Below are 144,179 nucleotides of genomic sequence, written 5' to 3'. Positions count from 1 at the left end.
CATTTCATTTCCAAATGTATCACCCAATAGAACACTCTCCTCACCCTCAGCGCATACAGAGCGCAGAAGACTGCTTTATGAGTGATGCTGTGTAAAGGGGTCAGAGGTCAGGAACGCTAAACTAATGATTTCCTAACCTGGGAGGAAAGAGCAAAACAAGCACATCTCAGTATGTGTTAAGTACAGTTCTTCCCATAGATCAATCTGTTTGAAAACTTTTCTTTCATTACCTTATCTAGAAAAGCGACATTGTCTGTCATAAACAAAAGACTACCATTGAAATGATAATAAAACAACACTGTTTTATTCAGTCTAAACACCTTTACCTCTCCAGAATTCAAGGCTAGCTAAATCCATTTTTTTTCCTAAAATGGGTATTGGCAGTTGGTGAGATGATAAAGACATACTGGCCTCAAATTGATTTTTTTCTCATAAAATAATCAGAAAAATTGAGACATAATTACAAAAAGAACAACTTTGAACTCTGAAGTCATAGGTCATTTCCTGTCAAGTCCAGCTAGCATCTAAATCTGTGTTTCTACAGCTTTGATGTACGCAAGAACTATCTAGAGATTTTGTTAAAAATGCAGAATTGGGTTCAGTAGGTTTGGATGGGACCCAAGAATTTATATTTTTTCTATTTTTATCTTACTGTGTGTGCATGTGTTCATGTCCATATGTGTACATATTCATCTGAGCAAGTGTATATATTCATGTATGTGTGCACACGTTCACTTAAGCAAGTGCTTGTGTATGCTCACATACGGGCATGTCCGAATCCATGTGGCAGCTAGGTAGAAGACAACTTCGGGTGTCATACAAACAGCACTGTCCACTTGTCTTGAAACAAGGTCTCTCATTGGCCTGGAACTCACCAATTAAGCTAGGCTGGCTGGCCAACCAGTCCTGGGATCCGCCTGTCTCCACCTCCTCTGTGCTGGGACTGCAGGTATGGACCATTGCTCCCAGCCTTTTTGTATGGGTTCTAGGAACTGAACTTCAGACCTCATGTGTCTAAGACTCAGCAAGGCAAGGTTCCAGGTCCACATTTCATATTTCAGTGCTTTCCCCCCAAAAGATCCATTAAAACATGATTTGATGTTTTTCTTTTTGTTGTTGTTGTTTGTTTGTTTGTTTTGAGGGGGACACTCCAAAAAATTCAAACAAAATAAACCCACCAAAACTATCAACAAATATGGTATTTGTTGGGCCACAGTTCAAAAGCCAAGTTTTAGAATATTGTGTTCTATAAGAGATTTTTTTTTTTAGTATTGAACACGCTCCAAGTTCCAGTAGCTTACAATAACAGACGTTGCTTCATTATTCATATTCTACCTCTACCACGGTTATAACGGACTCTGACCCTCACGGTCACTGTTGTTTTATGATGCCCTACCTTAGCACAATACTTTGTGTTTCACTTTGGTTTGGCAGATCCTGCAGCAGAAACTCAAAGTCCAGTGCCATCTCCTCTCTATTGCCCACCACTCCGGCTGTTCACCTAGCTCTACTCTACTGCAACCACAAGGGAAGTGGAGAAGAGTAACGCTTCCACTTGCCTGGAGTGAGAGCAGAGTCAGATACAGGGAGCTGTGTCTACTGTATACATAGGTCTTCTATAGACAGCCAACAATCTTATCCCAGTGACCTCAATCTTATCCCTCTTCTTTAATCTCCTCTAGTCAATAAAACCACCACTAGTCCATGTTCCTCCTGGGTCCCTTTTATCACATGCAGGGGAAAGGCAGTATGATATCAGAGAGACTATAAGTTGATAGGAAAGTTTTGGGGAAGCAGGGACATCAAAGGAGACAGCGAGCCAGGAAACGTGGTTGGGGTGACTGGGAAAGAGAGAAAGAGGTGAAGATGTCACCCCCTTCTAGTGACCACTAAGCACTGGGCCCTGTATAAGAACATGTATATGGACTTATCCTCACAATAGTCTTGCCGGGTTGTTTCTGTTGTATTTTATACACACATGTAAAACAGAGGCTCAGAAGGCTCATAAAACCTGTTCAAGGTCAACAGAATGTGAGCCAGGATGGATGCCAGGCTGTAAATCTAGTCTCTCCCAAGAAGTCTAAGAAAGGCACTCTTAAAGAGCAACGCCACATTAGTCTTGAATGGATCACTTGCCACACTTTCTTTAGAATTCCTGAGACAGTTTTGCAGTCCTAGTCTTGTACTGACAAACGCTTGATAGAGCAGGGCACCCAGATTCCATAGCTGCACCGACACGGGACGATTGCAGTCTCCATGGGAAGCCAAGGTTCTCCTGAAGGGACACAGAGGTGTCCCCAGTCCACTGTCCCTCAGGCTAATCTTCTCCCCTTCCTCCCCCAGCCCCTCTTTCCCACATGTACTGTGTAGGGATATCCAAATTTAAACACTCCCTCCTGGAAGGAGCAGGAACACTCATAAGACCAGGAAGTAAATAAAACTTACAAGTCTCAGAAGACTGACATTTACAAGATCCACCAGATCCCTCTCCAAGTTTATTCAAGCAGTAACAATTATTTGTGGGGTGCTCTCTAAGGGGAAGAGACTTTCTGGATTCGTCAAGTTGCCTATAAATCACACGTGGAACGCCGAGGTGGCAGTGTTCATGAACTGTCACTACTGGCGTGGGCTTTTTGATGCTGCTGCTACCCATGTCACCATGCTCCTGTCACCCTCATGTGTCCTCCTGGAAGTGACACTAATAAACTCATAGATTCCGGTGGGAATTTTTCTTTGGCCTGCTGTCAGTACCCTATCTGGGTCAGATAAACATCTGTTCTTGTCTCCACTGGAGAAGTCACATGATGACATGAAAACACATTTGTCTACAGGACACTATGAACTGCCCAAAAGATATGACTGAAGTAAATGGTCTAAATGATATAATAAAATATGATTTCTAATCTCATAATGAAACACCTCTATCAACATTAGGAGGAACTTTGCAAAATATTGAGAAAAGATCTCACAGTACAGAAGGCAGCAGGGACTTGGAAGTTTGTCCTGTGTCTAGTGGTGGAGGACATGATAGGGACACTTGTGTGGATGTTGAGGGAATATTTTTCTAGAGCCTGATAGTGGTAGGGTTTTAAATTTTTCCGTGTATTTCTGAGGCCAAAGTGTAGAGTCAGAATTCCAGACTCAAACATAGCTAGCCAGGTCTGTACCCAAATGCTCCTGTGTGCTGGTAATGCCTTCCTTGGAAAAGTTTTCAAATTTTCTCAGATTCAGTACTCCAACCTGTGAAAGGACATGTCTTAGTTATCTTTTTATTGCTGTGACAAAGACCCATGACCAAGGTGGCCTATAAAGAAAACATTGAATTTGAAGTTCATGGTTTCAGAGGGCTGGAGCTTCTGACCACGACGACAGGGAGCATGGCAGAGGGTAGGCAGGCATGACCCTGAGAGCTTCCATCTGATCCACAAGCAGGAGGCAGAAAGAGAGCTAACTAGGCATGACCCTGAAACCTCAAAGTCCACCCCGATGACACATCTCCTTCAACAAGGTCACACCTCTTAATTCTCCCCAAATAGTTCCATCAACTAGGGACCAAGTATTCAAATATATGAGCCATTCTCATTCACAGGGAGTGATGATGCCCAATTATAAACTTGGGAAGACTGGAATCAATGGACAAAAAGTACTGGGCAAATTCTGTTGTTCAATGCTGATGACTTCCTTTAGTGTTATTAGTAAGAAAAATAAAATGGATATGAAGCGGATTAAAGAGCGTTAGCCTGTTCTGAGCCTCCATTTGTTTTTCATTAAAAATTAGGAAGTGGGACTAAGTTTCTTCTAAGGGTTCTTCCACAGATTCAAGCCTACAAGCCAGGTTGTGTGTTGTCCTAGGGCAGGCAAGAGCACACCCATCTCTGGACAGCAGCTGGACCCAGTGCATCAACGAGACAGCGAAGAGCTCACGTTGGAAAAGAGAGTCTCTAGGCCTCCCAGCACAGTTACTGAACTCCAGGCAGGATGAGGCTTCATCTGCCAGCCATTAGTAAGAGTCCATGACCTCTCTCAACCCTAGGCAAGAAGGAATGACCATGGAGTGGCGAGTAGTCCTTATAGTCACCTTTGCATGAAAGGAAGGTCACCCTGCCACAGAAGCAGTAATGACCCAAACAAAACAATGTCAATAAGCACCGAAGGGATTGGAGGGGAAAAAACGACACTTGGATGAGATTGCCAGCTTGCTCTAGGCTCATCAGCCCTTGCTACTGCCACTGTGTAGATAATGGATTATAGAGGTAGTGGATCAATTATGTCCACAGCAGATTCCCTTCATGAGACAGGCAGGCAAATCACTCCCCTCTGAGCAAACACCTATCACATGAAACTGAGTATTTTATTGTCAGCCTTTTAGAGACAGATATTTACCTGCAGTGTAGAAGCTGACTCCTGTTTAATTCAATGACTTTTAGAAAATGAGAATTTTTTTATTCCAATTACTCATTCCTTAAAGCTCTTAAGAAGACCAAAGACTGTGTAAAGCATCCCAGGGCTGTAGACAGAAGCGATGAGACAATTTAGAAATAGAGATGAAATTCCAGTCTTTATCTCTTCTTTGTCCCAGCTGGGAGGGACTCAAGCCGTGCTGCAGACACCTGTCTTCATAATTCCCTGGGAGGGATAGCATGAAGTTTGCCTGCCCCGTGGTCCTCTGTCTGAAGAGATGCAGTATTGTTTAATACTTGTGATAAAGTCTTACCATGTCAGGTGCCACAAACACCCCTAAGATGACTCAAAGCAAGAACTAACCCACCATGCTGAGGATTCAGTCATTCAGTATGTCTCTAGGCTGGTCTAGAACTCTGTGCCCTTCGCTGTGTATTCAGCGGGATCTGGGACATCTTCCCCATGTGGCTTAATAGAGCTTTCAGCAAACTTCAAGACTTGAAGGATGATTTGGCCTTTTGGATCAGGCCCTGTGACAGCTCCTTGTTTTCTATGTCTGACCCTGCATGACCCACTTGGAATCATTCTCACAGAGGAGACTGTGGACTATTTCACATGTCTGGGTCTATATTTATATTGCAGTGCTCAAAAGGAGCTTCATTTCCTCTTAAAGTAGTGATCAAGTAGAAGACATTCATTCCTCTTCTCTTCCCCTGAGAAGCAGTCACAGTGACCTTCATTGTCTATGAAGTTGGGTTTTGGTTTTGTGTTTCTGTCCATGTTCTCTGGTATCTTAGCCTTTTGATGTGGCCACAGGATGACAAGATGATGATGACGCAGTGTCTGTGATGTCTTACCCACGCCCTGACTCCCAGCCTGCATCCCAGCTGAACCAGCTGCTGCTCTTTTCTCTGCAATCTGTGTTGGAAACATTGTGCCCATTAATACATAGTCAGAAGACCCACTTTAAGCTATAATGAGAGATGAGGCAAATTTGATCCCATATCACAGTAGCCTGAAGACTAGAATTGTTTTGTTCAGAATGGATGCTGACAATGGTTGATTTAACAAGTAAGATCTCCTTTCTATGCTATAAGCGGGGTTAACATCCCTGATTCTTTACTAAATGAACTCTGCGTTAAACTTGGGCCATCTCCCCCATGACTGCAGCTGGCTAGGAAGACTCAAGACTTAACAAACAGCAACAGAAGCAGTGGGGTCAGCATGAGTGAGAATAAGAATGGAGTGTGTGGCGTCCTCACAAAGCGATGCCACCTCTGGCTTCGAGAGGACAGTGTGTCTAGTCAAGGAGGCACCCTGAGTATTTGGAGAATTGGTCCTTTGTGCCCATAGCTGCTTAGTGAATTCGAGGTAAAGAAATCCTGATTTGTGTATATTGTGTCTACTTGGAGTGGGTTTGAGGATTGAAAGCAAAATAGCCTGTGATGTGCAGTGTGGAGTAGTGTGTGGCCGGACGTGTTCTCTGGGGCAGTTGGGGTGGTTAGAGACTTCCCTCAAGTAGGCACTCATTAAACACTTGAGAGAACACAGAAACAAAAGAACCCTTTTTTACATGCAATTTCAACGTGATAAATCCAGAAGACTTAAAAAATAGTTTGGAGTAAATATGCAGAACACGGTTTACCTTTTAAACATGTTCAGGCTTGTATTTCACTACATTGGTAATAGTGATTTTTTTCTTTCATACTTTGCAGGGTGTGCAGAGGGACACTCATCCTCTCCAGAAGTTCACTCAAATGAAGTTCTGCACTCACTGAACGGCAGACTTTCTCACCTTCTCTCGATATATTTCACCTTTCTAGGAATCCTACAAGAGAAATCACACTGCACTTGTTTTTTGTGACTAGCTTATTTAACTTCGCCAACAATAGCTTAGCCCTAGGACGATGTGAGCAAAGACTATGTGAGAAGCGGTAGACATGCAGCAGGTTTCCAGTCCCGCTGTGATCTGTAATTGAGTGGGGAGTAAGACAATGTGGCTGTGATGTTTCTCCAGCCTTCCCCATGCATAGACTTTTAAGTGAATGCGTATACAAATGAATATCCATGAACCTCAGGCTCGGCTGGGTCTAGGACTCCAAAAAGCATCATGAAGTGATTTTCTTCATCCCTCATCCCTCAGCTTTGACTATTTTTTCTCCAGGAGGTTCACCTCGACCAAACTGTCCTTGAAGGTGATAAATAGCAATCAATGTCTCTAAAATCACAACACACACACACACACACACACACACACACACACACACACACACACACACAGGGAGAGAGAGAGAGACAGAGAGAGAGAGAGACAGAGACAGAGACAGAGACAGAGAGACAGACAAAAGAGAAAGAGACAGAGAGACAGAACACAGGGAGATGAGACAGCCAGACAGGTGGACAGGCAGCCAGGCAGACAAACAGAAAGGCAGACAGACAGACAGACAAAGACGTAGGATAGACTGTCCAATAAGAGACAATCTTTTTCACCAGAAAACAAATGAATGCCCAAGGTGACATACACTGCTTTGGCTGGTATCAGCTTCTCATTTCTCAATCCATCACTATATTCAGGAGATGGAATATGATGATGGCTGTGTGTCCAGGATTACCACAGTTCTGATGATGATGGCTGTGTGTCCAGGCTTAACCACAGTTCTGGTGATGAGGATGGCCCTGTGCCCTAGGCTCACCACAGTTCTGGTGATGATGATGGCTGCATGTCCCAGGCTCACCACAGTTCTGATGATGGTGGCTGTGTGTTCAGGTTCACCATATTTCTGATGATGATGATGGATGGCTGTCCAGGATCAACACAGTTCTGATGATGATGATGATGATGATGATGATGATGATGATGATGATAGATATGTGTCTTAGACTCTGTATAATTCTGATGATGATGGATCTGTGTTCAGGTTCACCAAAGTTCTGATGACTATGGTTGTGTTTCCAGGCTCAACACAGTTCTGGTGCTGATGATGTCTGTGTGTCCTAGGCTCACCAAAATTCTGATGATGATGGCTGTATGTTTTGTATCACCACAGCTTTGATAATGATGATGGTTGTGTGTCCTGGCTAACCACAGTTCTTATGATTATGATGGTTTGTGTCCAGGGTCACCATAGTTGTGATGATGATGGCTGTATGTTCTATATCACTACAGTTGTGGTAATGATGGTGGTTGTATGTTTTATATCACCACAGTTCTGATGATGATAATGGCTGTGTTTCCATGCTCACCACAGTTCTGATGATGATGATGATGATGATGATGATGATGATGATGATGATGGTTGTATGATTTGTATCACCACAGTTCTGGTGATGATGATGGCTGTGTGCCCAGTTTCACCACAGTTCTTATGATTGTGATAGCTTGTGTCCAGGGTCACTACAGTTCTGATAATGATGATGGCTGTATTGTTCTGTATCACTGCAGTTGTGATGATGGTGATGATTGTTGGGTTCCCATGCTCACCACAGTTCTGATGAGTATTATGAGTGTGTGTCCTAAGCTCACCACAGTTCTGATGAGGATGATGGCTATGTGTTCAGGCTCACCACAGTTTTGATGACTATGGCTGTGTGTCCAGGCTCAACACGGTTCTGGTGATGATGATAACTGTGTGTCCAGGCTCACCACAGTTCTGTTGATAATTATAGCTGTGTGCACAGCTTAATATAATTCTGATGAGATGGTTGTGTGTCTAGGCTCACCGCAGTTCTGATGATGGTGATGATGGATGTGTGTCTAGGCTCACCACAGTCCTGATGATGGTGATGATGGATGTGTGTCTAGGCTCACCACAGTCCTGATTATGGTGATTGTGGTGGTATTGTGTTCTCCAAAATATTGTGCACTCTGATAAACTTATCTGGGGTCAGAGAACAGAACAGCCACAATATTAAACAGAGGATAGGCAGTGGTAGCACATGCCTTTAATCCTAGCATTGCAGAGGCAGAGATCTGCCTGGATCTCTGTGTGTTCAAGGATACAGCCAAGCATGGTGACTTTAATCCCAGGAAGTAATGGCAGAAGGCAGAAAGGTATTAAGGCATGAGGATGAGGAACTAGCCTGGTTAAGCTTCAGGCTTTTAAGAAGCAGTTCAGCTGAGATCCATTTGGATGAGGACTCAGAAGTCTGAGGAAACAGGATCAGCTGAGGAATTAGCAAGGTGAGGTGGCTGTGGCCTGTTCTGCTTCTCTGATCTTCCAGCATTCACCCCAATACCTGGCTCCATGTTTGTTTTTATTAATGAGACCTTCTAAGATTCACGCTACAGGTGATGATGGATGTTTGAGCTAGACTCACTTCAGTTCTGATGATGGTGATGATGATAACTGTGTGTCCAGGATCACCATAGTTCTGTTGGTGACTATAACTGTGCGCCCAGCTTACTACAATTCTGATGATGATGGTTGTGTGTCGAGGCTCACCACAGTTCTGATGATGGTGATGATGGATGTGTGTCCTAGGCTCACCACAGTTCTGATGATGGTGATGATGGATGTGTGTCTAGGCTCACCACAGTTCTGATGATGAGGTCATTTAGTACCATGGACTTCTCAGGGACTCAGTGGGGTTTAGAATACTGTTGCTAGAGAAAAGAGGAATAGATTCTAGGCATGTGGGAAACAGGAGAGCTTTCAAAATATTGCCAAAAATGGGACTTTTTCTTGAGATCACTGCCCAAGAGAACATAGTCCTAAATGATTCAGTCCTCAAGTCATCTCAGGTAATAACTATTATCTTTTGCTGACATTCTCAACTCTTACTATTGAAGTTACTTGTAAATAAGGGCAACAGAAATATTATATCATTGACCTGTCCTCAGAACTTCCATGTTGACAGCAGTAGTAAATAAATATCTTCCTCATGGTACCATTCTGAGCAGGGCCTGGTGATGCACCCCTGAAACCCCAGCACTCTGGAGGCAGAGGCAGGAGTGTTTGAGGTCTTCCTTGATGATGTAGCAAGTTTAAGGCCAGTTTGCTTGGGCTACATGAGATCCAGTTTCAAAACAAACAGCAGGTTTGGAGAGATGGCTTGGCTCGGTGGTTACAGGCACTTGCTGCCTTGCAGAGGACCAGAGTTCTGTTCCCAGCACCCAAGATAGGCAGCTCATTCCTGCCTGTAACTTCAGTGGATCCAGTGGCTTCCTCTTGCCTCTGTGAGCACCTGCATGTGCACACACACACATACACACACACACACACACACACACACACACACACACACACACCACAGAGAAACACACCACCCTGCATCTGTCCAGCGTCTTATGCTGTAACAGGCTTCTCTACACGTAACATGTCATTACTAGGGCGACTCACACAATGACCTCAGCTACCATACATCACTCTTCTTGTCATTAGTTGTCAAATATCATACTTGATTCCCAGCTTCCCTTGGATCCACTTGTCAGTCACCTTGCTGAGCTGAAACTCACAGTGGAAATCCTAAGTGTGCTAATTGAGTGTGCCTGGGTGACATGTTTTGCTTTGGTGTCACAAACATTAATAGAGGAAAGGGCTGCTTGCGGGGGAACACTGGGAAGTTATTCCGAGCTGTCAACGTGGAAAGTGGCAGAAGGTGATGGCTCAGTACCAGGTTTGTAGTCCAGAGCAGTGGCTCCATGATGGCTTTGCCAGAGCTGCCAGAAAGCACTGGCTGATCAAGTTTTATCCCCCGCTGTAGAAACATACACTTGCCTATATCAGGGAAGTTGCACTTGCTTTCAAGTAAAGGAAAAACCATCAAACTTGTTTAAAAATAGAAGATATTGATTGGCTTTCTAACATGTCTGCTTTAGGTTCTGTTAAAAGACAAGAACAAGCAGGCTGGGAAGAACGGCTCAGTGGGCCAAACATTTGCTGTTCAAATGTGAAGACCTAGGTTGAAACACACAGAATCCAAGCAAAAGGCGTGAGTGGTGTTGTGTGCACACCTGTAATCCAGTTGTTCCTCTGGGGAGACAGGAGGTGGAGACACAAGAAACCCTGAAGGCTGAAGGGTCAGCTCTCCTGGTGGACTCAGCAGAGAATAGAGACTTTGCTTAAACAAGATAGAAGGTGGTGAAGGGCTTAAACTTTCCCACGTTTACAATTGAATTAGGTTTCAGTTCTCTAAGAGGGGCAAACAGGTGTCTCTCCCAACAAAGGGTCATTTATCAACAAATTATATTCAGGGACGAGGGAGAGAGCAGAAACAAGGCCTGAGTCAGCCTTACATTGTCTGAAGGACAGTTCCTGCCCCTCCCTTTAATTTATCCAGGTATGTCCCAAGATAAAAACCTCAGCCAATTAAAAATGTACTAATGTAACTGCTGCTTGCTTAACCAGTTATGTTCGAGATGACCCAACCCTTCCTGAAATTCCCTTAGCTGAGCTTAAAAGGAGACTGCACGCTTCTGTCAGGGTCGTCGCCATTTTGTACCTGCATGCATGCTGGAATTTTAATAAACGCTCTTTGCTCTGGCATACTATTTGAGTCTGGGCTCTCCCTCCAGTGTTTCCTTGGACCCCTACAGTAAGATCGGACATCTGAGGTTGTCCTCTGATCACCAAATGTGTGTCACACATAGGTAGGGAGATAAATATGTATGTATATCCATTCATACATGCATACATTCAGGGTGAGGTTCTGGATTTGATTCATACACAACCAAAAAGCTACTTTTCACGATTTTTCAGAATGGCTGCAATGGATCCAGGCCTCCAGGCAGGATCATCTACTGTCTGTAAGAGTGTATATTTTCCTTCTCTCTAAACCCCAGCAATATTTCCTACCCTCTCATTAGCTTAGATTTAGTCGTTATCTATCTTCCTGATCAAAGGCTCTCACCAGATGTTTGGCTGATGTAGATTCATAATCTACCCTTGAGACTGTATTTGAAGTCACTTTCCCTCCAGGTAGATTTACGGGGGCTGAGTGACAGGGTGGCTGCCCAGGGATGGGAGTTGGATATGAGGAAGGCAGCCTGGAATAAAGCTAGAACAGGCCTGGATTGTGTATTCTTTCTCTTTTTCTCTGTCTCTGTCTCTGTTTCTCTCCCTCCTCCCATAGGAAACACTGTCCATTCTCTTTCTACAGAGAACTTCAGGTAGATGTGGCTATCTTCAGAAGGAAGCTGGGAAGAACAGAAAGAAAGGCAGATTTGAAATGCATTTTATTTTATTCTTACTGTGATGTGCAGGGGGATGTGTGCATGCCATGGCGTGTTTGTAGAGGTCAGAGGGCAACTTTGTGGAGTCAGTTCTCTCCTCTACCCTTCCAGGAGTTCCAGGGATTGACTCAGCCTGTCAAGCTTTGTGGCAAATGTTTTTTCACCCGATGAGCCCTCTTGTCACTGCTGGGATTTAGTGTTTGAATCATGGTTCTATTGCAACCCATCTATCTCTATGACCATGGCTTAGTCACCTAGCCACATGTGAAATCTGTCTCTGCCACTGGACGAAAGGGAAGTCGTCTCTTCTCAATCTGCCTCACAAACTTATTACGATCAAATAAAAGAGCACAGATAAACAGCACTTCTGAGTTGACAATGAAAATTTAAGGGATCACCACGTTTTCACTCTTTGCATCATTTAATAAAGAATAGAAATTTCTGAGTAACTATCCGGAAGAGCAGCTTTGCTTTGGAAAGAGTTCTATTCTCAAAACCCAGTGGCAGCAGAAAGTAGCACAGGGATTTGGATCCACGGTGCTGAACACAGGAAACAATGGCTTTGGAATAGCCAGAGAATGTCCAGATGGATGCCTCTGTCATCGAAGGAGTTATTTTTAGAAAAAAATTCAGTATCCCTGGACATGGTTACATGAGGAGAGACTGTTTCGCAGCATGAAACACTGCACTGTTTATTCTCTTTGTAAGTGCAGAGGTGAGAAGCAGGGGCGAGCGAAGGAGCCCCACGGATTTGCCATGTAACCTTGAGGCAATCATTCACCTCTTTGACGTTCAGGGTTCTCGTGTGACAGAAGAGATGATAACAATGAGCTCACAGCACGGGGAGATGGTTGCACAAGTTAGACTTCATACACTAGCGGAGTCCAGTCATGACAGGCACTCTGTGTTTGCCTCCTAAATTGTTCGTCTCCAGCTGTCCACAGTAACTAGTCAGTCTATAATTCAAGCCGACAGTAATGGCAGAGGATCATTGCTCAAATGTTCTGTCTAAGCCTCAAAAATCTACAAACAGTTTTTGGGGTATGTGTGCACATGAATGTGTGTGTATGTTTGTGCATGTGTACATATGCAAGAGTGTGTATATGTGAGTTTGTGTGTGAGTATATGCATGTATGTGTGTGTATGAGTGTGTGTATACATGAGTGTAAGCGCACGTGTAAGCATGTGTGAGTGTCTGTGTGTGTCCCCTGAAAGTTAACCTTGGGTGTCTCTCCTCAGATGTCACCTATCTTGTTTTTTGAGCCAGGGCTTGTCACTGTCCCGGAACTCACTTGTTCAGCTGTGCTGGCTGGTCAAGGAGCTCCAGGGATCCCCCGGTCCAGCTCCCTCAGCATTGGAATTATAAGCATCAGTCACCAGCCCTGGAATTTTTTTGTGTGTGTTTGTCCTGGGGATCGAACTCAGGTCCTCATAATTTCAAGGCAAACACTTTACCAACTGAACTATCATCCTGGACTGTGTAATCATTCTGAATATAATTTATTATGGTCTGTAATCCCAGAAATGATGCTGTGCAGATAGTATAATGCATGCAGTAATTTCCCAACCTCTTTAAGTACCTTTGTATGTTTGGTTCTATGTTTTCAAACTGATTTCTCTATTACCATGATGATTTAGTTATAAAATGCAATCAAATAGTCATTTGTTTAATTATCAGTCTATCTTTTAGAGAACAAATTATAGGGTTTTAAAAAAATGTAACTAACCTTCATTTTGAAAACTGAATAGATTTTAATGATTCTCAGAAATGCAGAGGATCAGTTTTGGTCTTTAAGCGCTTAGTGTTTTACTAGTTCATATACTCATGAACTAATAGTTATTTGTTGGTGTCTGTAACAATGACCTGACTATATACAGTCGATGGCTCTGAGTCAGCAGACATAGACTGAGTGACATGCATGGTCACTTAATGGTAAGTGATCCTGTCCAACTTGAGTTCTTTTGGATTTTCATTTATGGTAACACTATTTTATCATGGGGCATTTAAACATTTCACTTATTTTATCATTGAGTATGCTTGTGGACAATGTGTGTGTGTATGTGTGTGTGTGTTGGTTAGTTTTATGTCACCTTCATGTAAGCTAGTTGGGAGGACAGACTGTCAATCTAGAAAATATCTCCATCAGGTTACTCGTAGGTGAGCTTGTAGGGCATTTTCTTGATTGGTGATTGATGTGAGAAGGCCCAGCCCACTGTTAGTGGTGCCATTCCTGTTCCCTTGGTCCTACATGGTACAAGGGAACAGAGAACAAGCCATGGTGCATAAGCTGGTGAGCAGCATTCCCCCAAGGCTTCTGTTTCAGCTACTGCCTCCAGGTTCCTGCCCTGCTAGGGTTCCTGCCCTCAGTGATGAAAGTGTAAGTGAAATAAACCCTTTCCTCTCCAAGCTGCTTTTGGTCGTGGAGTTATCAGAGCGATAGAATTCTAGCTAAGACTGTGTGTGTGTGTGTGTGTGTGTGTGTGTGTGTGTGTGTGTGTGAGAGAGAGAGAGAGAGAGAGTGTGTGTGTGTGTGTGTGTGTGTGTGTGTGTGTGTGTGTGACCATGCACGTACGGAGGCAGGAAGACAGTCTTGAGCAGCTGGTTTTCTCCTTTGATCCTGGCTTCAGGAGATTGGACCCGTTGTCCAGGCCCGAGTGACAAGTGTTTTTGCCTTGCTGGCCTCACCATCAGCCATTTTTATAGATTGAACTTGAGAGCTTTGTTTCTGGACATGGAAATTCTATAACAATCTCAATCCTATTAGGAGCTCCAAATAGACTTTGTATCCCATAGAAACCAGTTATTATGGAAATCTAAGGCTGTCTACAAACATGTATACACAATGGTAATTATCCCACTGTGCTGTCCTTAGTCCAGATTTATTACATTATACTATATAGGCAGTTATGACTGTCGATAACTGGAATGTAAACAGGTGTGCTTTAAGTAATTTGTCAACATTGTTCTCCTAAAAATAAATATTAATCGATACAGTTTTCATTCTTAGTATAAAGGAATGATGTTAACTATAGCCACCACTGTCTAATTACATATTTGTTTAGCCATGCTTATGAACTGACTTAAAACTCTTAATTAATCCTTCAATCGATCTGTACATTTGTTGATGTATGCTTATTCTTCTAATGAACTGTTTTTTAATTTAACCATTAATTATAAAAAACACTTAGCATGTCCAAAAAAGCTTTAAAATATTCTGTCAATAATTATTACCAAGATGAGTAAACATTGCTGAATATGTAAATAGCCATCAAGAAAGAATGCAGGTCTAGGGTTCTGGAAAGTCAGACTTTGGTAGATGTTAATTTGCTGTGGGCTTTGGTCCACACATGTTCGGCCAGGCTACAATAGTGTGATGGAAACTGCCTGAGGAGAAAATGAAGGATCATCTATTTCAGCTGATTAGATTTTTGCCTTAAATATGCTCCAGAAAGCCCCTAGACAGCTGACATGCTGCCGGAGGCAGATGTCAGACACACTGAGGAATACAGTCAGACGTGAGCAACAGCTCAAGTCAGAAGACGCCTGACGCATGTCAAGCCGTACATCTGGCACAACTCTGAGGTCAGGAGGGCATGCTGAGACCTTTCTGTGACACCACAGCTCATCGAAAAGAAGTAGGATTTTCTGTGAGAACAGAAAGGAAGACAGGTTTAATTGTAGTTAGTGTGTTGCAGTAGATTCACGAAAGCACTTATTATTTATACTGCATCCTGTGTGTTAATTTCAGAGTGCTGTCACACCCTGGGACGTTAATAGGAGGGCTCCTGTTTGACAAACTAACAGCTTAAAAAGCCACCAAACTCAAGTCATCTTAGAGCATAAGAGGCTTGTTTACCAGGAATTCAGAGGTGAGGCTGTGAGTCATTCATCGGCTTTGTCTTCCTGATGCACACATGGAGTTCTCTCTTCTCTGCATGGTGTTTCATGCTGGTGTTGAGGGGCTGCCCCAGAATTAAAACTTGCACATATTAATATGATGACATTATTCAGGTATTCACCCCTCCACACACAGGGTCTTTGTTTCAACAGAGGCTGTCTGTACATCTAGCCCCACAGGCAGGCAATGAGTATTGCTTCCTGGGACCTCCTGCCAGAAGGTTCAGGAGGCATTTTTTCAGAAGTCATGGGAAAATGTTTTCTTACATCTGTTGACATCCTGTGGCCAACCTGGATTATTCAAGCATGGGAGATGGGGTGGCCATTCAAACAAAGCAAGCCTACCTGTGGGGCTAGATGTACAGGTAGCTTCTATCAAAATAAGAACTGTGTGTGTAGAAGGTGAGTGCCTGAAGACATTTAAACTCTGCTATGATGGAAGAGAAAGCAGAACGGCTTTTTGTGGCATGTCTGGGACCTGTCCTTAGTGGCTGCGCGAGGCTGCTCACATTAATGTCCTTATAACCACATTTCTTAGTCTGTGTTGCCTTTAGGGCTGTGGATAGATTTGTGAATTCTTTTGTTTTTCAAATTTACTTTCTACTTTGAATTTAAGTGTCCTCATTGGAGTTGTTAGCCATTTTAGAGGGGATGATCTCAAGAACGGAGGCTGTGTGTCTGTGCTGCTAGACCAGAAAGACAGGAGGAACCTGTGTTCTTTATCACTGAGAGAATGTCAGTTCAGCCCTGGACCTCCTAGATGGAGCCTTGTTTTACGTGAGAAAAACGTTTAAGCTTTATTCTTATTTTAGACAAGTTTTACTAACAGCAGGACACATCTCTAGTCATCCACATATGATAATTGATGAAGCTGACATCTCCACAGCAAGTCGTGATCACTCAATGCATGGACTCAAAGCTTCCATCAATGCAGCAGGTTACTTCCTTCCAATGAGAATTAATGAAATGAAATTGTCATCCAACAAAGTGTAATGATTGTTGTTCACAGATGAACACTTGAGAAGTAAGAGCATGCAGGACAGACCGCGAGTTTACAAAAAGAAGAAGAAAGTGGAATACTTTCTTCTCCACATCGCTTCACTCTGCCACAGTATGGTGTGAATCATTTCATAGTTCAGCACAAAAACTACGAGGAGAAGTGTGTCATTATGGAGTGGAGCACTGAGGGGTGATTGTAAAAGTGAACAGTTCCTTTAATATATCCTTGTATTAAATTGTGTATGTGAGTGTTTGTTTTTTATTTCATAAATTGGCCTGGAAATATTTCAGGGGTTGGACAATTAGGCAGAAATAATGAAACAATTTTCTAGACAATAATTATGAGCCCCGTTCATGTTCTTTACATGGGTACATTTTTTAGAACAATGGCCCACCTACACATGCAGAAAAAGGGTCTCTGTCCTTGATGCTGAAATACGTTTGGTGGAGGGGGTGAAGAGGGGTAACTCCTGTAATCAGTACCGGTGTCTGACATTGGGTGCGGGATGAAGACACTCATCTGCACAGTGGGCTGGACAGGGTGGGAAGCATGTATTTGACGAGTAGAGCCTGAAGTGGTGAGCAATCAGCACGAAGAGACAGGGCTCAGGTCCTTCATGGCCACTTCCCTTCTGATTGACTGGCTCCAGAAAAGGCTCAGCACATCGGTGTGGGAGCAACAACAGGGATGCAGACGCTCTCTGCCCCCGTGTCCTGGGGGAGCAAATACCATGGATACTGTAGGCACTGGGGGTGGGTGTCTGGCAACCTGTGGTACAGCAGCTGTTCCTGGTCCCACTTCCCAGCAGCTACTGTCAGAGTCATGGCCAAGATTATATCCACAGACACAGCAATCCTGGGGACACTTTAAAAATAATGTTTAAGCCTGGGCTGCTTTCTATCTCCTAGCTGTATGATGTCAAGATTTTTCTGTCCCACGTGACTTTATATCTGTTCTGTTTTTCCTAAGAAAATGTAATAGTGACACAGGATAGTGAAAATTTGGTAAATTTGGAACTCGGTTCCAGAGTCTGAAAAACTCAGGGTTTTTTTGTTTTGTTTTGTTTTTAAAGAAATCTGTGTTTTGACTTTGGAGAAATCAGTACATTGTGTTAGCATCAATTTACTAACCTATAAAATGGAACAAGAAGCTTGGATGAAGAACTGCAGCAAATAATCATTATGATGAGCACTAGGTACCTCACCAATGGTAGTTTTTAAAATAATTTAAAAATTGTTTTAAATTAGGTTAGTATATAAAGTAATGGCTTTATCAGGGTATCTTCACATGGTCATTATACTTCATTCTTTCTCTTTTTAGGGGTAGGGCAGTACTTGGGGGATAAAACCCAGTGGGTCAGGAATGAGAGGCAAGTGCTCAACTATTGAGCTATAGACTCAGCCCTTTTTTCCCTCCCCACGCCCATTGTCTCCTACTCCCTTCTAGCCAATTCCCTTCCCCAGGTGGGAATTCCCCGCTGTGCCCATTACCCTCTCCCCTTATCAATAACAGCTTAAATATTGCCACTTCCCTAAGTTTTTCTTCTCAGGAGTTAGTGTATGGATGTAGGAGCAGAAACCGCTAACCACTAGTCGGAGTCATGGTTTATTATTCTTTTATTCTTGCAGGGAACTGAAATGGTCTGTTGCTGTGGGATGTTCTGTATGGCAAATGTGTTGCTAATTAGTCAATAAATAAAACACTGATTGGCCATTGGCTAGGCAGGAAGTGTAGGCAGGACAAGGAGGAGAATAAAGCTGGGAAGTGGAAGGCTGAGTCAGAGAGACACTGCTAGCCGCCACGATGAGAAACAGCTTGTGAAGATGCCGGTAAGCCACGAGCCACGTGGCAAGGTATAGATTTATAGAAATGGATTAATTTAAGCTATAAGAACAGTTAGCAAGAAGCCTGCCACAGCCATACAGTTTGAAAGCAATATAAGTCTCTGTGTTTACTTGGTTGGGTCTGAGCAGCTGTGGGACTGGTGGGTGACAAAGATTTGTCATAACTGTGGGCAAGGCAGGAAAACTCTAGCTACAGTCTGTGGGAGAGTCCAGAACAGTCAGTCCCGCAGGCCTTTGAGCTTGCTCTGGAAGGTTGAGCTGCACAACTGGCTTGTCACACTTACTCTTCCCACAAGCCTTGCTGTGACCACCTGTGCCCAGGGCCCACACCTTTGTCTACATCATAGGATTGTTTTCTTCCTTCTTCCTCTGGTGAACCGGATTCTCCTTCACTCAGTGATGCCTGTTTTCACTCGGGAAGATATTTCCACTTCACTGTTTATGTACACACTCTGTATATCATAATTGTCAATCTTGATTGTCAGCCTGTAACTTAGAATCACCATGGAAGCACATCCCTTGGTGTGTTTCTAAGGATGTTTTTAAAGAAAGTTTTACCTTAACGAGGAAGACTCACCATAAAAGAAGGTGGGTGGTACCATCCCATAGATTTAGTTACCAGCACAAATTACAAGGAGAAAGGCACTCGTGTCCCTCTGCTTCCTAATCGCTCACATGTGACCAACAGTCCTGCCTCTGTCATGACGCTTGCTTCATCATGACGGACTGAACCCTTAAACTGTGAGCCAGAGTAAGCCGTTTGGGCTGCTTTTGTTAGGATGTAGATAACAGCAAGGAGAAAAGTAGCTAAGAGGCTGTGGAGGCTTGATGAGAAATGTCCCTCACAGGCTCACGTGTTTGAACACTTGGTCCCCAGGTGGTGGAGTGTTTGGGAAGTTACAGAACCTTTAGAAGGAGAGCCTTGATAGAGGAAGTGTGTCAGGGTGCAGGCTCTGGGGCTTACATCTTCTCACTCTTCACTTCCTGTTTTCCCCTGTGCTGACCTGTGCTCGCTCTCTCTCTCTCTCTCTCTCTCTCTCTCTCTCTCTCTCTCTCTCTCTCTCCTTCTCTCTCTCTTTCCCTCTCTCTCCCTCCCTCCTCTCTCTCTCTCTCTCTCTCTCTCTCTCTCTCTCTCTCTCTCTCTCTCTCTCTCCCCCTTCTCTCTCTCTCTTCCTCTCTCTCTCTCTCTCTCTCTCTCTCTCTCTCTCTCTCTCTCTCTCTCCCCTCTCTCTCTCCCTCTCTTTCTCTCTTTCTCTCCCCCCTCCCCCTCCCCTCCCTCCCTCTCCCTCTTTCTCTCTCATTCTCTTTCCTGTAGATGATGAACTGTGATCAGCTAGCTTTCCGCTCCCACCACCACGCTGTGTCTTCTCCGCGGTGATGGGTTTTGTCCGCGCTGTGTCTTCTCCGCTGTGATGGGTTTTGTCTGCGCTGTGTCTTCTCTGCAGTGATGGGTTTTGTCCACGCTGTGGTGTCTTCTTCGCGGTGATGGGTTTTGTCTGCGCTGTGTCGTCTTCTCCACTGTGATGGGTTTTGTCCCTCTGGAAGTACAAGCTAAACCAGACTCTTCCTCAGGTTGTTTTTGGTTATGATATTTTATCACAACAGAAAAACAAGTTAATACAAAGATATACAATGAGAATATGTAATATTATTGAGTGTGTATTTTATACTCACAGGAATAGCATTTAGTCAGAAGTTTCACTGTTTCTTATTTGGAAGCTCAGAATTATTTGAGCTTAATTTTCACTGCAGCATGCAGATCTGGATACCTGTATGGACTCTTCCTTGGGCAAACACTTGATTTTGCTTATGAAATGCACCGGAGGTGAATTTTTTAGTGTTTCAAGGCATAGTCCATCGCTGGTCATTTACATGTTTCCTTGTGCACTTCTGTGGGGGTTGCTGTGGATTTATATCAGCGTGAATAGGAGAGTCCTTGGGGGTAAGTGTACTCTGGGGCAGTGATTGCTTTTCCAAACAGCCGCACTGGTTTTCATTTCCACCAGCAATGTGAGAAGGTTTCTGTTTCTACACATCTTCATCAGCAACTTACTCTATCTATTTTTCTTGTTTTTGCCAAGGGGATATTGGTAAAGAGATACTTTTTATCAGGTTTTAAAATTATATAATTTTCATTTTTTGAGAATTTCAACATGTGTACAGTGAAATATGATCATATCTACCCATATTTCCCAACTCCCCTTTTTTCTTCTCCCCAGCACGGCCCCTCCCAGCTTCTGGTTCTTCTCTGATTCTCTTATTGGTGCTCTCCACACGTGCATGGGTGGGGCCACGCGGTGGAGCATGGGAAACCTGTTAGTGGGCACAATTTCCAAGAAAACGATCCTTTCTCCCCCTGCTGCTACCTGCTGCCAGTAATTCTCAGTAAGGATAGTGCCTGGTGAGTGTCTCCCTCATCTTTTGGGGGAGTTTTGCTGGCTAGATCTTGTGTAGCTCTTGGGCAGGTAACCACAACTGTTGTGAAGGCCATAGCTCCGTCATGTCCAGAGAGAGCATTTCACACTACTCCTCCCCATTCCCCAGGCCTTCCCCTTCTTCTCTGCACTTTGGCTGGAGTGGGGGCGGGGGGGAAGGCTGATAACGATGTCCCACTGAGAGCAGCGCACTTGGACTCTTAGTCACAGCTCTTGGGTCATTTACATGTCTGTGTTGACTGCTGCCCGCTGAACTCTTATTGTTCACTTGAATTTCTTTCACTGTTGGTGAGGTTGGAATTTTTTTATGTGATATTAACTGCTTGTGTGTCCTTCATGGTGCATTGGTATCATTATCTAACCTTATTATCCTGTTTTTCTGCTGACATTTCTCCGTATTATGAGATCTTCTTTGTAATTCTAGATTTTAATCTATTATCAGTCATTGTAGCTAGAGTTTTCCTGCCGGGCCCACAGTCAGGACAAATCTCTGTCACCCGCCAGTCCCACAGCCGCTCAGACCCAACCAAGTAAACACAGAGACTTATATTGCTTACAAACTGTATGGCCATGCCAGGCTTCGGCTAACTGTTCTTACATCTTAAATTAATCCATTTCTATAAATCTATACCTTGCCACGTGGCTTGTGGCTTACTGGCGTCTTCACATGCTGCTTGTCATGGCGGGGGCTGGCAGTATCTCCTCCCACCTACTTGTTCTCTCAATTCTCCTCTCTGTTAGTCCCGCCTATACTTACTGCCTGGCCACTGGCCAATCAGTGTTTTATTTATTGACCAATCAGAGCATTTGACATACAGACCATCCCACAGCAAGTCGTGAAAATTATAAACATCTTTCACACATTTACCAGGTTGTTGTTTTGTCTTTGGTATCTTAATAATGAACTATATCTTTTGTTTAACACAGTTGAATTTAGCAAAATTATCAATTTGGGATTTTGTTAAAAGTATAACACAGATTCAAAAAATTTCACAAGTTCTAAGTATACAGCCTGATTTATTGGAAAGTGAATGACCAGTCGTGTTCCTCTCCAGTATAAGAAACAACACTACGAACACATTTCTTTCTGGTGCCCACTTTTCTGTTTGTTAAATAAATATTTTATTACAGTTTTATTTGTCTGTTTTGTGGGAGTGTCTGTGAGGTGGGGTATGTGTGCCACGATGTATGTGTGGTGATGAGAGAAAAGTTTTGGAAGTTGGTTTTTTCCTTCTGCCATGGGTTTCTGGGGCTGAACTCAGGTCACTGGGATTGGCAACAGACGTCTTTACCCGCTGGGCCACCTCACCAGCCCCCTCTTGTCTTCACTCCACCAGCATGTCTGTCTTTAATCCAATCACACTTGATGTGTTTCTGCACAAATGACCTCAGACTTCGAGGCATTTATTATCTGACAGTTTCAAGTGGGAGGGTCCAGGAACGAGCTAGCCAGAGTGGTCTGGGTTCAAGGCCTCCCGGGAGACTGGAGTCAAGGTGTTATCAGGGTCTATGGTCATTTGTCTCCAAGTAAAGTAAGTGCCCCCAGGAGGGCTGACTCACAGGGCAGGCGGCTGGAATTTGCAGGACAGCAATGGTGGCTGAGGAGACCTGGATATTCCAACTATATGAGTGTCTCAAGCTGCTTGCAAGAGGGTCACAAACTTCCCTAGGCAAGGAGACAAAGTGATGGACAGGTGGCTCGGTGCTGTAGTGACCCTTTATGACCTAGGCTTAGTTTTCTCTTTTTTTCCCTTCCCCTCTGCCCCCCCTCCATCACTCTCTCCCTTCCTTGGTGTCTCTAGGTCAATCCCACTGTCAAGAAGACAACAGTAGTGTCAAAGGACCCGCTAGTATGCTTCTTAAACCATCACGATGACTGTTTACTTTGCTCATCTTTTAGTTTGGCTTTGTAAATGCTATGTAAATAAAATTCTGCAGTTTATTCTTTTGGTCTTAAAAATATATTTCCTGCTGGGTATGGTGGCTCATGCCTCTAATCCCAGCAGATCTCTGTGAGCTCAAGGCCAGTCTGGTCTACATGGTGAATTCCAGTCTGGCCAGGGTAACATAATGAGACACACACTCTCTCGTATATGTATGTGGTTTCCTTATATTGACATATCCCCATGTAACTTTCTAAATAGTGCATTCCTACACTACTCTTTGCCTATATTTCTAATTGTACTTATACCGTTCATTTAACAATGCAATTTTCTGATCCTTGAATGTTATTATTACCAACTATTAGGATATAAAGAAATGAAAGTTTGTAGTTAGACATTACAATAGAACTTGTAGTCATATTAGATATGTTTTAAAAATTGAGCAGATATATTTTAGATAGACAGGTCATCTTCAAACCCTTCAGAGATCTACAGAACATGGCATTTAAAATGTTTTAATAACTTAGAAAAAGTTTTCTTTTTTAAGACATGTCAGCTCCTGGCAGTACCAATCTATTTCAGAGAAAATATGGGCATTGAAGAAATTGCATATGGAGTTAACTTTCATTGTGGCAAAAGTTAGCCACTGGACAACAAAGTATCCTTGAATCAACAGGACAAAATGGACAGACAGGACATGAAACAAAGGACTACCGATTCTTGTCAAAACAAGTGTGGTTATGGCTTTATCAAAAGGCATCTTCTGATGCCAGGACAATATGGCACCATCGCTGAAGTGGCCTTCGCAATTTGGAAAAGGTACAGTGCCCTTTTCTTCGAAGGCAGCTGAACAGGCAGTGGGCCGATGGCTTCTGATGTGCTATGGAACAGCAGCTGAAACAGTTATTCTTGAAGAGTAACTAAGCTCACGCCTCTCAATAGTAGACTGGCATTTGATAGAGGGATGTAAAGAAGAACAGGATGCTGAGATGAAGCCATATATACACAGCCAAGAAAAATGGACAGCTGAATTAAAAAAACCATCAACAATTTCCAGAATTTAAAATCTTGAATCATGACATGACACTAGTGGAATTCAGGTGTTTCTGGTACATGGACTGCTCTCACCCAATGTGAGGTTGAACTGTTGACCTTGTGTACATCCTACTTCACAAATGAGTCTGTCAGATATGCTAAGCCTATAGGCTGAAGATGATGCCCCAGCACTGCGGAGAAACCTCAGGTGACTGTCCAGGCAGCTGGCTGTTTCTGTCAATTCACAAATTTTTTGGAAATTGCTTGCATGCACTTCCTGTTTTTATTTTTGTTAGCTAATATTATTTCCTTCTTGGGTCTCTGAGGGAGTTGAAGATTAGTTAGTTATAGTTGAAGGTTAGTTAGTTATAGTTGAAGACTAGTTAGGATAGAAAGTGAATTAGGTACATTTTGGACTTACCAAAATAGGATAGATAATGAAATTATTTTCTCTGAATTTGTCAAATAAAAATGGACTAGACATTGTTTAGGTATTTATTACTTGTATACATTATATATAGTTATTGTACTTTTGTTAATAGCTTTTCTTTTGTTAGTTATAACCTTTTTCTTTTTATTAAAATAGAAAAGGGGAAATATGGTGGTATTTTATTTGTACTGAAATGTGATTTTAATTGTATGTTAATAAATAAAGTTGCCCAGAGGTCAGAGTTATTAGAGCCATAGCAAGAGCGTGGCGGTGGTGGCACACGCCTTTAATCTCAATCCCAACCATAGAAGACCTGGAAGTCTCTACAGTCAGGCAGTGACGAGGCAGTCATGTGTTTGGGTTTACAACCAATGAGAAGGCAGAACTGAAAGTCTTTATAAAGACAAACACACAGGAAGTAGCTCCCCTTTTGGAGAGCTCTCTTGGCTGAAGAGGATCGCTGAAGCAGGAAGGGTGAGGCTCTTAGCTCTGACCTCTTAGCTTTCTTCTCTGAATTGGCTCTGTGTTTCTTATTTAATAAGATGGTTGGTTACATCTACACCTAATCACTTTGAATATATGCCAAGTAAAAGACAATGTGTCCAGTTTCTGGATGTTTTCTGAGAGGCTGTTCTCTAATTTAGTTCTCAACCTTATGAAGGAGGTGCAGGATAGAATGTGTTTACCATGTGCATTGCATGAGAGTGATAAAGGTCTCTAACAGTGTGTATGTGCGAGTGTGTGTGTAGGAGTACATTACTCTAATTTTTAATGTTCATTTCTTACTTAACTTATTCTATATTCATTTATTCCTTTTTGTGTCTATGGCAGAGGAGGGGCCCATGTGGAGGTTAGGGGACAATTTAGAAGTTGGTTCTCTCTTTCCACTAGTGTGGGTTGTAGGGATCGATCTCAGCTGTCCATCTTGCTAGTCTGGAGTACATCATTCTTGTCCCAGACTGTCTCGATAAGGAAAGGCAGCAGTTCCTGATAAGTTTTCATGATACAAAGACCAAGACAATGACGAGTGACACTTGGACACTGTCAAACTGGTCATGTGATATCTGGCCTACTGGGAAAGAAGAGAAGAGACAAGCATCTGTGCCTTGGGGCTGCTCCAAAAGTAAGTGGAATTCTCTTCTTTTCCTTAAAGCTCATAAGAAATAACTGTAGCAGGCAAAACACCCACACACATAAAACAAAATGCATTTGAAATCAGAACTCATTAGACTTTATTGAACACGCCGTTTCTGCATCTACTAAGATAGATGTGTGGATTTCCACCCATAGAGCTAGGTTGTGATATGTCACATGGGTAACATTTTAAGTGTTCACTGTAGCTCTGGGATAAACCCTACTTATGTATGATGCTATTATACACAACATGCTACTAAAAAAGCTGTGTGTGTTGCTCACATACATGGACTTGGTGTGGGTGTTTAGGTGCTTGCCAAGCTAACTGCAAGTGTCTGTGGGTACTGGCTTCAGGGTTCTCCCTGCCCTGGAGCCTCCCATACCTGTGTACACACCAAACTGCAAGTTCCAGGGACTCTGCGCCGTTCTTTCCCAGGACCAGCCCCCCTCAGCCAGTGCTGACACCATTGAGAGGATAAATCAGGTGATTTCGCACTTCTCAGGAGACACCAGGGTCTGCTGGCTTCCGGTCTGCGCCGATAGATTAAACTCAGGCTGTCAGCGGCACTTGTTTGCCACTGCACGGTTTGCTTGGCTTTGTTTCTTCTCTTCTCTACTCACCACTATTTCCTCCTAAGTCAATCACCCATGAGCTCCGAGCTACACCACCAGCCGAAGCCTTTCTCCCGAACGCTGGACTGGAAATCAGCTGTCAACCTCTGCCTGCTGTCTTGAATTCGTCTAAACCGACCTCCTGATGTGCTCTTCCACCCACTTCTCTCCAGGCTTTCCTGTCTCCACTGACGACACCTTCATTTTTCAGCTGAGTGGGCGAAAAATCTTAGTTCCTTGTGATTTTTGTCCCTCAGTCTACCGGAATGTCATGGTGGCTCCACACTTCAAGATTTGCAACTAGTGGTCTGGGAAGATGGCTCAGCTGGTGAAGAACTTCTTGTGTAAGTGTGAGGACCTGAGTTCCATGCCCGACACCCTCATGAAAAAAACACCAACCAAAGCGGCCCCCATTGCATCACAGCCTGCAGCCCCCCCCAGTGCTTGGAGAAACAAGGACCAGCAGTCCCCTCTGGTCTGTTGGACGAACATTCTAAGCAAGTACATGGGCTCCTACGTCTGTGGAGACACTGTCTAAAAAAATAAAACGGCAAATGATTGAGAAAGACACTTAACTTTGTCCTCTGGTATGCACACACGGTATACACACTTGTACATATCCCCCAACATGTGCGCGTGTGCACACACACACACACACACACACACACACACACCAACACAAATCTGATGGACACAGTGGAACATCCTTGTAGTCCCAGTTTCTGAGAGGCTGGGGTAGAAGGATTACTTCAGTACAGGAGTTCAAGATCATTGTAGACAACATAATGAGAATAATCTTAGATTTTAAAGAAATCAGAGGCTAAAAAAGCCCTGGTGATTTCTCATTATTTCCACCATAGTCACCATTAGTCACTTAGTAGAATTATTGCCATAGCGTGCTAGTGAATCTTTCACAGCCACTGCTGCCTAAATTTAATCCTGTCTTCACGCCCTCTGAGTAATCCTAAATGAAACTCAGATCACCCCCTCCTCTGCTCAAAGCCAGGCTTGGCCCTCAGCTTTCCTCAGAATCCACATCAGAGTCCTTAAGAGGACCCCTCCTGGCCTCTCTGACCACATCTCCTGCAAAATGGTCCTCCACATGAAGTCTGTCTCACTGTGCCTCAGAAAACAAACAACCCAATCAGCCTCCCCTCAGATCCTCTGCCCTGAATCTTCTCCCTCAAGAAACAGCACAGGGTGCTGACTGGCTTCACTTACCACATATTTCATTCTTATTATTTATTGTCTCTTTCCACGACGCAAGCTGACACATTTTCTGTTTGTTTACCAGTGTGTCCTAACTGTGAAGCAGAATGCCTGACGCCCTTCGGGGCTGGGTATCTGCCGGCCGTGTGGGTCAGTTAGTGAAGAGGTGGCCCTGCTCCTCCTGCTGAGCCTCCTCAGCCTATGTCCACACTGTGGGGTATGCCATATGAGAGGTGCTCCTGCACTGTCCTCTGAAGGGGACATGGCAGCCACGCCAGGGAATCAGAGGCAGTGGGAACCACCCTGCACCCTTTTTTGCCATCTGTGAGTGTGAAGGTCTGCTCAGAGACCCACCTCCTTATTGGACTTTCTCAGCACCAGGGACATTGCATGGCAAATTAAAGGTTGGTTAGGTTTTACCTATGCTCAGCAGCCTGACGTTTAAAGGCAAAAAGAGTCTGCTTATAGCTCCACCCCTGAAATTAGGAAGTTAGTCTCAATCAGGCAAATAGCAAAAGGTAATGATTCAGAAATAGGCTTAGCAGTGTACTGAGGAGATTCAAGTTAGTGGAGGACAACCGTCTTATTCTTTCCAATTACCAATCTGAGCTACGCTCTGATAAGTTCCCCATTTCCTGTCTCTTAACAACGTATTCAACTGGTTCTATAACTTTCATGTCACTTTTGCTAATTAAGGCTGCATTTAATTTCAAAGGCTATTAAAAACTCATCTCTTTGCCTCCACGCAGCACAGGCCGGAGCTGTAGCCCTTGGGTGCTTAAATTCTCCTCTTCTCCATGATTCCCATTCTGTGGATTAGTGAGGGCAAGAAGGAAAGATGGAGGCAGATGTCCTACAGAACTGGCTGCATCTGTGTGGTGGGGAGATGTCATTGGCCACACTCTTTTGAGTTGGTTTTAGTTGATATTATGGCCTTATTTGAGTAAATTTCTACATATAACATTTAAAGTTTCACTGAGGATAGTGTTGGCTTGTTTCTGATTCCCACCCTACTTGAGGACTGAGGACCTCTCAGAAAGAGATGATTGGGTTTCTATTCAGCCTGGCTGGTGGTCCCTCTCCCCACCCTCCTCTTACCTCACCTGGCTCATTGCTCCTCTAGAACCTCACAGAGGAACTTCCACGCTCTTTGACAGGATGCCATGGAGACCACTGAGGTGTGGTCACATGCTTCGAGAGTCAGAGGGCTGAGGCTGTCCCATCCATTGTTTTCTTCCAAAACATGCTGGGTTTCAGTCCCTTCTTAATCCGTTAGCCCTTTTTTAGGAACATCTAGACAAGGAACACATGTTGGTCTCCAGGGCATCTTTCTACCCCATCCATGGACCTGTGTTAATTTCACCCAAGGATGCTGCTCCTCTGTGGAAGGCAGTACCAAAGCGAGGCCCAGAGTGCAGTTCCGTGGGGGAGCATTCCCGGTGGGTGGCTGTCTACTTCTTGTGAGCACCTCTAATCCGTGTAACAACATTCTTAGAATCTTCTCCCCATCACTAGGCACTAAGTGACAAGGTTTCAGGTGGACATTGAGCAACATCCCTGTCCTTTTGAGTGAGAACCAGCCTTCAGGTACTTTGAGACCAAGGAAATGCAGGCAGACAGATCCAGGAATACACAGAATTCAATTGTTGGAGGACTCACTGACAGACTTGTAGCCCCGGGTAGCAGTAAGTGGATTCTGGCATCGTGTGTCAGAAGGAGGGACATATCTATTGGCGTAGACAAAAGTGATTTCGTCCAAATTTTAATGTATCTGGTTTACTTTAAGGTAATATCGGAGTTGGGCACACCGCTCTAATGGGCTAGCCTATTCATAGCTTTCTGAGAAACTGCTCAGGAAAACTTGGTTAGGGTTACTCTGGGGCAGTTGTAGTGGTTATGACTCAGGATGGCTGAGTCTATAGAGTAGATAGTGACTAAACGTGTGCTCCCCACCCCCATCAACAAGGAAAGAAACCTCTGGGAAAGTACTTCCCAGCCAAGGACTGAACTCCTAGCCCCCTTTGGTTCATACTTTATCTACGCTACAGTAGATTGTGAGCAGAAGTGACCTGGGACAATTGAAGGTCAAAGCACTTGAGTAGCATTTGTGTCTTGTGCTGGCACGTCTTCCTACCCTAGGACCAGGTCGTCCTACCCTAGGACCCGAGTGTAGATCATGATGGTCAGGGAAGTGATGGCAAAACCACAGGGTGGAAAATAAAGTGAAGCGAAATGAAACAAAGATCACAGGATGCCCATCACGTGAAGGGGAAGCTCTGGCTTTGAACTGTTGCAGGAGAAATAAGCTGTGTTTGGGCCCCAAGCCTCGGAGTTCCCTGGTTGTAGAGGGTAATGTTGCAGTGAGTGATATTGTCATGTGAGAACAAAGTACTTATCCTCTTTTCTGGTGAAGTAGTGCCTCTTAAGGAGAGCTCTGTTGCCTGCATAGGACACCATACTCTCCTTTCCAACCTTTAGTTTCTAAGGGCAATTTAAAAAATAATTAATTTAGCTGGGTGGTGGTGGTGTTGTGCCCGTGTCTGGAGACCTTTGAGCAAGACCACCACAGAGCCGATATTCGATGCAAAACACACAGGAGTTTATTGATAACAAGCAAGCCTGGGCTTGGTCTGTGTCCAACACTCGACACAGCAAGTGGAGGGGGATGGCCCTGAGCTCTCAAAGTGAGGGGTTTTTAAAGGGAAAAAACGCAAACAGGGTGGTACAAGCCTTGGCATCCTATGATTGAATGAGGGTGTGTAATCTTTGAATTTACTGGTTGGGGGTTACAGTTATCATTTTTGGGCAGACCTGGACAAGTTCCGGGCTCTGTCCTTGAGCTGCCATGGAGGCTGGCTGGCCTTGCATGTTAACATTGACACATACATGTAGATCTAAGTTGGTGAGGGGTCCCAGACAGTAAACAACTGACTGAACCTTGAGTGGTCAGAGTACGTGCAGAAATGGAGCTACTGCAAGAACTATGTCATGGCCCTCCCAGAAACTGCTTGCTCAAGTCTCAGGATATTGAAATTGAGGCCTGATCTCAGAGAAGACTGAGCAGCCTGTTATGGCTTCTGCTTGGTCCTTTCAGTGGCACACGCCTTTAATCCCAGCAGGCAGAGGCAGGCAGAGCTCTGTGATTTTGAGGCCAGCCTGGTCTATAGATCGAGTTCCAGGATAGACAGGGCTGTTATACAGATAAACTCTGTCTCAAAAAACCAAAAAAAAAAAAAAAAGTAATTAATCCCCCCCCCTCGTGTGTGTGTGTGTGTGTGTGTGTGTGTGTGTGTGTGTGTGTGTGTGTGTGTTTGTGTGTGCATGTGTAGGTCAGAGGACAACTTTCAGGAGTTGATTCTCACCTACCTTGTTGAGGCAGGCTCTCTTGTTTCTTCTGTGAAGCCTAGTCCAGGCTAGCTGGCTCCAGAACTTCAGTTCTCCTGTCTCTACATCCATCCATGTCTGACTTTCTGTGGGTTCCAGGGATCAAGCTCAGGTTGTCATAGCAAGCAGTTTATCTGCTGAGCATCTCCCTGGTCCTCAGCTTCCAGTTTCATATGAACTAGAGATGGGACCTAAGTGAAGAATGCGATGGGTAAGGGATGATTTTTTGGCTCCTTCTTTGTTCTGGGATTAATGTGTGGCCCAACTATAGGTGTAGTAGAAAGTAAAGTTATCAAGTTATCGATTCCAGGGCAATGTAAATGTCTATTCAGCATTTCTGATAGAAATGTTTGAAGCCATGCTCACAGGACCCTCATTATCATCACCAGGACCTTGATTGATAACCATAGCCATGGACGCTCTGTCCCTGTTCTGTTTCCTGTCACTACCAAGAGACTATCAAGACTTCCTGAGAACATCTCTGGTAACCTCAATGACTGAAGACAGTGTCTTGCGCTAAAAGACTAGAACAACTACTCACATTCTGCCAGTCAGCTCTGGCTTTGGTTCCTATGATAATCTATAAAATGCCTTCTCCTCCTCTGATTGCTGCTGAATTGGAGTGTGATTGATGCATGGGCCATTGGAAGTTGGTTAACTGGGGCCATGACATCACTGGGACCAAAAGTGCAATTAGTTCACCAAAGGTGATGATCCAGCCCAGTGGACCAGGGATATTAGAAGGGTCCTGTGGGAGGCAACAGGTGAATGTCTTGACAGTAGCAGAGCTGTGGCCTTGTTTAATTCTTATTAAAGACTGAACAAAGAGATCACAGTCTGGGAGGGCAGGGAGATTCTGGTTTCCAGAAGGCTAGAACCAGCAGGACAACAAAACTAGCTTTAGAAATCAAACATGCTGGCTGAAAGCCAAGACAGAGTACTGGAAACCCAGGCAAAGGTCAACCAACTGTTCTCAGAGTTGTGTTGGTCCTGAGTCACAAGGCACCTGCTCTGGGCTCACCAGTCCTCTCCAGGGAAGAAGAGCCTCGCTCAGGGCTGAAGCCACAGGTAAAGGTTACAAGCTCCAAAACAGAAAGCTTCAAGCATCGTCAGTGTCGGCAGGTCGTATTATCAACATTCTCTGGGGAATGAAATTCCCACTGCAAAAATTACAACTTTTGGTTAAAACAACATGTAAGGGCATTATTAAAATTCAAGCATTTCCCAAGAGAAGTAATTAATGTCTGTACATCTGCATATTGGCATATCAGAATACTTACTTCGAAAGGAATGAGAATTTCTTTGCCTGAAGTCTAGACTATAAAGTGTGGGACAGAACTTATCAAACTTATTTAGCTTTACTAAAAATCTCAATTTTAATCCATGTTTTACTCAGTCAGTCTATTGTCATCTCCAAGTCTACACCACAATCTCCATAATAATTTGCTGAAGGGCACAGAGTAAGGAAGTAACTATGGAAAGTTGTCCCTTCTTGGGTGGATTAAATAAATATCCTGCTCTGTCTGTGTCAAGTCTGACCATGTGACTATAATGCTCAGTGCTGTGGAACACGGTCCTCTGAGCGTGACAGCTGCCGCCATCTGTATCATGCAGCTGTGACCACTCTCAAGGGACCCTCATCATCAGATCTGTTGGTGTCCCCCCCATAGACCCCCAGGAGGTTTCAGACACTTCTTTCTGCTCCTCCCTCTAAGCTGTGTGATCCTGCCTCAGCCACACATGGTCCTGGGAGATAGCACGCAAGCTGTGCAAGACGAACTGAAGGGCTGCCTTGCTTCATCTGTGCAGCTGTGGGAAGCTGTCATCACGCCGGGGTGAGACTCTCCTGTGGTGCAGTTGCTTCGGGGTTAACCATGCTCCTGGAACTCCTCACCCTGCGAACCCATTGGCTCACTTTGGGGTAATCCCTATTTTAGTCTGTCTTTGGGGTCAGTAGATATTTGTTCATTCTTTTCAAGGGAAAGTTCTATAAAATGTGAATGCAATGCTGTGAACAGAAGCTTTAAAGGCCAAGAAATCATTCCACGTCTCTTTCCCCTCTTCCACAAGATCAGTTGCTCAGGTAAAGGTTGCTTTCAGCATGGGTTTTGAGATGGAGGACGCATGAAACAGAATTCCCACAGGCTTAGGTCGATACAAAGCCTGAGTGAGGAATGTTTTGTTGTTACCAGCCACTGGGGTCTGGGTTCTTTATTACTGTAGCTTACCTTAGCCTAGGCTGATGAATGCAGTACAGACAGGATTCTTCCTAATCCTGAAGCCACACCTCCCCTTAACACACTGCCACGGAGTGAAAGCATGAGAAAGCTGGAGGAGAGCATGGCTAGATGGAGAAGCCCCACCCAGACCGAAGAACCACGCCCAGCCCCAGGAGCCCCGCCCAGCCCGAGGAGCCCCGCCCAGCCTGAGGAGCCCTGCCCAGCTTGAGGAGCCCCGCCCAGCCCGAGGAGCCCCGCCCAGCCTGAGGAGCCACTCCCATCCTGAGGAGCCCCGCCCAGCCTGAGGAGCCCCGCCCAGCCTGAGGAGCCCTGCCCAGCGATGGATGTGATGTAAACTGCAGAGCAGTGCTGGCTTCCCTAGGCAGTGCTGAGCCAGGGCAAGAAGAAGCAAGTGATGACAGAGTCCCTGCATCCCCCGGTGTTCTCTCTGGCTTGGCTTAGCAGCTGCCAGTGCACCCAGAACTCAGCCGGACTGTGAGCATTGTGCCAGCCTGGCTTTACAGCTTCCTACATGCCATGAAGTAACTGGAGAATACTTCCCTTTGGAAGGGGAACTTCCCAGATTCTTTTATTAAGATACAGACAACAACGACAATAAAAACCTGGTGTTTTGATGAAAATGAGGCCAGACCCTCAGGTCAAACATAACTTTGCTATTTAGGTTGATTGGTTAGGCTGGAAAAACAGCCAGCTAGCATACAAACCATGAGAACACCTCTGGCTGTTTCAGAGTCAGCAACCTCTTCTTTGTTTGGTTTACCCCAGGATCCGTGCCACACAGGAACACCCACAGCCTAGAGAATTGTCCCTGAAGGGTCTCAGCCGGCTTCCTTTCTGAGGTCCAGTCAGTCAGGTGGCAGCTGAGGTGGGCAGTGCATTCTGCTGTGGTTGGTAGCTAACAGAATGGGCTGTAGCTTCTGGATTCAGGACGGGGAAATAGCGTAGGACCTGCAGACAACCAAGTTCATCATCCATTTGCTTTGAAGCATCTTTGAGCTGCTGTTTGGCCCAAGTAAAGGATCATCTGGGGAACCTGATTATTGGTGCTTGAGTTCTTGCTTCTCTTTTTACAGTCTTGGAGTTCAGAGTACTCTCTTGTTCTATTTTACAGTATATCTTTCTTGAGAAACTTACAAAATGGACACTGCACAAGAAGGAATTCCAAGGTTGACACAAATAATAGTGCACGTGTAAAGAAGTGAATGGCTGCTGAGATAGCCTTTGTTTCATTGACGTGCATTAGCTCCTGATAGGCGTTCTGGAGGTCTCCCTTGTGCCAAGGTCCTCCTCTATTATCTGAGGGAACAAAAGCATCTCTTCATTCTAGCAGGGCAACTGACAATGGTGGTAGATTTGGCCAGCTGAGAATTAGGACCTCAAGAGCCAGTCAGGAAGAAAACGGTCAGATTCTGGAAGTAGCTGATGCAGTTTCAAGTCAGTTGTGTTGTTCTCCATTTTATTTCTAAGGGGGATTTACGACTTCAGAAATGCTCTTCCATGCATCGTTGATCAAGGCCCCCCAATTTCTGTATAGTTGGCTGAATAGGGACCCTTATAGGGACCCCTCACCTAGGAGGTGCCAGAATGGGTTCATTGCCATGCTTTGTGGACCTGGAGGGTTATAGACTAAGTTGTGTTGGTGTGGTGCTTTGCAGTGGATCACATACTGTTTTACCTGTAAGGATGTCATAACGGAAGAAGAGAAGCTGGAAAAAAAGCAAGCAAGCAAGAAAAACAAAGGCCAGTGTGTTAAAATAGTAGCTAAGACTGGGCACCATGGTGTAGATGTGAGTGTTGCCTTCATTAATCTGTCTTAAGTCTCCCAAATGACCCACGCACACAAGAGGGCTCTCAGCTCAGTATTTACCGCACAGACTGAGTAAAGGGATGATTCATAATGTCTACCCCTAGACAGGAAGTTCTGCATTTTATAAAGTCTCACCTATTCTTATCATTAAGCAATTGGTATCAAATAAAACATTCCCAGTCATCCAACTTTCTCTTGTCTAGACAAATTTGAGCAACATGGGGATAAACATGTTTCCACCGCATTGCTTAAACTAGTGGGTTGATTTGGAGTCATGTTTCCAATACTATAACTTGGTGAAATAATTTCATCCCAGAGAGGGTGACAGTACCTATATCAGTTACTTACCTGTTGCTCTGATAAAATATCAAGACGAAAAGCAACTTACAGAAGAGTGATTGGGCTTACAGTTCTAGAGGAAAAGAGTCCATCACGGTGGGAAGGCAGGGCAGGAAGTACCAAGAGCAGGGGACTGAGAGGTCGCACTTTCAACTGAAACAGGAAGTGGGGAGCAAACCAGAAGTGGGGTAAGACTATAAATTCTCCAAGCCCACTCCTAGTGATGTACTCCTCTGTCAAGGCCATACCTTCTTTTCCTTTTTTTTTTTTTGTTTTTTTGAGACAGGGTTTTTCTGTGCAGCTTTGCGCCTCTCCTGGAACTCACTTGGTAGCCCAGGCTGGCCTCAAACTCACAGAGATCTGCCTGGCTCTGCCTCCCGAGTGCTGGGATTAAAGGCGTGCGCCACCACTGCCCGGCCCCTTCTTTTCCTTTTAATTAAGATTTTTTAAATTCATTTTACATACCAATCACAGATCCCCCTCTTCCCTCCTCCTTCCCCTCCAGCCTCCCTCCCCAATCCACCTCCCCATTTCCTTGTACAAGAAGGTGAGGCCTCCCATGAGGAGTCAGCAGAGCCTGGTACAATCAGTAGAGACCTTCTAAAGGTCCCATAACATCCCCCAAACAGTGGCACCAGCTGGGGTCCAGGTATTCACATATCTGAGTCTATGGTAGACATTTCTCATGCAAATACCCACAGGGCCTAATGTGCAGTTTTGTTCTTATGCATTCCTGATTTTCACTTAAACAAAAGATAGGTTTATTTATTTAAATGTATGAGTGTTTTCTCGCAAGTGTGTGCTGGATATTCCAGAAAGCCAGAGGAGGGCATCATATCATCTGGAATTAAAGTTATAGGTGGTTGCTACCTGCCATATGGGTGCTGGGAACTGAACCTGGGTCTGGGGTCCTCTGCAAGAGCAGCAAATGCTCCTGAGCAGTGAGCATCTCTCTGGGTCCCAATTTTCACCTTTTGTCCCTGGGAAGATGCCGCCACTGATCTAACAAGTCTAGGCTGGTTAGTTTCAATGTTATTATTCACTTTGATATTTGCTTCAGCACTTTTTTTTAAACCCCAAGAACATATGGTTAACTTTACTAAGTTGACTATTCCTCAAGAATGATGCTGTGGGTGAACCATGCTCCCTACAGTTTGTGTGCTAAAGCCCTAACCGCCACTATTGAGATGTACTGAATTTGGATTACAGAGCTTTCAAAAGTCAGCTAATAGGGTATTATGGTGGGCTCTCATTCATTCTCATGCTATTTTTATTTTAAAAGGCAATTTAGACACTAGAAGAGGCTCAGGGTACGAATGTACGGAGCCAAGACCATAGGAAGGCGTCCGACTGCAAGAAGTCCTTAGGAGAGATCAAATCTGTAGCACAGTTGCCTTGGTCATCTAGTCTTCAGAAGTGTGATAAAATAAGTTTCTACTGTTTAACCCAGCAGTGGTATTTTTGTTATAACAGCAATAGCAAACTAATACAGATAATAGCATCTTATACTTTTTTAATGCATCTTTGTCCTCTTGTACCTTATGAAATGTTCAGTGTGCAATTTAGACAGCATTTAACACCTACTGTATTTGTTTGTACTTGTGTTATATTTTAAAATTAATCATTAAACACATTTAAATTACTTCATTATACATTTATATTGGTTTATCAGAACTTGCTCTCTAACTTTACTGATCATGACTTAACCATTTGTTTGACTAGGTGATATATGCTTGTGGTAAATATCTTAAACAATATGAAAGACGATACAGTAAGACATGTGGCTCACTCACCCCTCAGTTCCCTGTTTCCTAAGTTTTCCTCCCTAAAGGCAACATGTGTGTGTGTGTGTGTGTGTGTGTGTGTGTGTGTGTGTACAAACATATGATAGACATGTCACATATATTTACGCAAATCTATGCTTGATGAAAATTTTTATGTAGGTATAAACATGAATATGTATCATAATTTTTGTTTCCTTTTTTTTATTTTGTTTCTGAAAAGTATGGTGTGAGGGCTAGAGAGATGGCTTTGTAGCTTACTTCTTTTGCAAAGGATATAGGTTCAGTTCCCAGCACATATATCAGGTGTCTCACAATTGTAGGTAATTGTAGTTCAAGGGAATCCAATGCCCTTGACTTTCCTGGAAACCTGTACAGACATGGAGTACATAAACTCAAGTGTGTACACACACTTTTATTTTTTTAATTACAGAAAATGGTAGTGTGGGTGTGGCTTCTGGCTGGCTGCCCACGATCATACAGACAGTACTAATTGTACTCAGTGGGTTATCTAAAGCAGGAGGAGGAAGAGGAGAAGGGGGGTGAAGGGAGGAGAGGCACATTTTGGGGAGGAATCAGGAGGTAGATGTGATCAAGATGCTTTGTGTGTGTGTGTGTGTGTGTGTGTGTGTGTGTGTGTGTATAAAACTGTTAAAGAATCAGTTTAAAAACATTAGAAATGGTAGTATAATATATACACGCTTTACGTTTTAAAGAGATTAACTGAATAAAATACCTTTGGAAAAGTTCCAGCCAAAGCAAACAAACCCATCTTACTCATTGCAGTTCTTATTTTTGTTGCACTTCCTTTAAACACGCTGCTTCTGCCATTTCCTCACTCCAGATCACACTCACTCGTACCAGATACTCACAGTGACCAGGCAGGAAATATACATTTTAAAGCGGCTCCTTTGGGCGGCTCCTTCCTGATTGAAACGTTTGAGTGACAGATTTAAGCAGCTGATAAAGGCATTGAACAAAGGGCACGGTTTCTAGACAGTCCAAACAAACAGGGACATTGCAGAGCCTTTCTGGGACTAAACCCCAGGTGTCTGGTCCCTCTCCCAATGCAGGTGCACATAGGCAGCCCTGTCACAGCTCATCTTCCCTCTGAGCTCAGTGTATGCCAACATTGTTCCAAACAGTTAAAATAATTTTAAAAGAATCAGACATAAATTTAAAATCCTAGAAAGTCAACCTGTTTTCTTGCCGCCTGTTAGTAATTGCTCCAAATTTGTACACAGACTTTAGTGGTTTTAATTACATATCAGAATTATCTTGTGTTCTGGCTTTATCTGAAATGAATCATAAACATTGCTGTTACTATGTTTACATAACAATAACTTCATATGATAGCATAGCAGTCTATGTAGTTGGTACATTGTTTCCTGACATGTTAATTCAAGTAAAACTGTACTGTTTGAGCTATAGTTTGAAATAATGACACATATTTAATGACGTTCATAAATGTTACTGGGCTACGAGGTAATTGGCTATAAAATGGAGAACAGCCACCATAAATGACTATAATTAGTATTCTCGGTGCTCAGCAACCAAACCTTTTAGAGGAGATACTGTAGAACAATCATGTCAGATGCCCACCTAAAAATGAAATGGACCTTTCTCCTTCCTTTGCAGTGGTAAATATTGTGGAATATTATTTTAATATTAACTGCAATAACTCACAGCCTTCTGTCATTGGTTAATTGAGCCAACAAATATTCAATAAGTACCTGTTGTGTGCCATGCTGGATGAGAGGTCTGTATGGAAGGAAATGGTTAGGATTCCTGCTCCACTATGATTTATAAACTAGATGAAATGAGGACAGCAATCAAATACCAACACAGAAAATAACTGCAAGAACGAAGTGAACAGGGCCACTGTCACAGGTAGAAACCGTGGTGCACACTTCACACTAGTGACCAGTGACAGCTCACATTGACATTGTAGGTTGAAGGGGAGGAGACAAGCCACACAAAAAGTGTGGGCATGAGGCAATACATAAGAGTCGTTCACACAGGACAGTGGGGACAAGGGAACAGCCCGAGTAAAGGCTGTGAGACATTTTGGAAAATATGGCGTTTGTGATGACTAAGCCCATGAGCACTACAATGAGTGGGCAGAAGGGAGTGCGGCCCTCCGTGAAGGGAAGAAAGGATCCCCCTGTACACAATCAGAACACCAGAGCATCAAAGGGGGGTGTGGAGTCAGGGCAAAAGCTTCAGGCAGACAGCCAGCAAATGCCAGTTTAGAAAAAGCTTTTGACAGGTGTGTGGGAAAACTGATTGGAGGTAGTAAAGTCAGCATGTAGCTGTTGGTACACGCCTGTGACAGGGTGTGATGGGGGGGCACCTGAGTGAGTGATGGCAGTAGAGACCAGACTGTGGACAGCAGGTCTCCCTGGAAACCAGAGCTGTCATCCAAAATGACTGTGAAGGATGAGGGGAAGGAAGATGTCAGTCATGGCTCCTGCAATTTCAGGAAACATCAGTTTCAGAATCACGAAGCAGGAAATGCAGAGGTTTCTTTTAGTACCTGAATTGGGGAGGTGACCACTGAGGCCTCCAGCTGGGGATGGCAATGTGTCTGTGAGCTGCATCAGCATGACAATGAGATTTCTAAAGGCAGTGTGTAGCTGGGAAGAGAATGGGTCCCACTCAAGAACTTGTAGCTATGGTGATATTTTATTTGTGCTAAAATGTGGTTTTATTTATATGTTAATAAAGTTGCCTGTGGATCAGAGCTAATAGCACACCATAGCAGAAGTCTGGCAGTGGTAGTACACGCCCTTAATCTGATCACATGGCAGGCAGAGTCTGTGTGTTCAAGGACAGAGCCAGTTTGGAGACATATGCCTTTAATCTCAATACAAACCATAGAGACCTGGAGGTCTGTATAGACAGGCAGTGACGAGGAGGTCATGTGGTTGGGTTTACAACCAATGAGAAGGCAGAACAGAAAGTCAATAAAAAGACAGACACACAGGAAGTAGGTCTCTTTCTCAGGGGAAGGACGGCAGCGGCAGCAGGTGGTAAGAAGGTGGTTTTAGTCTCAGCTCTTAGCTACTGCTCTGACCTCTTGGGCTTTTAACTCTGCATTTGGCTCTGTGTTTCTTATTTAATAAGATCGTTACACCTACATGTAGCATTCCAGAAACGCTCAGTCACGAGCAGAGTAAATTCCCAGCCAGTGGAACACAGCCCTGGGGATTTGTAGAGATACTGTCCCCACCACTGACCCTCCAGGGCCAATGGAATTACCCAGGGACTGTCTTCTTATAGATCGTTGAGCTTTGTCTGTCTTCTCTCTGAGTGTGTCTGTTCCTCTAGGACCCTTCTAAGGGAGGGGAGTCAGGATCAGTGGTGGCTGTGAGCAGCCCTACATTAGAGTGGTACTCTGCCATGTGTACCTCTTTCCACGGGTGCCATTGGCTCCTGTGGGTCTCCCTGAGAGCTGCAACACCGCAAACTCCCCTTTGCATCTTCCAGCAGAGCTCAGTCAGCCACTGTAAATGTTGTCCAGTGAATAATGGAAGAGCTGGTAGGGACCTTTGGAAGGCTAAACACTAAGACTCGTGTTTTACAAATGAAGAAATGGATTTATGGATGAAGGCCACTAATGATATGAAAGGTACTTCAGTTATACTTTGTCAACCTCTGATTAACTTCTGTCAACCAGGGAAGCCTCGAGACCTCATCCAATCCAAAATTGGACATGCTTATTTGGAGTTCTCATTTCTCTTTTGGCTCCTCTGACCATACTCAGCCTTCCTCACCTAAGCGATTTGTTTTCTTCATTGATTGTTGTGTCCCCAAACTGAGTCAACTGGTAGAATAAAGTGAGGGTATTCTAGGTCTTGTAACATGCATTTGTCAAGAAACGCCGTATAGTTGCTACGCTTTGCTCCAATTCTGAATGGGTGACTTTGTCCAGAGTCACCTTTAGTTTGAAACACTGCATCTGTGGATGCTGTGTTGTGAAGAACTGGGTGAAAGGCTGGAGGCTTGGAGGGTGGGTGATGATGATGATTACAGTGTATGTGTGTGTGTGTGTGTGTGTGTGTGTATGGACAGTGAGTGTGGGCATGGGCATTCGATGTATACTCATAGAGGACAGGGGATGCTGTGTTGTGAAGAACTAGGTGAAAGGCTGGGGGTTGGAGGGTGGGTGATGATGATGATTACAGTGTGTGTGTGTGTGTGTGTGTGTGTGTGTGTGTGTGTGTGTGTATGGACAGTGAGTGTGGGCATGGGCATTCGATGTATACTCAGAGAGGACAGGGGATGCTGTGTTGTGAAGAACTGGGTGAAAGGCAGGATGGCCGGAGGGTGGGTGATGATGATGATTACAGTGTGTGTGTGTGTGTGTGTGTGTGTGTGTGTGTGTATGGACAGTGAGTGTGGGCATGGGCATTCGATGTATACTCAGAGAGGACAGGGGATGCTGTGTTGTGAAGAACTGGGTGAAAGGCAGGATGGCCGGAGGGTGGATGACGATGATTACAGTGTGTGTGTGTGAGGGCGGTGAGTGTGGGCATTCGATGGATGTATGCTCATGGAGGTCAGAGGATAACTTTCAGGAGTTGGTTCTCTCTGTGGGATTTAGGAACTGAACTCAGGCTGTCAAGTTTACAGAGGATCCACTTTTACCAACTGAACCATCACTCCAGCCCAAGCCACAGGTCTTGTGTTGATGCAGGAAATCTAAACCCCGTTTAAAACATTGCTTCCTGTGCCTGAACAGCGGTAAGCTGGCATGTGTGGCAAGTAACATACAAAGCTTGCTCCTGTACAGAGACTGATTTGAAAACCAAGACTCCGAGGATAGGATGAGTTCAGTGGGGAAAACACCATCTCATCTTCCCGTTCTATGCTTGCTGAGGCAAACGCATTTATTCCCCAGTATGCCTTTTCCGGTCTGACATTCTGCACTTGATTCATGTGAAGTCTCTCTGGCTGCACTTGAAATCAGGGATACAGGCACATACTCTTCATCAAGAGTCACAGATTTAGGGACCAGAAGGAGCACGAGGATGAATCCAAAGCCTCCGTTTTATTTTCCAAAAAATGCAACCAGAGAGCCAAGGGCTTTGGCCAAAATTGCACCAGGACTGCTTTCTTTTGAAAATGTTTGAGTTCAAGCCAGTGGAAAACTACTACCACTGCTGAGAGGACCTGGGTAGGATTTTATTTTCCTCAACTTTTCATTTTATGCAATTTTAATTCTTCTTTCTAAAAAAAGGTAATCATATAAAACACATTTTATGTGAGATACAGAAAAAAGTACTATGTGTGTGATCATGCCTAGAATGTTAATGCATTTCCTCCTGTTTTTTTCTATGCATATGTAAAATAGTTGATGTTTAGCATATATAATATTTTCAGGGAGTTTTTTAGTTAGTATATCAAACACTTTTTTTTTCTTGAGGCAGGGTCTCATGTAGCCCACACTAGCCTGGTACTGGCTTTATAACTGAGGATGACTTTGAATTTCTAATGTTCCTGCCTCTACCTTCCAAGTGTTGGATTTCAGAATGCAGCACCACCACACCTGGCTTATGTGATACTGGAGGTTAAGTCCAGGGGTTCATGTACGCTAGGCAAGCATTCTACCACAAGCCTAGCCCCTGACATAGGCATTTCTGATGAATATAGAGTGCCCAGGCAAATAGATACACTCAAGTCACTGAATCTTTCAGTGAGTATTGGGCACTAAGGAGTATGTTTTGTTGTTCTATATAGCATATAAATATAGATGAGAAAATATAAAAACATCTTACGACATACAGCTTTTCCAATGAACTGTACATTTAATAATTAACTATATAGAATTAGATAGCCATGGTTATTACTGTTAAACAAAACAATAATAGAAATAATGATGGTCTTGGTAATTCTGCTTAAACAAAAACTGACATATAATCCCCTTCAGAAAATGGGGTTTACTGCAGAAAGAGCTTCCAGGCCAAGTGTGGGGCCTCAATGTGGGAGGAAGAACATTATACAGGTGTTATAATACACAAGATCTAAACATAAGGCCTCACAGGGAGGGAGAGGCTTCCCTTCAAAACCGGAAGAGGAGCTTCGTTCAGAGCGAGACTAGAAGGAAGTGGAGAGGGAGATGCAGAGGCAGAGGTAGCCACCATTAGAGGGGTGGCAGAGGGTGGCAGAGGGTGGCAGAGGGTGGCAGAGGGGTGGGGTGAGCTTTCCAGAGAAAGTCTCCAGAGCCATTTCTGAAGTAATCTAGAACGAAGAAAATATCAGATGTATAACTTTGGGGTGCTGGTGGGAAGTTTTACATCACATGATTTAGTTTATTACGGCTCCACAACAAAGAGTGTGGAAGAGCCAGGCAACATAAATTAAGAACTGTGAAGAACAGGAAATTTGCTGGCAAATGGATGGAACTAGAGAAGATCATCCTGAGTGAGGTAACCCAGACTCAGAAAGACAAACATGGCATTGTACTCACTCATAAGTGAGTATTAGCTGTAAAGTAAAGGAGAACCAGACTACAATCCACAGCCCCAGAGAGGCTAAGAAACAAGGAGGGCTCAAGGGAGGTGGAGATGCATGAATCTCACTGTGAAGCGGAAATAGAACGGACAATGCCAGTGGATTGGGGGAGGGGCCTTGAAGGGGGATGGGGATGGGAACAGGAGGGATCAGGTCGGGGGAGGATGGAGGAGAGAGTACTAGGAGAGACAACTGGAATCTGGGGCATCTCCCGAATGAGCTAGAAACCTAGAGCAATAAAAACTCCCTGGAATCTATGAGGGTGAACCCAGCTAAGACTCCTAGGAATAGGGAATATGGCGTCTGAACCGACCATCCCCTATAACCAGGCAAGACTTCCACAAGAGAGACTGGGACCCCAACCCAGTCACATAACCTCTGGCCTACAATTTGTCCTGCCTACAAGATGTGCTGGGATAAAGATAGCGCAGAATTGTGGGAATGCCTGGCACAGCTGGAGGCCCATGTTCTGAGAGGGAGCTCACCCATGAGGGCCATTACCCAGAGGTGGGATACCCAGAGACCTAGGATAGAACCAAACATGAATAGAAAAAAAAGTCAATGAAATGATCCCTGTTATTCTGCTATACTCATAGATTGATGCCTAGCCCAACTGTCATCAGAGATGTTTCACCCATCAGTTGATGAAAACAGATACAGAGACCCACAGACAAACATTAAGCAGAGCTCCAGGAATCCTGCAGGGACGGGGAGGAAGGACTGTAGGATTTAGTGGTGTCAAGGACACCACAAGAAAACACACAGAAACAACTAACCTGGGCTCATAGGGGCTCACAGAGACTGGACCAACAAGCAGGGAACCTTCATGGGACTGTCCTAGGCCCTCTGTATACATGTTACAGCTGTGTCTTTGGGTGGGACTCCTAACAGTGAGAGCAGGGGCTGTCTCTGACTATGGGGACACTTTCTTCCTACTGGGTCACCTCATCCAGCCTTAATAGAATAGGAGGTGCCTAGTCTCATTGCAACTTGATATACCGTGGCTGGTTGATGTCCATGGGATATTGGCCTGTAACTGAAGAGAAACAGTGAAGGAGGAGTGGATGGGATGGGGTTGGGGGAGGGGGGAAGAGGGCAGGGGAGGAACTGGGAAGATGGGAGAGAGGGGAAACTTTGATTGGGGTGTAAAATCACAATCAAAACCAAAACAAAACATTGAAACTTCAGCACAGACTGCTTCTTAACTTTCCCCAGGGTGCAGGATGGGGCTGGGGGCTGGATGGGAGTCAGGAGTGGAGTGGATGGGCATGGCCTGTCTTTTCAGGGGTGGAAGCTAACCTTTTAAGAGTGACAATGTCATACAGGCATTGTCTAACAGTTCTAATAATCACTACTTGAATTGTTACAGCGTCAATCTGACTCACTATTGCTTTACAGCGTTGAATACCATCATTAAAACAGCTGCTACTTTCCTCATTGAAAATAACACTTGCCTGAATTCTTTTCTTTCTTGTGGATGTTGCATTCTCCTGTGACCACCTTTATCACCTAGCATTTTGATTTTCTTCATTGGTTTTTTGTGCCCTGAACATGACATCCATGAATTTTGTTTGCAAGTGTCTCTTGGTAAACTGGGAACCCCTCAAAGATGAAGTCTGTGTTTTGATCATCCATATATTCCCACGATCTTATTGGTGCCCAGCATACAGAGGACAGGAACTAACTAGCTAACAAATAAATGAATTGGAAAACAAAGTTGAATATTCCCTTCATGTTTGTTCAGTAAATATGATTTCTGAATGCATTGTCTGGTTCTCATCCTTTGTCCATTTACTTAATGATATCAGGGTTTTATTGATTTTTTTTTACTTGATTTTTTAATATGAGAAGGCATTTACACTTCACTTGTCACATGTGGGCTAACAAATTCTTCCAGCCAATGCATTTGATATTAAAGTGGGGGAAATATAAGGCTAGTGAATGTAACATTGCCTATTTTTTCTTTATCTGAAAGGTGTCTAAACAGTAGAGTGTGTGTGTGTGTGTGTGTGTGTGTGTGTGTGTGTGTGTGTAAGTTCTGTGCTATCAAAGGTTAGACAGTTTGCTGCATGGGTTATTCACATGAATATGAAGTATGGTGAGTGGCACATTTCAAGACCTCCCTGGAGCTGGTAGGTCAGTCAGCCTCTCTGAGCAGTGGAAAGCATTCAGCCCGTCCACAGAGAGAGGTAAATTCCAGTTAAAAACCACACCGAGCAGCTGAGCAATTTCCTCATGTATTCCATTTATAAATGAGAAGTGAAGACTCGTTACTGATTCTTGAATCCTTGGTGAGTCAGCACTGTCCACAGGAAAGAAACTCAGCTGGATGTGGTGGGTGCTCGGGAGTCAGGTCTGGAAGGAACAGGTGGCAGGGGTGAGGTGGGGTGGGAGCAGCGGGTAGAGCAGAGTAAGCCTGGAATCTCTTGGTCTCCTGTGGGATTGCCTCTGGCTGGCTCTTTCTGAGGGGTCACAGCTGGTGTCAAGCAGATCCTTTCTGTATGGTCTTTCCTTTGCAGGGGCTGGTGGTGCCCTGATGCTCAGTTCTTCAGACTAGGGGCCTTGTGCTATTTATAACCTGCCCACCCTAACCCTATCTGGGTCATCCTAACAGGAATATGCCTTTGGTTTCTTCCTGGAACACACCGATAGAGAAGAAAATGTTGGCGTAGTACCTGCATCCTAAAGTTTAGCCTGCCACCTGCTCCTATCTCTGTCCTGGGATGGGCATGCTTTTCCCCAAGGCTCTTCAGGAGGTAAGGAAGGTATTGCCATGGGCTGAAGTATACACATGGACATCTATTTATTGTTTCTTAAATATGCATATATAACTATTTCTTTTTCCCATCTCCTTTCTTCTGTGTGTTGTAGTTCAACCCATGGCCTAAGGGATCCATCTCTACACAGAGTTGCATCCACAGAAGCAGTGATAAATGGGCTCTCAGTGTTGTCCGAGGGTTCATCTTGGCTATTCCTGTAGAAGCAGAAAAACCAGAAACCCAAGATCATGGTCCTTTTGATCATTTGGGAGTTTTGTGGGTCAAATGGTCATGACTGTGTGTGGACTTATCTTTCCCCAACTCACCGGAAGCATTGCATGATACAGGACCAGAGACACTTAGGAGATTCTGTCTTTATTCCTATCCTAGCTGAGATGGTGGGCATGGCTGTAAAGGACAGAGGACATACTGGTACTGTGAAATCATCAGCCCTGTTTCATGTTCCTGTCCTGGAGGAATACGAGACCTAGCCCTGCGTATGTGTTTACTTCCTAGTCATGGCTGATGATTTTTAACTGACGTCACAATTCCAGTCTTAGCCATTAGCATGCTCTCCAGGAAGGCACTGTGAAGTCTGTGCTATAACACACTGCGTCACCCTGTTCCATTTCTGTGTCTATGGTGAGTGATGGCGTTCTGAGTCTCATCAGTGCGGGAGACATTCATCTCCTCATCCACACAAAGGAACTGACTGTTACCAGGGTTACTAGACCAAGCAGAGGCCTCTTAAATTGGATTGGATTGCTCAGTTCCATTCTGCCTTTGGAAGCTCAGCTGACCCTCTGATCACCAGGTTCCTCGTACAGACCCTCAAATGCTAAACTCAAACAGATTTGAAACTGGACTCCAACAGATCCTTCAGCAGCTCGAAAGAGATGAAGATGGGATTTCTGTGTGCAGGCTGCCCTTGCTGCTCAAACAGACAGACTAGATTTGAGCAGCAGTAATTAATTCTCAAGGAATTTTCCATCTCCAGACCTTTGCATCTCACTAATTATTTTTAAGGTAAATTAAATTTGCTCTGCGGTGTCTTCCAATTGAACATGAGACTGCAGACCCGTGATTGCTCTCTCCAGCATGAATTCCAATCCTTCTGTGACTCAGAGCGACAGTGTCTTTAGACCGGCTTTCTACCCATACGTCACTTTCTTTGTTGTTCCCAGTGGCAAGCAGAAGTGCAAGGGGGACTCCGTTCAGCTCCTTACAGAAAATTACAGACTATGGTTTGCTGACATCCAAACTGTGGGTGGTGGTAACACTGAAAAATGAAGCTAGAGGTGATTTGAGCAAAGCATTTCTGTGAAATCCATCAACCCAGTGATGGATGGGTGGAATACTAAACCAGAAAGCAAACAAAAACCAATCATTCTTCCCTCTGAATGATCATAAATAAGTCACCTAAGCCCTTAAGGGTGCCCTAAGGGACTGTTGTCAGAACTGTCAAACAAGTTGCTTGGTATGGGAGCCCTCAACCCACGTGTTTCTGTCCTTTCTCAGCTCTCATTCATGTTCTGTGGTAATTGATAGAACTGTCAGTATTTTACTTCAAAAGCTTTCCGTGTAATGCCAGAGCTATGAACCACTCATGTATCTGTCCCACATTGGAGCTTAATCCCCTTACAGCTTCAAGGCAGACAGTGGTGGCCAGAATCCTCAGACTGATTTTATTTTGGACATTTCTCCTTTGAGTGCTCTAGAAACTGATGTCATGGATGGTCCTTGTTCCTACATCTGAGAGATCCCAGAGTACTGTGCCAAAGTGGGTGCCACCTAAGCATCAGCACATGGGCAGATAGAGGGCTCCCAGTCCTGTAGGAGAGACAAGGAGCATGTTGAAGGGAGCAGTTTTCTCTGGTGCCTGGCCAGAGTCTTTAGTCAGGTTCTCCCACAAGGCACAGAGTTTCCCACAGAGGTGCAAGAACCCACTAATGGAAATGCTAGTGCTTCTCCACCACGGGCTGTTTTATCTTCAGGAGAAATTTTGTGTTGCTGATGTTGGTACAATTAGGGATGGGTAGATGGCATGGCCATAATGCAAGTTGGCTTAAAAAGATCCTATAGTAGGGAGCTGGCAATGGAAAGGGGGAACGTTGGCCAATCATTTAAGTCTCTCCCTCCACGACCCCTGCCCATCTCCCTATGTGTAAATGATGCCATCATTTAGAGTCTATACAAGTTCTCTCCTCAGCTTCCCATTCTACTTCCACCCTCCGCATAGTTTCTAACCTGGCATTGCCAACTTTTGACTGCCAACTTGGAACTGGCCAACGCTGTCATGTGAAATAGGAGGCCACCCTGTATATTGTAGGCTGTGTAGCGATTTCTCTGAGCTCTAACTTGTCTCCGTTTCCCGTCGGCTGGATCGGTGTGTCGTGCTGACAAGCTGTCTCTGACAGCTCACTCTTGTTCTAGGTTCTCTCCCAGGCATTGGAGAGACTGCGGCGAACAAGGCTGTGTGGGGTACAAACAACACACACGCAGGCAAACTCGCTGTAGGATTAGGCAGAGAAAAGGGCCCCGAACAACCACAGAGCAAGGTCAGGGATGGAGAGTGGCATTGGGAGGGCGACATCTGATCATTTCAAAGTCACGAGTTTCCTGCGTTTAGGGTTCCCCGCTTGGCCTGTTCACTGAATTGCTCAGCTTGTGCACACTGTTTGAGCCTCAACTTCAGACTCTCGTTGGGAAGAGAAGATTGTTTACTGTTTTTTGTTTTTCTTCGTGTCTAGTCCCTCAAATTCTCCTTCCCAGCCTCAAGCCTTTACTCCCCAGTTTCTGTCCACAAATAGAAGGACGCGGAGGTACCCTTGAACACATTGATTAATAGGTTGCTGGTGATAAAGAGGGCTCTGTGAACACACACATGCATACACTCACACGCCGCACACACGGTGGGGAGGGCAGTCCTTGTTGACTCTGTCACATGTGAATGGCAAATACTAGGAGCGTTTGCTACCGACCAGCTCCCTTTCTCATGCCTCTGCTGGATAGGCTGTCCACAATTGATGACTATGACTTTCTTAGCAGCCAATAGTAATTTGCCATGTAAAATGAAACCCTGGCTCAGTGGTCCCCTGTGTTCCCTTAAACAGAAGCTTGGAATAGGCACATGCTGGGGGTGGGAGCAGGGAGGCAGGAAGAAGAAGAAAAGCACTCACTGGTAGTCAGAGGTCAGCCCTCAGCCTCAACGCTGTTTATGAGACACTGCTTTGTCCCCTGCCACTTGCAGTTTCAACTGAGCAATTACTAAGGAACTGGGACATGATCAGTGGTGAAAATGGAAGTCGTCACTGGTGTTGGCGGGTAAGGAGTATCCAAGGGCTGTACCTTAGTGAGGCCGTCTTGGGGGTCTGAACCACTACAGCTTCTCTGGTCACCACACAGCTCACCAGTGTTTAAATGGAATCATTCTTGCTACCAGGATTAATGACTCTCTGAGCTGCATAGCCTGTTGATTAGCTGTTTGGATGCAAAACTCCAGTGTAAAGCTCCCTTACCATAGAGTGGGCGGTTCTTTCCTACTGGTGGAAGTATTAAGGCAACTCTACGTAGTTAAAAGGGAGGTTTATTTTGTGGGGTAACTTACAAGTAAAAGGATAGGTCTGGGAAAGGTGCAGTCCAGTGATGTTCTCTGGAGAAATCTGCTTGGTCTACCTCTAGCGTCCAGGATCCAGGAACCAAGAGAGTCAGCACATCTGGATCTTGGGTATTAAGCACTCCTGTGTTGGCCCTGCCTTGTAGGTGTGACAGTTACCACGCAAAATGGGAATATAGTTTTACTACAGATTAAGTAGTCTGAAATCCAATGGGAAGTACATTCACTAGAGTTGAGCCAATTCACAAAGAAGAAAGACTAGATGCATGAGTCTGTCTGAGGTGATTTGAAAAAGAATGGCCTTATAGGCTCGTATATTTGAATGCTTAGTCACCAGGGAATGGAACTATTTGGGAAGGATTAGGAGGTGTGGCCTTTTTGGAGGAAGTGTTTCACCTGGAGTGGGCTTTGAGATTTCAAAAGTCCATGCCAGATCCACTGTCTCACTCTCTCTGCTGCCTGTGGATTATGATGGAAAGTTGTTAGCTATTTCTCCAGTGCCATTCTTGTTTGCTTCCAGCCATGAAGATCATGGACTAACCCTCTAAAACTGTAAGCAAGCCCATAATTAAATAATTTCTTTTGTAAGAGTTGCCTTGGTCATGGTGTCTGTGGTGGTTTGAACAGGAATGGCCTCCATAGACTCATATGTTTGAATGCTTGGTCCATAGGGAGTAGCACTGTTAGGAGGTGTGGCCTTGTTGGAGTAGGTGTGGCCTTGTTGGAGTAGGTGTGGCCTTGGAGTAGGCGTGGCCTTGTTGGAGGAAGTATGTCACTGGAGGGTAGGTTTTGAGTCCTCAGAAGCTCAAGCCAGTTCTCTGACTGCTGCCTGTGGATCCAGATGTGGAACTCTCAGCTCCTTCTCCAGCACCATGTCTGTCTGCACGCTGCCATGCTTCCTGCCATGATAATGGACTAAACCTCTGAACTGTAAGATAATCCCAATTAATTGTTTTACTTTATAAGAATTGCCATGGTCATGGTGTCTCTTCACAGCAATAGAACGGTGACTAAGATAGTGTCCAGTGTTAGAGCCTCAGGAGTAACTTCCTTACTACTACTGATGGACACCATATAATTGCCAAATGTAGCAGATGTTTGCAGAGAGAAACAAGGGACAGAGAGATGATATGTTAATAAGCTGGTGTCTTATTTCTCTGCCAAATTAGACCTGGTATTTCTCCTTATGATGGCTTTGGTCTTGGTTTGACTTCATAGAAGACAACTCTAGACAAGCTGGCTGTTGGCATAGAGAGGGTCTGTCACATGACCATCTTAGTTTGGTGAATATAGTTTCCTTCTGCTTTCACAAGGAAGCCTTCAGAATACAGTGGAAAAGCCTTGGGATCAATTGTGCATAGGCAGAATGGAACTGGGTGTCATTCAGGACAAGGATGGCTCAAGGCTGAAGCATTATGGGTCTGAACTGAGAGAATTTTAGACTTTCTTGGGGGGGGTGGAAGTTGAGCCTAGGTCAAATGTGTAGCTGATGGAGACAGAGAAACTGATTCTTACAAAATTTTCTCAGAATCAGTCTGGCTTACAAGGTTGGCCATGAACAAAGAGCCCCAAACTGGAACTCCGGACCCAGTACTGGTCTAATTTGATGACCTGAGACTCAAATGAGGGAGAATGAACTCGGTTGTTTCCAGAACGTAGGATATTGTAGGAGACAGAGTTATGATAGCTCACCAAATGGGGTTCAGAAGGATGCTGTGCTTGTGCTTCACAAATGGGGAAATGGAATATCCCAGAAGTGTGTGGAGTCTCCGCTGTGTTGAGTCCTGTATGCCTCTGCTGACAGAGACCTGTGGCTTCCTTCCCCCTCCTGAGGTGGCAAGGGTTGCCTGGGCCTGAGCCCCCATGCTTTTGCTTTTCTGTCCTTTAAAGAGTCAGAGTTGGCTAGAGAAAGTATTTACAAGTGTGTTCTGGCAGAGGCATTCCCTCAGTCACTGGGGACACCTTGGGAAATGGACACAGTCTGGAGCTGACTCATACTCAACCCCTGCATGGGTCCATGCTGGCACCAGTCATGGTTGTCCTCATCAATACCTCAGGGTGCCATCAGACCTCTGCAAGGTGCCCCATCACTCAAGGGTACCACTCTTAGGAAGTTGGAGGGGTGGTTGTAGAGTGCTTTGGGGTGAGGCTGTGCTATAGTTGGAATTCCCATGCCATTGCAGCGTACAGCCACCTTGAGAAGGCACGCTCTGTGGGGTCTGAGTTGTTATGGGAAGATATAGTCTGAAGCTGGGGCTCACTGGTTCAGCCACACCAGCTGGCCAGCAAGCCTCTGGGATTCTTTCTCTATCAGAGAACTGACTTCTTTTACTTATGAAGCCATGGACACTGGGTTCTCTATGGATGGACAGTAACCCTGTTTCCAATCTCTACTATTCTGAGGTGCTGGGTAACCTTGATGACAATATCATGCTTATGTGAGTGGGCCCCTGATATGAACTCCACAGAGTGGAATTTTCAGATCAGACAAATGGAGAGTCACTACAGACCTTGGAGAAAGTATTTGACATTTCTGAACCTTGTTCTATTAGTTGTAAAACGGAGAGTCTACCTTGGGTGCCCTGTAGGACTTTTCCATCTTGGGGGGTCCCTGGTATGCAGAACCTCCTGTTTACAAGGACTTTGGCAAAAATGATGACCCAGACCTTGTGATTTGCCCACATACACAATGTCCCTGAGTGTAGGCCATCACAGCCAGCTGGGAGCCAAAATTGGTTCTGTGTACAGCCAACAGAGCAGAACTTGAAGAGAGACGTCCAAGGGCCAGGCATGATCTCATTTGTCCTCAAGTAGCATCTTTGTTGTTTTGACCTCTTTAAAGGTAGCTGCTTTGCAGGCTCTGTGGGAAGGGAATGTGCAGCGTTTTGCCTTTATTTACAGAACTGAGGAGAATAAAGGGATGCACGTTCTTAAGTTAGACATGGGGAAAAATTAGAATGCTGGGGTATAAGGACATTAAAGAGATGTTTAGCGTTATTGACAAGCAACCAGTGCATGTTTTATTAGCACACTGACCAAAATCAAGGCTATCTGATAAATTTTGCCTTTGCTGAACGTAGAAATTATGTGGCTATTAGGTAAGTCTGAGGACAACTCCAACCATGGGTCAAGACTTAATCATGTAAGACCTAATAGTCTCTGCTATCATGGATCAGATTTGAGAATCATAGAATGTTTGACCTGTAAGAGGCCTTCAGGATAATTCAAATCTTACTTGTTCCAAGTGGGCTGGGTCTTCCTACATTAATTAGTGTCATCAAGACAATCTCCTATAGACAGGCCTGCAGACCAACCATGTCTGCATGGAGATGCAGAGTTTGGAGTTAGCCCAACTGGTTTTCAGTCTTGCTTGGGTCCAATATTTCTTTACTATGCTCCCTTCCCTGTGTTTTTGAACAGTAATGTATATCCTGTGCCATTATATATTGGAAGTATATGGTCTGCTTTTTGATTTTGATTTTACAGGTGATTACAGTGAAGAGATTGCATGAATCTCAAAGAGACTTTGAACTTTGGACTTTAAAACATCATTGAGACTGTGATAGACTATGGGGACTTTTGAAGTTGGACTAAATGAATTTTGCATTATGATATTTTTACAACCTTATGGGGGCCAGGAAGTAGAATGTGGTAGTTTGAATGTAGTTGGCCCCCATAATCTCATAGAGAGTTGTACTATTATGAGGTGTGGCTTTGTTGGAGTGGGTATGGCTGTGTTGGAGGAAGTATATCATTGTGGGGGCAGGCTTTGAGGTTTCCCATGCTCAGAACACTGTCCAGTGTCTCAGTTGATTTCCTGTTGCCTGCAAGATGTAGGACTCATTCACACAACCTCGTGTAGACATTCTCTTGCTGGGTGATTCTAGACTGTGTTGAGTTAACAATAAAGGTAACCATCTCAGCCCTTCAAGTGGAGGATCTTCTAATGGGATCTTCTCCCTTGAGCTTCTGACCACACTCTGTGGTCATCCTTGTCATCCTCTGATCTTCATATGATTCTATGTGGTAAGAAGAACATATATTAACTGTCTTCATAGGCAGTGACACAGGATTCATGCTAGTTTGGCTAACTTGAGACAATCAAGCAGCCCATACTGAGACTGCCTGGGGTTTGAGTCCCAGCTCTATCATTTTTAATCACTAAGCCTTGTTATTTAACTGCTTCACTTGAAGCTAATAATAGATCCCATTTCTTAGAGTCTGTGAAAAATTTACATATGTCAGATGCTGGGATCAGTGCCTGGCCTATGGATGGCTGTCTCATCTTCCTATTATAACCATTGTTGCCAAGGCCACAGAGCACCCAGTGGCTCAGGTGAAATGATCAATTGTAGGCTCCTGGCCAAGTGTCCTCTCCATTGCTAAACCTGCTCACTATTTGAGAAAAAAAAAAATCAGGAATGGCTCAAGTACGCCCCCATACCAGGGAGGCAGAATTATCAAGACACCATCCACTGTGTAAACCCCACTAATCAACAGAATAACATAAAGCTACACATTAAAGAAAGAAAAACAGATGCAATTAATTTTAAGAACATTTTAATTAGTACAATCTATCCAGAAAGCTAGCATTTTTATATCTAATCAACAACAGAAAAATTCCTAGGATTTTGTTATAGTAAGCCTTTACAATTCAAGATACATACATAAAACAGCTCAACTTGAGACACATTTCAGGTGCCCAGTTGCCACAGGCCTTCATGAGGCTAGCATACTGGGCAGTGTAGATAGCCTGAACACTGTAGATGACTTAAGAAGAAACTGGACACTGTGCTGGGGGTTGGAAATTCAGAGCAATCAATGCAGTCTTTCTGAGTTCTGTTCAGGGCACTGAATCCTCTCCTCGCTAGCGGCTGGTGGGGTGGGTCAGTGGGTAAGGCACTTGCCATGAGATTCTGGTGTCCCAAAAACACACATAAAGGTGGAAGGAGAGAACTGACTCCACAATGTGTGCTGTAGAGGACACACACACACACACACACACACACACACACACACCACAAATAATACTAAAAGATTAATAGAATTTTGTATGAATTGCCCAAGTTCGTTGATTAGGCTTTTCCTTTAATTCTAGCTTTGGTAAATACATGCACGTATAGAATGTGTGGTGATCATACTCACCATCCCCTCTCTTACCCCTCCCCAGCTCTTGCTCACTCCCCAACTTTTTCTCACTCCCGTCATCCTACCTCTATGGCTTGTGTGTGTGTGTGTGTGTGTGTGTGTGTGTGTGTGTGTGTGTGTGTGTGTGTTCAGGGCTTGGTAGACAGCCACAGCTGCCATGTGTTGGTGATTGATGCCCATGGCATATCCAGAAGATAGCGTTTCACAGCACTTCCCTCCATCCATCCCCTGGCTTTTACTGTCTCTCTGGTCCCGTTCCCTTGACCATGAGGGGGTAATAATATAGCTGTTTCCTTTAGGTCCAAGCAATCAACAGTCACTTATTCTCAGAACTTTGACCAATTGCAAGACTCTTTATTAACTCTCATCCTTCTCTGACCCAAGCTAAGAAGAGCACTAGTCTCCAGGCTTAAACACTGAGAAGGCAGTTGGCTACATGTCCATTAGTAAAACATTTGTAGTGTACTCTCCCCTAGGAGCTGTTCCCCCTAGCCACGGGCTTTTAACTATGTGTGAGGCACGTGTTTCCTCCTGCGGAACAGGCCTCAGATTTGATTAGGAAGTGCTTGGTTGACCCAAAAGCATTCTTATCACTATTTTATCAGTGGGCACATCTTGCCTGGAGGGTCAGGATTGGCGTATGTAAGGTCTACGCAGTCTGTGTGGTAATTTCCTGCGCTATGGGAAACTTCCAGTTGTGAGGGAGCTTCAGCCATTCCAGCTTGATTTCTCAGCGTCTCATATCCAAGGCATATGCTGTATTCATGAGTAGGGTCTTACCATCTACTTCTAGTGGGTAACCAAGAGCAACGGTGATAACTTCTTGTTTCAGGAGCTTCTGGGGGTGCTCTCTGGTCAACAGCTCATGAGGAGGTGTCTAATTTGGCACTGGAACTTTCCCCTACAAATCTGTGAATATTATCAACTCATACATGACACCTCCACTCAAACTCTTTCTTAAATTGTTTTTCAGGTAGTTTATACAGCAGTAGATTTCCATAGGTTTTTTGCTGTACATCTTTAATTCTGGTGGGCCCTTCCCTCAACCTCCACCTTCCCTGTCCCTTCCATGCCCATCTAGGTTTGAACTCTCCTCTCCTAGTACCTGATCCCCACAGACGACTCTAAATATTTCCAATTAGAAGATGAATATGAGACAGATCATGTGGTCTGTCTGGGTCTTTAATGAAAAAATGAAATAAGGAAGGATTTGACTGCTCCTAGGTATGGTGGAGGAGATTTATTGAAGATAAAAGAGACACATTGGAGACACAGTTAGAGGAAGGGACATGTGGAAAAATCCAGAGTGAACATGACCCTGAGCCAGACATTGTGAGGAGAAGGGAGAGGGGAGAGCTGGGAGAGTAAAGGATAGACAAAAAAGACCCAGGTAACCAAAATGTCTAGATTATATAGGGAACAGCAGCTGAGGGAAGGGCAGCCCAGCCCTGGGCTGGAGAAGTTTAGGGTAGGGCATGGGGTGTGCCAGCCTTACCCTGTAACAGGTTAGGGAGACCCTGGTGGCCGGGTCCACTTTGATATGTTAAATAGGCACCGCTGTAAGTCATTTGTCCCCAGGTGTGAGAACTAACAGGTCTCATTCAGTTAGTCTTTTCCATGTCAATTTAACTCAAGTATAGCTTCCAGGAAATCATGACACTGCATCTCAGCACATACGTGTGTACTTGTTACTTCTCTAAACCTTAGTGCCCAGAAGAAGCCAAGTCCCCCTCTGCCATCAGACTACCTGGTCATCTCTTCCTATGGCAAATGGGGGAACCGTCAACCCCGAGTCTGCTGCTGGTGACCTTGGGTCACCTTCCAGTACCTCCTATACAAGCAGGGGCATCCACTCCTCTGCCATCCTAGGAAGCTGAGGACCATTAGTGCTGGGATCTGACACCGTCCTAAATACCTCACTGGTGTCTTCCTCACTTTGTCTGTCAGTCTTATCATTTCCATTTAGCAAATGAGGAAACTGAGGCAGAGAGAATGACATGGCTCCTGTGAGGTCATAAGATGTGAAGGGATGGGAGGAATCGAACCCTGGAAGAGTCACTGCCACAGCTAGCTCTTCAGACTTCAGTTGGCTCACTGTTTTCAGTGGAGACAGCAGATCTCATTCTTTTGACCACTACTCTGACCTCACCCAGAAGAGTGCCTGATGCCCAAGGAGGTAAATAATTACCTGCTTACTAGCTGACTCCAGTTCCTGATTGCCACTGGTTTTCAAGCTTGTCTGTAGGCCACAATGCAGACAACCTTGGCCCTGCAGTTGAGATGATGTTGACTTTGTGCCTTGCCTTCTACTTGACTTGATTGTTAGAGAAGGGTCAGATGCTTGGGGTGATTCAGGCTTGAGGCAGGCCAGCTCTTTGCTGAGAGTCCCCTGAGTTCCATTATCCTGTATGCTGCCTGACACACACTGGGCCAGAGAATAACAGAGAATAAAGGAGCAGCAAGGCACCCCGCCCATCAGCCCCGGCAGACTGGAATTGGTGGGTGAAGACGCTGAGAGACAGGGATGCATAAAGGCCAGTGGTGCCAGGATCTGTGTGTAAAACGTTGTACTGTGTTCTAGCCTCCGTAGTTGGTCAGTTCAGGAAGAGAACCTGGCACCAACGCCTGCCTCTTGTCTTCCTTCTCTCTCTCTACACTGTAACCCAGGCCTGCCTGGCCACACTCCATTCTTACCATCCTGGCTGGTTTTACTGAAAACCTCCTCTCTATTCCTCCAACACCATATCTTACATTACTATGTCTGGGAACGCCTTGCTCTTTGTGCATCTGAGAACAGAAACGTCTAGACATCCTTGACCGGTGGAAAGTATCAAAAAGGATAGTCTCCAAAGGTCTTTGGAAGCATCAGGGCCCCTGCTGTTTATGAATTCACAGCCCTGTTGTCTTGATTCTCTCCGTGCTGGTTCAGGCCTCTGTCCCCAAATGCACTTACTGCACTGAGTCTTGGCTTTTGTATTCAGTGTCCTGGTGAGGAGAAGGAATCCAAGCAGAGGAGGCCTGGAATGTCATGGGGAGAAGCTGGAGATTTGGGTGGGCTGTGGTAGGGCACAAACCCGCTAAACCCAGGTCATACGTAGGTTTCCCCTAGTCTAACATCCTTTGGTTCTCATTTGAGGATAATTCCATGATACCACAGGGCAATGTTTGACAGATTCTTCTATATACTTATATGTGCATTCACGGATATGCATAAACAAATATGTTCTCTCTCTCTCTCTCTCTCTCTCTCTCTCTCTCTCTCTCTCTCACACACACACACACACACACACACACACACACACACACACACACGCTCACACTCACACGTATTACCAAGCCCCAGGTCTGAAGTTCTCACAAATGGCATGAGGTCAGACTGCTTGAAGAATTTGATGTCATGCTTCTGCTGTGAACAATCAAGGCCACCTGGACACTATCTCTTCCAGAGGGCATTGTTCCTTAACTCTCTCAAAAGCAAGTGGTCAGGGCTCTGAGGACAGAATGACATTTAGCTAAAGGAATAACTTCATCTCTGAGGTGTTGAGGCCTTGATGGAAAAGCCATCTTAAAACCCTAGCATAGTATGGCTTTTGGAATTTTCTATGGTTGTAAGTTGTCAGGGGTTCTCCGAGCCTTCCAGCGCCACCCTGCTCAGTCAGAAGACAATTTTCACAACAGTCTTGCAGCTCTTTTTTCACGCAGCAGATTCAACTGAAGTTAAAAAGATTATGCATACTCTGGACAAGAAAGCTGCAGTGCAAGTCCCTCCAACAGGTTCCGGAAGTAGGCAACAGACACACGAGGGCAAGATCACGTGCCAAGGACCCTGAGATGAACAGTGACCACAGCCCGAGGGAGGCCTGGGCTGGGTTCCCAGAGAAGGTCGAGCCTTAAGGGTAGCGGGAATTATCTGGGGGCATCCTGGCAGAGCGATAGCCAAAGGTGTGGATGTGGCCAGCATTGCTGAAGCATCAGAAGGTGATCTTCAGACCAAGCCATATGCTGTGGAAGGACTTCTGAGCCTCATTCTGCTGGCAACCGAGCAGCAGCAACATAACTAAAGCAATACCATCCACAAAGAACAGGAACAGCCAGCATTCGTAGGACGGATACTTCAGGGCCTTGTACACGTTTGTTGACTCACTTAGTCCATTACAATATCCACTTACGGATAAATTACTACTCCCACCTGACGGACGAGGAGGTGAGACAGAGTGCCACCGCCACGGCCTCCAGCTCCTACACTGCGGAGCTGGGATCTCAGTCCAGGGAGTGTGGTGTCTGAGACCCTTCTCCTTGCTATTCTGTAAGTAGTTATCATTTGTGCTTTTATAGCCGTCTCCTTTCAAAGAGGATTGTAGGTGATTCATAGTAAAATCACACACATGCATAGTAAAGTGAAAGAGAACAGAAACGTGGAAAAGTAATGAGGTGTTTGTAGACAAACGCGGGACCAGGAACTCCAGTCCCCACCTGAGCTGTCTGAGAAGTGGGGCACTGTCAGGTTGCAGACCTCTTCCTCCTTTCCAGTACATTCACGGTCATCTGGAGAGAGCCCAGCTTCCTTTCATCCCGTTTATAGTTTAATCTCTGGTATTGTGACATAACACAAATGATGTATTAGTCTGCTAGAGCTGTTATAACAAGGGCCCCCAAATTTCATGGTTTAAAGTAACAGGACTTTATTTTGTTACTGTTCCAGAAGCCTAGTGTCCACAATCCTGATGCTGGGGGCCTCTGGTGGGTACCTCGTTCTAGGCTTCCCTTTCAGTTCTGGTAGCTGTAGATAAGCTCTGGCCTTCCTTGGATTGCTGGTATATTACTCCAGTCTTGGCTTCTCTGTTTCTTTTATCAAAATTTTCTCCTTTCTCTTAGAAGGATACCAGGCACTGGACTAAGGGCCCACACCAAGCCCTACACAGTCTTATCTCAAGATCTTTAATTATATTTACAAAGACTCTGTTTCCAAATAAGTTCTCATTCCCAGGTAGCCTTGATTAGGACTTTAGCATATCATTTGAGGGGGTCATTCTACAAGACCATATGAGACATTCAATAGCAATTGTGCAAAAATAATTAGAATTCTTAAGATAACTGTTTATCACAGTGATAAAACCATTTCTTGCAGTAATAAAGCCAGGGGTGGACTTTTGATTGCAATTTAGCCCACTTGAGATAGGAAGCTGCATCTAATTGGACCTCCGAGGGTTTATTTGTCCTCTGGAGAGAGCCTCCAAATAGAATGACATGTGACGTATATCATTGTGGTTGTGAGAACTTCGCAGTGGGTGGACTCAGGCGGCATGCTGGAGCTGTGGGTGAACTCAGGCGGGCATGCTGGAGCTGTGGGTGAACTCAGGCGGCATACTGGAGCTGTGGGTGGACTCAGGCGGCATGCTGGAGCTGTGGGTGGACTCAGGCGGCATGCTGGAGCCGTGGGTGGACTCAGGCGGCATGCTGGAGCCGTGGGTGAACTCAGGCGGGCATGCTGGAGCTGTGGGTGAACTCAGGCGGCATACTGGAGCTGTGGGTGGACTCAGGCGGCATGCTGGAGCTGTGGGTGGACTCAGGCGGCATGCTGGAGCTGTGGGTGGACTCAGGCAGCATGCTGGAGCTGTGGGTGAACTCAGGCGGCATGCTGGAGCCGTGGGTGGACTCAGGCGGCATGCTGGAGCTGTGGGTGGACTCAGGCGGCATGCTGGAGCTGTGGGTGGACTCAGGCAGCATGCTGGAGCTGTGGGTGGACTCAGGCGGCATGCTGGGATATTAGCGTGAAGAGGAATTTGGGCTGCTCTCATTTGTTTTCTGTGGCTACGGTAAACTCCATGACCGAAAACGACTGGGGAGGAAAGGGTTTGTTTTAGCTTATAGGTGACAGTCCACCAAGGGGATCCAAGGCAGGAACATGGAGGTAGGAACTAGAGCAGAGGCCCTGAGGAGCACTGCACACTTCCAGCCTCATATTCAGCTGCTTCTGTTATACAACCCAGCACCACGTGCCGAGGCTGGCACTGCCCACAGTGTGCTAGGCCCCCTCCATCAATTAGCAATAATAAACCGTGCCACTAACACATCCACAAGCTGATCTGATGGGGCAAGTCCTCACTGGAGGGTCCTTCATCCCAGATGTCTCTAGTGTGTGTCAGGCTAGCAAAAAACTAGCCAACCCAGAGGCCAAGATCTTCTGGAAGGCTGCTTGATCTAGTAAACAAGATCATAGCTAGGGCACGCATAAGACTTATCAGAGAGCATTTTTCAAAATACAGATGGTCCAGTTGCACCCAAGGCAAACAACACTGACTTCTGTTGTCCCTAAAAATCTTAAAAAAAAAGATTTATTTTGCATTTTTATTTGCATGCAGGCACGCATATGTGCCTTGTGTGTGTGTGTGTACAAGTGACCAAAGAGGCAACAATAGGGCATCAGTCCTCTGGGTGTGAGTTGCCCCATGTGGGTGATAATTGAACTATGGTTTTTTGGAAGAGCAGAAAGTCAAGTGGTCTCAACCACTCTCTCTAAGCCCCTGTTGTCTCTACTCTTAAGCTGGGTTTATAATGAGAATCTTGGAAACAAGGTGGTTAGGACAACCCATTCCAGGTGTCTTCTAGTTTTCTGATAGTCTGGTGGTATGCGGAAGGGGAGGAGTCCAAATGGGTGTGGCCTTGATATTCTGTTTGGGTTCCTTTCCCTGGCTTTTTTTTTTTTTTTTCAAAAAGAAGACACATTGAAGCCAGGCGGTGATAATGCACACCTTTAATCCCAGCACTCGGGTGGCAGAGGCAGGAGGATCTCTGAGTTTGGGGCCAGCCTGGTCTATAGAGCAGGTCTCAGGCCAGCCAGGGCTACACAGAGAGACCCTGTCATTTACTTTGAACTTCAGTGTTCTCGTCACTAAACTGGGGGAATAGATTTAACTCATGGAGCTGTTATGAGATGAGGTGAATCTTCTTTGTGAAGTACTTAACACAGCTGACAGGTCTAGCAAGCTGCAGTAGAGGCACCACAATGTGTCCTAGAAAGCATGGTGTCCTAGGGACTTCCTCCGAACACCCGTCTCTGACATTGGAATGTGGAATGAGCATCCATTCCACCCTACCCCTGGTTTATGAGCAATGTCCTGGCCACCTGATTTGCTCTCTCATGACAGGGTTACTGATTTTGTTCTTCAGTATTCATTGTCTCCCAGGGTCAAAGGCCAGTTAAGGAGTCTCCTGAGGCCTGTGGAACAATGGCTGTTGAGAGGGGGGGTATTGGGAGGCTCCAGTCAAGGTCAGGTGCCCCTAATTAAGCTAGACTTTGTCTTCTCTGCTGACTCATCTTAGACCTCAGAGTAAATCACCTGATGCCTGTGGGTCCCAGAGCTGGACTCCAGTAGGACAGCTTTTCTAGGTTGAAGGCAAGCAACCCATTTTCAAATAAGAATGTTTTCAGAAGTAACAAATGTAGCTTCATACTGGGCTCTTGTTATATGAGATTCATTATAAAAACTTCACTCATCCCCCCTCCCCCCCCCCCCCCGTGTGTGTGTGTGTGTGTGTGTGTGTGTGTGTGTGTGTGTGTGTGTGCGCGTTGCCTTGGGATCAAACCCAGGGACTTGTATGTCCTAGGCAGGTGAACTATCACGGAGCTACACCCCCAGGCCTCCTCTAAAATTTGATCTACCCAAAACCTGGCATGCAGACTTCCAGGATCTGGTCCGACTTATCTTGCAGGTGAAGTTCTTGCCAGCTGAAGCATGCTGTGTGGATGAAGTGCCTTCATCTGATTAGATTATCACAATGAAATACCATGAACTGGATGGTTGAGCAAAACAAACTTTTTCCCCCTTGGGGGCTGCTAGCTCAAAATCAAAGTGTTGTTATGTTTGGGTTCTGGTAAGTACTCTTTCTGGCTTTTGATGGGTGCTTTCTTGTGTTCTCAATGGCTTTTTCTGTCTTGGAGAGTGACTTTTCTTATAAGGAGGTGTTGTGTGACTTTCCCTGGCAAGATGTGAACAAATCTCTATTCACCCCAAATAGAGTGCTGATGACTGACCGGAGAAATGCTCCACTAAGTCGGCTTCCTGCACCTGTGAGCTTCCTGTGACTACTTACAGGAGCATGGATGAATCAAAGGCAGCTAGCTGTGTCACCAAAAAGTCCATCCAAATATCTTGGAAAGCTGCACCCCGAGCCCCTTGCATGACTGGCAGGGTGCTCTGCCAGGAGCTCTGCTCGGAGACCGCCCTCTGCATTGGTTTGAATGCATTGTTGAGGAACTCAGAGTCATTAATATTGTGTTGGTGTTACATCAGGGACAAGAAACTGAAAGCATTTCCCTGTGGAGTGATTTAACCCAGAGCAAGCCCAAGCTTGAATTCTCTTTCTGTCTTCTGGTGTCTGCTGTTTGTAATTTGTCTGTTGTATGAGTCTGAAACTGTGCCTGCCTGAATGCTGTCTTGTCTGTCCCTATGTCTATCTGAGTGTATCCCTAACAAAGGGCTTCTGCTCTATATTTATTGAACAGCACAGAAAGCATCACATGGGGAAGGAATAGGATACTTCACCAAAATCTTGAACAGAGCTTTACAAGGGATGAAGCCACCTGTAGGCAGAGTTTTTCCATCAGGACTGCCCGACCCTCCAGCCACTCCCAAATAACCTCACAGAGACTTATTATTAATTATAAATGCTCTGCCAATAGCTTAGGCTTGTTACTAACTAGCTCTTACAACTAAAAATAACACATATTTCTTATCTATGTTCTGCCATATGGCGGTATCTTTTTTCAGCACAGCAAGTTTATCTCCTGCTTCCTTTGTGCCTTGCTGGCAACTCCCATGACACTGCTCTTCTTCCCTGAGCTCTCTTTTTGTCCATAAGTCCCGCCTATCCTTTTCTTGCCTAGCTATTGGTCAGTCAGCTCTTTATTAACCAATGAGAGTAATACATATTTACAATGTACAAAAGATTGTTCCACAGCAGTCACCAACTCCAAATGACCCCAACCGACCCAGATAACAAAAAAAAACAAACCCTATTGAGAAACATCTGTGTGCTTTCCAGCATTTATGATGGACATTTGTTTTATAAGATTGCTTTTTAACCTATTCATTGTTTCCAACTAATGACTACCATATTATGTGTACATACACATTGCATTATCTGGGTCAGGAGCATGGAGGCATACAAAATTTAAGATTACAGCTATGCATTAGTTTAGGCTGTAAAAGCTGATTATATGGGAAATGCAAGGCAAATAAAATTCTCTTAAAGGCAGTTCTCTTAACATTGTTCTCTTAAAGGCAGGTTAAACAACCAGGTTGAGTACACAGTAGGACTGCAGTCTTAAGTCTTGAGTGCCTCACAGGATATTTTTAATTCTGGCTGCGAGGTCTAACAAAAGTTTCCGTCTCTTATTTTCATCATAACCCACACCTCTTATCAGCGATTGTTATTACTAATGTAACCTTAGGGAGGCCATTGTGAATCTTGTAAATTTCAGGAGCTACTGATCCTTGAAAGTTCTATTTCCTTTCTTGAGTCTTAGGAGCTTCTCTGGTCTCTCTGAGGAAATATTTCAAACAGAGGAAAATGCTAAGCCTATCAGGTTAGGGTCTCACCTTTATGACCTCATTAAACCTTGATTATTTCCCTTTTCCCCCCTGAATACAGAGGTTAGTGCTTCCAACACGATTTTTAGGAGTGAGTGGGACACAAAAGATTCAGTCTAGACCAAGCCTTACCCACTTTCTACCTGAAACATTTTCCTCTGCTAGCCTGAATTCTCTTCCCTCTGTGCGGTTTCTTTCCCTTCACAAGCCTGCGTCCGGGTCTTCCCCATTGTCGCTGCCTCAAGCCGAGTGTTCCTCTGGCTTGTTTTGAGCTCATGTAGCATGCTCTCTGACTTCTCCTTTCTTCCCTCATACAGTATTGTCTTAAGCCGTTTCATTGGCCTTGGTTTCCAGTCTCAGAGGTGCAGGTACTTGTAGAGATTTTTGAAGTTAAGATGCTGAGCCCAACCCTGAAGCAGAATCTTTGGTGGACCCAGAAGTGTGTCTTCTCCAGATGGGGCCACATTCCTGTATGACAATGGGTGTGGAATCCACTGCCCTTGGCCGCACACTCTATGAGAATGCCACCCTGTTGCCTTTCCATGTTAGCTCTTTGCTGATATTTCCTAGGCTTCCTTGCCTCAGAGTTCCAGGTGCAAGTCTAATTCTGCTGCTGAGTGCTGTCTCCATCTGTGGGTTCTAGAGGGAATAGACTAACGTAGCAAGTAGAACCAGTCAAAGAAGAACAGGAAATGTTCGCTGAACACCTATGAAGAGTGGTTAAACAGTGTTAGCTGTTTGCATACTCCATTTTATTGTGGGAAAAGACACACACCGTAAAACTGGCCTCTTTAAGGTTGAAACTTAGTGGTATTTAAACATTTACAGCCTTCACATTCACTGCTATATAGCTCCATAGCATTTCATCTTTCCAAATAGGAAATCTGGTACTGAGTTAATAGAACTCTCCATGTTACTCCATATGCCCAGTCCTGGAAGCCACTAACATGTTTTCTGTTTCATGATTCACAGCTTTGCTTATCCTGGTCATATTAGATAAATGGAATCATTCAATGTATGGCTTTCCTCGTCTGGCTTCTTTTAGTTAGCATTACGTTTTCAGGCCCCAGGGTATATATCAGTACTTCATTCCTTTAAGGACTGAGTAGCATTCCCCTGCATAAGTATGGCACATTTCACTCATGTAGCAGTTGGTGGGTATTTGGGTTGTTCCCACCTGTCGGCTATTGTAAACAGTACAATAATAGCTATTTGTGTGTAAGCTTTGGTTTGAGAATTTTTCTAACTATTGGGACTGAATAAGTCAGGTTTGCTTGGTTGTTATGCTTTGCCAAGAGTTTGGTCAAGATTATTTATTGTTTCATTAAAAAAAAAACTAATACTGGAAACAGCACATTATTTCCATGGGCCAGTAATTAAGGGATAACTCAGCTGGGTAGTTAAGGCTCAGGGAAGCTCATGCAGCTAGGTCTGTCAGTGAGCTAGATGAGGGCAGTGGAGCTGGGGGTAGCTAGAGGTGGCAGGCATCTATTCCTCCTCAGCATGTCTCAGGGCCTCTGTGTGGCCTCCCCATGAAGTCGTCCTGGGCTTCCTTGGCTCACTTCCTGCAGAGCAGGTCAGTGTCCCAAGTTTTTCAAGAAGTGTAGAGAGCCTGAGATTCAACCTTGGGCAGTCGCATGACGTCTCATCTATTCTCTATTAGCCAATGCAGTGAAAGGCCCTACCCATGTTCTAGAAGGTTGGGGAGGGAAGCTAGACGCCATCTCTTGGTGGCAAGGCTCTGGAGAGCATCTGAGGCTGGAAATACTGTTGCAGCCATTTGGGGAAGAAGCAGTCTGTCATTGTAAGTTTTTCTTTTAATTGTGATTTACGTATTTGTTCTCTCTTCAAGTTCTATGGTGCGGTAACATGGTAGGAAACTTTAAGTAGTGAGAGAGGGAAGAAGAGCAGAGCAGTGTCAGGTACAAACTCTGGTCACGAAGCCATGGTTAGAGCCTTTGTTCACTCAACCACCCTTTCAATCGGTAGCTGCTGAGTGTCTGACACAGTCTGATGCTGTTATCAGACACTATTAACGAGTATCAGGGCAGAACATGGATCCCTCCCATCACGTGGCTTCCAGTTCCACAGAGAACTTCCACTAGCTGTGCTTTTACATTTGCGATCTTCTTTACTCCTACAGCAGTGCTGTGAAGTAACCTTCATCCCCACCATGCTCTGGCAAGGACAGCATGAGTGCTTTGCTCAAGGTCACTTAGGTCCCTAGAGGCAGAGTCTCAGGCTGCACCTGCTGGCCTTAGCCCGTCTGCTCTCTATACGGTGCAGCGTCTTTACCAGAACGGGAACTTCCAGTCTCTTACTTCTCCCTCCTTCCACAGATGTGGACCCAAAGTCTACAGATGGTGAGGTGGCTTGCCAGGGTCACCAGCCGTTTATTATCAAGACTGGTACTGGGACCTTATCTTTCAGAACATCACCGATGTCACTGTGCTCTTCAATTCTTTGGGCAGAGAATGCAGTATAAAGCATGAGGTTGTAGGCACCTTTTTATGTTCCCTCTTTACCTTCATAATAGGTCTTTGGGGCCAAACATGGTGTTAGGACTTGGATACTAAATGGTGCCACAGGCTCCAGTGTTTGCACTTGGTGTCCCTCTAGGGGGCACTTTACGGGAGGTTGTGGAACCTTCAGGAGATGGAGATAATCTGGGAGAAGCGGGGGTACTGGAGGGTGGGCCTTATGGGGCTGTTGCCCGCCCGTTGCTGACTCTTCATCACCTCTCTTTGTCTCCAGCTATAGCCAACCACCTCATAGTGTCACATCTGCTCCCGCCCCCGCGCCTTCCCTACCACAGTGGACAGTTGGCCCCTAAACCACAGCCCAATATAAATTCTTCCTTCTTACGCATTTCTTCTATATCTTTTTCTCACAGCAACAAGAAATGGCTGCATACGGCTCCCACAGCTGCTCTGGCTTCTGTGGGTAAGAAAATGCCTCCTCAATCCCACATGACTCCTCCACATCAGAAAGTGAGTCTTCTGCCTCTGGTCATCTGTAGGACAAATGTTCCCTGAGGGTTTCTGTGACCACTGTACTCTTTGTCAGGTTTTGTCTCTCCTCAGCCATCAGTGAACCCAGGTCCCATATGACAGTGTCCCCAAGGGTGGGTAGAGAGCCTGCAGAGGACTCCTTCTTCCTTCTCAAGTAGTCTTCCCTGTTCATGAGAGGCCGTGGAGGGAGAGCTCTGGGTCAGGGTTCTCTGAGCCTCTCCATCCCCACTAGAACACTGCAGGCATAAGGGGTCTGTACACCGCAAGGAACGATCTAGGCAAAGGGACCAGTTTGGAACAAATGTCCCATCATGGGGAACAGGAGAGTAGAGCTGTAGACTTTCTAGACCCATTCTAATTTCATGCAGTGTAATTATTTTTAATAAATATAATTCATTAAGTAACTAAATATGATTTAATTTGCATGCCCCTTGTAGGACCCTTTAATTTAAATAAACGCATCTATCAAAACAATGATAACAAGAACAAAAAGCCTTTTTATGATTGAAAATACTAATTTGGACTTGGGAAATTCATTCACCCTATTTGTGGAACATCCTAGCTGGAAAGGCATTAAAGAGTAAGTATAAGATGACTGGATCTGTGAGAGCTGGAAGGGGTAGGAGTCACACAATTCTCATAACTAAAAGAGGGTGACCATAGATGATTGTACAGTCATGCACTGTGCAGAGAATCTCTAAAAGTACTGTGGGTATTATTGATTTATACTTTCTGCCATTTTTCTGGTATAATTAGTATAAAATATGTTATATACAGTATATATAATGACTATTTCACATATAATGAGGAAACAGACCTAGAAGAAAAGATGCCTAGTCTAACATGTACAGGGTATCTTAACAACTAGTGGTAGCCTAGATTGAACGTCTGGTCTTATGCATGTCACAGGCCTGGGGAAGACAACATGTAGAACAACATGGATGAAGTAGAGCAGTTGATTAGTTGACCTGGGAGGTATACAAATCAGTCCATTCTTTCAGTGGTTTGTAAACTTAGCTACTATTTGAATGAGAAATTTCCCCCTAGAACTGTGTATTTGAACACTTGGTTCTCGGTTGGTGGAACTGTTCTGGAAGCTGATTCAGGAGGTGGAGTCTTGCTGGAGGAAGTATGGCACTGAGGGAATGCTTTGAGAGTTCATAGCCTCACTCACTTCTATGTCTCTCTGCTTTGTGTTTGCAGTTGAAGATGTGATCTCAGCTTTGGGCTCCAGCAGCCATGTCCGAATGCTCCCACGCCTCCCCCCACCATTACAGAACTTCCCTCTGCAACTATTAGCCCAAATAAACTCTTCCGTAAGTCAGCTTTGGTCAGTGTTTTATCACATCAACAGAGAAGTAACTAATACAGCTTCAAGTCTTTGGGGGAAGACACCTGAGTCTCATCCCCTCTGGTTTAGCTGGTCTGGGATATAGCCTGGGCACTGGAAACGTAAATTCTCTATGCAACTCTAATTTACAGCTACAGTTAAGAACCACTGTATTAGGGCTGGAAAACAGTGAAATGGGTAAACTTTCCATTGCAAGCACAAGGATCTGTATTTGATCCCTTAGAAACCTTGTAATAGGTCGAGTGTGGTGCCATATGCTTATAATCCAGAGCTAGGGAGGAAGAGACAGGCAAATCCCGGGGACTTCTTGGCCAGCCAATTGTAGCCTGCTTGGTAAGCTTCAGGCCAATGGGAGAACCTGTCTCAAAAACAAGGTGGATGATGACTGAGGAGCGATAACCCACAAACATGTCCACACACATGCACCTGCACACACGTATGGAGAGAGAGAGACAGAGAGACAGAGAGACAGAGGGGGGGGTAGCGAGCCGTTGTCGCTGGGTGGATGACAGGAGGAGAGATGCCGGGCAGGAGGGTGGGGGATGAGTGGGAGGCAATGTTAAATGGATGGAGAGTGGATTGGTCACACAAGCTGGGGCTCGGCATGGCTGTCGTGTTCTACACAACTGCAGATACATTTCTCTCTGCATCCAACTCCTTGAGCTCCATTCTGGCCACGGAGCATTAGCCAGTTCTCCAAGAGACTTGCAACCCTGGCTTTTCTAATTCCTGTCATCCTTGGTTAGAATGTGCCATGTCTTCCCACTTGTACAGTGGGCTCCAGCTCAGATTTTAGGGCTCCATTTTAGGGCCATTCTGGAAGACTTTCTGGACCCTTGTTGAGAGTTTGCCCTCCTCACTTCTATGGACTCCTGTTTTTCCTTTTCACAGGACAGATCACCTGCCATTGCAAAATGGGCTCAGGAGGAGGAAAGACCTCAGTGGTCCATTTCTCCTGGACCCACACTGTGTGTCCTCATGCTATTCCAGCATTTGAGGACAAACTTTGTGACCAAAATCTCTGCAATATCATTTGATGGCTTAGAAAAGAATATGATGCTTCCAGAAGATGCCCCTCCCCCACCCTGCCCTGTAGTCATTGTTTGAATCTGTCGTGTGTCAATCTATAGACTTCTCCCCAAGTGTCAGTTTCTGCAGAGACAGCTGTGCAATATGAAAATAATCAGAGTCTGTCCACTCAGATCATCCATGGGGGATCAGCCAGAGCCAGAGGGGACAGCTAAAGAATTCTCAATGAATTGGGCCCTCTAAAGATGAGGCAGGTGATAGCTGACAGTGCCCCACCGCCCAGGGTCACACAGTGAATTAGCGGCAGACCTGAAACTCAAAACCATTTCCCTGATCCAAGCCCAGCTGTCCTTGCATTCAAGATTTTGTTGTTGTTTTTTTGTAAGTTCCCCAAATGCTAGAGCTGGGGGCCTTCTTTGTGCTTCCAAGGCTAAGGCAGCCCTATATAACTGAAGCCCTGTTCTATGGCTTGGATGTGAAAGTCCCCTGTAGTTCATGTGTTTGAACATTTGCTTGATGGTGCCGTTATGGAAGTTTGTAGACCATTCAGGCTGTGGAGCCTCGGTGGATGAGGTGGGTCACTGAGGGTGGGCCTTGACGTTTGGTAGCTCAGTCTCACTCCTTGTCTGCTCTCTGCTTTTCGACTGTGGATGCCGTGTGACCAGCTTCCCCATCCTCTTGCTAAATGCTTCCCCAGCGTGCTAGACTCCATCCCTTCTTAAACCATAGCCCTTTCTCCCTTAAATTGGCTTTTGTAAGGTATTGGGTAATGGCCATGATAAAAGTGACCAGTGAAGACGGAGGTGGAAGAGCGGCATGTCAAGTCCTAGATATCTCTGCCCTTTAGGGGGTCCGCGCTCCCAGGACTGTGCAAACCCTTTGAGGAAGTTTGTTCGGAGAACTGGTACTGAAGACTCTCCGCTGTGGCATTTTAAAGGAACAGGGGCAGTCAGGGAAATTCCTGGCATGGGGGGAGGGGGCAGGGCTGCAGAGCTGGATGTCCGTGCCACCTGAGGATGGAGGGAAGGAAGCTGAGGCCTTTGTTTCTTTAAAAAGAGTTTTGAATCACCTAATATTACCTTTCTTATTTTCCTTACTCATGTTATACTACACCAACATGTACATTTGTTAGCATATATAAGTGTATAAATTATATCCTAGGGCTTGCCTTGGAGAATAACGGGCCTTCGTTCTTCCTCCCTTCCTCCCTTCTTTCTGTCCTTTCTCTTTTTCTTTTTGAGATTGGGTGACCTTGTTTGATAGTATACATTCTGAGTCCATCTGTTATCCTGAGAATTCTGTGGGTTTATTTTTCTCCGGGATGTACGATGTTCTGTGTGTGTGCCTGATGGTTCCCTCTCCTACCATCTACTTAGTGATGAGGAGAGATGGAAGGTAGGCAAAGGACGGGAGCTGTGGAAGAGGCTTTGAAGCAAATGTTTTCCTGGTTTTAACTCTGTCACGGATTTGTTGTTTTGTTGTGGATTCGTGAATTAAAGTGCAATTGACTGTGAAGGTGTAAAATTCCAAGTGTGGCCCCAGGGCCTCAGGATGGCCGTTCCGACTGTACAGAAGTTCACGGAGGGGCACAGCTTTGGGTCTGGGTGAGCGTTTGCTGAGGGCTTCTGTAATTGAACTGTGTGTGTGTATTTTTTTTTTTTAATTTGCAGGTTATTTATAATAGAGAATTTTTACTTAAAAGTATTTCATTTATTTATTTAGGGGTGTGTGTGTGTGTGTGTGTGTGTGTGTGTGTGTGTGTGTGTGTCTGTGTGTAGTGTGGAGGACGGGACAATTTGTGGATTCTCTCCTTCTACCAAGTGGGTTCTGAGTATCAAACTCAGGTTGTCAGGTTGATGGCAGCATCTTTGCCCATTTAGCCATCTTGCCTGCTCAGCCTTTACTTCCAAACCGGAAATGGCATTACCCAGCAACCTCTGGGGGAAGCATATCAAGCACATGACAGTGTCAGAGTAGTGATGTCAGTCTGGTGACCTGTGGGCAGAACTTATCCACAGACGTATCTTTTAAAGGAGACGCAGAGCTGTGTTATGTACCTCAGCCAGTGTATCTAAAGGGAAGAGGTTTCAGATACATGTCTGAACATCCCACGAGGCATCTGCAGGAGGAAGGGCAGTTGTGTTGGTCCCTTGAGGCAGGCCTGAATTTCAGGCACCCACAGGCCCATCACCCACTCACTGCTCTGTGTTCGCCTCGTGCACCTGTCAAGTGAGGCCGGTGCCTCCACCTCCCTGTGCCCTGCCTATAATTGACCTCAAGTTCTGCCTCCTATCACAGATTATCGGATGGTTAACAATTCTCTCCAGTTGCCTCCCTCTATGAGATGGACCTATTTTTTTTTTTCAGTGACCTAAGTCCTTATACACAGCCCTGGTATGTAATGATCTTCAGTAAATGTCCTTGAGTAACAACATTTCAGGGTTCTAACTTAAAGCTCCATCTTAGTGTTACAACATGTTCTCATAAACTGCCAAGGAGCTTGGTGTACTGTAAGACATCAGAAAGGAGCTGTCTTGGATAAAGTTACTTTCAGATACCCCAAGGAGGGAGCTGCCGTAATTTCCTCTCCTTCAATGTTTGTTTTAAGATATGTCATGTGTAAGCAGGCTGGCCTCACTACTGTGTAGTGAGGATAACCTTGAACCAGATTCTCTTGCCTTCATCTCCCAGTCCTGGGACCGACCAGGTCCTGGGATCACAGGCGTGGACTGCCATGCACAGCCCTCCTTGGGTTTCTTATAGTGACAGCTGTGGTCTAACTGGACTTAAGGCTTACTCTGGGCCAGGAAATTCATGTCCAGTACTGTAAGCCAAGTCGAGCACCCATGGCTGGGGAGATCATGGAACCCAGAGAATTTACTACTTCTATTTTTCTAAATGAATATAGTTTCTCACTGTATTCTAAATTCCTCCTTATTCCCACAGATAAGAGTAGCTGTCACCCCACATCAAAGAAGTTTCTTTTCACAACAGATGGAGACTAGTATAGAAAACCACAACTGGTTGAAAAGCAGAGAATAAGTAGCTGTGGGGTGCTCCAGTCCAACTAACACCTACAGTGTAGTCCCAGCACCTTAGGCTCAGTGAAAATCATGGGAGCCAGAGGACCAGGACCCCTGCTGCTGGACAGTGTCTTCTAGACATGACAGGGCAGCCGTCCCTGTCAAATCCCAACATTATGGCTCCTAAGTGAGACTTGCAGAATGACAACCCCGGTTGACATGCCGACATGGATGGGAAAAGTCTCACAAGGCCCCACCGTCAGTAGCTGCTGAGGAAGGGATGTCAGTGCTCTTCAGGGACAAGCTCCCTGACAAGCTACACAATCCCAGGTGGTCAGCCCTCAACACACATACCAAGCAACAACACTAAATGAGGAGTCTATGTGTAAATTTATATTTTACTACATGAATATATATCAGTATTTATCTATTATGTAGTATAATATATATTCATGAATTTGAGAGGGAGTGCAAGTTAAGTGGGAATGGAAGGGTGGAAATAACAGTACTGATGTAGGAAATTCTCAAATATTAAAAAAATTTACAATCTTTAAGAAAAGAAAAAGAGGTGTATTTCAGGTGAGATGAAGCACAGTCCTCTGAAGATGGGAAGTTGGTTCTCTCAGATGGTGGGCTCCCCATTTATCCCCAGCATCTGTCTATATCGGGTTATGGAGAAAACAAGGCAGAAAGCCAGGGTGACCTGCAAAGCACGTCCACGCTGTGAATCAGACAGATCTATGCCCCGGCTTCATCTCTTTTGACCTTGGGTGACTGAGGGTCCAGGTCTTACCTCAATGAGCCTCAGTGGAGGACTTGTGTGTCAGATAGAGTAATGGTAGTGAGTGGGAGGGAGAGCCGGTCCAATATATGGGCCCTGTGGTGGGTAAAAGCCCACTCCGTTCTCACCTTGGCCCACTCCCTAGGGACTCTGCTCCTGAACTGAACCTAAGGGGAGGTGTGCAAGTCCAGTCTGGGGAATGGAGGGATGCCCTGAATTCTATAATTTTCCCAATAGTATAGGTGCTCCAGGATAGTATATGGCTTTGCTCTGGAGAGTATGTGACAGAGACATCGGGACTTGGAAACACTGGGCAGCCCAAACTTAAGTCAAAGTCTGTGACTTCAGAGATAGGTGCTGAAAGACTCTGCTGCTTAAGGTTGCAGTTCAGGCAGCTCACTGAGCTCAGTGTAATATGGAGGACTTCCTTTGCAGCAGGACTTCCTCTCTACCTTGTTTGGATAGTGTCTCCAGGCCCAGATGCCTGATTTTATTCAGAAGCCTGACTTAAGTGTGACCTTTGACACAGTTCCCTGCAAATGCTCTGCCCCTGCTGCCCGTATGATAACCAGATGTTGTGCTCCAGCTGTATGATAGGACCACGCTGCCAAGTGCAGATTAGGTGACGCCCCAGCTGCTGTCCCCATCCTATGTAGTCCCCGCACTCTGGAATGAAGTTGAGCTGTCTCACTGAGGCTGACTCCTGGAAGGCTATTTCTGTTGTACTCACAGGCCGTACAAAGCCCTGCCCGCTGCCTCTGCTTGGTGGCCAGCATCACCAGGAAAAGGGAGGGTCACAATATGGAGAAATGTTTGCTGACCCCATCCTGTCTCTGCAGCACTGGTTGGGAAGGGAACTCATGGGAGTGTGGCTCAGTGGAGGCTGCTGACTCACAGCCACTCGGCAAGCACAGTCTGAGCTTCACACTACATCTGTTGACACGACTTTGGGAACACCTTCTACAGTTGTTTCGTGGGTGTTTGCCACTTTGAGTCCCTCTTCCCTTTAGAAAGTTCTGGAAGAATCGTCCTTGGTGTCTGCTGCAGGTGGATGGCAGCAGCAACTCAAGCTCCCGAGGAAGCATGGCTTACATGCTGAGATCTTAAGAATCTGTTGACCTGAGCTAAGTGAGAGATGGGCAAGTACAAAACACCAATGAAGGATTTCATTTGGGTAAATGAATGGAAGCTATCATCCTTTGTAAAACATTGAATTATCGACAGGCGGTGGTGGCGCACGCCTTTAATTCCAGCACTCGGGAGGCAGAGACAAGCGGATCTCTGTGAGTTCGAGGCCAGCCTGGTCTTCACAGCAGATGCCAGGACAGCCAGGGCTACACATGGAAAACCTGTCTTGAAAGAAAAAACACAAAACAAACAAACAAACAAACAAACAAACAAACAAACAAACAAACACATTGAAATATCTATCACCAGAGAAGTAGAAAATGCCTGTTTCTCAACCTTTAGTTAAGAACAGATGCCACCATAAATTGAGAAGCAGTCAGGAGGACAGCATAGTGTTCTAGTGACGCCTAATCTCCTCTGCATCGTTGTACCATTCCACCCTTGGTTTACTCTTTATATGCTGTTTTTTAGTATTCACAGCAGCTGCCCCTTAACCAGCTGCTTCCTAATCAGAGACTGCAGCTCTGCTGCTGCCAGCAGTGGTTCGGAGACCGCAGTCTGAGGGGATTCTGTTCCCTCGGCACCGACTCTTTCAAAGCTCCTGAGGGAAACTTTATCTAGATCTCTATCGCTCTAAAGAACCCAAGATTCACAGGTTGAGGGGAATTCTGCTCACTCAGAGAGGCTGAATAGCAAGTAGCTAACCTTCTCCCTTTGCTTGTGTCTTCCAAAAAAACTGAGTGTTCTTCTGCTCAGCCGCCACTTAAGAACCCTTGCTACACATGGTTCCTCTGTACCACTTCCTGTCAGCTACTTGCTGACTCAGCCTCCTGATTGCAGGTTAATTTTATTTAATCAAACAAATGTAACACATCTTTGCATTGTTAACAAAAGCAGTAGGAAAAATGCAACACAGTTTAAAATAATATTCCACAACATTTATATTAATTTTCTTAGCTCCCGTACGGAAGTAGAGACCTTGTTCTTTTTCTATGTGTTCTTCTGGATTACAACTCAATGTCTTTCAAAGAAGACAGAGTGAGTAGTAAGGTGAGGCCATGGGCCCAGCAGGCATTTGGTGATGCCAGGCTGCTAGATTCAGGGCTTTGCCTCCATTGACCTGAGGACAGTGATAAGAATTCCAGGAAGCCCGTCTAAGCTCAGGGCTCCTTATATCCTTTCTGCCACTGAGGAGCTGCTTCCCATAGATTCATATGCAAAAGACATCTGCAAATAAAAGGTCTAATAATTACCTATGATAAGTAGTATAATTTTGCAATTTAATTTTATAGTTTTGATACAAATTATCACCTGGGGTTTTGTGCTTTTAAATAGTGAAATGGTTTAAGTCTTTAAGTTACAGCCCTCACAGTAAGCTATTTTTATATTGATTTTTATCTATACCAAAATAGCAAGCAAGGGAAGAGAGAGTATTATGGGCCTGTTGACAATGCATCAAGTCCAAGTTCACTGTCCCTGTGTCTGTAGCAGCAGCACAGATCTCCTCAAAGCTGCTGGGCCAACAACCAAGGATGTTTTCTTCTGACCAAGCTCTCAGGGCAGGCCAGTTTGGAAAGAGTCACATTAATTGGAAGAGCCTCTTCCCAGTGGTCTGAGGAGAGCTTTGGCTGTGAGGGCAGTGACCTCACTTTTAAGGGACTTTAAACCTGAATGCACAGATTACATCCTAGGCTAACACAACTAAGCTGGACTCCCTAGGGATAGCGAGATCTGATCAGAAAGGTCGCCCTTCTACCAGGCTCCACATCCCGCAGCTCTGGGATCAGTGGGGAGGAGTTGGAGAGAAATGAAGAAAAGAACTGGGATTTTAAACTACCTCAGTGTCTTGTTAGGGTTTCTAGTGTTGTGCTAAAATGTCATGACCAAAAGTAACTTGTGGAGGAAAGGTTTTTTTTTCAGGGTTTGTTACAACTCTCAGGTCACTCTGTTACCAAAGGAAGTCAGGGCAGGAACTCAAGGCAGGAACCTGAGGCAGGAACTGAAGCTGGCTTGCTTCTTATGGATTACTCAGCCTACTTTTTTACACACCCCAGGACACCTGCCCAGGGGTGGCACAACTCTCCCACATTAATCACTAAACAAGAGAGTGCCCCACAGACTTGCTCATAGGCCAGTCTTCTGGAGGCATTTTCTTAATTCAGGTTTCCTCTTCCCAAATGACTCTAGCTTGTGTGAGGTTGACCAAATGACCCTAGCTTGTGCCAGGCAACCAACCAACAGTGGTGGTGGGGAACTATATACACCGCTAGGAAAAAGGAGCCCCGCTCCCTCTGGTGGTTGTGTGTGGGAGGGACTAGAAATGCCTACCTGTCCTTTCCAGATTAAAAACAAATAAACAAACAAACAAAAGAACAAAACTTATGTATGTGGTACTGCACTCCTTTAATCCCAGCACTTGGGAGGCAGAGGCAGATGGAACTCTGTAAATTAGATGCCAGTGTTGTCTACAGAGCGAGTTCCAGACAGCCAGGACTACACTGAGAAACGCTGTTTTGAAAAACCATAAAATAAAATAAAGCCATTGCATATATTCTGACCACGTGAGTTTATGTATAGGGAGCCGTGTATCTCTTCCCACACTTAGGGAACAGGTCCTCCCTGGGACGTGGTGTGGGGTTATAGGGATGATGAGTCTATTGGAGGCTGCTGTGTTCAGCTCATTGTCTTCTTGTCAGGGGTTACCAGAAGCCTTTATCTGGAAATGTGGAGGTGGAGTGGAGGGCTTTGGCCCTGAACTCCTCTGGGGTGTGGCTTCACAGAAACTGGTCTGTATACTCACTGTATTCCTTACTTTCTTTCTGCTGTGACCAACTACTTGTTGAGAAGCAATTTAAAGGAAGAAGTATTCATTTTTGGCTTACAGTTTGAGGGATACAGTCTACCGGGTAGAAAGCATGGTGACAGGGGTGTGAGGTGGTAGTCACACACTGCATCCAGAGTCAAAAAGTGGAAGGATTAGTCATGTTTAGACCTGGGTTATGGGTTTCTGGGGAGAATTCCAGAGATGAGGCATCTGTCTGTTCACTCTGGCTGTCATGCTGTCACCCCATGCAAAGTGTTTCTCTGTAGAGGGCCAAGCCTTCAAAAGGCAGGAAGGTAATGTAGAAGAAGTCAAGAAGGGGAAACCCTAGAACATCCCACAGCTATCCACAGAAGGTCTGGTAAACCTGAGGGTGCCTGCTTAACAAAAAAGTGTGAGAATCTGTTTCTTCCTCTCCAGCTGGCTCTGATCAAATCCAGCCTTCTCCAGCTGGAGTCAGCTCTCTCTGCTTCACAAGGGGAGATCCCAGCCAAACTCTTAAGCAGAATTGTGTAAATTCACACAGAGACTCTGCTGATGTCAGCTGCTTTCTGTCTTAATGCTGCCCCCTTGTAAATATTTCCTTGGCAAGATCTGGGGAAAGAGGGCCTTCCTTTGAATGCCAAGCATTTTGGATCCTACCAGGTTTCTGACTTGTCAGACCACTAGAGCAGACCTCACCTCAGGCCTGCATGTGGAACCCACATTTTTATTGACCTTGAGAGTCATGCTGAAAGCTACATGGTCCATCTCTCAACCTTCTGACATGTCGGTCAGAATCGGTTAGGTTATGGTGCAATGTGAAAACAAGCCCAACTCCCAACGGTTTAACACAATTTTGCTCACAATTATCAAAAATAACCACACTGTTTTGAATTGTATCTGTTGTCCTTTTAACTCATAAAGTTGTCCAGTATAGAATCCTGGTTTGAAGTCATCTTGCATGTCCAAAGCAGGTTCAGAAGAAAACTTGGTCACAGACTAAAGGTAGAGACACCATTTTGACACGTTCTTACCATCGTTTCAGTGGTCAGAGGGGAGTTTGGTCACACATACCAACTAAATGATTGCGTCTAACTTCCAAGGGAAAGATTAAGAAGATACACAGGCAGTGATGCCAGAAATAATTTGTAATTACCTCTCCCGATTGCCCCACCAGGGATCAAATGTTTTATTCAAAACCAGAATAGTCTTTAGAACCATCAATGAAATCGATATTCATATCTGCTTCATCTGATCTGTCAGCATGATGATCAATGTTGCAGATTATCTTGACTGGGATAAGGGATACTGTAAAGCCAAAGTAGTTCTATCTCAGAGTGTCGGTGAGGGCGCTTCCAGAAGGGACAATCTCTGAATTTTTGGGCTGAGTAAAGCCAACTCACACTCACTACATGCATCAGTACTATCCAATCTTTTGAGCATCTGAATACAGAACAAGGTAGAAAGTGATTTCACTTTCTGTGTGGCCGGGCCATCCATTATCTCCTGTTGTTATAGACCAGACCTTTGTACTTAGACTGAATTACATGATAGCTGTCTTGGTGTGAAGAAAAATCCTGACTTCCATAACCGTCTATCTGTCTGTCTGTCTATCATTTATATGTCTATTGCTTGTCATTTATATATCTAATTGCCTTTCATCTGTACACTGGTTACTCTTCCATTGCTGTGACCAAGGCAACTTACAGAAGGAAGGGTTTATTTGGGCTTACAGTTCCAAAGGGAAGAGTCCATCACCATCATGGTAGGAAGCGTGGCAGCAGACAGTCATGGCAGCTGGAGCCCCGCTGGGAGCTCACACCTTAAAGCTGCAAACTGGAAGTGGAGAGAACAAACTGGGATTTGAAACATAAATCCTGCCCACGGTGACACACCTCCTCCCCCAAGTCCATACCCTGTAAGTCTCCCTCAACAATGCCACCAACTGGGCATCAAGTATTCAAATGCCTGAGCCTATGGGAGGACATTCTCTTTCAAGCTACCACATTCTATTCCCTGGCCACATCCTAATTCAAAGTGCATTTAGTCCAACTTCAAAAGTCCCCATACTCTCTGTCTCAACACTGTTTAAAAGTCTGAAGTCTCTGCTGAGACTCAAGAGAATCTTCTAATTGTAAGCCTCTCTAAAGTCAAAAAGCAAATTACATACTTCCAACATACAATGGCACAAAATAAACATTGCCATTCCAAAAGGGAAGAATGGAAGCATAGTGAGGAAATACTGGATGAATACAAGACCAAAATCCAGCAGAGCAAATACCAAGTCCTTTGCTCCATATCCCGTGTTAAAAGGCTCAGGCGACTCTGCGGTCCCCGGCCTGTAACTGGGCTGTTTCTCGTGCCCGTGTGCAGCCACCTTGGCGAGCTCTCACAGCACTGTCATCTTCACTATCTTGGCATCTCCAGTGCAAGCCAGGCCTCACATTCACAGGTTTGTGGAACGGCCTCTCAGGACCTCCTGGCAGGGACTCTCCTGTCACACGTTTCCTGGCCTGTCTCAGCAGCTCTCTGAAAACAGGGAGGAAGATTCCATAGCTCTTTCACTCATGTATCCTTCATGACTGTAAGGCAGTACTGCAAGGATGACAGGCCAAGACCGGTTAGCTTGGGAAGAACCTTGGCCACTTTGAATCACATTTGCATTAGGTTTTGTTTGTTATTCTTTTCTAGGAGCAGAAAATTCATTAGGCCTTTTCATTTCACAGGTTGGAAGCTTACCTAGGTGAGGTGTTGCCCTGAAGGCATCTGTCTCTTTAATACAATGCAGATTCTGGTCTCCTTAATCCCCTAATCTCTTTCAGTAAGCCTTGGCTGCTCCATTAAGTTTCCTGGTGCTCTTTTCCTCTTCTAACTGTGCATCTTGTGTTTCTTTGTGCTCTACTTCCTCCTTTTCATTGTGGGTCCACATGAGAGTGTTTACCAACCATGCCACAGGCTAGTATTAGGCTGTCTTGAAATTCCCTTTGCCAAATAAATTAGTTCATTATTTTTAAATTTGGCTTCAGGCATGTTCAAGGACATTTAGACAAGGGCAGAAAGCAACCACATGTTTTATTTTTATTTTTTAGTCTGATTGCTAATATTTTTGCCCTCTGAAACCTCTTGACCTGGGCCTTTACAGTCTCAGTGGTCACTGACTTCCAAGCTCCTGCTAGGATGGCCCATTAAGGGCCTCTTGCAATGTTCAACCACCTTTCTAGTCCAAACTTCCAAAGCTTTCCATATTCCTCAAAAAAAGAACGTGGTCAGATCTATCACAGCAATGTCCTACTCCCTAGTACCAAGTTTGGTATTAGTTAGTTTTTATTGCTGTGCCAAAACATCGTGGCAAAGGCAACTGGTAGAAGAAAGGGTTTGTTAGGGCTGATGGTTCATCTTAGTTAGGATCTCTATTGCTATGATAAAACACCCTGACCCAAACCAGTTTGGGGAGGAAAAGGTTTGTTTCAGCTCACAGCTTTAGATCACACTCCATCATTAAGGGAAGTGGCAGGAACTCAAGGCAGGAAGCTGGAGGCAGGAACTGAATTGGCTGTCGTGAGGGAGAGCTGCTTATTGCCATGCTCCTCATGGCTTGCTCATCCTGCTTTCTTCTATTCCCAGGACCACCTGCTCAGGGCTGCTGTAACCCACAATGGGCTTGGACCTCCCACATCAGTCACTAATCAAGAACATGTCCCACAGGCTTGCCTATAGGCCAGTCTTATCTAGTCTTTTTCTCAATGTGGCTCCCTCTTCTCAGATAACTCTAGGTTATGCCAACAAAACAAAACAAAACAAACCAACTGAAACAAAAACATCATCCACAAACCCCAGTCAGGACAAGATTGCAGAGGGATAGGAATCCATCATAGCAGAGAACTATGACAGCAGGCCACAGGCTGGAGCAAGGGGCAGGGGGCTCACATCTTGAACTGCAAGCACGACCAGAGAAAGTGAACAGGGAATGATGAGTGGCTTTTGAAACTCAGATCCTGCTCCCGGTGACATTCTTCCTTTAGCAAGGCCACACTTTCTAAGATTAGCCAAACATTGCTACCAACTGAGGACCAAGTATTCAAACTTCTGAGTCTATGGGGGCTACTCTCCTTCAAACTATCAAAATCTATCTATCTATCTATCTATCTATCTATCTATCTATCTATCTATCTATCATCATCATCATCATCTCTATCTATCTATCTATCTATCTATCTATCTATCTATCTATCTATCTATCCATCTATCATCTATCATCTGTCTATATCGGCATCCTCTTTGTGTTCCAGAGAATATAGTAGGAAACACTTAATTGAACAGATCTTGTTAACACACTTACTGGACATTGCAGAAATGGGATGCTCTGTGATGCTCCATCCACTTGTGACCTTGAGTTTGACTCTACTCTTCTCTCTCCATGTTATTCAAACTCCTTCATTCAAACTCCTTCATTATAGATTTTACTATTTTTCAACCCAGTTTTTCTTTCCCAGTCCTTAAGAGCAAAGAGCTATGTTCTTTTCCTTCTGGCCAGGACCACTCAGGTAGTAACATTTTTTATTTTTATATTTTCCCAACCCTAAAAACTCTTGTCCTTTAACATAAAGATTTGTCTCCATGATGTACATACAGTTTACGTGAGCAGTTCTATAGACTATGCTTTAATAAGTAAGAGGTGGGTTACTCATGCACCAATTGCTGTCCATTCCACAAATGAAATATTCAGACCATAGAGAGGCTTGATCCTGATGCCACCCTCTACTCCAAGCAGACTGTATTTGGGGCCCTCTGGCCATATGGGGCTCAAGGTTTGAAAGGTGTCTTATGGTGGGTGTGCTAAGAAGACAGTGCCCAAGACAAAGAAGAGTGGCGTGCATGTGGCTTACCCAGAAGTAGGACTGTGTAGGAGACTGGAGGTGTGAAGTCACACAGCATGAAAGCGTGTCACCAGCTAACATGACCCATCACTGAGTTTTTAACATGCATAGCCCAGTGTGGCCCTGTTACAAACATTTCAAGATGATGGCACCTTTACTATGGCTGTTTCCATAATTACATTTTCTTGAAATGATTCTTCTGATTTTATTCAGTTGAAGCATTGTTCCAGGTATGAGAAGAAAAGAGTTCTTAAAGGGCACTAGAAATGCTTTATTGCTAGTTTCAGGAGTCAGTGGTGGGTGGCTCTTGCAGAAAATTGGTCTGAACTATTTATTAAAAACATCTCATGGAGCATGTGCCTTATCTGGCAGAGATCAGCAATCTGACCCATACGATTTGATGCTGGAAACCTTGAAGAAGACTTTACATGTCAAATGAAACAGAAACTCCTTATCTCAATTATTTATGGGCTGCATCAGCTATGTTAATTTATGGTAATAGCCGTTCACTGTTGATGGGCAAGGCCAGAGTAGACACACTCAGAAGCATGGAAATTGTCCAAAGCGTTAAAAAATTAATGCTATTACAAACACAGACACATGCTTTTCTCAGTAGGGTTGTTCTTTCCCCGCTATGGTTAAAATGCTAAATGTTTAAATAAAAGAACATTAGAATGATGTCAAATGAATATTCTATCAGTGTAAGACATTTCTAGGCAATAATAATCAATCTTAAGCACTCTGGTATCTAATGTGTGAAAGCCAGCCTTTTTTCCCCCTAGAATCCTATGCAATTAAGGAGTGGTATAGAATGTTAATGTATTACTGAAGGAAAACCCTCATATAGGAAAATAAGAACTTTGCTTTGTACTTCAACCATTCTGCTATCTTCTAAGGAGCTAAGTATTAAGAAAAAAGATGAAGCCAGGTTTGATATCAAAGTGCCTATAATCCCAGTGCTTGAGAGATGGAGCCAGGAGGACCAAGGACTCAAGACTAGCCTCAGCTACATAATAAGACCATCCTAGACTCCATGAGATCATGTCTCAAAAGATGAGAATTCTGTTCATCTAATTGTTTTCTGTCTGCCCCCAATGTAATATTATCAAGAAGTAGAATAGAAAGGAGACATCATTTATGATTCTTTATCAACTTTCATGTAGCTCATCTATTTTCTCACTGTTGGATAACAAAGAGACAACTATGTGGTCATTGGATACATGCTGTAAGCTCATTGTGAAGGCAATGGCATCCAACACCAAAGAACATGACATGGAAAGACATCATGATCCCACAGCCAATGAGAAGGCACCAAAGCAGAAAGACCGTGACGTCATGTCTTAAGGAAAAGTTAGTTCAGCCAGTACACATTATGTCCATCATTCAGCCAGTACACGTCATGTACACTATCACTTGAAGGTGTTGATTAGAAGGGGACTTGTGATATGAGATTCTATGGGGGGGAGGGGAAAAGAAACCCCAAACATTGAATTCTAGTTTTTAATGTACATCTGAAGCATTTATCAATCAAATGTCTAAAACTAGGTTGGGTTGTTAAAACTAACTGGTGGGCATATAATTTTTCCAACTTTTTTTTTTGTTTATTAGAAATGTAATAGAATAGAACCTGCAAAATAAAGACAAGACTTGTTAAATGAAAGCCAAAGTTCAATTCTGTTTATGTGATGTACAAATATGTATGTGCAGGATGTAAGCCATTTTATTTGGGATTGGGTTTCCTGAGTTTCCTGATGTTTTGTCTTTCCTCTCATACACTGCACCAATATATTTTAAAAGTATTTTTTTAAAGTATGTATATACATGTTGGGGTGGGGATGGGGAATTTCTGTGGAGGCCAGAGAGGGTGACCATTTCCACAGAGCTGAAGTTGCAGTTGATTTTGAGCCTGAGAACTGAACTGCAATCCTCTGCAAGAGCAGTATATACTCTTAACCACCATCTAGCATCTAGCATCTAAAACTAAAGATAGTTTTAATGAAGATAGTCACCAAGCCTTGCTAAATGACTGGGTTATATTGTTAATCCCAAAGATGGGAGGAGAAAGACCATTGACCCAAATAATCATGGCCAACTTAATTAAAGCAAGAATTTTTTTTATTTGTGTATGTGGGCTGCCTTCACCTAAGGTAGGGTTGGAGAGATCAGCATTGAGTGTGAGAAAGACAAGGCTTTTATAGCTCAGGGGTATGAAGGTTCCAAATGGGGGATTTGGTAGGCAAAATAGGTGGGGTTACAGGAGCACAGTGTCATAACAGGTTAGTACTCCTAAAACAAAGACATGGTTTCAGGGTGGCCATAACAAGGTGGTCATAACAACAACAAGTAGTCATAACATGGTGGTCATAACAACAGGTAATCATAACAAGTAGTCATAGGTGTTGGCATTCTGGCCCGCCCCTTGGGGATCTGCCAGGCATCCTGATGTAAATCCTCTTTTAAGGAAAAACACCTCCCTTCCTTTTCCTCTCTCCCCCTTCCTTCCTTTCTCATCATGAGGTGTGCATACCTTCACTTTTCCTCTTTCTCTGTTTCTCTATTATAATAAACTTCCATGTATATGCCATGCCTGGGGTGAGTGACTTTCCACTGTGCCATGCCACCTGCCACCACTCACCACCATGTCTACATGGCATGTCTCCCTCACCCATTGGGGCACCTTGGCCCAACCTGCCAAGCCTCCTGTGTGCCATATCATAACAATATGTGGTCATATAACCTTTTGGAACAAAGGTAGGGTTGCAAGATGGTTATTAACACTTCTTGAAACACAGACATGATTGCCATTCCTGGGACATACAGTACAGAACCATTTGTAGTTAAGGTTACAGGTGGGGCATAGCCCAAACCTTGATAAACAGATTTAACCATAAACAGGAATGAGCCTAGTTGTCTTTACTGTAAGTTGGCTTTCAAGCCTAAGATGGAGGCAGGCTGGTTCTTCACATGCCTTGTTTGTCCACTGTATTTTTGGGATGACATGCCCCTCGGTAGGTATACAAGTGTCTTGCTTATCTTTATACTTCCTTCAACCTAACACATCCTGTCACAGAGAAAGTACTAAGGAAGTCTGCACTGTGAAGACTTCCTGCTGTACATCCACCACCCTGAGATAACATATGTGTGCCTTGTCTACAGAGATAGAGAAGAAAGAGATGTAGGTTGATCTTGGCTTCACCATCCAAAAGCTTGCATTGTTCACATTTTCTCTGCTCTCCTCACCACTTCTCAGCCAGGCTGAGCTGAAGGAAGCTCACTCTTCCTAACCAGCTCCTTGTTTCTCTCTAGTGGAATAATGCAGTAGGGGAAAAAAGTGGAAATAATTTTTGACCCAGAACCAGAGTCTAACATGGCCTCTCAGCATGTACATTTGAAAAGACGGGAAGTGTGGAGCAAACGGAGAGTCAGAAGGAAACAGGCAGCTTTAAAATGCTGTGAGAAACACAAATCTTCCATCAAAGTTTTCTGCCAGCTCCTGCCTTCCCAGTTCATCCTGTGCTCTTCCCTCACACTCCCTCCTCCTCTCTCTCATTCCAGGGGTTTGTTTTGGAAATGTTGTCACTTGTTAGCATAGCTTTTATCTCAGTGGGATGCCTTTCCTGTCCGCTGTTTTCCTCTCAAGGAGGCAGGGCCCTCTCTTCACTCTGGGAGTTTTATTCAACATACCCCTGTTGTTAGATGAAGCTAAAAAAACTTTGATTAAGCAGTCTCCTTGAAGGAGACGCAAACCAAGGCCCAAGGTTCACGAATGGTGCCTTTTGGGGGCTGGAGGAAAAACACCAGGAGCAGGACCTTCTGTTTGGAATAAAGGTCTTATAAATACCACTCCACTCTGCCTCTGCAACAGGAACCAGAGGGTGGGCTGTGGGCAACTGCCTTTAGTGAAAGTTGCTCCAAATGTTGAGACGAGGACTGTGATTAGAGTTCTCTGGTTGCTTTTATGCAAAGTCAGTCTGCCCAAGCAGTGTAGAACTTTCCACCTGGAATTCTGGAGCCTGGAGAGAGGGAAGGAAGCAAAAGGAATTCAGGAATATAGAAATGGAGTGGCAGGAAGACACACTTGCTGATGGGGAAGACACAGGGCTGTTATAAATACTGTTCTTCTTTGTCCTTGAACTTTGAACTTACTCGTCTTAATTTCTTCTGGTGTTCTGATATAACACCCTGATGGAAATAACTTACAGGAGAAAGGTTTATTTGGGGCTCACAGTTGCAGGTCACAGTCCGTTGCAGGGGAGGTCACAGCAGCAGGGGTTTGAGGAAGGGGCCTTACTTCCTCCATAATCAGGAACAGAGAGAAAAGGTAAACGCTAACATGCTAGTGTCAGCTTGCTCTCTGTACTTTGTATTCCAGGATTCTCTCCCCAGGAATGCCACCCCCACCCCGACCCCACACAAATAATGAAATCAAGATAATCTCACACAGGCATGCCCAGAGGCTCATATTCCAGGTGATTCTGGTTTCTGTTAAGTTGATAATTACTGTTGTAGAATATTATTTTAAGTTGTGTTACTTTTGTTTATGCTGCATTTGTTTAACTCTGTGAAGCTGTGTTACTGTGCCTGTCCAAAACATCTGATGTTCTAATAAAGAACTGAACAACCAATAGCAAGGCAGGAAAAAGGATAGGTTGGGCTGGCAGGCAGAGAGAATATATCAAAGGGAAAATCTGGGAGGGAAAAGAAGTAGCCTGAGAAGGAGGAGGACTCCATGGGCCAGCCACCCAGCTACACAGCAAGCCACAAAGTAAGAGTAAGAACTACAGAAATAAAAGAATAGGAAAAGCCCAAAAGCAAAAGACACATGGGATAATTTAAAGTTAAGAAAAGCTGGCTAGTAACAAGCATTTATAATTTATAATTAAGAATAGGCCTCTATGTGTGATTTATTTGAGAGCTGGATGGTGGGCCCCCAAAAGAGACAAAGAGTAAGAAAATAAACAACAACAAATTACTTTTTCAAATGACTTTTGTAGGCATTAACTTCCTTCTCCCCAAACTCTGGGAGCTAGAATTATCCACAGTTAGGAAGAATCTATAATATATAAATTATGTATAATATAATGTATTTGTATGTATTATTGTTGTGCCCAGATTGCAACCCCCAGAGAGACCACCAAAGACGAGCATGCCGGAATGCAAAAGCAAGGTTTAATTCTGCATATACAAGCCTAGGCAGGGACTTCGTCCAATATATCCAATGCAGTGGAGGCTGGAGGAAGCACCCGCCTGTCTGCAAGCTCAGTTTTTAAAGGCAAAAGCCACAAGGTTACATCATTTAGGGGTGCTAATACGGGTACAATTCTGATTGGCACGCTTCTAGGAGCTTTCTAGAAATCATGGCTTAATCTTCTAAGGGAGTGGTTACTCGCCACCATTTCTCATTGGCTGCCCTCAGGTGGGGACATTTCTGTGGTCAGTTACCCTGGAAACCAGGGAGAAGACATTCCATAGTCCGGCAGGCATTACCTCGTGACTACCTTGTGACTCTATACTTTTACACTTGCTGGTTTCTGGAATCTGAACTGACTGGCTTCAGTAACTAATGGCCTATTCCTAAAAGGAGAAGTCTTAGGCCTTAATTTTAGGGTGAAAGCATTTTGGTCTTATTTCTAAGATGGCTCATTTTGGTCTCACATTATGATCTGTATGTGTCCTAGAAGGCTGATACTATCCGCTTAGGCTCATTACAGACAGATGGAAGAGAATCGAAACATGAAATTTCAGACCATTATCTGAACAGGAAGAAAACAGGACACTCAGAATCATGATGGAGAAAGACAAGTTGGGCTTACTTCATGCAGGGGAAATCTTTCAATTTGCCAAGATCAAGCCTTCAAACATTTATTTTCTCTGCCTTTCATGTCTGAGGCTTTGTGTGATTCTGTGGCTCTGCCTGAAGGCTCTTGATAGTGAGTAGAAGAAAAAGCTAACTGGAGCCTGATGTGTGTCTGGGTGGACCTTGACTTTGGGTAAAAGGGACTAGAGATGTATATCTAAACCTCAGGGTCAGTATGTTCAGGTCAGTATGGTCAATAGTTCCTATTGCCACTGTAACAAACAGCACATATTTAGTGGCTTATAATGGCTTAATGTGTCTGTAGTTATCAGGAGTCCTAAATAAGCCTTGCTGGAATAAAATCATCCTGCCTCCTGGGCTTTGTTGCTTCCCAAAGGTTCTTAAAGATCATTTTATAATTGTCTTTCCAACTTCTACAGATGTTTTCCTTGGCTCTGGACCCCCTTATTTTCATTGTTAGGTGATAGTGACATCTTTGGGCTCACATCCTGCCTCATTCTCAGACATTTGAAGACTTTTGTAATTGCATTGGGCCCACATAGGTGACTCAACATGATCTCTCTATTTTAAGTCAACTGATTAACAGTTTTAATTCTTCTTTGCCCTGATAATTTATTCTAGGAATTATTCCCTAGAAGGCAGAGACTACCAGCCTAGGGAACATCAGACATCCTTGGGAGGATTTTATTTTACCTAACAAAAGTGTGTGTTCACTTTTGTGTGTGTAAGTACATAGAAAAAGAATGGAAGGTGTCAATGTAAAAACACAAGTTTCTCTGCAGTAGGAATAAGGGGTGATAGTTTATGCTGAAAGACAAATATTGAGTGACCATGGCTGAGGATCACAGATTCAGGACACCTGAAATACCATGCTCCAGCACGGTGACAATCCCATGACATTTTTATTGTAGCAGAACAGAGAGAGTCATGAATCCGAGCACATTTAAAACACATTGGTGTAAACACCAGGCAGGCAGATGGCAGTCACGCAGCTGGATCTCTGCTATAGGTCTCAGTGTTGTATGATGATGTTCTTAGCCTTTGGGCTTGTAGAAGCTGGTTGTCTACACTAGTTAGGTAAACTCATTTACTTAACGGTCACAAAGATGCTTGGTCAAATATAGAGTGGACAATGAATGGCCTTAGGAAGGCTAAAGATAGAACAAAATAATTTGTCCCTGGACTTGCAACACAATAGCCCCCTAGAGTCACGGGAATTCTAACTAACCAGTCTTGCAGAACCTTTTACATAACTGTGGCTTTTCTTTTTTCTTTTCTGGAAATTCAGTTCACAAAGGTCATGTGCCAAGTGAGGTAAAGACTTAAGAGCATTTACTTTCGAGAGGAAGGACGAGAATGGAGTGAAAACAAGGACAACCTTTAACTTCAAGGAACACTTATTTATTCATACAGGGCAGGAGCTATGGCAGCACACGTTGAGCCCAGAGGGTGACTTGGAGTTGCTTCTCTCCTCCCACCATGTGGGTCCTGGGAATTGAACTGGGGCCCTGAGGCTTGGCAGCAAGTGCCTTTCCTGCTGAGCCATCTAAAGGCCCTAAACTTGTTTTTTTCACCTGAAGTTAGTCACACTTACTTTTGAGGAATACACCTAAACCAGAAGATTGTTAGATGTTTTGGTTTAAAAAGTCATTAAAGTGTAATTCAAATTTCTATTTGTCATTTGACACATAATTTTTAAAGCTACTATACTTAATGGGTTTGGTGACAGGATCATTTAAATCTGTTCATAACTCTAAGTGAAAACAGAATTTGGGGGTGTGAGTAGGTTTATACCTGAAGGTCCACCTCTCTGGCCTGTTGGTAGTTTCTGTGAAATGTCTAGAGCTGTCAGATGGAATGGACGTTTCATCCTACCATGAGGCCACTATGGTTTGGAAAGCTGACAAAATAAAGCTTTAACGAAAGAAAACAGAAACAGGTACTTAAATTAAGAGTTAGATGGACGCTACCACACCCTTTCACCTCAACTATCGCTCTTCAGTTCTTGCTAGAATTTGCATTTCAGCCTTTCCCAATCCCAGTGTCCTTTCCTTGGTTCTCCTAGTCCAACAGGCTCACTTCGTCTCAGTCCATCTAACTCTTAATTAAGTACCTGTTTCTGTTTTCTTTCATTAAAGCTTTATTTTGTTTTTATGTGTGTGTAAGTATATGTGTGTGTGCGTGTGTGTGTGTGTGTGTGTGTGTGTATATGTATGTATGTATGTGTGTGTGTGTGTGTATATATATATATATATATATATATATACATATATATATATATATATGTATTATGTATGTATGCAAGTGCCCTCAGAGGCCAGAGGAGGGCATCCAGATCCCTGGAGATGGAGTTACAGTTAGGAACCATCTGAGGTGGGTGCTGGGAACCAAACTCAGGTCCTCTGCAAGAGCAGCACTCACTCTTAACTGCAGAGCCACCCTCCTCTTCTGTTTCTTTTCTTTGTTTTGCAGATATTTTTAAACTCTTTAACATCATTTTAACTTTTGATTGAATAAACACTCTAAGACACACAAAAATATTTGTATCACAGATGCATACAATTACCAAAAGTGCGTTTCTACCATATTTCAAAAACAAACAACAAAAGAAATTTTAAGTTTACTATAAAAAAAAACCAACAAAAAACAAACAAACCAACAAACACACCCCACAAATTTTCTAAGGACTATTAACTTTGTACTTTTCACTGGAACACAGAACACCTGACAGTTCATTGTCTGTAGGGATCCCCATGAAAAGGCATATTGAAATCACCTTAGGCTGCATCTGATGTGACCCTGCTAAATGATTTCTGAAACACACACTGAGGGAAAGGAAGAGAAAGGGGAGGGAGGGGGAATGTGTCAGGGACTGCAGAAATGCAGCAGAATTGCTGGCCAACATTAGCAGGTCCTGAAGTGCAGGTGGGCTAGTTTGGTTTGGGAGGTGTAGCTGAAAGTTGTCTACAAATATACACACGTACATACACCTCTTTTTAGAGATGTCACAGAAGTGAGCCTGCACACATTCACTGGTACACAATCTATGATATATCACAGGCAAGAGAGTATTAGGAGGTGGGGGCAGGGACTTGAGAGAAATGTCAGCTTCCTGGTTTGTCTGCCTCTGGAAGGAGCATGCTCCCTGCTGGGCCTGCCTCCCACAGTGCTCCTAGCTCCGGGTCTACAATTGGTGACCTGCTTTAGTTTTAACTGGAGGTGTGACATTGAAAGAGAAGTGTGATACCTGTCTCTTTTCTAGGTAGTTCAGGGCTTCATCTACCGTCACAGGCACCAAAGGGAAAAAATATTTTAGAGATTGCTTTTGAAAATGAGTTAGCTAGCCCAGCATACTCCATTCACACAGGGAAGGTGTGCCTGTCACCTACCAAGACCCTCTGGGATGTCACTCAGGCCACCTAGAACGTCCCTTTCTCTCATCCTAGGACTTCTCTAGAAAACCTCAATCCTGCCATCTCACTTTCTCTCTTCCCAATCCCAGCTGCCAACCACACACTCCTCTCAGTGAGTGCAAACAGTGCATGATTCCTTTTCTTCCCTAATTACCAACTAGGGAAGGAACTCAAGCAGAAGTTACACAGTTCAAGGCATGACAACGGACAGCTGTTTGGTGGGTGAGTTCCAGATGCTGGATAAAGTTTCTATCTGGCCTTTGGCCTTGAGGAAGAATTTCTCTTCATGCTGGTGACATGGTGGCATTTTTGCAGCATTTATAAATGCAGCGACAGGAACCTAAAGGCAGACGTGGAAAGCAGGTTACATTGACCTCTTTTAATACTTGCTGTACTGATATTATAAATATTAATATTATTGTGCTGATACCTTAATGTTTGCCGGGCATGGCGGCAGACAGTGGCATGCCTTGCACCACCAGCTGCATCCCGGCGAACCCGGAATCGCCCAGCCCTACACAAGAGGCCTTGCTGGCCCATCGCCGCCACCCTCAGCGCCAGGGCAGGTACCCGATGCCACCCGCAGCACCTGTGGCTCCACAAAGGATTTGAGGGCAGGTCCCCGAGTGCCGCCCTGGGCATCTGAGAACTGAGAGTGCCAGCAGCCTCACACCCATGCTATCTAATGATGCCTGGAGCCAGGGACTGTTCCTGTCTCCCCGTTTATTTCGCGAGTGTGTGTATGCGTGTGTGCACGGGCGCACAGGCCCTTGGGGGCCGGGGCGTGGGACCCCGGAGGCTGGCGACACAGGCGGTTGTCAGCCCTACCGACCCGGCTGTCCCCAACCGGCCTGGTCCTGGGCAGGTGCTCGTGGGTCGCTCGGGCTCGCCGGAGTTGGTGTTCACGCTGAGCACTTGGGAACACGGCAGCCTCCACGGGAGGAGGTGCTTCTCGAACCCAGGACTCCTCCAAGTCTCCCGGGCTGGAGCAACGTCTGCAGAGGAAAGCGTGCAGGCATGGAGGGCTGCGCAGGTGCAGAGGGCAGGAAGATGGCAGCCAGGTTCAAGTGAGTGGTGGCGCGCACAGAAGCACGGGTGTGGCGCGTGCCATGACTTCAGATGCTGCATTCCCTGCTTCAGAACATGAGTGACACCCAAGTTCATCCTCGTGTAGGTGTGTCAAGGGCCTTGGACTCCAGTCCTCTTGACTAGGGCACAGTTAAGGTGACCGAGGAAGACTGACTGCTACTATAAGGCCTTTTTATAAATACGGTTAAAACCTTAGAGGGTGGAGATTGATGCCTCGGCACCACACTCAGGTTCTGGGTTCGTGCTCTAGGATGCACTGACTTACTTTAACACATTTTAACATGTTTGAGAACTGTGGAACCACTGCAGTATGACAGGAGATTTCTGGTGAGGAAAGGGCTTTTGATAAAAATGCCAAGCTTCAAGGCATAGTCTTTCAATTCATTTAAATTAGTAGAGCTTAATGTGTTTTCCCTTCATAAGTGAAATACACGTGTAATCTATTTCCTTATAAACATTTAGGAAGAAAACTGCCGTCCCGATGGAAGAGAACTTGGTGAATTCAGAACCACAACTGTCACCTTAGGTGAAGACACACTTCATTTGAGCTGGTGGGACACCCCTCCCCCCATCCTGTGTACCACTTTTTTTCCAGCCAGTTCTACTATGCCTAAGGCATTTAAAGATGTTAAGAGATTTTTATCATGACACCAGCTTTGTAGTTGATTTAAATATGATTAGCTCCAATTGGGGGACAGAAGAAAAAAAATTGAGACATTAAGTAGTAATACCATTTGACCTGAACCTGTCAAAAGTTCAGAGGCCACTGCAGCTTGAAAGACCAGCTGTCAGAGTAGAGGAGACTAAGGAAATTTCTTATCTATAATAAATTGACACACAAACTGTTTGTCATGCTCTTTATTCTTCTGCTCTAGCTTCAACTTTCCATAGCTTATGCCCATATACAACAGCAAACCCTGGCGATAAAGAAGGTTCCAGAAGCTTTTCTCAGGGTCGCAAACAGCGTTCTGCAGCTGTGGTTATAGGATTCTGGTTTGTAACAGTATCTCTTATGGGAATAGCTACAAGGGTTACAAAGGAGAAAGGCTGAACCATAGGGAATCAAGGAAGGAGTAAAGGAGTTGTGCACTAACCTACATTTCTAGAGAGAAATTGACATTATAGGCTAACATTTTGTGATCAGCACAACATAAAAGTGCCTGGGAAGTGCAGCCATGGCTGAAAGTTTTCACCACAGCAAACTATGAGTAACCATGGCAACCTGCACAAAGCAAGAGGGGAAGTGAACAGTGCCAAGTCTTATCAGCACTTTCGACAAAAGCTGGCCGGCACTAAAAACAACCAAAGTCTACAGATACCTTTTCTCATCCTGAATACAGCCCAGAGCACAAGAGGGGAAGGTATAACTTTTTTATTCAAGGTTGTGGGACCAGATCATTCTCTGCAGTTCTGACCATTTGTGGAGCCTCTCCTATGGGAACTGGATGTAAAGCTGATTCCCTCAGGACTTGGTTAATTGATTAACTGCTTAATTGCCTACTGTCCACATAAAATCCAGGACATAAACATAAACAGTTAGTTAGCTAAGCCTAAAATCTTGTACCATAAATTGAGGTTAGAAGTATGTGCAAAGTGTTAATTGCTTAGGGAATTCCACCAGTTGCAGGTCAGCATGTTATCAACTGGACCTGGCAGGGGAATTGAGAGCAATATAGATCACTTTTGTGCCCCCAAAGACTTTAATTCAACAAATCAGACATTTGCACTTTGGTCCTTGAATAATATCTGTAAAAGTCTGACTTAGGATCCTTACACAGTCTGGCTAACTTGCCTTGTCAACTTAGCTAAAGATCGAAAACATGCTTCTCATCATTTTGTGGAACAAAGGCTGAACTATGAGGGCTTGTTTTATTTACCAGAATTATACAGTATTGGAAGAAGTCATCCTTCTGACAATGCACAGGAATAACAGAGCCCTATAAATGAGGAACACACTGCTAATGTTGTAGGACAAGTCCCACAGCTGTTATGGGAGGGATTATAGTATCACACAAGAGAATTACAGACAGAAGCAGTCAGTATTTATAAGCAATATCCCTCACAGGCCTAGCCCATGAATTTCTTCCATGAGATAGGTGTTTCTCTGGTGGGTTGGCCTTTTAAATATCAGCTGTCATTTACTGCATATCTTTGCAGACTAAGGCAAGAGGCAACTTAAAAAGTCTAGCCAGATATCTATACACACTAAAGCATTTAAATTAATTTGTAGGAAACTTTGTGGTTATTTATTTTCTTTTGCTTTTTTAGGGATTTTGTATAAATATCGTGTTTCCCTTTCCAGGTTCAATCAGTGTGGAGAACGGTTCTGCTCTAGTGAAGCTGGAGAACACCACAGTCATTTCTGGAGTTAAAGCAGTAGGTTCACTGTATGTCTGTTGATGGCTGAATTCCAAATTAGCTTCCTGATTATGAGGTTGTAATTAATTAGGGGTCATAATTTAGAATTGTAATCCATCCCCCAATATTTTTTTTAGCCCATGAGTGTAACCTTTTCCAAGGCAAATGACTGAATTTCAGCACCTCACACTTTAAAGATTTTGGCAATATTGTTTTTGGAATTGAGATTGTTACTATGATACCTTTTAGCCATCCATAGTTTTAATTGTTAGTCACAAATGTACAGTAGCTATCTGCTGGCTGCCTGCCGTTGGAGCATCTTATTAAGCACTTTCAGAGTTACCAGTTTCCACCCCTGGCTCAGCCCATGAAGCTCAAGTAGCTTCCCAAGGTGTGTATACACACACACACACACACACACACACACACACACACACACACATATATATATATATATATATATATATATATATATATATATATATCCTGTTCTCGATGCTTCTACCTCTGGAGTTCCAGGAATATGACATATACTACTCTATACACATTCTTAATTAATCACTTCTATTTTTATAGACAATTGTGAACTAAATAATGCCAGATTTGGTCTTTGGGATTCTGTTGACTCTTCTGTTTTCTTTACTTTTTGTTTTGTTTTGTTTTCTCATGAAGTTTTGAATTCCTTTCCTGATACCTGCAAAATATCTTAAGATTTTAATTAATATTGTACTGAATATGTATAATTTGAGAAAAGTTGCCATCAACAGTGTGGAGTATTCTATGATGAGAAAGGATCTATATGACATTCATTTCATTGTAAAAGTCAAATAAAGCATATTCTACTAGTGAATAATCTGTTTCTTTCCTGTTTTCTAATAAGAAAACTAAAGATACTAGGAAAATTCCTGTACATATTTTGGTGAACACAGACACATATTTGATTGGTTATATGCCAAGAAGAGAATGCGCTGGTTTAATATTATGATATGATAATCTTTAGTTCAGGCTGCTAAACATTGTGTAAAATAATAAATGTTCAAATATGTGATATCTAAATGTAACTGAGTGTGTCTGTCCTACATTCTCCTGTTTGTAAGGACTGTCTTTCACTCTTAGCTGTTTGGATGGTTTTGCATCAATAGTTTGTTATACCCTGAAAATTTGCTGATGAAAATACAAATATTCACATTTTTAATTGGTTTTCAAGAAGTTGTTTATTTTCTGGGTATGATTATTTTATCATCAGCATACAAAGAAAATAACTCATCAAGGCTTACATTTAATATATTATGCTTCAAGTTCTAGTTATTTTTTTTGTTTTGATTCTGTTCTAAGATTAAGAAAACATGCAAAAAATTACATAGAAACTTAACTGATTATAATCACGTATCCAGACTTGTGAATATTTTGAATCACAATTTCTTATTTTTATTGACTTTATAAGTAGATAACTGATTCTGAATTTTTTTTGTTGAGAGTATTAACTATTAAATTTATACAGTGAATTGACATGGTTAACTGCTAGAGACTCCACTGTAACTTAGTAAAATATTTTTCAGATATATTTATAATTTTCTTTTACACATAGTCAAAAGCTGTGTTGATTGACATAAAGTAGAATGCAAATATTTTTTCTGTTACTTTACTGAAGCAAATATATATTCATTTGTATTCAATTTTTTTATTTGTTTTTTGAAGACAGGGTTTCTTTGTGTAGTCTGGGATGTCCTGGAACTTGCTCTGTAGATCAGGCTGACCTTTAAATCACAGAGATCTGTTTTCTCTGCCTCCTTAGTGTTGTGATTAAAGGCATGCTGTACTAACACCCAGCCGTGTATTCATTTTTAAATGAAGTATGACAACACTCTGCCTACCTATTGACTGGAACATTTAACCTTAATATTTAGTTGAATATAGTTTGCTGTCATAAAAAAATCCATAAATGCACATAGAGTGTAGGGTGATTAAAAACCAACAAAATTTAACACACACACACACACACACACACACACACACACACACACACACAGAGATTATGCCTTGAAATGCTAAAATCTCAGTATTTGCAGAGTTTCTGAGCTAAATAATGTGACTTTTAGATTTACAGATTAAAAATGTGTCTCTGTATGATGATAGCATCTTCTAGTTATGAGGAATCACACTCATGATTTCCCACAGTTCCCTTGGTTTGGAGGAGAAACACTAATACAAAGAGGGTGAATAAAATTCACAGCAGTGAGATGTAAAACAGGCACAGTGGACAGGAAATTATGAGAGGACAAGACCATCTGAATAGTTAATCAGTAGCATCTACTCTGGAAAAAGTAATTTAGTTGAGTTAAGTTACTAAGATCAGGTAATAATTTTGAGTTTATTCAAGATTTTGTACCTTAAAATACTTAAAACCAATTGAACACCATTTCAGTTATTTTTGCAAGACAATCATATAGCCATGCCACCAAGCAAGTGCATTAAAAATAGTGATACAAACAAAATGGGGAATATATGTGTATATATATATACATTGAGCTACTTGGAGGTTGTATATTACTTAAATTTGATTATATATTGGAAAAATATACAATCCACAAAGGATTTGGAAGCTACAATTATTTTCTCATTGGTTGGGTTTGTAAGTAAAATCATTAGTAGAATGCTAGTAGGAAGATTGTCTAAGGTGCCTAGTGTGATTGTGTTTTAGACAAATGGACACAGCTTATGTTATATCCATGGAATACATACAAAGAGGACAAGTCCATTCTGCATTTGAAGGAACTTTCCTCCTATAAAACCTTGAAATGGAAAACTCACCAACTGATGTGGTTCAAATAAATTATGAGAATGCAGACATAAGAGATATCATATTGATTTTCATCTAAGATATTTTCTCTAACAATCTTAGTCCAGTTGAAATATTTTAGTATATAAAATATGAACTGTAAATATGAAAGAGAAAAGCAATTATAATACACACACTGGTTATAATCCTCATTGGGGTAGAGTTTAAAAATTAAATTTTCATGCACTTTAAAAGATTCTTTATAAATGATTTTAACAATTGTATTTCCAAAATGGATGCAACCACAAATCTATCAAGAGTGCAATGGTTTAAAAAGAAGTACCATAGGTGTTACCCAGGAATGTCCTTAAACATACTACTTATATGACTGGACCTCCAATAATATGAATGATTGGGTGAGCCTCCAGTTATGCTGATTGGAATAAAAGAAAAAATACTGAATATTCCATATATTTCTAAATACATATCTTTCTTTAAAATACAACAAAACGAGCAAACAAACCAAATAAGATAAAAAAATTGGAGAATTCTAAAGTACTTGATTGCCACTTAAAAGATGCTCAACAGGGAGATATCAACTGGTGTGTCTAGTGAAGAATAATATTAAAGAACCATATTTTAGTGGGAATGTCCAAAGGTTGATACACATCTTCATTGTATCAAGATTCACACCATGGTTCATTGGTTTGATGTGATTTGGCCCTCATGGGCTTATCTGCTCTAAATTTAGTCTCAAGTGTGACAGTGTTGGTAGGTAGTGTCACTTTTAAGAGACAAAGCCTATAATGAAGCTTCTCTGTCATTGGAAGTGCTGCCTTCTGAAGAGATTAATGCTGTTCTGGAACCCTTTAGTCCTTGCATCAGGACTATTGTCAGAGAGTAAGACAGCCTCCTTGTCACTCTGTCTGGCTTCCTCTCACACCATGTGGTCTCTCCTAAATGCCCCATCTGTGAGGCCATTTGCTATGATGTGACATTACCAGGATGCCATGAGCAGAGATCAAACAGTTGCAACTAGACCATTTGTCCTTTCAAAACACTGAACAACAGAAAATAGTCTTGCATGTCTGATTATGATGGTACACAAGAGTTTGAGGAGGCACATTGCCATTGATTTTAATCTCTCTACTATTTTCTATCTATCTATCTACCTATCTATCTATCTATCTATCTATCTATCTATCTATCTATCTATCTATATCTATATCTATCTATATCTCTGTCATCAATTTCTATCTATCAATCTACTTCTCAATCTATGCTTGTGAAAATCTGTTGTTCCTTACAAACACTTGTGGTTCAACAGTTGCTCAAAAATAATTTTTCAAAGCCCAAAGGTGGAAGAAAATGAATATGTTACTTTGTCAGTTATGGCATGAGCCTTAGAATGTTGACATCAGTGGTCTGTCACCCTGACTACTACAGAGAGCTCAGACTTCAGTAGTTGGTCTACCAACTGCTGTGGCCATCTTTGGTGTTTAGTGCCAAGAAGGGAAAAGATAATTTCACGTTCATTGAAAGGTACTCCATTCCAGGCTCTACTGTAAAGGTATTTTTAATAAGTAGTTTTGATTCTCATGATAGACTAATGGCATCAGGATCTATTCATTCTCTCTCTCTCTCTCTCTCTCTCTCTCTCTCTCTCTCTCTCTGTCATATCTATTTATCATCTATCTTCCTTCCTTCCTTCCTTTCTCTCTCTCTCTCTCTCTCTCTCTCTCTCTCTCTCTCTCTCTCTCTCTCTCTTTCTTTCTCTGTCAACTCTATCTATCTATCTATCTATCTATCTATCTATCTATCTATCTATCTATCTATCTATTTCAATGTATCAATCTACCTGTCAAACTAAGGTTGTGAAAATCGGTTGTTCCTTACAAACACTTGTGGTTCAACAGATGTTCAAAAATAATTTTTAAAAGCCCAAAGGTAGAAGGAAATGAATATGTCACTTTGTCAGTTATGGCATGAGCCTTAGAATGTTGACCTCAGTGGTCTGTCACCCTGACTACTACAGAGAGCTCAGACTTCAGTAGTTGGTCTACCAACTGCTGTGGCCATCTTTGGTGTTTAGTGCCAAGAAGGGAAAAGATAATTTCACATTCATTGAAAGGTTCTCCATTCCAGGCTCCACCGTAAAGGTATTTTTAATAAGTAGTTTTGATTCTCATGATAACTAATGATATGAAGAGGTATTCTGTCTTGATTCCAGCAGATCATGTGAGCAAATTCTTAACTCAGCCATGGCTTCATGAACAGCTACCCATGTTAGTAATATTCACTACCAATCCCCTAAATAAATATGGTTATCATGTCAGGGGAGGTATGTTCTAGGATACACATGAGAATAGTATCTGTAAATCTACAAAATTATCTGTCCAAGTTATGAGAGATGGTTATTTTCTGATCCTTCTAATTGTTTTACCCACTATGACCACAAAGGTTTATTGGAAATGATCAGATTTCAAGCCAAAATATAAAAACTCTCTGGTTTTCAGCAAATTGTTATGGTTTCCCATATATATTGTGTTCTTTAGAATTTATTTCCCTATATTTTAACATTGATTCAGATTAGACAGGAATGACTTTCCAAACATGTCATTTACTTTCAAATTTGTTTATCATGAAGCTGAGTTGGTACTATTTTTTAGCATATCTTTACATGTGTGAGGACACGTGCTTGACATGTGTGAGGACAACCATTGGCTGTTGGATTCTCTCTTTGATGCTTTGATTCACAGGTATCTTGAAGCTAAATGAAAGCTATGGTGTTTCTGTGCATATTCCTTAAAGAGATAACATATGTCTTGGGAAGAGTAATACTCACTTGAAGAACTGTATATTTTGAATAGTCAAACTCTGTGAGCGTGACACAGTAAAGAAACCACTGAAAGTGCTGCTCCATAATTACAGGGAAGAATTTTATTGTGGATAAGAGAGAACGTTCAGAGGCGTCTGGAAGAGTTCAGAGTAGAAATAAAAAGAAACAGACTTGATGTGACAAAACAGTCTGTGAGAGAAGGGAGAACAGCAAAAGGGAGTAGTGGAGATGGCTGGGGCAGGGGGATACCTCGACTTCCTAAAGAGAGCAAGGGGGTTCCAGAACACTTTGGGAGTCTGCATAGTGCAGGAGGTAGGGTGGTTGTGAAGGGACAGGACAGTAGATGGGGCCGTGAGATATACAGCAAGTACTTTTGAATCGAGACACAGGGGACCTGGGAGGCAGCATGGGTGTTGACAGCAGCCACAGGTCACTGGAGAGCCATAGGTCCCTTCTACCAGAGGCAACGGGAATGACTCCTTCTGCTGTTCGAGATCCATTTCACAAATTCTGGATGAGTGCTAATTTTTGCTTTTGTTTGGTTGGTTTTGTTTGGTTGTTTTCTAACCACCGGAGATCCTTCTATAGTCCACCTTGTGCTGACAAAGACTGACATGTCTGGATATATGTGCTCCCGAGACCTGACTTGTTTAAATAATTAGGAAAAACCTTTTTTTAATATATATATATATTTCTTTCACATCTATTTATGACAGCCTACAAAGAAATGGGTTAATTATGGCATTTCAATACATAGATTACTTTCTTATTTGTTTTCTTTACCACACTCCAACATATCAGTCATTTTAAAACATAATTACACAGCAGAAAATCTTTATAAAGAACTTTACAATTTGGTAGAGTTTTGTTATCTTAATTAGTACTGTATAATTACACCCATCAGTGAAAACACACAGTTTGCAGAAGGTACAATCTTTTACTATCACCAGAATTAAATCACTTTAAAGACATGGGCATTCTAGTCTTACATGATCTTTCTATGATTATTATATGTCCAAGGTATAATACATAATGAACTATGAGATTTACACAGCATCTTCCAGGTTGTTTCAGTCACAATCCTTTGTGCCTCTAGGCTTTACTTCTTCTAAGCATGTACCTCTCCTCCATAGTCTTCAAAGCTACCTGACTTACCTGTGCATGCAGCTTTCTGACTGTCTCACTAAGGCACATTTGTCTATAAAGTATCCTGTGATTCTTGCATGTTAGACTCTAAGGTTCACAGTGTTAGTGATGTCTGCATGCTGCTTTTATCACACGGACCTTTGATAGGTTAAAAGAATTAGGATCGAGAGTCTTTGGGGATAAATCTGCATTTCACAAGGTTTTGCACAAGAATTCCTTTTATTGCACACATATTATTGCAGTTAGGGTTGGCAATGACATCCAAGTTGCTGCTCCAATGGCCAGTTTTTGGGAGTCGCCTACTTTGGCCCTCATTTAATGTTAGCCGTTGATCTCTCCTTTCTTGTGAATCCCTCTAGCGTGTGAATATTTCTTCTCTCCAACAGGATGCCTTGCAATGTGTTACTACTTCATTTATAAATCATGAATAATGTTGGTAAATCCAAATTATTTTTAAAAAATTGATATTTTTATTGTTCAATTTTTAAAATGATTTAAAATGAGATGGAATTACATCACTCAGCCCTTTTCTCACTCTAGACTAGTGGTTTTCAACCTGTGGGTAGCGACCCCTTTGGGATTCTTTTATCAGATATTCTGCATATCAGATATTGACATTAGGATTCATAACAGTAGCAAAATTACAGTGACAAAGAAGTAATGAAATAATTTTACAGTTGGGTGTCCCCACAACATGAAGAACTGTACTAAAGGGATGCATCATTAGAAAGGTGGAGAACCACTTCTCTGGACTCTACCAGCGACCCTTGTTCAGACTGTTCCCAGGCCCCTAAGTTGATACCTTCTGGAAAGAGAGCCCACTCCTGCAGTCTGTTCCCAGTGCTTCCTTTCCTAAGCACCCTCTTCTTTTCTGTTGATAACTCAACAGAGTCCTTCCTGTTGGAGAACTGAGCCTGTGTTTTAATATCATTCACCCTTTGAAATTAGGTATCAATTAACAACCACTGAATACCTGTTCTGCTAGTTGGAGACCTGGACCAGGAGAAGCCTTTTTTTCCTACATGGAAACCCTTGAGGAGAAAGCCATGGGAGGGATACATCGAACCTTGCTGTGCCAAGGCCCCGTGGAACTCAGAAGAGGCTGGAGAAGGAAGAAACAACATCTCTCCTTGTTCAGTGATGTTTTGATTGTATCTAATAATCTGTGAGTATGTGCATTGTGCCTTCCTTACTATGAGAGGCTACACTTTGATTAGGCCTTGTTGTTCAAAACTAAAAAAGGTTTTTTATTTCTTTTATTTTTTGAGATTATAAATACTTCATTATCATCTCCCCTTTCCCTTTCCACTTGACAAGTCCTCCCATATTCCCTCTCTTGCTCTCTTTGAAAATCATGGCTTCTTTTTTATTAATTGTTGTTCCATATATATGTATATTAAAACATATGTATGTATATATACAATACATATGTATTTTTAATTATACATATATTAGACACTTGTATATATGTTTTCAGGGCTGTCTATATGCTATCGGGTGACCAGTTGTTTTGCTCTTTGATCCTGGGGAAAGAATAGCAACAAACTTGGAAAGGAGGCAGATGTGGAAGCACATGCCAGGAATTCCAGCACTTTGGAAGCTAATTTATGAGTATCGCAAATTTATGGATCTTGTGGAGACATCTTCTCAAAGCAAAATATTAAAAAACATGATAATCAGGGGCCCTCTTGCTTGGTGTTTACAGATAGATTGTAGAAACAGGAGGGGAAATCCCTGATTATGATGGTTGCTCATAAGGGGCCACACATGCGAACCTCTGTGAGCTCATAACTTCCAAAGTGGTGTGAAGAGATGAAAAGCAGCTACTATCCCTAAACCAATCAGGGGAAACTTAGACATCAACTAGGTCCAGCATGGTGATCGTGTGGATGACATAGGAAACTGCTGTCATTGAAGCTTTATACATGGTGGTATTGTCACATAGAACGGTGGAGGTATTTTCTGGGATCACCTCTCCAGAGGATCGTAGCCTTCATATTACTCTGAAAGGTACGAAATAGGTACTGGCCTTATCATGTAAATATTTTAAGGGTGTGTTCTCATAAATACGTAAGTAGACTGGAGGACAGGCATCAATAGAACAGTTCATTCAGTTTTGGGGGTAAACGTTCTAGTCATCAGTGATTAATATTGCTGAAGATCTACTTCACAAATGGTGGGAAGAAGGGAGGGTGCAGGAGAGAGTTCTGCTCTGCATTCTAGACACAGCCAACTGGGTCCATTTCCTTTCAACCCTGAACAGTCCCCCAAAGTTCCCAGTCTAGACACTGATGGTCAGTTAGTGTCCGACGGCAGCAAGAATGAATGATTGGATGGCCTGGCTGTCTACCAACCTGTCCATCTTCCTTATCATTTCTCCTCAGCACCCCTTCATGCCATGGTTGGAAATCCTCATATTTTAATGTGAAAAGATAGTAATAAACTCATTTGAAATAAATAAAACATACTGATAATTTCCCATATGTGTGTAATTTGTGAATGTAAGTGAAATTCACTGTGTTTTTTGAGAATAAATGAAAGTAAAATGGTTGACTTTCCTAAAAGACAAAGTTTTTGTTCTCCTTCTGTTGTGTTACAATGGTAATTAAAACTATCTGAGATTGTTGTTTATATTAAGGGAAGAGGATTATCAAGCTTATAAGAGATGATTTTCATTATTTACATTTTCAAGGCAGATTATCCTTTAACACAAATATTAGAATTAGAGGTTTCTAGTTTAAGCATTTCATATTATATATGTGTGTGTGTGTATAATAATTGTGTATTAATATATATGAGATTAGGTGTCTTGAGGGAGAAAAGAAATGGAAATATAGATGTTTCAGATATTTGATACATATGTATGTATGTGAATCCTGAAACGAATGTTACATGCTATGCTTGCATTTTGACTAGAGCGTGTTCCATTAGATGGGGCGGGCCTTCTTTCATGGGAGTATCATGTTAGTTTTCAGATGTTTTGGATTTGAGAAGATTTACATGTGGGGTTTTTGAACCAGAGGTTATACTTTTGACGTAGTGTTCTCTGAATCTGAGAGAGAGTGAATCATCTTCAATTATGTAGCCACCTATTAGCTCACTAGTCTCCAATGGAGAGTTCCATGCCCAGGTTCACACAAAAAGTGCCCCGGGTAAAACACAGTCAATCATAAAAAAATACAAAAAAGTATGGGTGTGGGAAGCAGAGTGGTCCAGAGATAGAAGGGAAAGAAGATAGAGTAATAGATAATAATCAGAACACATTGAATACGCATGTGAAATTATCAAAGAACAAGCTCCATATAAAAAAAATAAAGAAAGAAGGAAAATTAATGCTCCCAAGACAGTTGTTTCTCAAGAACACTTTTGATAGCATCAGAAGGCTTGGTAGGAAGACATATTTGTAATCATCTGACTAGGTTATTGAAGAACAGAATCCTCTTTGTGGTTAGTTGTATGAGAAACACATCGTGGGTTTACTAAAGGAGCAATTGTACTGAACTCAGATTGTCCTGAGCAATTGCTCACATGACTTGCTAGGACAGGGAGAGGGACAACAGAATATGAATTTTATTAAGTTAGGCAACATTTCTATATTGTTTATTTGGAAAAGATCATTAAATGTAACTAAGTAAAATATAAAACATTTAACTAATTTTCTTGGTATTGAAGTTATGGAAATAAACAAGCAGAAAAGTTTAGCACTTAACTAAATAGAGGGGAGAAATATTGAAGCACATGGTTTTCTAAAAATGCCGTGTCTCTAAAATACACAGTATGGTCATTCTAAACATTCACCAATCAGAAAAAAGACCAGACTATGGCTATTCTTGGCCATTGAAAAGTGTGAACCTCATAACTTCCTTCAGCACAGGCTTTGCTGAGGCGCATCTACCATGGCATGAGCCCTGCCTGTGTGATAGAAATGGATGAGTCCTCCTCTGCTCTGGAGCAGGAAGAACTAGATCTTACCACAAGTAATTCCAACTACAGTGAAAAGCAAACTAACAGATTGCCTCGATTCTCTCTCTAGGCGTAAGAGAAACTTTAAGATAAAATATGTCATCCCACTGAGTTATCTGATGGGTGACTATGTGGACATAGTCCGGACAGACAACAGCTCTGCTTGCAAGTCAATTCTCCTGTCCTGGCCTGTGGGAAATTTTGTGGCTACCTTTCGGTAAGACCTACAGCTTGGACTTGTGTTCACAAGAAGCTGGCTGTGGAAATTGTGGGTCAACTTAATGCCATCTAATTCACAGGGAAAAAACCAAATCAATGAACCAGAATGTTTACAAATTAAGAAACCATGTTATTCTGATTGTATACAGGCTGCCAACTCAAGTTTTTTCCTCCCATGATGACCCTAGTTTATACTTTCCACCACACACATTTCTTCATGAAACTAGACTCCTTAGATTTTCACCTGTGATGTTCATCAGGACTCTACAAGATTCCTGGGGTAGAAATGAGATGCATTCTGTTCTTTGAAGGATATGGACAAGTCAAGGCCTTACTCCATTCCCCACATTCTTCTTCCCCAAATGATCTGGTATTCTCTGGGTTTTGAAAGTAATCTCACTCCAATGGTATTGTGTAGTATAAATTTGAAAATTACCTCCTACACTCCCAAGTTAATTTCCTAAAAAAAATAGTATTTAACCGTACAGATGAACCTAGTTACTCATTAAAAGCTCAGGTTCTTAAATGTTTGTGTAGTGGAATATCATTGGTGTCTATAGACAACACATGAGGACCGGTGTCATTAGACCATCAGAATCAGAGTTAATTTGTGGAGTGCAGGTAAATGTCAATTCACATTCTTATCTTTCATGAGAGGATCTGATCATGGTATACCAAGAATACCTTGAGTGCAGTCATTGGAATCACAGGGATAGTGTAGCATATACCTGCTGTGGGAAAGCATACACCAGTATTCATCTTTCTTTTCCACATGAAGAATTCATCATATACAACCCCCCAATTTGGACTCTCCTTATTCCTCTGTCCAAACTTGTAGCCTCACTCCAGAATTTACTCAACTAACATAAACACTTGCAGGTTTTATAAACTTTCTAGGTTCTGTGAGTTTGCTCTTTACCTGAGAAAAACATTTCCTCAGAAATCTTTGAGGAAGAAGATCATCTTTGTGTCATTCTCTAAATACACTCTTTTCCCTTGTTAATATTCCTGAAGATTATCTATAGTTAATGCTTAGTGTTTCTCCCACATTGAATATGAGAGAAAGTGCTGTATTTAGGGGTTTATGAAGAGTTTCATAACAGCATTTCCATTAAACTTTTCTTTTTATGAAGGAGTGAAATTTGGAAGTCATATTTAGACTAGTTCACATTCAGTTGAATATGTATCAGTGTCTTCAACCAGCATATCACTAAGTGTCTTTAAAGTTCCTGCTATGTCACTTTTGTAATTGGTGATATTAGATGATTACGTAGACAACCGTCTGTACATGTGAAGGTTGGGAATCACAGGCATAACCCACCCTTCTGATGAAACTGGTTACAGGCAGAATATAAAGTGGATGAGCAGGTAATTGTAGAAACATGAAATGTGCTGGTCTCTGGGCAAAAATCAGTCCATAGTTCCACAGGAAGTTACATAGAATTTCCATGTGACTCTGCAGCTCCAAACATGGGTGTAGAACCATTGAAAAAGGGAGAAGAAAAGTCTGTGCATGAATGTTCTTCACAGCATGGATCATTGTATCCAGAGTGTGGAAACAACTCACATATTAAACTTATGAATGGAAAAACAATACATGGCACAGGGATGTGGGCAAGGGGAAATAAAAATAGTGAAATGCACGGCCAGCCTCCACACTATAGTGAACTTCTTATCATGGAAGATTTCCAGTGAAATAACAGGTCAATCAGAATCCCAGTCATGTGGAGAACGCCACCTACACCTGCACCCTCATTGATGACAACTGGCTTATAATATTTTTATGAGGAATAGTCTTAAAAATCTTTGCATAAGTGTTTCAAGAGTCTAATTTGTTTTTCACTTTTTATATTACAGTTCCATGGAACAGAAAGATTGGTGGTATTTTTATCTCCAAAGGTATTTTACTAGTATTCATGTTTTAATTCCTTGGTGGTGTAGGAATATAGGAATGGTAGTCTGTGATATATATATATATATATATATATATATATATATATATATATTCTGATATACATATATATTCTGATATAATCTGATAGATTGTCTCCAAATGTGGTGTTGATTAGATAAACCCTGACTACTGTTTTATTTTCTCCTGTTAACATGCATATTTTGTTTAATTTTGAGGAAGTCCTGCTTGCCATGCTCTTCATCATCTCTTCTTTAATCTATATATTGGGGTAAACAGTACTCCCAGACTTATTTTAAACTCCCATCAGTACAGGTTACTCTACCATCCACACTCAAACCAATCACTGCTTCCTACTTTGAAATCAAGCAGGTTCCTGCCCCTCCCTGTCACACAAAACAATTGAGGATTGGATATGCTTCAAAAATCACATCTTAGGGCAATGTGCTATTACCTATGGGAGGCTAGCTCCCACCTTTTAAAGGGTTCCTATTAGGAGGAGAGAGGAATAAGAAAATATTAGATAGAAAGATAGTGAAGAGGAAAAAGACAGAAACACAGGATATTTTTGGGAGAACCTGGATCAAAACTCACCAGCCCCTTCTGCCTCTTCAAAAGGGACTTTTATAATGATGTCAAGGGGTAGGGCAAAAGACCTCCTCTTTGCTAGATCAAAGCACACCACACAGTCAAGTGTAGACCCTTCCAAATACCTGGTAACCATGCCTGTGGTCAAACCATCCCTTTATGTAGCCCTACTGGGTAAAGCAAGCTCAAATTCTTGGACCCTGAGTAAGTTCTTACTAGGAAACCTCTGTGGTTGTCTATTCCTCCTGCTTTTTAATACATTAAAGGACTCCTCAGACCCCTCAGATGGACTGTGCCTGCCTTAAGTCATCCTTCTTTACTAATCATCTTTACCCATCGTGGAGATACACTTTCCATCAAGCATACTCTGTCATCAATTAGCAGCTAGCAAGAAGAACTTTACCCGTCTCTGACTACCAGCCTTTGGCAGGGGGAAGTGCAGAGCTGAACTCAGCTCTGACTCAGGTCCCTACTAAGAGCTGCAAGTAGTTCGAATAACCACAGCAATCCCTATGGCTGCCACCCCCTGCTCCCCAGTAAAGGAGTAGAGGATGACCAAGATGGAATGTCCTTTTTGTATGGGTCTAAGATGTTTATAACAGACTTAGCTGTGCCAAGCCCTTTTTTAAATCAATAAACTCTTGATGCAAAGGCATCAAATAAATCAATAAATTCCTGATGCAACTGCATCAAACCTAAAGACTCCCTTAGATTCACCAAACCATGGTTCATTAATATTATGGGTGACTTTGCCATTCTGATAGGAGACACCCCCCTCCAGAAGTTCCCTTCTGAGAAGGAGAGACCTGAAGAGCTTCCAGTTTTTGAGAAAGAGAAATTACGAAGTTTTCCAAGCACTTTAAATTTAGTTCCTCCCTTGTCTAATCCCAAGACTTCTGTTCCTTAAACTGGGCTTCATGGCCAAGAGGGAACTGACCCTGATTGAATGACGTTGTAAAGCATTCTCATCTACTGGCACCTCTGGCAGAGCAGTGGGTTTTGTTTTGCCTATATCTACCTCAGGGAAAACTCCCTCCTGCACAGGACTTAGATCTAAGCTGTCCTGAATTAATGCCCACAGACTAAAAGCTTCCACTGGAATTTTTTCCAGCCCATGTTCCTCATGATATTTTTGCATTTCAACTCTAATTCTTCCCCAGGAGTCTGCATCCAGAGTCCCATAGTCAGAAAACCAAGGACATGGCTCCTCTACGAACTCCAGGAACCTCTGTACTTATAGTTGTTCTACCTGAACCCCCTAGTTTCCAAACTCTCTACAAGCGAGTATACAAACATCTGCCTACTGTTTCCCTGCCCTATGGCAGCTTTTCTCCTCAGACTGCTAAGCCCGCAGTGGCTGCTTGTTCCTGGACGCTGTTTTCAGGTCCGGCACTATGGAAATTCTACTCTTACCCTAAGTTTCTTCCTACACAATATTCCTATACCCAAACCCTACATTTTTTTCTTAATTTAATTGATAGAAATTAAGAGAGAGAGAGAGAGAGAGAGAGAGAGAGAGAGAGAGAGAGAGAGAAACCTAGACAGAGAGAGATACTTGCTGTGGCCTAACTTTTCTATGTTTTTGCTCCCAAAGAATAAAATACCACTGCCTTAACATTAATACAAAACCAGAAACGTCCAGCTGCTTCTGAAGTGCTTCCACCCCCATGTACTTCCTCTGCACCCAAGTCCCTAGTTCTGGTGCCAATCTGTGTGAGGCCAGCTCCCACCTTTTAAAAGGTTCCTGTGAGGAGGAGAGAGGGATAAGAAACTTTTAGATAGAAAGATAGTGAGGAGGAGAAAGACAGAAACACAGGATATTTTCAGGAGGACCTGGATCAAAACCACCAGCCCCTCTGCCTCTTCAAAAGGGATTTATATAACAATACCAAGGGGTGGGGCAAAAGACCTCCCCCTTTCTAGATCAATGCACACCACACAGCCAATTGTAGACCCTTCCAAATACCTGGTAACCATACCCATGGTCAGATCATCCCCTTATGCAGCCCTGCTGGGTAAAGTAAGCTCAGACTCTCAGACACTGCATAAGTTCTTAATAGGAAACCTCTGTGGGTCTCTACAATTACCTAAACATGTCTTTGTTGCTGAAATATTTTTGAACATTCCCTAATCTATAATGCATATTGCTGAACTGATAGTCTTTTATTTAAAACCAACATGATATTGATAAAATATTAACAATGCCTAGTGCAAAATAAGATATTAACAAATTCATTACTGCATTGTGTGTTTTAATGCATTTGAACAGGTCCATTAATGAAGCCACAAAGAGCTACAGGAAGCATGTTAAACTCCCGATATTCACCGAGGACATCCCAAGCTGTGCCAGTGTATGTGAATATAAAACCAAAAATGACATCCCAAGTTCATGACTAGGAGAGAGACAGGCAGTTTGTAGAGCAATGGAAGATGGGGACATAAAAAGAGTGTGGAGGGGAGAGAGAGTTTGAGATTTAGGTAGTATTTTGTTGAAAAGGTATATGTGTATGCCATGCATACATGTCTTTCATATGTGATATGTAGAAAGCAACATGAAGCAAGATTGATCCACATTAGCAACAGTGCTAAAAAAAAAAGAAATATTTTTTGGTTATATGACTGAAGATTGAGTCAGGTAGTTCCAACAACATATATTTCCAAGCTAAGTATTCCTACTGGAATTAAATTTTTTTCCAGTCCTTATTGCTTACATAGAGACTCACATGTTGTTTCTACTATTCCTTATTTTAAAATGTTTTTGTCTAATCATAAATAATTCTAATCATAGAAAATTATCATAAACAATTTTTAAGCAAAATATTGTCAAGAATTTTATTCACTCTCCATACTCACCTGCTTGATCATAATTGACCTCTATGAACCCGTCCCTTGCTCCTTCTCTTTGTCTCTCACTGTGTGTTCTCTCACGTGCTTTGAAGAACAGCTACATCACCATGTGAATCTCAAGACATAAGGACATCCTTTCATGGAACTTCAGTTGAGAATCCACCTGTAGACACTTAACATTGCTGTGTGAGTGTGTGTGTGTGTGTGTGTGTGTGTGTGAGAGAGAGAGAGAGAGAGAGAGAGAGAGAGAGAGAGAGAGAGAGAGAGAGAGAGAGAGAGAAAGAGAGAGAGAGGAGAGAGAGAGGAGAGAGAGCGAGAGCATGTGTGTAAATAGTCTTTAAAATAAGTCTTATGACTTCATACATACTAGAGAGTTGTTCTGTCATTGAGTTACACCCATGTCTATTAATATACTTGTTTGCTTTTCTGGTTTGTTTTTCTAATTTTTCTATTTTTGTTCCCATTCCACTACTGGATTGACTGAAGATCAGCAATTTAGCTATTATATAGAATGCTGAGCATTGAAACCTTTCCTACTATAAAAACAGGATGGAATCCAGCTGAAAGGATTGCCATCTTTCTGACTTTTATATAAAACACATTTAGAGTCAATATTCTAATGTGTCACTGTTGAAATTGAACTCGAGTAACCAAGGTGTGTCTGATGAAGATAGTTTAGATCATGCAACAGTTGATTCTGCATAGCAGGTCCCCATCATATACAACAGTCCTTAAGGAGAAGTGTTGTATAAAAGTAATTTCTAGCCTGTAATGTAAATCATGAGAACACTCTAGCTAGCTTTGCTGAACCAGATGTGTCTTCAGGGCAGAGCAGAACAGAGCAGAGCAGAGCAGAGCAGAAGAGAGTAGAACAAAATGACCAGTAGGGAAATGTTCTCTTGCCCCTGCTGGCTTGATTTCAGCCATTGCAAATGTTCAGTATTGTACATGAGAAATCTCCCCAATACCTTAAAACACCATTGCAAATGAGACCTAATTCTTTTAAAATAAAATTACCTACCAATTTCCATCCAAGATTCTGTTGCTCTTATATTTTATCCTGCAATATTTTATCCAGTACCCTTTTGCGTAGTGCAGGTGATTGGCTATAGATATGTTTCGGTTTTCTTCATGTGATAATGTGTTTATTTCCCTCTTATTCTTAAAGAGATATTCTCAGAACATAGAACATTCTTTTGACTTTTTGATTCTTAAATATCATCAATCATTTTTCTTTCTCCATGTTTTCCAGTCAGCAATGATCCTTCATACATATTTTTATCTACTTCTTTAAGGTTTTCTTTGATTTTCTATTTATAATTTGGCTTTTTGAGGTTTGATACTTCTTTGAATCATCTGTGTATTTTATTACACTTAAAATAAATCTAAAATTTTTTCTTTGTACAAATTAAGGAAAGTTTTATAGCTATTCTTACTTTAGGACTATTTTGCCTCCTAATTTGCACAGAAAAATTCTTAGAATTGAACATAGATCCCTCAGACTGTTTATATTTTTAAATACATAGATGCAGATGATTTCTAAAATTATCTTCCATAATTTTACACAAGCATACAAATCCATTGCCAACTCACCTACACTACTCCCAAGATATCCCAAAATCATTCTCTCTCTCTCTCTCCTATTGACATCAATTACACATGTAGAAAATAATAATAACTTTTTAAACTTAATCTTGTGTAGATAATAATTAACTGTGCTGTCCTCATGAGTCAATGCTACGGCTGGAAGAAAGCTTTTCACTGCATGCCTATATGATTTTAAATAATATGTTTTGAAATTCATGCCTTGTTAGTGATATCAATAATATTATTTTACCTGATCATTGTTTTTTAATTAGTTTTTTAATGTATAATTTCATTATTATTATACTTTATATTTCTATCTGAGGCTATAGTTATTTTTAACATTAAACATAACTCCTTTATATTATTAAGCATAATTATAAAAATTTATTATTCCTCATAGTTTCAACATGTGATCTATTATGATGTTGGTCTTCACTCTTAAGAATTATTTACATATCCCTGGTTCTTTATATGTCAAGTAATATTTTAACATACACAGCAAAATTATGTTATATTTTCATTTTTAATTCTCCAGTAAACCCTATTTTCAGAAATAGTTTCTTTATATAGACTCTGTCTCTTGCAATGTGTGTTTTATGAACAAAATCACCATCAGGAAGGAATGTACACATCCCTGCAATCATTATTTAGATCTTAATATGTTCCAAATGCTTTGAAAATGCAATATCTTCCAATGATGTGAATTAAAACATTATTAGCCCATCACACAATTTTTTTTGTAAAAAATACTTCACTGTTTTAAAATTATTGAGAAGAGTTTTCACATATTCACCAAAATATCAGAAGCTTTTCTTATTGTTAAAGATATTACTCCTCTCTCTCTCTCTCTCTCTCTCTCTCTCTCTCTCTCTCTCTCTCTCTCTCTCTCATATATATAGCCTATGGTTAGTAAGATGTTAAATCAGTGAGTGTAAGATGTCCTCTTTCATAAAATTCAATTAACCTGGCATGTTACAGTAAAGTTTGGCATCAATCTTCAGCACTGCACACACACTTATTTTCAAGTTAGTCAGTTATGCCTAGCAGTTAAAGGATAATAAATAAAATTGCCTTGAAAGAGGTGGCTTATGGAGTGGTTCCTTTTACCTTGCTTCAGTGATGTTGTTAAGGATAGGGAGAGGGTACTTGTGCTGTTTTTCTCCTTTAAAGGACAGTTTCCTAGAGTCTTCCTACAATCCTTATTGCAGATATATCTGATGTTATAGAAACCATGTGCATAAAACTATACCTATCTATTGATTGTCATATTCTATAAAGATATATTAGAATTCCACTATATCAGTGCTATCAACTCAGATTCCTATCAATTGCTTTCATTCTATTTCCTACACACTATCTTCCTAGATCTTTGGAGAAGATTCTAAACATGAGAGGCAGTAAAGAATTAATACTATGAGCACATTGTTTGTTCTTAAGAGTATTGAGAGATGGGGTTTCATTTCTAAAATCTTCTGGATCTATCACCTCAACAGATTTTTTTTTTAATTTAAGAAAACTTTTTATTCATTTACATACCAACCATAGATCCCCCACTCATTTCCTCCTCCCGTTCCTCTCCAGTCTTCCTCCCCACCGACCCAGCCCCCCACCCCCTCCTCCAAAATGGTAAAGGATGCCGTGGGGAGTCAGCAAAGCATGGTATATTTAGTTGAGGCAGGACCAATCCACTTCCCCTTGCATCTATGCTGAGCAAAGCATCCCACCATAGGTAGTGGGCTCCAAAAGGCAGCTCATGCACCAGGGATGGATCCTGATCCCACTGCCAGGGTCCCCTCAAACAGACCAAGCTACACAACTGTCTCCCTTATGCAGAGGGCATAGTCTGGTCCCATGCAGGTTCCACAGCTGTTGGTCTAAAGTTCATGAGTTCCTATGAGCTTGGTTCAGTTGTCTCTGTAGATTTCCCCATCATGGTCTTGAACCCCCTTACTCATAGAATCCCTCTTCCCTCTCTTCGACTGGACTCTTAGAGTTTGACCTGCTGCTTAGCTGTGGATCTCTGCATCTGCTTCCATCAGTTACTGGATGAAGACTCCATGATGACAGGGTGTTCACCAATCTGATTAGAGGGATAGGCCAGCTCAAGCACCTTCTTCACTATTGCTAGTAGTCTAGGCTGGGCTGGTCCTTGTGGATTCCTGGGAACTTCCCTAACCCCATAATGTCTCCCTCTATTAAGATATCTCTTTCATTGCTCTCCCACTCCATTCCTCTCCCAGCTCAACTATCATGTTCCCTCGTGTACTCATCCCCCATCCTCTACCCTCTACTGCTCCCCCTCCCAGTTTACTCATGGAGATCTCATGCGTCGTCCCTCTATGATCCTCCTTGTTACCTAGCTTCTCTGGAGCTGTGGGTTGTAGTCTGATTACCCTTTGCTTTATATCTAGTATCCACATATGAGTGAGTACATACCATGTTTGTCATTCTGAGTGGGTTACCTCACTCAGGATGATATTTTCTAGTTCCATCCATTTGCCTGCAAATTTTATGATGTCATTGTTTTTTACAGCTGAGTAATACTCCATTGTGTGTATGTACCACATATTCTTTATCCATTCTTCAGTTGAGGGGCATCTAAGTTGTTTCCAGGTTCTGGCTATTATGAATAATGCTGGTATGAACATAGTTGAGCAAGTGCCCTTGTGGTATGGTTGAGTCTGCCTTGGGTATATGCCCAAGAGTTATATCATTGGGTCTTGAAGTAGACTGATTCCCAATTTTCTGAGAAGCCACCATACTAATTTCCAAAAGACTGTACAAGTTTGCATTCCCACCAACAGTGGAGGAGTGTTCCCTTTGCTCTACATCCCCTCCAACATAAGCTGTCTTCAGTGTTTTTGATCTTAGCCATTCTGACAGGTGTAAGATGGTATCTCAGAGTTGTTTTGATTTGCATTTCCCTGATGACTAAGGATGTTGAGCAATTCTTTAAATGTCTTTTAGCCATTTTAGATTCTTCTGCTGAGAATTCTCTGTTTAGCTCTGTAGCCCATTTTTTAACTGGATTATTTGGTATTTTGATGTCTAGTTTCTTGAGTTCTTTATATATTTTGGAGATCAGCCCTCTGTCAGATATGGGGTTGGTGAAGATCTTTTCCCATTCTGTAGGCTGTCGTTTTGTCTTATTTATCGTGTCCTTTGCTTTACAGAAGCGTCTCAGTTTCAGGATGCCCCATTTATTAATTGTTGCTCTCAGTGTCTGTGCTACTGGTGTTATATTTAGCAAGTGGTCTCCTGTGCCAATGCTTTCAAGGCTACTTCCTAGTTTCTCTTCTGTTAGGTTCAGTGTAGCTGAATTTGTGACCTCAACAGATTTCTACACTGAATATCTTCTATTTGCAAAGTCTGACATGGAGAAAGTGCTCATCCATATTGGTATTTTGAAAAGAAAGAAAAGATGCAGCCAGTTCTTATCCTGACTTTCCTAGACCTGCACACATGCTGTGCATGAAAATAAAGATGTAACATGATGGAGGCAGAGCTGGGGTGGAAGGAAAGGCATCAGCTCTCTTTTTAACCCCCACCCCCAATAAGGAAAGAAAATTCAGAATGCTGAGTTCCAGCACCCATGGCTCCACAGTCTCCCTTTATCGTAAAAACCAGTTACCTGCTGTGTTTGAATACCCAGTACTTAAGTACTTAAATTGAAGATAAATATGTTAGACTTACAGTCTTCCAGTGTTATGGTATATAAAGGGAAGAAAATAAGATATTTATTCTATATTAGAGTTGTCATGATAGCCCATAGATTATAAGTGATGATTAGACTATAGCTAATCGTGTGCTTTTAAGTTATTTTATAGCATTTTCTCTGCACTTTTTATAGCCTTTATATGTAAAAACAACAGACTTGGAAACGGTGAATGATGTTATCAAGAAGTTACTACCTATGATAGGAAAGCCTGTAAGTTACTTTCAAGCTACTTTGACTTAAATTTGAGCTTTTTTGAGATCTACATATGTGCAAATGTGCATATAAAGATACACAGAAGACACTTGATCATGATAAATTTACAAATCATATTTTACAATCTCCTTTTAGAACTGAAGCATCTAAGATATAATGATAAATTAGAAAGACATTTTTCTTGAATATTTGTCTAAGGTTCATGTGAAATGAAACTCATAGCTCAATGGTTTTGAGCTATACTTTTAGTCTCCCTGGGCAATTTACATTTTCTATTGTAAAAAATAATTGAGATTTTTTGGTTATACACACATATCAAATTTAAAGACTGCCAGTCATAGAGGGAATGATGTTCTTTTTTATTTTTTGATTATATTGCACTTCATATTTGGTATCTAATTCCTTCTCCTCTCCCATTCCTTCTTCTTTCACTTCTGTGTGTGTGGAGGTGTAGATGTTGTGTTTGGATGTGTTCTTTTTTCTCTCTCTCTTAATATTTATGTGTATGTGTCTATTTCTGTCTTTGTTCTTCTTTCTCTCTGCATACATATCTGTGTTTAACTTTGTCTTTTTGTGTGTAAATATACTGTGTCTCTGTGTATTTATGTCTCTCTTTGTGTATATGTTTTTCTGTATGTGTATATGACCCTCTCTATCACCTCCTGTGAGTTTGTATGATTTCTCTGTGTTGTTCTCTCTGTCTCTGTCTCTCCCTGTGTCTATGCCTGTCTCTCCCTGGGTCTATGACTGTCTCTCTTTCTCTTATTCCCATGGTGTGTTGGGGTGGTGGTGGTAGTGGTGTGTTCATCTGCTTGAATGTATATGTCTGCTCGTTTAAATAATTAAGACTTCTGCAGAGCAATGCAACTGTTTTTAATCCAGAATCAACAACAAAGTACAATTAATGATAACTCCAGTTAAAGCATATTTTTACTTTATCCACTATAGTAGGGTGCTAAATATTTCAACAGAATACTCCATTAGAAAGTTGTTCCAAATGGATCCATAGCACTGTGTACAGTAATTGTGTTGTGGAGCTTGTTTTCAGCATCTGGCCTATTTTCTAGGTTAGACATATGTCCTTCCTCTCCACAGATTGGACATCTCTGAATGGAAGCCAAAAGTTGTTTTTACTCCTAGGCATCCTCAAAGCCTCTCTGTTGTCTATTTTTCCCAGCCTTACTCTTTCAAAGGATACTTTGCTCAAGAAATCATAGGCACTGAGGGTGTATGGCTTTCTGGGTACTAGGTTGTGTGGGCATTTCATGTCAAAGTTCAATATTCCACACACATGTGGACAAACAGATGTAACAGATCTTGGAATAACCTTTTTCTTGGTAACTGTTGATGGGTGAATGTAATTTTTATCCCATGGACATTCACATTCTATTGTGGATCAATAGAGCTAGGCTCCATCAGAAAGGCAAGGCAAGTACCCAAGGGTTTTCTCCTGAAATCATTGCAGGTGACTCAAACCTGTAGTCACAAGACACATCATTAATAGTGATCCTAAAAATTTTCCTGCTGGAGAGCTGGGAATGGCGAGGAAAGGTATTCTTAAAGAATCCACTGTGAAAGATTATCTGTGATGGTTGGTTCTTTTTACCCTCCCCTCCAGAGTGCTCAAGATTACCAACTGTGGTTCTGTCGTAGCCTCCAAGAAGCCCCAAGCCTACTCCAAGGTAAGTAACAGGGAAAACTAAAGGGGGCTGACCAAGGCAATGTTTTCACCCTGAATTCTCAATGTTTTCTTCATTCATTCTTAAAGTTAAATCAACATTAAAAGAAAATAACTTAAACATTATTTCATTCATTTAATTCACAATTACCAACTATTTAATAGAACCTAGTCACATGATACTATCTCTTTATGCAACAGTCTATGGTCTGGTGAAAAATAAAAAAAAAACCTGGAATTTTCCTGTGCATTTCCACCTGAGAAACAGAATTTTCCTAAAAAGATAAACAAAACAAGACTTTGGATTTCTTGATTCTAAATAAAAAAATTTTAATTTTCATTCATTGAAGATTAAAGACAATGCTAGGAGCTAGAGACATGTCTCAGTGATTAAGAGCACTTATTAACTTGTTGTTCTTGCAAAAGGGCTGGTTTTGATCCACAACCATCCCAAACTCGAGTTTCAGGGGATGTGATTCCCTCTTCTGACCTGCTCAGGCACCAGGTGCAACATGGTGCACAGATATACATGTGAGAAAAAAACACTTACATACATAAATAAGTCTAAAACTAAATTTAAAAACTTTAAAGAATATTCAGTTTACTCCAAACTATGTAGCTTCTGTTTTGGCATGAAAATGTGAAATCTAGCCATTTCTCTGAATCCATGTAAATATAGTCAGTTCACATCTCTCTATGATCTCATTGAATGACAGATATTCTGTTCAGACTTTGAGAGCCTTCCTGACTGAATCACCTGCTATTCCTTATGTTGCATTTTTCTGAAATTTTTCCATAAGATTATTGACACGTAGGTAATAGTAATAGAAGAATTATCTGAAGCATTTGGATAAGAATTAAAAATCTGAGATTACTAAGTCTACTCCTGAGGCTGACCTTCAAAAGATACTGAAAAAGTGATGTTCTAAGACATGTAGTATCCCTTAGACAAGTAACAGTGAGGATGTCTGCTGGAGATGAGAGAACATTGCCTTGTTGTTCAAACCTTTCTCATGTACCCTGAGAACAATCTGTGGGGACATTCTTGGTTACTCAAAGTACAGAAATCAGACTAATTTTTATAAATACTTATTTTCCGGGTTTTAGTACACTGGGCAATATCAGGGGAATAACTCACCCACATCTTTGATTTTTTTTTCTTTATGGCACAGGGTATTGATGTGGAGCCCAGGCAGGTAAGGAACTCCTGACCCTCACTGTCACCATCACATGAGTGCTGGGAATACAGACATGTGCCAAAAATGTCTGATCCTTTTGCTTTTTATAAAGTGGATACAATTACAGTTCTCAGTCAATGATAAGACAAATGTGGGGGGCTTATTACAAAATAAATTACTGAAAGGTGTCAACTTGGTAATATTTTAATTCTAAGGTTTGGAAGAGCTTTGCACATCATGGATGCTTCAGAAATCCCAAGAACTTAGCAGTCTTGTTGATTTCTCAGCATTCATTTTGAATGTGTATTTCAACCCACAGGCCATACTCAAGTAAGTATACTCATGCCTAGATTGTTCCATATTGATCCCCTGGAAGCTTCTAGAGTCTACTAATTTAAATGTTACTGTAACTCTTGATCTGATTGTAGCACTGACACTGTATCTGTGTCAGAAGAAAAGGCAAAGCAAGAGCTTAATTATGTTGATGATTCATCAGAAATGGACAAGGGCAAGATTTCATCCTTCCCAGAAAACCATATCCACATCCCAGCACAGACTCTTTAAGGTTCCTTTAGAGAAGAAAAATGTAAAACATGGGAGAGCAAAGAAAGCATCTCTACATTAGTTCCAATTTTGTAGATGTAGTTCTAGCCCACAGTCGCTGTCAGAACACATTCCAAGAATGGAGTCGTGAGAGGAAAATTCTGAGTGCTTGTGAGAAAACTCCATGAAACCAAGACAAAGGTCTTGTGACTTCAGTTTCATCAAAAACACGGAAATGTTCTTGGCATGTGATTTTGTGCTCTTCCCAGGTGTAGCAGATAGGAGTGAGTTCACTTCAGCTGCTGCTACTCTTCAGCCTCTATGGAAAGTATTTTTGCCACATGCAGCTTGTCCTTCTGATTGTGCACTTTGCTCAGGAGACTCTTCTTCACCCTCAGATATCAATTGTCTGATGCTCTCAGTAAAGTTGGCTACTTCATGAGACTTTAGTCCACCTCATGTTAAGGCCCCATATCCCAGGTTTGTGCCCTCTCGAGTGGTAAACAACTGCTGTGTGTCCAGGAGGCTTCTGTGTTTTCAAGGCAAAAACCAGCAGGCCTTAAAACTGTCACAGGGAGCACAGCAGAAGTCCCCCTACACAGTGCGCTGATAGGTCTATGTTCTTCAAACAAAGTGACAAGTTGAAAGTTTTCTGTTTTTAGAGTTCTTGGCTTACACATCCTTACCTCATCAGAGTGGTCCAGGGAGGCTCCTGACGCTCCAGGGTGTACAGTCTACTTGGTCGAGAAGCACAAGGAGAAATCCAATATAACAGTGCATGCTAAAGCACATTGGCAGGTATGCTCACATTCATTACCCTCAGTTTCAACTCATATTCATATTTTCTTCTCATAGAGCATGAGCATCCCTACGACATCATAATGAGAAACATTCAAAGTACCGTCAGTCGACGACGGAAGTCAAGAAAGTGCACAGCTTTTCCTGCCCTGCCTGGGCTGTATGTGGAACAACCAGATCTACAGGGGCGATTCATCCTAAAGCCCAGAGACCCAGCAAGAAGCCAGAAGCAGAGCAGTGAGTCCCTGACCTTCCTTCAAGTGGCCTTTCTCAATTCCAGTTTCTGTTCTGCGTATAATATCAATGCATAGTGTCATTTCTTGTTTGGAAAGGGGCACTGTAAGGAACAAAATCAAAAACCAAACAACATGCCCCAGGCCAGACTTGAGAGAATTCTAAGTGCTGCAAGACTCAGCTTGTCCGTAGGGAGAACATTTCATTCTTCCAGGCAGATTGTCACCATAAGTATGCCAAGATACTGCCTACACATAACCATGTGTGCATACACCTTTGGTCCCATTAGAATATGATTTCTAAGACCTGGATCCCCATATGTTCCGCATCATGTGGTTTCATGATCAGAGCAAAAAATGTCCTAATCACTACACTTAGACAAACCTGTAATGAAAGTTATACAGAAAAGTTGTATGTATGGAAGGGGAGAGCATCTGTTCTGGACTTGGGTAGAAATGGCCTTAGGATTGGAGCCCAGTCTCTAATCTCATTTCAGTTCAATAAACAACTGTGTTTTATGTGTGTCTTTGGATCTGAGTGGACCTAACATTTGTATACTGGGGCCTTTGAATTTATTTAAATATTTTTCAAATTATACTATACTTTCATTATTTTCCCCTTTCCTCTCCTTTCTCCAAAACCTCCCATGAACCACTTTGATTGCTTTCAAATTTTTGTCTTTTAAAAAATTATTACATATATACATGTATAAGTACGTGTGCACACGAACATACACACACACACATATGCTCACTCACTCACTCACTCACTCACTCACTCACTCACTCACACATCTTACTCAATCTGAATGATATTACTTGTGTTTTAAGGCCTGACTGTTTGGTATTGGAAAGCCAACCAGTATATTGTATGCTGAGAAAGACTGTATATTTTGTGTTTTGTTCTGGGACTCCTTTGTTTACTGTTAATGTGTTTGTAGTAACTTTTTTAAGATTTCACTATGGTCCAGTATTCTAAAAGCAATCTCAGAAGGGAAGAAGAAACTTTGATGTCAGCTTTGAACTAACACAGTGGGGCGTGGGCCCAGAGTCTGCCTGACAAACGTAGTCATGGACACTTTCTCAGGAGGGCATCTGCTGCTGATGAAAGAAATTTGACAGTGGCTCTTCAAAAAGCTCAGCAAGAAACCCAAGGATGGGACACTATGACACTGGAGGACAAGAACACGGCTTGATCTGAATACCAGTGAGGGATGCTGGGAAAAAGGAAATGACCACTGAGGCCTCTGATGGGACATAACTCAGGAAGCTTGTTCAACTGGCTATCAAGTACCTCATGATGTAATGTGGGGGCTAGACAGCATTGTGTTGTGAGAATTCCCACCGAAGAACACTCAGATCAAGTCTCTAAGTCTAACAACAGTATAGAGTGTAGAGAAGAAGAACACACACACACACACACACACACACACACACACACACAGGACAGGATGAGTAACCAACTTAAGAACATGGGGAATTTTATATCAGAAATGATAACCTCTTTGTAGGCATTGCAACAGGTACATTATAAACTGGGAATCTGCAATAAAGGTTACATAAATGAAACTACTCCGTGTAATGATCTCATCTCCTCTTTAGATATAGAGGAGCCAACAGTTAAGAGAAGACAGCCTTTCATATCCTGGTTGTTCCACAAGGACTCTGTGCCCCATGAGGACCAAGTGTGCACAGCCCCGCCAGTTGTGAAGACAGGAAAAATCTTTGGAAAAGATCTGACTGCCATTTGTGAGGATGGCAATCTACCCACAGCAATTCTGGTAGGTCTCATATGGTTCTTCTTTGGCTGTCCTGAGGACAAAATTCTGCTTCTTCTAAATACCTCCCCGCTTCAGTTCTATCATCAAGTGGAGAAGCAAGTGTGCATCAAATCGTTGGCTTAAGAATAGGAAGGTAAGAGAGGGCTATTCGCCACAACCGTGTATTGGAAAAGTTGGATTAAATCACTTTACTGTAGTGGAAAATCTGATTACAAATAAACAATGCCTGAGGTCTCAGGGTTAACGTTAGGGTGGGATAGGTACAACAGGAGATAGAAGCACCAAAACCAGCTCAGGTCCTCTTCATCCATGCCAGCTCTGGCATTGCACCTGCGCACACCATTAGCCTGGTTCTCAAGAAGGAAACCCTGCTCTGTGCTGCCAGTGGAGTGACAGGTGTTTCTCTTTCTTCTCTCAGGACATACTATCCTTTATTAGTGTAAGGGGGCCAATCACTGAAGGTATCTTCAGCACACCTGGCAAAATAAGAGCATTCCTATCCCTAAAAGAAAGGCTGGATTCCGGGACAGAAGTGAACTTGAACAACGAAAGTGTCCCTGTTGTGGCATCTATCTTAAAGGTAGGGAGAGTCCTCGAATCCTCTACACTCAGGATTCCTCCCAATCTGTGTGAGTAGTTTCCTGCATCATGTGTACTCTTGAAGGACAGTAGACAGGACTGATAGAAATCTGATAAGCCAAAGGTTCCTCTGATGCTCACAACATAAGGGTTCAAGCATAAACCTGTCACAGTGAAGGGTAATGTGACTAAGTATCTTTTATTTGATTCCTCTGTGTTCCTCATGCAAAACAGGTTTCAAAATAATAATAGGGTATGGAGGGTCATTTTATACAGGCACATGAGTGTCACCTTGTGTACATGCCTAGTCAGATGTGTTTTGTTACCAGTTTCCATCATTCTCTGTCACTCTAAGTTTTTTTCTGAGAGGTAAATTTTTCTTCCTTAGTAGAGCATGTATCTCCTCCACATATACTTTGGCTACACATAGCCAGTAAGATCCCATGATTTTCCTGTCTCCCTCTCATGCAATGTTGAGATCCAAATGCAGGTTCTCATGGCTTTGAAGCTGGCATTCTTCATCATTGAGCCATCTCTTCAGCCCCCTAAAATGATACTTTTATGTTACTATTAAAATTCAACTTAAATTACATCATTTCACTCCTTCCCTTTCCTTGCTCTAAGTCCTCTTGTTTCCCATCAACTTCCCACTTCCTCTCAAATACAGGGTCCATTTTCTTTAATTTTTATTATTACATACATATATACATATACATCCGTAAAAATATTAAAACAACCTGATGAGTCCACTTATGGTTAGCAGTATATGCACTATTTCTTAGCCACCAATTGGTATTGGATTACCAATTAGGGGGTTCATCTTTGAGGAAGACTAATTTCTCCACTCTCAGTAGTATTTATGTGTCTGTAGTTCTATGTCTAGAAGTCTGACTTCATGAGATTTTGCCATCCCAAGTTAGTGCTACTGAGGATGATATTTTTGTTCAGGAATATTGTTTAAGCAACCATATTGTTGCTCAGTTTTGAGATATTTATTTGACAGTCACTATACAAAGACACACATTCCATTTCCTCTGCCACTTAGAGGATGTTATGTTGTTGTTTTGCTCTTTTTAGGGGGAGGGGGCACTCAGTTCTCAAATAAACCGCACACGAGGCTTATTCTTAATTATAAATGCCCAGCCTTAGCTTGGCTTATTTCTTGCCAGCTTTTCTTATCTTTAAATTATCCCATCTACCTTTTCCCCTCTGGGCTTTTTCTTTTCTTACTTCTGTATATGTTACTTTCATTCTTACTCTGTGGCTGGCTTTGTAGCTGGGTGGCTAGGCCTTGGAGACCTCATCCTTCTCTGGCTCCTTGATCTCCTCCTTCCCAGATTTCTCCTTCTATGTATTCTTTCTGAGTGCCAGCCCCACCTATTTCTTTCTCCTGTCTCACTCCTGGCCGTTCAGCTCCTTATTAGACCATCAGGTGTTTTAGACAGCACAGTAACAGTTTCACAGAGTTAAACAAATGCAACATAAACAAAAATAACACACCTTAAAATAATATTCTACAATAATGTTACTACAAGCCTTTTCTCTTGGAGAACACAGCACATGAAAGAAGGTCCAGGCTCACCCAGTCTTTGCTTATGAGCACATGCATCCATGCAGTTAGATCACTTGTTTCAGAACCATTAGAGTGAGAAGCAAAAAGTCCTTGATCATGAAGAAATTACCATAATGCATATGTCTGTCATTTGAACGTAAGAGTTGAGATGAGGTATTGATCTCTAAAGTGTGTGCTAGTGTGCTCTACCCAAAATCTGCTCTTAGGTTTCTAGTTTTGATGGACAAAACTTAGTGGGTCTACATGTCAGACTAGGTTCCAACTAGGGGATAGGTTGGGAACTAAGAATGAAGTTGGAACTAAGCTGAATTTTACAGTTGAAAGCATTTTGAGTAATTTCTGTGATATATATTTTTCACAAAATATTTTTTCTATTATGTCAGGAGTTTCTAAGAAATATACCAGGAAGTGTGCTGACATCTAGACTGTATGATGAATGGCTTGGTGTCCTCGACACAGTGTATGAAGAGAAGAAAGTAGCTGCAGTGCAGAGGTAATGATTCACTAATTTCTTGAGCAACACCAACAAAAAGAGGACTAATGTTTGCTTAGACACATTAGATCATATACCACAGAATCATTTACTAAACATGTTGACTGACAACAAAAGGTTTCAATTGTTCACAACAGAGAAGACATTGTGAAAGGAGAAGTATGACTTGGCGAGTCACAGTGGCCCATGCTTTTAATCTTAGCATTTACATAGTGTGTGTGTGTGTGTGTGTGTGTGTGTGTGTGTGTACATATCAATTAAATTTGTTCTTTTTTTCTGACTTTGGGGAGATATTGCAAGCATAATTTATAGGACACATTCCTCCTTCCATTTTATTCTCAGGGGACCATGAATAAGATATAATTACTCTGTTCCCTTTCTTCATATTTATAATTTCATGAGTAAAATTTATTGTTTTTAAATAACTTGTCTCTGTGTTCAGTCTTTTAGAGCAACTACCCCAACCGAATATCATTCTTTTGAAACCACTTTTCGGAATATTATATAAAATTGAGAGAAACTCTGAATTCAATCACATGACATCTTCTAATTTAGCCATTTGCATAGCCCTGTGTATTCTATGCCTGCCTAGCTCTGGCAACTCAAGATTGGCAGATATCACCAAAAAGGTAATGAGACATATATTTTATGCCTAGAGTAAACACGTCTTCACAATGAGACAGGAACACAGGATTATTCCTAGTCTGGGGTTTTGATTTTTTGTTTGTTTTGTTTTTTAAATGAGTGTACCCTTGATTTTCATTCATCTGGAGAGGAAGAATCATTTGTGGATTTTGAGTAAGTAAAATTTAAATGGCTATTTGAGCTCAGTGACTCAGTCCTTTGTCAATTGCAATTTAGAATGTTGTTAGACTAACCCACTGAGAGCTAGTATTGTGAAATGATAAGAAAACGCGAGTGCTGGGTTAGAAAATCAAGACTGAACCCTTGATGTCATCACTGAGGAATGTGTGAATTTCTACTTGTTTTCAAGGTGGTTTCCCAACTAAACAAAGACAATATGGATTGTTTTATCAGATATGTTGTTCTGAGACATGGTTAGTGTGATCAAATATATCCTTGGCCTCTTCTTGCTGATTATGGTTGGATTAGAGACACTTTTCTATGGCATGCACATTTCAAATATGATCACAAAATACCAGAATTTATTTAGTATAAAGACCAAATGGTTATTTGGACTCTCAGTATTTGAGTTTCTGATTAACTATTGACTGAGCAATTGCGCTTGGGCCTCTAAGAAGCATGTCACAGGAAGGCCTGACTCAGGACATTTTTTCCTTATATTGTGTAGAATCAACGAACAGAAGAGAAAGAGTTCCAAACAACCTGTCATTGCATATCCACAATTACCCAATTCACTGCAAATAGACCTTACATCAAATATTTTCCAATATAATTGTAGGGGAAGGGGGCTGGCTAAAGAAACCCACCCTGACCCTGGAGCCCAGAACTAGGAGGGAAAGATGGCTCAGATCAGGGCAGAAAGAAACACACTTAGGCTCAGATTAGAGTCATCTCTGCTCCTGGACAACTGACCTGTGAAACTAACCAATCACAGAGCAGGAAAGTAGCATCCTGGCCCTGGATCCCAGGACCAGGGAAAGAAATACAGCCTGGGTTTGGGACCTGAGCCAGAGAGATATCTGAACACCTTATCCCCAAATCCAGAACTAAGGAAACATGCCCTAACTCTGAAACCAGTACCAAAGAAACACTCTTGGTCCCTAGACTCAGAGTCAGTGAAAGAAATGTGCGCTGGCCTTGGAATTAGTGTCAAAAAGCTAAGAAAGCCCAGTGAAGGAAACACAGGCTCAAATCAGAGCCATCTCTGTTCCTAGCCAACTGACTTGTGGAACCAACCAATCACAGACAGGAAAGTAGCACCCTGGCCCTGGGCTCCTGAGCAGCTCAAGGTGTCTGGGACATCTCCTGGACAGAGCTGTTCTGTGCAGCTGGAGGTGTCCAGGATACCGAACCCTCCAGGACTGAGCTGTCTCTTTGCAGCTCCAGCCATCAGCTGTCCTAGCAGCCCCAAGCAAACCCCCAGAATTGCAACAAAGTTACTTATAATTTGGTGCTGAAACCCAGGGCCAAGCCCACAGAGTTACAAAGTTACGTATAATAATGAACCTGTTTGTCAAGCCGTTAACATTGCCTCTGCACTGAGCAACCAGAGACACATGAATGCTGTTGCTCAGTTGGCTTTGCCTGTCTCTTCATTTTTAGTCACCCAGTAGGAACTTTCAATAGGATGGAGCCTACATTGAGGGTTAGTCTTCCCTCCTTAACTGTACCTTTCTGTAAGCATCCTTGTCTGTTCCAAATGGAACAAAAGTTATTCAAGTTAACAGTATACAGTAGCCATCACAGTGGGAGCACTAGAAACCATCCTCTTCTATAGTATTGCACTGTGATGATCACATTTTATCATCTGATCTCAAAAATCTTCTTTCATATTTCTAACAGAACCCCCCCCCCCCATATTTTGTAGAAGCTGACTTTTTCTCTGAATTTTGAACTACATACTTTTAGCCTCAAGGCTCATATATCAAATGTGATTTACAACCATGCAAAATGACAGAGACCCTTTGTGTTTGCCTTGTTTTATCACAGGTTTCTCTTATCAAATTCCTTATTGAGAACTATCCAAAAATATTTGGAGAAGAGCTCATTTATGAGAGCTAATTATAGAGCTCATTGCTTTGCTCTGGTGGGGAGAAGGCTTACAATTCCCTGAACACTCCAACCGACAGTGTTGAGACAGAGGAGAAGGAACAAGAAGACTACCCCTGTCCCAGTGAGAGGACAAGCCCCACAGGCAATGATGTAGTGCCCAGAAGTCCAACTGCTTCTCTCCTCAGTGAGGGAATTATAGGTAAGTATAGATGATCTATAACTTTATCCTATGAGTTAGACACATTTAGCCCTGAAAACATCATTTACAATAAACAGCTATGTAGCTGGAAGCTTCTCCAGTCCTGCCTGGCCCAACAGTCAGGATGAATCTCTCTCACTCATGTCCCACAGCCTCTTGGTTCCAAGTAAACACACAGAGACTTATATTATTTACAAACTACATGGCCTAATGGCTCAGGCTTCTCCCTAGCTAGCTCTTACAACTCAACTCAGCCTATTTGTATTAATCTATATGCATTGGCGTGTGCCTTTGTGGCTTACTGTTACTTTCACATCTTGCTTCTCCTGGTGGTGGCTCACAGCGTCTGCCCCACTCTCCTTTTCTTCTCCTCTCTCTCCAGTTCAAATGTCCTGCTTACCTTATTCTGCCTCACCATTGCCCAAACAGCTTTATTTATCAACCAATCAGAGCAACACATATTCACAGCATATAGAAAGACATCCCACAGCACAGTGATTGGGACTGTACTAAAACCATTTGGAATTGAAACTTCACCTGTACATTATAGGTGTTTTTCTGTTTTCACTGCCTGTGAATTGTAATTCCTTCTTCACAGTGGTCCTGAATTTATGTAAGAAGTAAATTCTAGAAGTGCCACGTATACAATTAGTTAAGAATATATGGAGAAATGTCACTTACCTTGATATCTTGACTCCTGACTGATTTTTATAATACTCAGAATAGCCACTCAATTTGACAGTCAGGGTTTCTCTCTTTAATAGACCTGACTATCTTGGAACAAGCTTTGTAGAGCAGGGTGGTCACAAACTCACAGAGATCCTCTTGGCTCTACCTCCTGAGAACTGGGATTAAAGGTGTGCACCACCATGTATGTTCTTTTGGAAGTCTTCATATAGCATATATACCCATAGGGGAGAATTATGCTATGATCTCAGATTTGGTCTCATAGTTCAAGGGAGAAAAGCTAAAGACTGTCAGAGAAATACAGTCAGGCAAGCTATGTGATGAAGTGCAGATACTGCTCTTACATTATAGTTGCTCTGTTACAAGCCACAGGAATGTAGTAGGAATTCAGCCGAATATGGAAAAGCTAATACCTGGAAGAAGCTAAGGGCCTTTTGAGAGCATTAAGCCAAATCTCAAGGAGTATTTGGTGTTATTCAGCTTTTAATATATCGTCTGTCTTCTATTAATTTCATATGCACTTATAACTTCCCAAGAACTTTTAACAGTGTATTTTTCCTAAAATTCTTCTCAAACATCCTAGACTATAATGGCAAATGGTCTCCTGAATTAAGGTAAACACCCTTCTGGAGATACTGCCTTGGAGACAGGCTAGGTGCATAGCTTTATTTCTTGTGCAAATGAAGCTCAGAACCTCCTTCCTCTCACAAGCCAAGTGACTCAGGACAAAGAGGTTTTTTTTGTTGTTGTTTTTGGTTTTTTGTTTTGTTTTGTTTTTCATACCAGGTGGAGGGAAGCAATTGAGGCAAGATTCTTAGCAGAGTGGCATGGCCCAAGGAGAAAGCAACAAGGCAGAGTTTTTGCAGATTGTAGGTGGATTGAGTCAGGTCCTGAGAGCAGGAGAGGAAGCGAGGAAGATGGACAGAGGAAATAACAGAGATGAAGATGAGGTTGAGATGGAAAGAGCTTAGTATGAACTAGGACAATGATAGGACAGGAAGAGAAGGGACAGTGAGGAGCTAAGTATATGAAGAGAAAAGAAACTATGTAGAGAGAGAACTGACTCACAAAAATAAAGCATATGAACTAAAGAGTTCATGTGCATAGATTTTTATCTAATATTGTCAAAGATTAGATTATCAGCTGGTTGTAGATTCTTCCTGGACCCTGGGAGAGGGCTATTGAGGGGCTGTATCCCCCCCATAGTTTCAAATACTGCCCATGGCTGTTCAGTCAAGAATTCATACAGGAGGACTCAGATTGTATACTACATCACTGCTTGATTCTAATATCTATTTGCATAGCTTTCAAGACAAACATGAGCCATATACTGCTAGATATCATGCCCCTCAGGATGCAGTCTCATTATCATAAATGTTATATTATTGGTTCTTGTCTGTGTATTATGGTGATGCAGAAGGTATGTAAGCTATAAGATGAAAAGGCATGGAAGGGTTAAGTGAATCCAATTATAACATACAGTGATTTCTCTTCTTTTTTAGATTCTGAGGAACATGTCAAAATGTCTTTAATAAATTTGATGATTACATGGGGCTCTGATACCAGCCAAGACAACATGTGCTTAATTCCTCCAGCGCCAAATGAGGAACCCCCCACTGGAAATTCTGATAACTCACCAGCACCAAACAAGGAACTCCTTGTTGTAAATTCTGACACCCCATCACCACCAAGTGAGGAACAACTAGTTGTAAATTCTGACACCCCATCACCACCCATCAAGAGACACCTCTTCGGGATGTCTCTCCTGAGTGTGTGTGAGGATGGCCATCTGCCTACTCCAGTACTGGTGAGTTTCACTCTGGTGTCTACAGCTCTCTTGTTCAACATAATTTCCAGAAACCTGTTTTCAGTGAATTGTGAGACTAATGAATGTCTAGATAACCTGTCCATGAGAGTGAGATCCTTTTAAAATACTGCCTCAAAGAAATTAATCATGCTGAAGTTAGAGCCATGTAATTCAAGAAGACTGAAAAAAAAAAAACATAACAAAAACCTACAGTGTTTCCATGTCTTCAACTCTTTTCCACAAAGACCCAAACCCACCAGCTTATTGGAGGAAATAGGTCTATGGGTGAGACCCTCTGAGTCCCCAAACCCCAACTCTTCCAGCTTCTTTCATGACTCCATATTACTCTGGGGTCTTCCTTAGTATCATTGCCACTGAGATTATTCTATTTTATAATTCAAAATATCTAGAGTGCTTTCTTTGTATTATAAAGGAATTATATATAAGCATTGTTCTGTGCTATGTATTAACCCTTTCATTCTAGTAGAATGTATTTACAAGCCACCCAATATGACATGAGCTATTTTAAGCATTACTAAATTGCCATTGAAAATACACATTAAGTGTGCAGCATCCGTTTTAGCACTATACTCAGTTTCAGGAATTTATGCTGCATATGAACAAGCTTGTCGTGTCAAAGACACGATAATTACTGTCCACACCTTGTGTATTTTACAAAATTTTTCTGGTAACCATGATTATGATCATCCCAAATCTGATAACAGAGAAAATATTCAGTAAAGGTTATGTATGGTAGTCATTTTTACATACTGAAAACATGGAAGACGAATTGATATTCCCTTGGGTCCTTGACTGTGACAGCACCTTATGACATTGATAGTTGAAAAGAAAAGTCACAGGCAAAGGAAATGAAATTCTCTGTCAAAGGAAGTATAATTAGATAAAGCTTTCTTAAAAACACAGATTTTAAGACTCATAACAGGGCCCAGGACAGACAGGAAGTAATAATAACAGCTGGGACACGGGAAGGGAAATATACCAATAGTAAGTGAGACTGGCAGGTGTGGGAAAGATGTTCATAGAAGAGAAAGCAAGAGTAAGAGGGGACCATTCACCAAAATGCTTGGGGAACAGACGTGTGAGTCAATGCCAAGGAATAACTGATTCCAACAAATTCCAGTGTTTCAAATTAGGAAAAAGTAATTAGGGGAGAAGATATATCTCGAAGCTATAAAAAGAAACAAAAATGAAAGAAAAAATTCAAAATCTTCATTTCTTCCAGGTGTAGCTCTGCACCCGTGCCTGCCCTTGCTCTGGTTCTCAGTAAGAGACACACTGGTGCTTCAAAAGCGTGGATCTATAATAACAGAAGCTTTTCTTTACCTCACACAGGACATGCTCTCTATTATTGAGAAAAAGGGACTACATACGGAGAAGATCTTCAGAACAATAGCCAACAAATCCTTCCAAACCCTTAAAGAAAAGCTTGATGATGGGGAGGAAGTCAACTTGACTGAGGAATCTGTCCTGGTTGTTGCATCTGTCTTAAAGGTAAAGAAAGTTTAGTATCCTCCACATTCAGCATCCCTCTAGAGATGCTTAAGTACTTTCCTTCCATGAGATAAACCGATGATGATAGTTTCCTTCACACGATGACCTCAGGATAAGAGGCCTGGTAGATAAAAGTCTGACAAGCTAAAGGATTTATCACAAAGACACAGTTGAAGCATCTTCTGTTAGAAGACAACTTCCCCATATGTTAGGTGTGCTTTGGTTTGCCATTGCAAAGGACTCCACTGATTTCACCTCTGACCACACCCTGTGAGGAAATAACAAAACAAGTAGTAATAGTGGAAAAAGTGTGATTTACAAATATGTATATCCTTCAACTACAACACAATGGCTAGTCCACCAATGACCTGTAATAGGTTCACAGAGAGTTGGATGTTGCCAAGTACAGACAGGAAATTGTTTCCATCGCTACCAAAAAATAAATAAGTACTTTCACAGTTACCAGATATTGCTATCCTAATCCCATGTCAGAGAATCAAGAAGTAGCCTAACCTACTCATGAAGAGTCTACCACATTGAACTTGCCATGAAGCTGCTGCTTACAATTTAAAGAGTGGAAATTTTGCACAGTTAAGGGAGTGAATGTGAAACTGAGACATTCTCATATGGGACACAGGGGTCAGGTGAGAAAGTTCAGCCCAGTCCAAGTGTGCCTGTAAGCAGAGCTCTACATGCACATTAGAACTTTCCTTACCATGAATCTGAATCAAAAGCTCTGATTCATCAAATTGTAGCCTCAGGATGAGGTGTTTACTGACCCTGCCCATTTATGGGTGCTTATATCCAGGAAGAGCACTTTTAACAGAGGGTAGGTTTATTTCATTGCCACCACATCCAGACTCTGCTCCTTTGACTCCAGTCAGGGGTAAGAAAACCCAGGCTCCTGCTTCTGGGTTCCACAGTTGAGCTGAGATTCTGAGTAGATGACATGTTGGGAATCCCTTAAGGAAGTGGGGTCTAATCCAGTGGTTCTCAACCCTTCTAATTCTCTGACCCTTTAATACAGTTCCTTGTGTTGTGGTAACCCTTAACCATAAAATTATTTTGTTGCTACTTTATATCTGTAATTTTCTACTGGCATGAATTGTAACTTAAATGTCTGATATGCAAATTCCAAAGGGGTCAGGACCCAAAGGCCATGAACCACTGTTCTAAACTGATACTTTTCAACAAAACTGTTTCTCAATAATTTCTCCAATGTATATTGACCATTATGATTCTTATTTTTCTTTTTTAAAAAATATAAGGAATTTGTTTGATGTATACAAGGAAGCTTGCTTTGTTCTGACCTATATGAAAAATGGCTTGAAGTCCCTGATAAAGGATTTCTGAATCAAAATATTGCTGCTATCCAGAGGTAACAATATATTAATCACTTGGGGAACAACACAAAAAAGAAGCGATATGTTCTTAGAAGTGTGTTAGCTTGTATTTACATGATTATCCACTGAAAGGATGTCCCATGCCAAGAGGTTTCTTTTGCTCACACATGTAGAGTCACTTTATAAACAGATGCATTTTTCAGTCATGTGTGTTGCCTCATGCCTGTAACTTCACCATCTGGGAGGCTGCAACATTATAATTGTCATGGTTTGGCAGACAGCCTTGGCTAGATAGTTATGTCCAGGCCAGTCCAGAATACAGTTTTGAGTTCCTGCATGAGACAAAAGTGTGTGTGTGTGTGTGTGTGTGTGTGTGTGTGTGTGTGTGTGTGTGTGTGCCTATGTGTGTGTGATGCCTGTGGGTTATTTCTGTCCAATATTACCATGCAGTATTTAACGATATTTCACATGCTGAATATCTGACATTGATTGGTATATAGAGCTGTTACTGAATTCAACTTGCTCAACTCTAGCAAGCTAGAGAAGTCTAGGTCAGGTTCAACTTCAACTTCTTTGAAACATTTTCCGGTACAATACTCCATAGAAAGATTTCTTAGGTAACAGAGGAGCTTTGAGCTCCTATTACCAGCCAGGACTCCAGCATCTCAGCCTTCTCCATAGAAGCAGCTTTTATAAGTGCATGGCTTAGTTTCATCAGTCCTGTTCAGCCCATCACATTCTAGAATGACAAATGATTGTTACATGTGTTTATATGAAGTTACATATTACATGTGTCCATCTCCATGGTGTCTGGAGAGGACAGATGATTCTGTGTTTAACGTCTCTGGATGTTTCCATTCCCAGGGCCCACAGGACAGTTTGCAGCAAGTGCACATGTGATGCACAGACGTGCATCCATGATTTTCAAAAACTTCCCGTGGCTCTCTACACAGAAGTGGTTTGCAGAACATATCTTAGGCAATACTTTAGCTATATTCTGACTTCTTTTGAATTCTGCTAGTTCTATGAACTAGTCTACAAAAGATTTACCCTTCTTTCTCTTGGTATTTACAGATTCATAAGTAACATTACTTGTAGGACGAACAAACATAACTGCCCCATTTTTCTCTGTTTAGTCTTTTATCACAGATGCCAAAACCTAATTTCATCCTCTTGAGACACCTTATGAGTGTATTATACAAGATTAAAAGTCATTTTTCCATTAATCACATGGACGCTTATGGATTGTCAGTTCCCATAGCCCCTTATCTTCTATGGAGGCCTATTTCTTGCAGCTTGGGATTTGGAGATGATCTCTCAAAAAAAGGTAAGGGCACTTGTTCTCTGCCTTTGGAAACAAAGTCTCCATTGTGATCCAGGAATTGGGCATACCTTGGACAGATCATTGCTGTTAATGGAACCCTTGAATTGCATTCTTCTTTCTTTCTTTCTTTCTTTCTTTCTTTCTTTCTTTCTTTCTTTCTTTCTTTCTTTCTTTCTTTCTTTCTTTCTTTCTTCCTTTCTTCCTTTCTTCCTTTCTTCCTTTCTTCCTTCCTTCTTCCTTCCTTCCTTCCTTCCTTCTTTCTTTCTTTCTTTCTTTCTTTCTTTCTTTCTTTCTTTTTGGTTTTTTGAGACAGGGATTCTCTGTGCAGTTTTTGTGTCTGTCCTTGAACTCGCTCTGTAGACCAGGCTGGCCTCGAACTCACAGATCCACCTGGCTCTGCCTCCCCAGTGCTGGGATTAAAGGCATGCACCACCACGCCCAGCTTGAGTTGCATTCTTGTGAGGTGGAAGAGGAATTGGTCTATTTCAGAGAGCTTTGGGAAGGGAAATAGTAAATGTGGATTGAAAGGAAGTGAATCATTCCTTTCTTAATTGGGATTGAGAATCTGATGTGCCTGAACCATAGAGATGAGAAAAGAGATGTGTGCTGGGGTTCAACAAACTAATATTCAGGACTGTGTATAAATATGGAACAATACATAGACTTGGACAAATATTCAAAAGTAGTTTTCTTATCCTAGGGAATGACATTTATTCCCAGCTACTCTGGTCTTTAGTCCCACTTATGTGTGGATTGAACATATGGGCACCAAGGCTCTACACACAGTGCATTCTGTTGGCTGTTTATAGCTCAGTCAGCAAAATCTTGTCTATCAGCTCCTATGCCAGTCAGCTTTTCATTTGGATAACTACATATTGTAAGGATTCACTTATAAAAATTAACATTGATATTATTAAAGTATTTAAAATTATTTTTGTGTTATTAATGTTCTGATTGAATGTAAGTTTGTATATTCCAACCTTGCCTAGTGCCCCTGGATGTCAGAAGAAAGCTTTGGATTCTTTGGAATTAAAGTCACATACAGCTGTGAGCTACTATGAGGTCCTGAGAATCCAAACTGGATCCTCTAGACTCTCAACCAGTGCTCTTATCTACTGAGCCATAATTCTAGCACAAAATGTTTATTTTAATTTGTATGAAGCATGAATGAAATGTTTATTTTTTTATTTTACAGTAAGTTTTATGTTGCCTGCATATAAGTTTGGGCCCTTGGAAGCAATACAGCATTGGATCTCATGGAACTGGAGTTCCAGATGGTTGTGATCCAAAACACGGGTGCTGGGAGCAAGATCAGGGTCCTCTGAGACAGCTGTCAGTAGTCACAACTTCTGAGCCAGTGCTCCACACAACAGTTCATGTTAACTTGTGTTGTTGATGTTTCAGATTTATTATTGATATGCTTTCTTTATTTAGATAGCCTGAGCGTAACACTTTATGTGTGGGGGAAAATTCCTGAGAGAATATACTCATCTGCTAGGAAAAAAGCAGAATGAGAGACAGCCAGAGAGGAAGATGGGGTCCTATATTCCCTCTAATGTCACAGCAGCATGATCCATTTGCCTCATAGTTTGGCTTATCTATTAAAACTTAATTCCCAGTAGAAGAGCCTGAAAGATTAAGTCATTAATATATAAGCCTCCTGAGGAAATCTGTACCGAACAAATCAGACATGATGGCTTTAAGCAAAGAAAGGGTACAAAGTTCAGTAGGAACAGATATATGGGAAGAGTTCTAGGAGTGGAATATGATCAAAACATTTTGTACTAAATTCAGAAAACTGAGAAAATAGAAATAAATAGTAAACCCTTAATGTACAAATGCAGACTTACACGACAGTTTCTCTTGTTTTGTGTTAAAATGACAGGCAAAACCTTTATATGGGAGCAAGGGTATATTTCACCCAGTAGATTCCAGGGATAAGGCCCATAGGAAGGAAGTCATGGTCATGTGACTCACAATGGGACAGTATAGCATGAGGAATAGCTTACTCACCTAGGACTCTAGTTGGCTTGGGCTATGCACAAGCCCCCTTTAAACTATTCAACTACCAAGCTACTGGCAATATAAAATCCAAGCCTGTGTTAAGCTGGATGTTCAATCCAAATGGAGCAACAAAATCTGTTTTTTCACTTCTAACAACTATTAATGCTTCTCCCATTATGGACAAGTCTATTCAGATATCTTCGTTTATGTGTTCAGGTATGAAAGCAAAGAGCAAGACCATTCTGAACTATTTGCATATGAAATACAGCAGTCATCTGAGTGTGATCTTCCTGATAGTCATTTCTTTCCTATCTTGTGCAAGACTGGTCATAAAATTAGGTGCATCCTGGGAAGGAACATAAGTGATTAGTAAAGATGACTTAACTCCACCATCTCAATCAAAAGACAATTAAGGATCCAGTATTGTTCAGCTTAGCAAGTGCCTTACTTTGTGACTGTTGCTGGGATGAAACACTGACAAAATTAAGTTTATGGAGGAAAGGATTCCCTTCATGATCCACTTCCAGTGAGCAGTCAGTTACTGAGAAATGGCAGGGCTCCCACTGAAGCAGAGCAGGAACTGGAGGCTAGAGCTGAAGCAGAGGGTGTGCAGGAGTTTTGCTTACTGCCTTGCCCTATTTCCCTTTCTCAGAAAGCTTTCTTACATAACCCAGGATCAATAGCTCAGGGATGGCACCATCCTGGCGATCTGGGCCCTACTAATTTATTTGTTAATCAGGACAGTGTCCCATAGACTTCCCAACGCTATAGGTCAATCTACGGAGGTATCTTCTCAATTCAGATTCCCTCTTCTCAGATATCTCTACATGATTTGCTACCCCTGAAACCAACTTCTTCTCTTAGTTACTTTCTATTGCTTTGGTATAAACCATGGCCAAGGCAACTTCTAGAAGCATGTGTTTATTTGGGGCTTCAAGATTAGAATCCTCACAATCACAGCAGAGGAGCATGGCCACAGGCAAACAGAGCAACGCAAACAGGAAGCTGAGAGCTGGAGGATCTTACCTTGGACAGCAAACATGAAGTAGAGAGAGTGACCGGAAATGGCTCAGGGCTTTTGAAACCCTAAATTCCAACCAATGACGTACTTCCTCCAGGAACCCAAAACACCTAAACCACCCAAATGGTGTCAAAAAGAGGACATCAAGTTTTGAGATACCTGAACTTAGAGGGGCATCGCATTCAAACCACTGCAACCAAACTCCTTCTCCTTTTCATCTCAAAACAAACAAACAAACAAACAAACAAACAAAACCAAGGGGTAATCATGGTACCTGTAAAGTCACTAATTCAATTCATTCCCAGTTCCTCTTGGCAGCATATCAGTTCTGAAATGTCTGTTTGCTTCCTAGTAATTTCTTTTTCTTTGCAATATGTATGAAATTTTAACCAAATATTTTAGTAAGATGCAAAGACCCTAGAATCTCCATTCCAGACAGAGATCTTGGAGAACAGCAGTGTGTTTGTAAAAAGAAATGAAAGCCAGTGCTTAGGTGATTTCATCATTATTTATTCTTTTAGTCAATCTGGGACATGCATCAATGGATTTGGGAAGACTTACCTCCTCATTTAAGGCTGTCTGGAAATACAGACATACCTGGAGGTTTTGTGTGTGTGTGTGTGTGTGTGTGTGTGTGTGTGTGTGTGTGTGTGCAAGGTAAATCACAATTTAGTTAGGTTAACAGTAAGAAATTTCCAGGGGGAGAGATACATGTCTCAGGTGTTAATAGGACTCTTGCTGGGGACCTGAGTTGGGTTTCTATCACCCATGTCTGGTGCTCTACAACTGCCTGAAATCTAGGCCTCAAGCATCTGACCACCTTTTCTAGTTTCCATGGCCATCAAGTACTCACAGGGCATATAACAACACACACACACACACACACACACACACACACACACACACAGAGAGAGAGAGAGAGAGAGAGAGAGAGAGAGAGAGAGAGGCACACATGCATGCACCATTAAGAAGAAACATAAAACATTAGTCATTGCAGTGATATTGAAACTTTTTCTATATTATAATGTATTATACTGATTGTATAATTAAATACACGTTCATAATATTCTTAGTCATTCATGGGTTCATATCTGTTTGGAGTAACTGCTATTCTCTTCATAATTCTGGATTTCAAGTTTTTCTTCCTTTCAGGACTCTGATGTCAAATTTGATCAATAGTTGTTGCCATTCAAAATCAGGTAGATTGTTAACACAAGTAATTCACTGTGTAGAGTTGAGATGAGGTTCATAGTTGATTTTCTTGGCTTGATAATATTTATCTCATTGACTTGAGGAAATACACAGAAAAACTCATTTTATCTGAATTTATGTGACTTTATAATCTAACAATCTTTGTATCAAGATGACATTTTATGTTTCATTTAGCAGTGAGCAATAGAACAACTTCCACATCCAGTACCATTGAAGGTCATAGTGTTCTACAGAACCAAAAACTGGAGGATGATGACTGAGTCAGCATCTGGGTTGGCCAAGCTATCTTCCTGCCCATGATTGTCTCAGTAACTGGAGACATGAGTCCCCAGAACTCCATTGGGCTACATCCTTCACTTTCTATATTATTCCACTGAAAACTAGTGTTGGAAACCACTTACAGCATTTAACAGAATTTGTTTGAATCTTCTGGTTTTGTCCAGAAATGAGAATTCCTTTTTAAAAGATATTGAGCATGTCACCATCAACCAGTGGAGAAACTCAAAGTGATGTTTTTAGAGTATGAACTTGAGCCATGAGTAAGAACTTCTCAGGTTCCAACTCAATCCATTTGAAGGTTTCCTTCTACCTCACACTTACCCATAGTTTAAAAAACTTTATTATATGACATTCCTTCTGTTCTTCTATTTTATCATATTTGTTACAAATAGTTTCACTTGCTATATTTTATGCTGTATATTACATATTCTTTTCTGTTATAGTAAATGTCATCCAATAACTTGATTGCTTAGACTCCAGTGTGTCTGTTTCATGATTCTCCATAGTCTTTGGAGGATGCCGTCTGGCAGTCTTCTCCTCTCCCTCAGTTACTAAGGATGTGCAGTTATGTGGCAGAGCCACTAGAACCACTGTATTAGTCTTTTCTTCTGAACTCCCATCACCTGAATGAATTTCTCAAACTGTATTTATCTGTAATTCCTTCAAGTTTCATACTTAGTTCAGTAGCTCTGACAACACTGTTTGCAAAAGTAATATCTTGGTATTCTTAATTGAAGGCAATCTTATATTTTATGCTTGAAATAAGGAAAGTATTTCCAGTCTGAGCTCAAAACTTTAAATAGTTAATATGAGTACTTATTTGTTTTGTTAGTATCTCCAGCCTCCTCACAACTTCATCAAGTAGGTGTCATTTAATAGTTTTTGAAAGATCACCACTAATTATTTCACAGAATTTACCTGAGATACTCATCGATACCACTTTTTCCAGATACTTTTTATCCCTTTGAAAGTCATTGCATGGTTATCACACAAGCATAAAGGTAAATGGAATTTACCTTTATGGGAATCTGGAATTACAAAGCAGACAGCTCATAGAGCACATGGCTGTAGAGATACAAACACAAAGAGTTGTTAATGTTCTGTTGCCAGGGAGAGAAACCTGACCCTTCTGATAATGCCACTTTCACCACCAACAGGGATTAGAGAGCCAGTGTCTCCAACAGCAGGGAGGGTCCAGCTACTGCTTCCAGCAGCAGGAAATGCTGCAGAATAAGCAGGGCTTTGAAATCCTCAGATATTCAGAGATGTTCTCAGAAGGTGAGCCTCGAATTGTTAGATCAGATCACGATGGTCATTATCACCACAATAATCGAAATTATTATCAAAATTATCATTATCATAAACATCACCAACTTCATCATCATCATCATCACCATCATCACCATCATCATCATCATCATCATCATCATCCATCATCTGCACTGAGACTTGGGTCACACCATAGACTTTAGATTGGATCTTTTCTGAAGTATGAGGTCCATTGTTAAGCACTTTGCATAGAACATTTCATTTGGTAAGTTTTAACCTAATTTTAGAGATAGGAAAATTACCTTTTTTGAGTCAGAAGTAACAGAATCTTCAACACAATTAGAATTTAGGGTATTGCGTAAATAGCAATCCATCCAACTTTGTGTGTGTGTGTGTGTGTTCTAGAGGGGGAAATGATGAAAACAGCACTTTTGTATGAAGTTAATGAAATACAAAAATATTACTATCAGCTCTCAAATATTTTTGTTCATGTGCATATACGTATATGTGTATATATGATATAACAAATTTCTATCACCCATGATAAAGTTTTATTAGAATGTGAAATGTAGATAGTATTTCTCAATGTGTCCCCAGATATATCAAACTTGCTGTCAAACTCACTAAATACTTGTTGAAAAAAAGAATAAATTCTCAGATATTAGCTAATCTCAGAAATTATGTTACTGTAAATTCAAGAATATCTGTTTAATAAAAGGGTATGTGTGGAGAAAAGTAGGAGTTCAGACACTGACCACCAAAGTTACAGTCTATTTGTGGTTCAGAGCCATGACATACTGATGTGGATTAGACAACTAAATGATCATTTTGATAACTGTCACTTAGGAGAATATTGTCATGAAGTCTGGACATACTTAATTTAATGAAGATATCATTTATCCTCTATTATTTTTAAATTTTTTGACATTATAATTTAATTACAACATTTCTCCCATTTCATTCCCCTAGATCCTTCCATATGCCCCTCACCACTCTCCTTAACATTCATGGCCACTTTTTTCACTAAGTGTTATTGCATGCATGTATGTATATGTATATGTATATGTATATGTATATGTATATATATATGTATATATATATATATATAAACTGTTAAGTCAGGATAAAGTTACTTTTATGTATGTTTTCAGGGATGATTGTTTGGTACAGAACAACCAAGTGATATGTTCTTCCCTGGGGATGACCACCTATTACCTCTCCCAGCTTTCCTCAGTTGCCTATGTTTCTTTGTGTAGAGTTCAGCCCTCAGGGACTTTTCCCCATTCAGTTTCTCGTGTACATGGGTGTTATCCTTGTTCAGCTAACATGTGGGCAGTCATGTCGATGAGGCTTTATGGGTAAGGCTCAGGGAACATTGCAGAAGAGAGGGAGAAGAGTGTAAAAACCAAAGGATCAGGAAGTTTTCTGTGAGACTGTTTTCCTAGTAGTATCAGAAGCTTTACAAATTTTATCAGGCTGAAAAAGGATAGAATCAAAATTGTATTTTATAGGCTGTTCATTTTTACTATATTAATCCTACCAATTCTTGAGCATGGGAGAATATTTTCATCTTCTGTCATCTTCTTCAACTTCTTTCCTCAATGTCTTAAAGTTTTGGTCATACAAGTCTTTCACTTCTCTGAGTCACCCCAAGATAGTTTGGATTTTTGAGCTGATTGTGAAGAATGGTGGTGTTTCCCTGACTTCTTTTCAGAAAGTTTGTTGTTTGTGTACAGGTAGGTTACTGATTAGTGTGTGTTTATTTTATATCCTGCTACTTGCTGAAAGAGTTTACCAGCTGCGAGTTTCTTGGTGGAATTTTAGGCTCACAAATGTATACTATCATATAATCTGCAAATAAAGATACTTTGACTTTTTCATTTCTAACTTGTATTCCACAAGTCAAACAGACTCCAGGTTTTTCACTCGGTACAGACACCACCAAGGCAGCTCACCCTTCTTGTGACAGCTTGGCCTTGGCATTTCAATGGGGGATTGTGTTGAGTGTTAACTGACATTGGAAGACACAGCCCACTGTGGTGGCACCATTCTCTAGGCCTGAACACTGAGACTGAAGAAAGCTAGCAGGCAGGCAGGCAGTGTGGGTGCACTTGTTCCTCTCTGCTCTTGACTGTGGACGTTATGAGACCAGCTGACTCATGTTCCTGCTTCTGTGACTTCTCTGCAGTGATGAACCCCTTCTCCCTGAAGTTGTTTCTCTGGTCAGGGCATTTTATTAACAACAGATGTGAAAATGGGACAGGAAATAATGAGCACAGCTTTGGGTTCCTCCAGCAAGTGGAAATGACCACATGTCCTACATGACTCCAAGTTTCCTATCGACCAGACATTGGAAAAGCACACATATTTACCTTTGAAGTCTGGTCTTCACTGCCATCATCAACTATCACCTCGGAAGTGAAGGTAGGGTCTTGTTTCTGCAAGAAGCAAAAATAACATCAAAATCTGGCAAAATTATGATAGAGATTAATAAAGATATAACAGTATTCTTAAATTGTCTTTAACATGTATATGTATGTGTATGTGTGTATGTGTGTGTGGGATGATCATGGTGTACATATGAGGTCAGAGGACTACTTGTGGGGGTCATCTCTCTCCTACCATGTGAATCACAGGGATCAAACTCAGATGTTCAAGCTTGACAGCAGCGGTCTTTACCCAGTAAGCCACCTTGCCAGCCTGTAAAACTATAATTTAAAACATTTTTCTCTCAAATTTATTTTTAATACTGTGTGTGTGTGTGTATGTGTGTGTGTGTGTGTGTGTGTGTGTGTGTGTGTGTGTGTGTAGAACTAAACAGAGAATTCTCAACAGAGGAAACTCAAATGGCTGAAAGACATTTAAGGAATTGCTCAACATCCCTAATCATCAGGGAAATGCAAATCAAAATGACTCTGAGATACCACCTTATGCCTGTCAGTATGGCTAAGATCAAAAACACTGAAGACAGCTTATGCTGGAGAGGATGTGGAGCTAGGGGAACTCTCCTCCACTGCTGGTGGGAATGCAAGCTTGTACAACCACTTTGGAAATCAATACGGCGCTTTCTTAGAAAATTGGGAATCAATCTCCCCCAAGATCCCGCTATACCACTCTTGGGCATATATCCAAGGAATGCTCAATCATACCACAAGGGCACTTGCTCAGCTATGTTCGTATCAGCATTGTTTGTAATAGCCAGAACCTGGAAACAGCCTATATGCCCTTCAACTGAAGAATGG

At 42.4% G+C, this 144,179-nt stretch overlaps 1 protein-coding gene across 1 annotated transcript; it reads left to right on the top strand.

The window, feature by feature from the left end:
• Window positions 1–99,723: 99,723 nt before the first annotated feature.
• On the top strand, window positions 99,724–136,710 carry LOC131912838 (rho GTPase-activating protein 20-like). The gene is given in 17 exon segments (XM_059265086.1): window positions 99,724–99,854; window positions 102,629–102,845; window positions 105,714–105,860; window positions 107,720–107,761; window positions 110,632–110,713; window positions 116,647–116,724; window positions 118,346–118,409; window positions 120,982–121,229; window positions 122,669–123,055; window positions 123,285–123,518; window positions 125,474–125,583; window positions 126,026–126,212; window positions 128,218–128,479; window positions 130,669–130,973; window positions 132,327–132,485; window positions 134,965–135,155; window positions 136,348–136,710. Coding segments are annotated over 15 exon segments (2,475 nt in total). The 5' UTR covers window positions 99,724–99,854; window positions 102,629–102,702; the 3' UTR covers window positions 134,992–135,155; window positions 136,348–136,710.
• The last annotated feature ends 7,469 nt before the right edge of the window (window positions 136,711–144,179 follow it).

This window comes from Peromyscus eremicus, chromosome 6 (genome assembly GCF_949786415.1).
Source record: "Peromyscus eremicus chromosome 6, PerEre_H2_v1, whole genome shotgun sequence".
Classification (NCBI taxonomy): Eukaryota; Metazoa; Chordata; class Mammalia; order Rodentia; family Cricetidae; genus Peromyscus; species Peromyscus eremicus.
The sequence above is the reverse complement of the archived record's forward strand: the minus strand, read 5'-3'. Positions and strand labels throughout refer to the sequence as shown.